The following is a 144,179-nucleotide window of genomic DNA, read 5'->3' on the forward strand; positions in this document are numbered from 1 at the left end:
AAAAAAAAAACTTGAAATGGTGCTTTAGAAAAATAAATTATATGCCGATAAAAGAAGACAAAACAAAGCTACGAATGAAACAGCAAAAAAACAATAGGCAAAACCATTAGGAACATGGTATTTACCGGTAACAACATGACTCTACCCACCAGCAAACATCACATAATGTCATAACAGAGAAGGGCTAACCTTGAGATAAGTTGCCCGAAGAGGAACTCGAAACCAACACGTGAATTGATGAGCTATGAAAACAGCATCGACCCAAAATTTTATAGAAAGGAGAAAAATTAAACAAAGACACAAACAACGTCGACCATCACCGAGCTTTATTAGAAGAAAACAAAAAAAAACTCACCTATTTTCGAATTGGTTAGCTCCGAGTACTGCTCGATTATTGATGCCGATGAAATCATAGCTACTTCTTGAATTTAAATCAAACTCGATCAAAGGCCCTTCGGTTTCAAGCTTCATACGGTCTCTCGTTTCGCGTGCTACTTTATTTCCATTTATTTCGTCTCCGTTTATCGTTTGCATTAAATTTGAGAGGGCTAAATTGAAGTCGGTTAATTGAGATTTCGTTAATTCCAGATTTTCGGACTGGTTTATGTCGGGAGAAAGGTTGTGTTGAGCCTTTTCGAGTATCGATTGCAATTTCTTCTGCACCTGTCACAGGAAAATAAAAATTAATATATATATATTCATTTTATTTATTTATTTTTATTTAAATTATGTCAGTTAATATATATAATATATATACCTCAAGCTGTTGTTGCAGTGTTTTCTGCACTTCAATCTGACACCTAAGTGCTTCGGCAATCGGAATGTCTCTGTTCAATGTTAATCGAAATTAGCTTTTAATCGAACGAGATTATTTCGATAAGCAACTTATATTATAGTGATATCAAAAATCATTGAAATATTTAAAAATCGAGTCGAAATTAAAACACCTACCCTTGTTCACTATTCATGCTCGATGAATTAGCGCTCGTGCTTGCGATACGCATGTTATGATGCCCATAAGAACTTTGTAGAACATAGAATCCAGAAATAATTAAGACAGTAATAAAACGAAATAAATCAGACGAAAATATAAGTCGTTTAAATCAAAGAAAATCGACTCACCACTGTTCTCTGTATTGTGATCAAGAACATTCTGTTTTTTGGCTTCTTGTTGTTGTCCAAGTCTATATTTCTGGACAAGCGAAACGAGTAACGAGAAAATTAAACGTCGTTTAAGATGAAAAACGAGGAGTTCGTGAAATTAAACGAGTAACTAAAATAAGTACCTGTAAATGACTCTTTAAGTGATACAAAGTCAATCCCTTCAATCCCATTAGCCTCAATACAGATTTGAGCCTCTGCAAATTCGATACCGTGACTTTTTAGATTCGTCGTCGGAGAATATTTATTAGTATTAAAAATCCCGAATGCGCGTGCACCGATCGAGTAATTTACAATCTATCTAACACGATACGATGTTTCTAATTCCGAAAGAGAGGATCCATTTCTTCACATGATTCAAGAAAACAAATGTTTACATAATTCTAAGAAAAAATATACTTGACTGTCAGAGAGAGAGAGAGAGACTCACTGTCGGGGCCACCAAGCTTAGTGACAGCATCAACAAAACGATCATGCAAATCAGAAGTCCATCTCAGCCGTGGCTTTGAGTCTCTGGTCATCATCAAACCACCACCGCCGCCGTACATTCTTTCCATAGCCACAGCTCAGGACAACCACGGCGACATAAATAAATAAACCAGCTGTTTAAATATTAACGAGGCAGCAAATAAAATAAATCGATGCCGGAATGAACAGACGCGCGGACGAGAAGTCAACAGTTACAATAAAGTGCTGAAGAAATAAGACAGCACAAAACAATTACAAGAAATAACCCCTGAAGTAGAAAATTGAGTGATACTGAAAAAATATACATCGAATCGATAAATCAAAACAATAAACTGTAAATTTGAGAGTATGAACAATAGCATTGGCACAATAAATGCGTACCCACGAATTCGGACTATGAACAATAGATTAGCTTCTAGGCTGACATAAAAGCCACCCTTCAATCTCGCCTCGCGCTTCAACTAAATCAACCCTTATCCTAAACAGACCAAATTAATAAATATTAAAGGCTGCTAAGTTTGATTTTGATTCTTAAAACAGAGGATAAATTAAGGTTTTACCTGATTCTCATACTCTTGAGCATAATCGCTAGCTTTCTTGCAGATTAATTTGCGGGTCTCGACTTTCTTCTTCTTCGACTCTTCAACCTCTTTTGCCTTTGCAAAAGCCCACTCTTCGGCCCTCTTCTGCTTCTTCAACACAGACTCGGTACCAGAACACTACTTTTGACAACATTCATAAAAAAATAGGTAATAGTTGTACAGAAAACATAAGGCTAGCATAATATTGTTATCTTAAGTAAAAGAGAAACTCTAATTCTAATTATACCTCTGTATTCAAGCTTTATACCCGCCGTCATCATTATTCTTTTGTATTTGGTTTGAACTATCCATAATGAGATTTTCCAAGATTCTATATAAATTTCTATACGAAACCGAGATATGTTGTCCCCTAAACCACAACAACACTTCCAAAAATATTACATCACAAGACAAAAATTTGTCAAGAAAATATCGGTCTAATAACTCATATTACCTGAATATCATCGTTGACAAAATCTTAAGCCGTTATCTTTATTCAATATTACAACTTTATGTGAAGATCCTGGGATAAGAAAGTTGGAGGTAAAAGAGCACACAAGTAAGAGAAACAATGATATACGTCATCTCGCTAATCTTCGATTTATTCCAAAACCTTCCTGCAGATAAATCTACTAACCCTGGTGGATACAATCAACCATGGTATGATTCCAACCTGCACAGGCATATAATATCTATATCTTAGTTTTCAACAAAAATACAAAGAAACGAAAAAAAATGAAGTACGGCTATTATTACCACAACATTGTCTTTCAAATATGCTCCCGATCTCCAAGAAAGCAGCTTACCTGTAAAAATAAGTGGACTATACATATAAATATGAAGCTTAACGCAATTTCAAATATGTATTTACTGGAATTAAGGAAGTGAAATTTGATATACAGTAAAAACCGAGATGTAATAACGGGTAGACGAAAACAAGTACCGAAGGGTTGCACGAGTTGATCAGATATCGTAGTGATAGGTATCTTCCAGAACCATAAAATCAGCACAACGTAAGTAAGAACCTGTCCGAAAAACGCAACTTAATAACTTCCAGAAATAAAATTCAATATGATCCTCTCAAGCATTTAAATAAATAACCTTTGATATTGTTAAGAGCTTCTCGTATGTGCCAAATGACAATTTCATATCCTTGTCGTGCATTTCTTCATCTGCGTGGAAACATCAGCAAAACATAGAAATGAAACAATTGTTTCTAACACGTAAAAAGACACTCTAAAGAACGATTCACACGAATATTGTTGCACTTAAATAAAAACAGAATTTCGTACTTTTTGCAAGTTCCTTCTCCTTCGCTGCTGCCATTCTTCTTAGTTTTGCAGCTTGTACAAATGTTGAAGGTCTGAAAAATCAACAAAGGAAAATCGATTCTTCAATAAATAACCAGAGGTGGTGAAACTCAACGCATCCGAAACGATTGATGTTAAGCGCTAAGTTTCAATTTCGATAATCCACTCGGCATTAATAGCTTTTTCCCGTCGAAAAAAATAAGCCAACGACATAAAACTAAATAGAATAACTTCCAACATCAAACATAGGTAGATTAAATCAGAGAGTTTTAATCTGATACATCAAAATCAAACGAAAAAAATACGGTAATTAAATCGAATCCCACTCACTGCATCAAAGAGCTAGCTTCCTTCAAAAGCTGCCTAATTTCTGCTCGCAATTGAACGTCCAATTCACTCATCGATCCTTTCTTCACAATTTAAAAGAGAAAAAAACAAAATTATCAACAACAATAAGCTAATTTCTGATAAATGCCGATATTTACATCGAGAAAAAACACAAATTATAACAAATAATAATAATAATAATAATAATAATAATAATAATAATAATAATAATAATAATAATAATAATAATAATAATAATAATAATAATAATAATAATAATAATAATAATAATAATAATAATAATAATAATAATAATAATAATAATAATAATAATAATAATAATAATAATAATAATAATAATAATAATAATAATAATAATAATAATAATAATAATAATAATAATAATAATAATAATAATAATAATAATAATAATAATAATAATAATAATAATAATAATAATAATAATAATAATAGTAATAGTAATAGTAATAGTAATAGTAATAGTAATAATAATAATAATAATAATAATAATAATAATAATAATAATAATAATAATAATAATAATAATAATAATAATAATAATAATAATAATAATAATAATAATAATAATAATAATAATAATAATAATAATAATAATAATAATAATAATAATAATAATAATAATAATAATAATAATAATAATAAAAAAAAAACCTTCTTTTTGTGGAATTCGAGGTATTTGGAGACGAAGTGGAGAGAGAAAACGAGGATGAAAATCGCCGGAGCTGCCAATGACTTGCCGTGCTCCGTTAGCTTTTCTTCCATCTTCTTCTTCTGTTCTTCCTTTTTCCGTTTCAATTTCTTCCCCAAAAATAAAATTAAAAAATTGATTGTAATTTTCCTCCGAGGATTTCAGATCGATGTCGTCTAGATCAATGAGTTGTAGCCTTTACGTCACAGAAGAGAGAGAAAGAGATGAAGATGGAGATTGGAGCAGCGGTGGGACGAGGAGAAGAGGACACGTGAATGGAGCCGACATCGGCGGAAGCAGGAGGTGGAGGTGGAGGTGGAGGGCCGGAAGGAGGTCAACAATAGCTGCCGGGAGAGGAGTTTTTTTTAGTGGGGGTGAAAAACGACGTCGTATTGCTGAAAACAGATTAAAAAAAAAGTGAAAATCAAGCACACATGTCACGGTCGAGCTGGTTGGAAAATAAAAGGAAAAGAAAAGATTTGGGGATGGTGATTGGTGAGAATAAGGAGGACGACGACGTTTCAAAAATAGATGGGCCAGAATAAAAGCAAAAAGAAAAGGCCTAAAAAAATGGGCAAGATGCCTATATATATATATATATATATATATATATATATATATATATATATATATATATATATATATATGTGTGTGTTATGCTACCGTTAGTATATTCACTTATTCAACACGTGAGTTAATAATTCCAATTCTTGGGATTTCATGGTTTTGTTATTTACCAAGGCGGGGTTGTACTACTCGGTCCCAAACGAATGAAAATTACTCAATAAAAATGTGACTCATAAGATTTGTACGAATCTCATGAACAAAGTACGATACCTACCTTATAAGTGAAATTACATAAAACCCCTATAACTAAAACTTAAGTAACAAATAATAATTAGGGCAAATGACAAAAACGGACACGATAAGGGACTTAAATGCACATTGGTCCACAAAAACAACAGTATTTCCAATAAACTCATCCCCATGTCTTTAGTCTCAAATACCCTCCATAATATAATTTTTATCAATTACATCCATTATACTCTAACTTCCTTAATATTACACATTGACCCCAAATTTAAACAAATATATAACATTAACTTCCATTTTAATAATTTTTTGAAAAAACATTTTTTTAAGAAAAAAAATTTTTTATGAATTTTTTTCCGGCCAGATTCCGGCGTTGACCGGGCGGGTCGTTCTCCGACGTTGACTTATTTTTTTTTTCTTTTGTTTTTTGAAAACTTTTTTTTTATAATTTTTTTTCCGACCAGTCAACCGCAGTTGACTGCCGCTCTCCGGCGTTGACTTTTTTTGATGATCGTTTTTTGAATTTTTTTTCTTAGAAAAAATTATTTTAATTAATATTATAATCTTGGTTGCTAAATTACTGTCTCAGACAATAATATTACTGTTTCAGACAGCAATATTATGAATATTATTTTCCCGAACAGTAATATTACTAATATTACTGTTCCAAACAATAATATTATTGGATGAGACAGTAATATTACAGTCGAAGACAACAAAAATGCATGCCAAGACGATAAAATTAATTAATACATTAATATTACTGTCTCAAACAGTTAAATTACTGTTGGAGATAGTAATTTTGGGCCAAGACAGTAATATTAATTAAAATAATTTTTTTTAAGAAAAAACAAAATTTAGAAAAAAAAGTCAGTTAAATTACTGTCGAATCTTAGAAAAAAATATTTTAATTAATATTATAATCGTGGTTGCTAAATTACTGCCTCAAACAATAATATTACTGTTTCAGACAGTAATATTATGAATATTATTTTCCCGAACAGTAATATTACTAATATTACTGTCCCAAACAATAATATTATTGCATGAGACAGTAATATTACGGTCGGAGACTGTAATATTACAGTCGAAGACAGCAAAAATGCATGCCAAGACGATAAAATTAATTAATACAGTAATATTACTGTCTCATTCACTTAAATTATATTACTATTAGAGACAGTAATTTTGAGCCAAGACAGTAATATTAATTAAAATAATATTTTTTTTTTAAAATAAAATTTAAAAAAAAAATTCAGTTAAATTACTGTTGGACACAATAATTTAGCAGTCAAGACAGTAATACTAATTAAAACAAATTAAGAAAAAAAAGTCAATTAACAGTTAAATTACTGTCTCCGACAGTTAAATAACTGCTGGAGACATTAATTTAGCAGCCAAGACAGTAATATTAATTAAAATATTTTTTTAAGAAAAAAAATGTATATTAACAATTACTCTCTCCGACAGTTAAATAACTGCTGGAAACAATAATTTAGCAGCCAAGATAGTAATATTAATTAAAATATTTTTTTAAGAAAAAAAAATGTATATTAATAGTTAAATTACTCTCTCTGACAGTTAAATAACTGTTGGAAACAACAATTTAGCAGTCAAATCAGTAATATTAATTAAAATATTTCTTTTAAGAAAAAACAAAATCTAAAAAAAAAATCAACGCCTGAGACCCTGCGGTTGACCTACCGGAAAAAAAATTCAGATAAAAAAAAGTTTTAAAAACAAAAAAGTTTTCAAAAAAATAAAAAAGAGTCAACGCCGGAGATCAGGGGTCTCCGGTGGTGGCGGGTCAAAATTGAAATTATGGTCAAAATTGGTTAATTGGTGAAATTGGGCTAAAGTGGAGTTTAAATCATGAAATTTGAGTTTAATTGGCTTTTTATTTTTTTTTTATTTTTTTTTTTTTTGTCAAAAATAGACTTTTTAGTTGTCGGTGCAACAAATTAGTAAGTACATGTATGATCGTGGAATTTTTTTTATTTGGGGGGCAAAGAGCAAAAACGACCAAAGTAAGGGGCAAAGTACAGTTAACCCTACTTTTAATTATCTCGTTTAATTATGTAAGGTTAATAAAGTTATTTTACGTGATGTACGATAGAGTACGACCTGTGTACGATCTATTTTTACTGGGTTCGTACTTTAAATCAACGACTATAAATTTTTTTACTAAATATTTTCTATGAATCAGATTAAATCGTTTGGGTCCGACTAGTACAACCCCTCCCGGAGCTAAAACAATCCCTATTGTCATTAGCATGTTTGGTGCGTAAAAGTAATGAAAAAGTGAATGAAATAATAATTTCTCGATTGATTCTAGTTTCATATTTGATAACTAAAACATAACTATAATTTTAATAACTAATATTCAATGATAATATCATCCAATAGTTATTGTAATATATTGTACTTTTTTTTACTATTATAATTTTAAGGTTAATTTCCTATTAAATTACTATATGTTATGAATAAATATATTCAAAATTTCAGATATCTTAATTCTCAAAGAAATATATAAATATAGTTTTCGTGTCAACAATATTATTTTATTTTTATAAATAACTATTGGTTGGTTGAGTATGAAGCCAAATATGTTTTCCTTGGGTTTCATCTTCAATTTTATCGATATTATTACATATATGATTATAATATTAACAAGAAAATAAATATAAGTTCATTCCTTGATAATTATAACATTATTCTAATATCATTTTTTTTATATTATTAAGAAATATATTTTATTTTATTTTAGATTTTTTAACATTAAAATATACATAAATAAAAAATATATAATTTTTTTACTAATGAAATTAATTGATTATTTTTTAGATAATTAATGATGGGTCGGTTTTTCATATTAAACTAAATTCTTTTGGGTTAAATCTCCAGTTGTACCAAAATTTATCGAAATAAGTATATATATTAATTCCTTGATGGTTGGGAATGACCAAAACCATGGGGAGGAGAAAGAATGGACATTCTCATATTATTGGGAATACAGATTCCCGTGGGAATCGCTAATCTCAATACTCAAACATACCAAGCACGTGTTTTGCAATGAGTTTGTTTCAAAACGGAAATCGTTAATTTTTTGACCGAAACAACGATAAACCACTACAACACAAAAACTCCATTCATAGCGCGTGAAAACCGCTATCGTAGGATAACATAGCGCTTTTGCAAACGCTATTTCCGCCCAAGCTATAATAGGTTCGAGATATACCATAGCGTTTTACAAGTGCTAAGATATTGGACATTTTCTACCGCGTTTGTACGTCGCTATGGTAATGGAAGATTCAATAGCATATTTTTAATGTCGTGTTATAGTATTTTATGACTCCTGTAAAACGCTATTATACAGTTTCTCTGGCGTATAATAAACGCTATCATAGGTGCATACCATAGCGGTTTGTTAATCTAATTTAAAGTCTTCTATAGCATGAGAAAGACGCTATTTCAATTGTACAATAGCAGATTGCTTCCGCTACTGTATGTATTATTGATAGTGTTTTAGAAACGCTATATATGGTTATATTTTGTGGTGCAGTAATTATGCTATTGTTAACTTTATAATAGCGCTTGTTGTAGTGTTGTATTAGGATTTATTCTTTTCAAATATATATGATAACTTTGATTTTAATGCTATGGTTTATTTTTTTATAGCATTTCATAAATGCTCTTAATTATCTCTCAAATTTTGGACTTTTCTGTGTAGCTATTATTTTTTGCTAATATTTACAATTTGAAAAAAATTTAAAAAAGAATAACTTCTAAGATTTTTGTAAATAACATAAACAAAATAATAATCATTGTTAATATGATTCGATACCATTCAAGTCATAAACTTCAAAAACATCAGTTTAGATAAACGATTTGCCTCTAGGGGTCTCGATGCCCTGACTTTGTTAACAAAAAGGAATAACACATGGGTATTTCTTTTTTTTTTTTGGTGAGGGGTTTTTCTTTTTTCTTTTTTTCTTCACAGGAGTATTTGCGAATTAGAAATAACACATGGGTATAATAGTAGTACTTCTATAGTACATAATAAGAAAATTTTGGGGTAATTGAAAGAATTGAATGCTTCAATTCGTGATATGATGAAATTGTATAAATTCTACACACTCGAGGTGACTCAAAAGTTAGTTCGGATCGCGGAATATTTTGAGAGGCAAAATAATTATTATAGGAGAACAGAAGAAGTTCCACCCATTGTCACGAGATACTAAGTAGATGTTGACCAAATTGAAGAAGAAATGGTCCATGAAGAGGTAAAAATTAGCATAACTGAAATTCTGCGAATACACACACGCCCACCTTTCTAGTAATATCAAAAAGATATATATTGAAGCTTAGCTATTTCGAAACTCGTCACATTTTTTTGGGAAGCAAATGGTAGTATATTGAACTTTGTACTCATTCATTGATCAGTTTCTTCATGAAATTCAAGTTTTCTTCACAATAATAAATATATTAAAGATCAGACACCAATTATCCCGAGCAAAATAATTTCGAAAACATACCCCAAATTGAAATAAGTGCTGCATTAACATCGAACACAAATCACCAGCAAAAAAATAGAATTTCTTAGGGTAAAAAAAGAAGAAAAGGAAGAAGAATTATATTAGAGCATCTCCAAGGTTACAAGCTAAAAAATGTAATGCTATATCTATTATACCTCATGAATAGTGTTATAGCAAGCCACTTTTCACCTTATCACTCCAACCATATCATCTATTTTATACCATTCTATTATAATTTATTACTTTTTCATTATTTATTTGATACTTTAATCATACCCGGCCCCTTTCTAACAAACCTATTATTTTTATATTTTTATCATTTAGCTTTCATGAATAGTAAATGGTATATATAGCATTTGTAGATGAGCTTTTAACTTGTGAGCTAAAATATACCTCTCCCTTTGGAGTGAGTTTTTTCTTCCTCAAAAGCTATATTTGCTAAATTATTACTTTTACCATCTCAAATTGTCTATGATTGGAGATGCCCTTACAATCAAAAGTTATCACTCCGTCGTATGTAGTCGCTCTGTTCCTTTTGGTGTTGAGTAAGCTGATCATTTAAGCTAACCTCCTTTTTGCCGTTGTAGGCTATCTTTAGTAATTTTATATAAATATAGTAGAAGAATAAATCAAAAATTAGTAATTTTATCCCAAAATTAAAATCGGATTGGAAATTCAAAAAATTCTACATATCCTTCGAATTCCAATCCAAAAAATATCCCGAAAAATTGGAAATAGGAATTTTCTGAAATCGGAATGATTCAAAAAAAAAAAAAAAAAACAATAAAAAGTGCTCCAAAATTGAAAAAAATCCGATCAAAATCGGGGGAAAATGGAAATTATGTTCCGACTTTCACCCCAAGCGCTTGGCAGATTCTCCAGGGAGGATGTGAAAAAGAAAAATTTATATTTAAATTGGTTTAGAGGAGACGAAAAAAAGCATCATTTGCATCATTCAACCAATAGAGAGCAAAGAATGAAAAAATCCTAATATGAATATTCAAGAAAATCACATTCACTAACTAATCAGATTGTTGAAAAACAAAAATAACTAAATGCATAAATATTAAATACTTATCTAAGAAAAATCAAAATAACAGAAAATCAAAAAAAAAACTCAGTGTCGAACATATAATATCAAAATAACTAAATGCATAAATACTTATCTAAGAGAAAACTCAAGTAAATATTAATCTGGACTGCTAATGCTAAGCTTTAATCGTCGCCGGGGAATAGAGACTATTCCGATATGGAATGACTGCACTGCAATTTACATCAATCTCTAAAATCTCTTTGACCGTCGTCTCGTTAGGGCTATAAAATGCAAATTTGTTATTCCTTATCTGAATGACAACCTTATTTTCCACGAAAAATATTGGTCTAGACCACAAATACGGAGGGTTAATATTCTCAACGGTTATAAACTCCTTCCAGCAATTAGTAGTACTATTCTCCCCCGAATCGATGCCCTTTTCCTTTATCCACACTTGAACACTTTTCGTTACTTTGTTGTAACAGTACAAACAGACGCGTCCCCTCAAACAACCCATGTTAACTAAAAGATACTTGTCGTGATTACTCACTTGTTCGGGCCTTTGCAAAACCTTGAGCTCGTCGGTTCTTGGATCGAAATACACTAATTGTCTACCGGACCGATTCGTGTTGTCGCCCAAAATCCAGTAGGTAGCTCCATCGACGAATAAACCCGAACCCGTACCCCCCACGGTATGGTATTTTCTACCGGGCTTCTTCGTCCAGGAATTGTTGTTACACGAATAAATTGCGTATTTCCTTAGGAAAATAAAGATAACCTTGAAATCGCTCGTTATTTGGTCGTAACAAATCCCGTAATCCACTATATAACCTTCGTTCAAGTCGCACTGGTTTATGAGGAACATCTCGCGACGAGTTGATGGATTCCACAGCAGGTATCTATCGTATTTGCACTCACCGGGGAGGTAGAGGTTGGTCAAGAGTAGCACGCCGTTACATTCGCATAATATTCTGTTGTAGCCGTTGGGAATATTCTCCACGAATACTTCTCCGGCGCGGACTTTTCCACCTTCGAATTTAACCAAAGGAAACCCCGGATGTTCGTTATTATTTATTTGCGCACTTATGAAGAGATTATTATTCGGAGAGTTGTTCGAGGATTGGAGATGATTTTGAATGAATAAAGGATCGGAGATCATAGTATTGCATGACTTTGAAACTGATTTGAATCGAAGAAGAGATTTAACTGATGATAATTTTGACAGTATAATTTCGATTATCTCCGGAGGAATATTTGATGTTACCATGTCTTTTTTTTTTTCTTCCCAACGTTCGTGTTGGTTCCTTTTAGGGTTTTTCTATAAGGAGCTAAGGTTTTATTATGCAACGAGTCTTTCCTCTTGTTTTATATGGCCCAGCCCGCCATACAATATATTTCTTAGAAATAATAAGAAAAATCACATTCTATCCACCGGGATATTTAATCTATTAATTTTTTTATTTTTTTTATTGACAAAACTCCGCAGCAAAGGAAGGTGCTTCTTTGTCTTACTTAGGGGTGGAAATCGGACGGAATGGATCAGAAATTGCCTTTTTCGGAAATTTTTCATTTTTTTTTCGAAAGTTAAAAATAGGTTCCAATTTCCGTTCCAAAAAAATAGGAATTTCAAATCCATTCCAATTTCAGAATACCTCGGAATCGGCAGAATTTCGGAATTTTCTGAAATCGCATTAATTCTTAATTTTTTGTTCCAAAATCGGAAATAATGGTAATTGTTAGTATTTTTTTTTTACTATTTTCATAATTTTCCGGCAAAAGGCAAGAATCCAAAGCAAAGGTCAATAAAATGAAATGTAAACACCTGTAAAAACAACATAATTGGTTTATCAAAGCAACCATAGTTCTTGCAAATTTTCAAGAAAAGAAAAGGTAAACATAGTTCTTGCAAAACATCAATAGAAAAAAATGTTCCAAATTCGGATATTTTTTTATCGGAATTGGCGGAATTTAGAAATTTCGTTCCAATTTCCACCCCTATATGTAACTAGGGGTGACAGTCGGATGGATCGGATCGGATCGAGCATTTTTGGAAAATTTCCAAAAAAAATCGGAAGTACAAAATCAATTCCACTTCTAATTCCAGAAATTTCGGAATCTAATTCATTCCAATTCCAAAAGGCTCGGAAATTTCGGAATTTCGAAAAAAAATCGAAAATCACATAACCTTTAAAATTTCAAAACTTAGCCGAATTTTTTTCTAAAATGTTCATAATTTTTCGAAAATAAGAACATCCACGTCGATAAAATTAAAATTAATAACTACTAAATTTCAATTCAAATAAATATATAAAAATAAACACAACATAATATCCTAAAACAATACTTATAGGTGATTTTTTTGGAAACATAAGTATTATATAGTTATTATTTATAGGTGTATTTTTCGGAAAAAAAAACGGAATTTTTCGGAATTAAATCGGATCGGAAATCGAAAATTCCAAATTCCAATTCCAATCCAAAAAAATCGGAAAAAATTGGAAATCGGAAATTTCGAAAATTGGAATGAAAAATGTTGTTCCAAAATCGGAGCTTTTCGGAACGGAACCGGAAGATATTGGAAATTCCGTTCCAACTTGCTCCCCTATATGTAACTGTTAGTTTTTTTTTTCTTTCTTTATTTATCACGTGAGTTTATAATCCTAATTCTTGGGTAATCTTATTTTGGCAACCAAACGAGTCCGTAGAGTATATACAAACGTACTTGATTTATCTTTTATCCTAAGGCTAATAGTTTATTCTATAACAGTTTTGTCTTTCCGACAACAGATTAAGGATCTGAATCATCGGAAAATAAAATATATAGTAAACAACGAAAAAAACAAATCCCTCTCGAATAAAACATCGTGCTAATAACGTATTACAGAATAACTACTAGGATATAAGATAAATCAAGTATGTTTCTAGACATGGCCCTCGAGTAACCCTAATTGATGCTCCTCGACTATTTTCGCACGTTGGACGAAAAGGTGTTTAAAAACCTTTTTTCACCACTCAAATTAGCAGACCATTTGATGTGTATAGAGTTTGGTGAGCTTTCATTGTAAAGTCGTTCATTTCTATGGAAATTTTATATTTCTGAAACAACAAGAAGTAACTCGGGTCGACCGGAAAATATTACGTTATCATGGCTTATCTTACCTTTTAGGGAGCTTTTTTATTACACCTTCCACGGTCTAATAACACAATCGAGTTTCATCAGATTATTTAATCTTATTTTGTCAACCAAACGAACCTGTACTCATTAGAGTACATATATAAAGCAGAAAATGAATAGATAGTTCAGTGAAGCCAACAATACGACTCAAGAATGAAAAGAATGCAATTTCATCGTTTCAGTTTGTTCATCCGAATATTACACAAGACTCGAGCACCCATATGATCATATCACCTAATTATTTACCACATTACCACAACTAACGAAAAAAAAAAAAAACGTGACTGCACGAACAAAGTAGCGACACACGCTTTAGACACGGACAGAAAAAGGACGACCAATCATCCCCTTTGTCCACGTAGCAGCTCGTTTCAAATCTTCATCGTCTGACTGAAGGCATTCACCTATTAACTCTGTACAAAACTTACAATCTTTCAACAACATTTCTACGTTCGAACCAAGTGCATCCGCAAGGTCGCCCAAAACTTCCACCGATGCCTTTGTTACACCCTTATCCCTGGAAAAATAAAATAAAACATAGTATTATACACATGACTAAATCTCGGAAATAAATTACATACATAAGAAAACAAAAAAAAAATGATGCATGAATTTGGTATTTGTTCCAATACACACCTCTGATTGTCTTTGGCAACCGATTCTATAAACCAAACGAGATGAGGAGCATAGGGTAACATTACTCGATCCTTCTTGGAACTGTTCTTAAATCCCTGAAGAATACCCGAATACGCTTCGAAAATACTGCGCTTTAGATTATTGCAATAGGCTACCATCTCCTTGTCAGTGATGTTGTCCACCTCAGCACACACTCGCGAAGCGCTTTCCATAATCGGCAAAGCACAAGTCACGTACTTATCAAAGTGTTCGCCAATCGCTAACGCAATGTCTCCAAAGCAGGAGAATACGAGAGGTATAATCGTCCGGTGCAGTTCAGCGTTGGATATATCCCTGATGAGATGAGTCATGATGACATCACAATACGTCAAGAACTTTTCGTCCAATGCGCGACAGATGTCGCCCACAACTCTGACTGTGATGGCACAAACCTCGTGCTCATCGATATTCTGCAAGCCCGTCTCTATACACTTTATCAGCCCTTGCATGTACTTTTGAACCCTAGCCCCGTTGCATACACCAGTGCACCAATTGCCAGCATGGCTTCTTGATCGGCATTACAACTACCGCTACCAAACAAATTCAAGAAAACTAACACGATTCGGTCGGCTACCTGCACAACTACGGGCCTAGTTTCGATAGCCGCGCTTAGTTTTTGAATTACGACCTGAAGCACACCGAACAGAGAGGCTCGTAACTCTTCCAGAATTACCCTGTCGTCGGAAGATACAACTCGAAGAAATAAAGTTTGTTCCAACTTAGATACGAATGCCGGGAGGAGCTCGGGGATAATACGAGAAGTCTCCGAAAGGTTACAACACCTAACGACCATATTCAACGTTTCGTAAGCGCAAAATCTGAGTTCATAACAGTCAACACCAGCCGTTCGTTCAGCCATGAAAATCAAACCGTTCAATAGATCCGAAACGTAAGGCGTGAGGAGCGACGAGTTCGGCTCAAATATCTCCAGGCATAGACGAACAATTGTATCCAAAGTAGCTTCCTTCAGATACACCGGTGTATCTGACAGGGTCATATTGGTAATTAACGATCCAAAAAGTTCCGGCCATTCTTTTCGTGGAAACTCGATAGAAGCTATCTTGGCAACTACCTGAGAAGCTATATCACTAGCCTCGCTAATACAAGATCCAAGGGTGTGCAGAACAGAGCTTTTTATACGGGATTTCGTAGAGACGTCGATTGCATCCCATTTAAAATCCAGTAAGTTCTTGAGGAGAACGCCGGCGATTTTACGAGACTCGGTAGATTTGGCGTCGTTCGAGAGCTCAACGGATAACGACAGCAAAACTACGGGTGGGTTTAGATCCACAAGCTGGGAGAAGAGAGTCATTGCATAGGTTCGAACTCTTGCATCTGGCGATTGAGCACCCAGTAGGTACTCGGTAATCTCTACTGCCATTTTTTCTCTACACAGCAAAACAACATGCAGATAAAGTTAGAAACAAGTATACGAAAAATCCAAATCTTGATTTCCAATCACATTAATCATGGAAATTCACATACCATCTCCTACAAACAACAATTTCCTTTTGAAATTAATAAATAATAGCAATATACAGAAACAAATTAAAGAATCGTCAATAAAGTATCTTAATCACAAGAAACAGAAAGAAACAAATAAACTAAACATCGAAAATCAAATGCACATGTTAAAATCAAGTCGAAACGCTTGAACAAATCAACTGACATGCAAAGTAGATTTACGAATAATAGATAGATACAAAATTTCTTGAATGAAAGAGCAACCTGAACAGTGAAAACAGCTTCGATTTCCTGGGTTATTCCGCTTCACCCTTCTCTCTCTCTCTATCTCTCTTAGAATCTCTGTCGCGATTAGGGTTTTGGATTACGGTTTATGGAATTGGGGGAATACAGAGACTTCGCATGTGAGGGAGGGAAGAGTCGGTTTAAATCGAGTAGTATATGTATCTCTATCAAATGGGTTTGGGGTTTAATATTGTGTGTAAATTCTATTTTCCCCATTTACTTTAGTTCGGTATCACTTTATCCCCTTCAATTCTTGGTTGCATCAATTTACCCCCTAAACTTGAAAAATTGTCACAATGTGACCTTTGCTTTTAGTTGTCAAATATTTGACTTGACACCGTCTTATCTAAACTTGATTTAAACTCTGGTATTACAAAAACGTCACCTCTCCCAGAATAAATCATTATTAAAAAAACAAAAAATAAATATAAAAAACGAAAAAATAAAATAATAAAAAATTCAAGTTAACGAAAAAACATAGTCCACGACGCCAGACACAATTTTTTTTTAATAATTATTTAAACTGGAAGGGGTGGTTTTTTTGTAATTTTCAGACCCAGATCAAACATTGTTAATGTCAAATGTTTGAAAACACGGCGAGAGCTACATTAAGACAATTTTTCAAGTACATGGGGCAAATCGAATCAAGAGTAGAAAGAAGTAAAGGGATATCGAGCCAAATTACAACGGGGAGGTGGAATTTACCGAATAATAAAGGGTAAATTACAGCCAATCCTGATTTAAGGTCAAATTACGAAAAATCGCTCATGTTTGAGTAATTACAACCACCCTCTTAACTATGAATCTTCTTACAAATCCACCCTTATGATGTCAAATTCAACATAATCTTCTAGATTGCGTGGAATTTTATCTAGTTTATTCTTATTTTGTGCAAAAATGCAGTTTCTGATGTACCACAATCTGATATTTACAAGTCAAGAGACACATCTTATGATCATCTTGTTTCAAAATGTGGAGCTCGAATGAGATAAAACGGGTATGAATTAGAGAATATTCCACATATAATTATTAAGAAAATAAAGAGACGCAAATAGGTAAAATTGTCAATAAGAAATTTTACCCAGAAAACCAAAACTATTTAATAACTTTCTTAATTAATGTGCAACAACATTAAACACCACTTTAATATAAAAAGTGAGATAGTATCATTGAAGGAGACTCTAGCTTGGTCATCAAAGCGACGAAAGGTGATGCAGTGGACATATCGGCGTATGGAAACCTTATAGCGGATATTCACGCTACTTTTACATCTTTTGAGATTTTCTCTGCTTAACATGTTCGTCGAAAAAGGAATTGTGGAGCCCACAAAACAACTAGATTATCTTTCAAATATGTTGTCTGCGGAGATCCAAATAATATTTCTTCATTCTAAAAACAAATTTAATTCTAGATATATAACATCTTAATGTCGGGAAAATAATTGTATAATAAAATAGAGCTCGAAAATATTAATTCGATAATATAATGGCAGTGCAATAAGTATTTTCTAGAGGATTTTATGTATAAGTTCATGACCAACCAACCATCTTTATAATTCTAAGTTCAGGGGCTATATTACCCCAACCCTTTAAACCCAATTCCTTATTGTAGCCACAATCTAACTTTAATTTCATTAATTTTGACCACAAAAATTCAATTTTGACTTTTTCCTTTTTTAAACATTTTTTATATTTTTTTGCCGTCGGTTCCTGGCATTAACTTTCTTTGTTTTGTTTTGTTAGTTTTTTTTTCCTGTTTTTTACGCCGCCGATTTCCGGAGTTGACCGGTAGGTCAGTGTTGGTCTCCAGCATTGTTTTTTTTCCTGAAGTTTTTATCCGTTTTTTATTTTACGCTCGCCGCTGAACGTTGACTGTATTTGTACTGTCATTGACAAAAAATGTAACGTCGTTGACAATAATTGTACTGTCAACTAACAATAATTGTATTGTCGTTGACGGTACAATTACGTAATTGCATTGTGATCGACGGTACGATTACTGTTAACACAATAATATTAATGTCAACCACATCGATATTATTATTTTTTTAGCTTTTTTATTTTTTTTGATTTATTGATGAGTCGACGTAATAATATTACTGTCGTTGACTGTAAAATTACAGTAAACACAATAATATTATTCTCAACCACATCAATATTATTTTTTTGGCTTTTTTTGTTTTGTTTTATTTATTGATCGATTTACGTAATAATATTACTGCATTCTATTGTAATATTACTGTAAATACAATAATATTACCGTGGTTGACGGTAATATTATTTTTGTTACAGTAATATTACTGTAGTTGACAGTAATATTGTTGTCAACCACATCAATATTAATTCTTTTGGCTTCTTATTATATTTGACTTTGTTAAACGGTCTACATATCAATATTACCGTATTACACAATAATAGTGAATTTTTTTTTGTTAATATTATTGTGCTAGAGAGTAATATAGCAATATTACTGTATTAAACACTAATATAGTTAATATTAGGGTTAAATACAAAAACACCCCTGTACTATGAACTTTGTATCATATACCCCCTTGTACTACACATAAATACAAAACCCCCCTCACATTACATTCTTTCCGAAATATGACGAAAATACCCCTACACAAGCATATATATATATATATATATATATATATATATATATATATATATATATATATATATATATATATATATATATATATATATATATATATATAGTTTGAGCAATTTTTCACTATATATTTTACCATTTCAGTCAATTTTATGTGGAATATTTTGGTATTTATGAACATCTAATTGCTTAGTGTTTTTTTTTTTTTTTTTTAATTTTCTAAATAAAACCTTTTATTTTTGTCATTTTCAGTTTCTTCATTTTTTTTCTTAAATGTCTTCCGGTAGTTCAAACATCCTAAGATTACAAACATGATTACAAACATCTTTACAATCCTATTATTGTTGAGAATTTGAACTACCAGAAGACCTTTAAGAAAAATATTAAGAAATTCAAAATGACAAAAATAAAAGGTTTTATTCAGAAAATTTAAAATAAAAATTCTAAGTAATTAAATGTTTTGAAGAAAAAAAATAAAAATATCAAAATTCCCAAGTAAAATTAACTCAAAATGTTAAAAAAATATAGTGGAAAATGGCTCAAACAAACCCTTATATTCATAGGCTTAGTAAGGTTATTTTCGTCAAATTTTGGAAAAAAATATAACAGCAGGGGGATTTTTGTATTTATGTGCAGTATAGCTATATGATACAAAGTCCATAGTACATGGGTGTTTTTGTATTTAACCCTTAATATTATTGTGTTAAACAGTAATATAATTAATATGACTGTCAACCACAATAATATTACTGACCAAAAATTGTTCAGGAAAAAAAAGTCAATACCTCCACAGACTAGCATTGACCGCCGGTCAGCGGCGGCAAAAAAAAAAAAAAAAAAAAACTCAATGACGGAGATCGGCGGTCAAGGGCGGCGACGACCGAAGTTGTAGTGAAAATTGGCTTTATGGTCAAAATTAAATAATTGGTGAAATTTGAGGTCAAATTGAGGTTCAATTGAATTACAGGATGAAATTGGAGCTTATATCACCATCAACAAGATTACTAATGAGCCAATTCATGCTTAGAAAACAATATAACATGTATCTCATTCATAAATGTGTTTCTTGCCTCTTTAACTCTCTTAATTCATACTAATCAATTCTAACAACATAAAAAAATTGAAAAGTAATTAAAATTACATTATTGAAAAAATATTATAAAGTAATATATGTTGTATAATATAAAAGTACAAAACCTAATAAATGGCATATAATTACCCAAAATTAAAAAATAATAGTAAATAATGTCCAAAAATTCTCAAATTAAATCTCGAGGCTTCTAATTTTTACCGAAATTTGGTTTTCTTTCATAAATCCAAATAACAAAGAAATAATGCCAAATAAAATCATTTCCTACTCGGTACCTACTGGAAATTAAAGTTCAAAACGCAACATAAGCTGACATTTTGGAAAATTACAGATTAGTCCCTAAAGTCTTTAGATTTATACATGCAAACCACTAGAGAGTAAAAGTTCCATTTTTCTTGTAAAAATATTTATAAATTCGAAATATTCAGAATGTTAATGGCAAAGAGGCCTTATGACAAATGCACTTAATTAAAAAAGGGACATCCAACTTTTTTGTCTTTCAAATAATTCCAACTCATTCAAACTTATTTGCAAATAAGAAAAACCATTTTATATATACCAAAATTATCCCCAATTCCTTGAAACCCAATTCAACTCCAATTTCATGATTCACAACCAAATTTAGCCCAATTTCACCAATTAACTGATCTTGACCTCAATTTTGATCCGCCACCACTGGAGGCCGCCGTTGAATTTTTTTTTTTTTGAATTTTTTTCTTGTTTTTTCTGATTTTTTTTGGCAGGTCAACCGCCGGTCTCCGGCGTTGACTTTTTTTTCTTAAAAAAATTATTTTAATTAATATTATATTTCTGTCTTGGCTGCTAAATTACTTCTCCAACAGTAATTTAACTGTTAATTGATTTTTTTTTTTTTGACATTTTGTTTTTTTCTTAAAAATAATTATTTTAATTAATATTATTGTCTTGGCTGCTAAATTGCTGTCTCCAACAGTAATTTAACTGTATGAGACAGTAATTTAACTGTCTGAGACAGTAATATTATTGTCCGGGACAACAATTTTACTGTATTAGTTAATTTTATGGTCTTGGCCTGCAATTTTGCTGTTTTCGACCACAATATTACTGTCTTCGACTGTAATATTACTGTCTCATTAAATAATTTTACTGTTTGGGACAGTAATATTAGTAATATTACTGTTTTGGTTTTCAATATTAGAAAGTCAATTAACAATTAAATTACTGTCTCCGACAGTTAAATTACTGTTGGAGACAGTAATTTAACAACGAAGATAGTAATATTAATTAAAATATTTTTTTTTAAGAAAAGACAATTTCAAGAAAAAAAATCAAAAAGAAAAAGTCAACGCCGGAGACCGGCGGTTGACTGGCCGGAAAAATAATTCAGGAAATTTTTTTTTTAAAAAAAAATCAACGCCGGAAAAAAAAAGTTTTTTCAAAAAAATATTAAAATGGGGGTTAATGTGATATATTTGTTTAAATTCGGGGTCAATGTGTAATATTGAGGAAGTTAGAGTATAATGGATGAAATTGATAAAAATTATATTACGGTGGGTATTTTAGACAAAGGACATGGAGATGAATTTATTTGAATCACTGTTTTTTGTCTGGACTAATGTGCATTTAACTCCTTTGTCATGTTCCTATTTGCCATTTGCGGTCAATAACATCTTATTTCTATAGATTATAAACATATATAAGGCTTTTGAAATCTTCCAAGTCTTTTCATATAGAATTGACTGAGAGTTTTAGAGAAGTGGCTATGTAGGAGGTTTTCATATCTTGTTAACAATATTTGAAAAAAGTTGAAGAAAAAGACTTTTGAAAAATATGAGAAGATAGTATTTTTCATTAAATTTGATACAATTATAAAAAAAAAAAAAAAAAAAAAAAAAAAAAAAAAAAAATAAAAAAATTGTATTTCCTAAATAGTACAAGTCTCTTTAGAATTGGGTCCACCAGAAATAAAATATTAATGGCTTTTTGTGCATAACCCCTTAACCAACTATCTTTATTATTCTAGGTTTAGGGGCTATATCTCTTTCGCTAATAAGCTCATCCCTTTCATATTTATTATAAATAAAGGAAAAATTAATGTATATGACAAAATTATCCCCAACCTTTTACACCCAATTCTTAATTGTAACACTAATTTAATCAATTTTAACCACAAAATCCAATTTTGACTTCTTTTTTTTTTAACTTTTTCTTTTTCAAAAATTATTCTTTTGCCGCCGGTCTCCACCGTTGAGTTTTCGATTTTTTTTTTCTGGTCTATTTTTTCCGCCTCCAATTTCCGACGTTGATCGCCGGTCCCCGGAGTTGTCCTTTTTTAGTGAATTTTTTTTTTTTCCCATAAATTTTTTATCCACTTTTTTACGCCCGTCGCTAAACGTTGACCGTAATTGTAGTGTCATTAACAATAATTATACTTTCACTGACAGTACATTAACGTAATTATATTGTCGTTCGCAGTACATTAACGTAATTGTACTGTCGTTGTCAGTACATTTATAATTGTACTTTTGTTGACATACAATTAAGTCAATGACAATATTATTATTTTTTTGGGTTTTTTTATTTATTTATTTTGTTTGATATGTTGACAAGTGAACATAATTATATTAATGTCGTTGACAATAAAATAACTGTAAACACAATAATATTACTGTCAACCACATCAATATTTTCTTTTTTTTGGTTTTCTTTTATTTTGTTTGAGTTGTTGACGGAATGACGTAATAATATTACTGTCTCCTATTGCAATATTACTGTGGTTGACTGGGGAAAATTACATTTTTCGTCCTCATACTTTACCCACTTTTTCAAAACTGTCCTTAAACATTTTGGAGTTACAATAGTAGTCCTTAATCATGCCATTTTTTGACAGAATTGGTCCGCCGTTAATTTTTGCAGTTAAGTTGGATGGAAAATGGCATGTGCCTCTCACATGCCTTCAATTTACAACACTACATGAAAATGGACATTTAACAACACGCATTGCGTCTTGTTAAAACAGATTTTTCATAACTAAAACTTGATTGAAATTCGAAATTATATAAATTCCAAAAAAACAAAATTGATATATATTGTTTCAAAACATTTTGAGAAATATTCTTTAAACAAATGAAACATTGTTTTAAAAAAATGAAATATTGCTTTCAAACGTCGGAATTCAAATGAAAACATTGTTTCAAAATAAAATAAAAATTCGATCCGAATAGGTGGGATAAGAAACCTCCATTTCAATCTTCACCCTAATTTAATAATGTAAAACTCGATAAATTTTTTCAAAATATTTTTAGAAGTATTGTCTAAAATAATAATATAATTTTTTGAAACCGGGATTTCTTGAATCCAAATTAAAATTATTGTTTAAAATAAAATAAAAATCTGATCGTAATAGGCGGAGTAAGAAAACTCCGTTCCAATTTTCACCCTTATTTAATAATCTAAAACTCGATTGTTTTTTCAAAATAAATTCAGAAATATTGTTTAAAAAAATCATAATAATGTCTAAAAAAACTAATATTGTGTTTTAAAATATGAATTTTTGGAAATGGAATGAAAATATTATTTTAAAATAAAATAAAAATTCGATTAAACTAAGCAGCATAAGAAAACTCCTTTCCAATTTTCACCCATATTGAATGATTTAAAACTCGACATATTGTCTCACAATTGGGATTTTTGGAATTGACTAGAGGTGAAAATTGGATGGATATTTCTAATTCCCCAATTCCTATCGGATTTTTTTTATTTTGGTTTGAAACGATATATTCTAATTGAATTCCAAAAATGCCGATTTTGGAACAATATTTTAAATTTTTAAACTATATTTTGATTTTTTAAACAATATTTCCGAAACGAGTTGATTTTTTTGGAATTTACTTGATTTCAATTTTATATTAAATTTTAATTAAAAATAATAATTATAAAAAATATGTTTTAACAAGATGCAATGCGTTTTGTTGAAAGTCCATTTTCATGTAGTGTTGTAAATTGAAGGCATGTGAGAGGCACATGCCATTTTCCATCCAACTTAACTGCAAAAACTAACGGCGGACCAATTCTGTTAAAAAATGGCATGATTAAGGACTACTATTGTAACTCCAAAATGTTTAGGGACAGTTTTGAAAAAGTGGGTAAAGTATGAGGACGAAAAATGTAATTTTCCCGGTTGACTGTAATATTAGTGTGGTTACAGTAATATTACTGTCAACCATAGTAATATTAATTCTTTTTGCTTTATATTATGTTTACGTTTGCTGAACGATCAACATATTAATATTACTCTATTACACAATAATAATGACTTTTGTTGTGTTAATATTACTGTGTCAGCATGGTTCGCCGGAACGGTCGTTCCGGAACGGGAATGGTGCCCTCCGTTCCGGAATCCGTAACCAGAACGATGTTTTCACCGTGACTCACGAAACCACGGAACGGCCCCGACGCGGTCGGAGCGGCACCGGAACAACGCCAGAACAGAAAAAAGAATTTGAAAAAAAAAAAAAAACAAATTTGACTAAAAAATTAAGGAAACAAAAAAACATAAAAGAAATAATATGATGGCGTTGGCCACATTAGAGAATGGAAATTCCCCTGAATCACAGATCTTTGGCCTCATATATCTTACACAATTCCAGCTCGGCATTTTACTCGAAATTAAAATACTATATTTTCATAATATTCTTTGTAATATTTATTTTTTTGAAATTGTAATAATATTTTGCATATTATTGAATTGTAATATTGTTATTAAAAACATATTTGAAATATATTGTATTTTTTTAATAATTTAATAAAAATGTGTCCGTTCCGGCCGCGACGTTGCAACGGAACTGGAACTGCAGTGTCCGCGACAATGCACTGTTCCGTTCCGGCGAACCATGTGTGCTCAAAGAGATGTTAAAGAAAAAAAATATTTAAAAAAAATAAAAATCTGAAAAAGTCAACGCTGGAAACTGGCGGCAAAAAAATCAGGACGAGAAAAAAAATGTCAACGGCGAAATTGTACTCAAAATTATGTTTTGGGTCAAAATTGAATAATTTGTGAAATTTGGGGTCAAACTATGGTTAAATTAAATTAAAATATGAAATTGGAGCATATTAAAATGTGAGGGGATATTTTAGTATTTTACAAAGCTTTAGACAATGTGTATATTTTTTGTAAAATAATTTTTTGTCTGAATCCTTTACGAATAAGTACCCATTGATGGGCTTATTTGTAAAGTGCACAATTTATATTAATTTTGTAAGTGGAGATACGACATCATAACAATTGAGAAGACGACTTTGTTGCAGAATCAAACCCTAGCCATATTTCTTCCGCTCACGAAGCTCCGTAGAGTAACAACCCGTCGGAAAAAAAAAAACATGGCAAGAAAATTAGCCAAAACATCATCATCAAATATTCCGCCGGAGATAATCGAAATTATACTGTCAAAATTATTATCAGTTAAATCTCTTCTTCGATTCAAAGCAGTTTCAAAGTCATGGAATACTATAATCTCCGATCCTTTATTCATTCAAAATCATCTCGATTGCTCGAATAACTCTCCGAATAATAATCTCTTCCTAAGAAGGTATACAAATAGTACTGATAGAGGGTTTCCTCTGGTCAAACTCGAACGTGGGAAAATCCATGCCGGAGGAATATCCGTAGAGAATATTCCCAATGGCTACAACGTAATATTATGCGAATGTAACGGCGTGCTACTCTTGACCGATCGGTGCAGCGAAAAAAAATACGCGCTGTGGAATCCATCAACTCGTAGGGCGAGGCATCTCGCAACCCGATATGAGTTAAATGGAGATTATGTAGTTGATCATGGGATTTGTTACGACAAAATAACCGGTGATTTCAAGGTTGTCTTTATCTTCGCAACGGAATATGCAATTTATTCGTGTAATAACTACTCTTGGACGAAAAAGGATTTAGGAACAAAATGCCGTAACATTGGTTTTACAGGTTCAGGTATCTTCGTCGATGGAGCTACCTATTGGATTTTGGGCGTCGAGAGCACGAATATTTCAGGTACACTATTAGTGTATTTCGATTCAAGAACCGACAAGCTCAAGGTTTTGCGAATGCCCGAACAACTATATGATGATAAAATATATTTTTTAAGTTGTAACATGGCTTCTTTGAGAGGAAGCCTCTGTTTGTACAGCTACAACTACCGTGATAATAGTGTCCATATCTGGATAAAGGAAAAGGGCATTGATTTCGGGGATAATCATACTAACTGGAAGGAGTTTGTAACCGTTGGATATCTTCGGCTTCGGTATTTGTGGATGACACCACTATGTTTCGTGGAAAATAAGGTTGTCATTCAAGAAAAGAGTATAAGATTCGTCTCTACTGAGAAGACGGTCGAAGAGTTTTTAGCGGTTGATGTATATCGGGGTAGATTCATTCCATATCGGGATAGTCTCTATTTCCCGGCTGGTGTGAAGACGATTAGAGCTTAGCAGTCCAGTTTGATATTTACATTGGATAAATATTTATGCATTTAGAAAAGACATTGTTTCTTTTTTTTTTTTTTTTTTTTTTTTTTTTTTTTTGCCGAAAAATAAAATTTTATATCATTGGAATAATACTGCACTGTTTTTCTATTAGTAGGAGTTAATTGTTAGCATTTTTCAATAGTATATTTCGTTTCTGCTTGGCTTTCGTTTTATGGTGTTAATTAGTATCATTCTAGGTTAGTGAATGTGATTTTCTTGGAATTCCACTGCTGCAATCTTGACGATTTGATCGCAAAGTTCGGTGGCTGAGGTACGGAAAAAATTCGTTCTCTTTAAGACGAATTGCACGAACCCTTTTGACTGTGTTTAATTTACCCATCTGTTCCGCAAGGGATGGCCTGGTGGTTATATCAATTGAGTCTATGTTAATTGACCCAAGTACGAATCCCCTTGCGAAGGGTTGTTAGGTGGAGCTAGTCACACATGACTAGCCTAGCGAGGTTTACGTTTCTCGTATGGTTTTGCAAGCTATTATACCAAAGTGAAGCCCCAAAGAAGACTTGGCTATATATGATAGATATCATACTGATGTGGTTGACAGTTGACACTAATATTATTGTGTTTAAATTAATTTTACCGTCAGTGACAGAAATATTATTACGTTGACCGGTCAACAAATCAAACAAAATACAAAGACTAAAAAAATAATAATATTGTATAACTGTCAACGATAGTACAATTACTACCAATGACAGTACAACTACGATCAATGTTCAGCGGCGGACGTAAAAAAACTGATATAATTTTAGGAAAACAAAAAGTCAACGCCGGAGACCGCGCTGACCGTCGATCAACTCCGGAAACCAGCGGCGTATAAAATAGAAAAATAAATAAATATATTCAACGCCGGAAACCAGTTGCGGAAAAAGAAAGATAGAAAAGAAAAAAAAAATAAAAGCTGGAAACCGGCGGCAAACAAACAAAGAAAAGTTTAGAGAAAGAAAATGTCAAAATTGGATTTTTGTGATCAAAATCAATGAAAATGAAGTTAAATTGGGGTTACAATTAGGAATTGAGTTTAAAGGGTTGGGTGTAATTTTGTCATATACATTAATTTTGCATTTATTGATAATACATATTAAAGTGATGGGTTTATTGGCGAGAAAGATAGAGATATAGCCCTTGAACCTAAAATAATAAATAGGGTTGTTTTTAATATTTTTTTTTTTTGCCAAAAGATTTTATTATTCATATATTGGTTCTCGTTAAAACGTTGTGGGCCTACACATGTAAAAGAGTACCCCTACAATGGTATTAAAAAATCAGAACGAGACTTATCTAGGTAAATGCTGAAAACGAAAAATGTTGTTTTGACCCCAGGAGGTTAAACTGCAAATAAACGATCTTGGTGTTGTCCTCCAAAGTGCAAGCCTGAAAAGTGGAAAATTGCTAAAGAAGCTCAGAATGGGGGTCAAACTGCAAATGCTCTGAAGTTGTGGCCAGGTCAACATGAACAATGAACAATGTATGTTTCTAAAGAGATGCCATTTGCAATTCCTGAAAATAAATGAAATATTAAGACACAGAAGTTGGATTTGAGACATCATATATTTTATACCTGAAAAAAATTCAGCTGTTTATTATTTTAGGATTAGGATTGCTGTATGTTTTTCCTTGGTCTGATATTATATATAAAGCTACTTTTCAATGGACAGAGCCAAGTCTTCTTTGGGGCATCTATGAGTTTGTCCAACCAATTTAGTTTTGCATTCAATATCTTTTTTCGGATTGTAATGTACATTATATGCAAATTTTCTCAAGCTTTCTGAGATTAATTTAGAGTTAAAAATGAAATAATGTTATATTTTGAAATTTTTTTACCCTCATTTAGATAGTTAACTAATAACTCACTCATAAAAAAAAAAAAAAAAAAAAAATCAATGATAACTAACAGGTACACGTTTTGAGGGATAACTACATTCTTCGTTCCTATACTTTGCTACTTGGTCAATTTTCATCCCTGTCCGATGAGTTGTTTCAAACTTTGGTGCGATAGTTCTCATGGGAAGGGGATCCGGTGGACAATTCGGCGTGAAATATAATGAGCCGGGGCAAGCATAGTGATGGTCTTGGATTAATTGATTTGGAAGCATTTAACAAACTTCCCGTTAGGTAGCTCAATACAAGAGGACCAACGAATTTAGAATTTGTCACAAAAGATCGTCACAAAAAAAGTCTTTTTTTTGTAGTGGACACGAATGTTCTAAATAACGGAGGTTGGAGATGGTTATTGTCATTAAAGGCACCGAGTAAGATTAAAATATTCCTCTGGAGAGAGTATGTAAAAATTTATTACCCACAAGCTAGCACAACCGAGTATGTAAGATAGGTGCATTTTTTGTGACTTTTGTTAGTTGGCACGACAAGTCTGGGCATCGAGTGATATCCCCCAGTCAATATATCAAACAAAAAATCTGCACGAGATCGACATGCTTTAAATAATCAATTAAACCACAAATCAATGTATAACAAATCATGGCTTTTATATGCTTTAGTTTTATCACCAATGAAACAAAGACCAGACAATTATTTGTTATAGTTTTTGTATATGCACAAATTTCATATGATCAACGATATGTGTTTATTTAATAAAAGATATTTTATAAAAACTAGCAATAAATAATATGTGAAATAGAAGAAACAAGATGAAAACATCAAATATAATTAAAATAGAGAATTCGACTGCGTTGAGGTTCCATACCTATGTAACAAAAAAAAAAAAAAAAAAAAAAGAACCAGACATAATATCTTGTCTACATGCATAAATACTTATTTACCACGTGAAACAAATGCTCAGGTGATATAAACCTGGACTGCTGATCTGTAATCGTCGTCGTGTTGACACCAGTTGGGAAATAGAGACTATTCCGATATGGAATGAATCCATTGCAGTTTACGTCAATATCTGCAAACTCTTGAAACGTCTTCTCAGTAGGGCTATAGTAGACAAATTTCTTACGCTCTACTTGAATTACAACCTTATTTCCCACGAAACCTATTGGCGTAATCCACAAAAACGGAACCCGGAAATTTCCAACCGTCATAAACTCTTTCCAGTGAGTACTATTCTCCCCTACATCAATGCCCTTTTCCTTTATCCAGATCTGGATACTGTTCTCATTGTAGTTATAGTGGTACAAACATAGTCTTCCTCCCAAAGAAGCCTTGTTAATTAAATGAAATTTGTCATCACTTAATTGTTCGGGCTTTTTCAAAATCTTGAGCTTATCGGTTCTTGGATCGAAATACACTAATTGCGTACCTGAAATATTCCTGCTCTCGACGCCCAAAATCCAGTAGGTAGCTCCGTCAACGAATATAGCCGCACCTGGAGTACCAAGAATGGAATAGAATTTTGTTCCTAAATACTTTTCGGTCCAAGAATTGTTATTACACGAATAAATTGCATATTTCGTTGCGTAAACAATGACAACCTTGAAATCGCCCGTTATTTGGTCGTAACAAATCCCACAATCCACTTCATGATCTTCATTAAACTCACATCGGTTTATGACAAACATCTGAGAGCGAGTTGATGGATTCCACAGTGCGTATGTATCGTATTCATTAAACTCCCCGTGGATGCTGGTCAAGAGTAGCACGCCGTTACATTCGCATAATATTCTGTCGTAACCATTGGGAATACTCTCGACGGATATTTCTCCGGAGTGGATATTTCCAACTTCGAATTCAACCAAAGTAAACCCTCTATCTGTACCATATGTATCCGTACTTAGGAAGAGATTATTATTCGGAGAGTTGTTCGAGGATTGGAGATGATTTTGAATGAATAAAGGATTGGAGATTAAAGTATTCCATGACTTTGAAACTGATTTGAATCGAAGAAGAGATTTCGATGATAATTTTGACAGTATAATTTCGATGATCTCCGGCGGAATATTTGCCATGTCTGTTCTTTTTTGCAACCGTATTTGGTTCTTCTTAGGGTTTACTTTTACTCAGCTTTTTGAGCGGAGAGGGATTTATAACGTAACAACTAACAAGTCTTTCGTCTTTCTTTATGGCCCAGCCCGACATGCAATATATTTATTTGGACACTTTACAAATAAGCCCATCGATGGGCACTTGTTCATAAAGAGGTCCAAACAATAAACTATTTTACAAAAAAGTCTACACAAGGTCCAGAAGTTTGTAAAATACTAAAATAGCTCATTATACTTTAATATGCTCCAATTTCATCATTTAATTTAATATAACCTCAATTTGACCCAAAATTTCACAAATTATTCAATTTTGACCCAAAATACATTTTTATAATTTCGTCCGTCACCGCCGGTCTCCGGTTGACATTTTCTTTTCTTTTCCTTAACATTTTTTTGCGCCCCGTTTAAACCGCTGTGATTGACAATAATATTAACTATATTACTGTTAAACACAGTAAAATTAACTATACCACAGTTTAACACGGTAATATTGCTACCCGAAACCGACTTTTAGACAGTTTTAGACACGGCCATGGGTCGGGTGGGGTCGAGTCCGACTTTAAGGGGACCCGAAACCAACCCGTTTGGAGGCAGGTGGTCCGAGGTGGGTCCATCATGGTCTGGGTCCAAACCAATTTTATTAATTTTTTTAATGAATTATAATAAAGAAAAAACATGTAAATTGAAACTTAAAAAAACCTGAGCTTAACTTTAAATTCAATTAAAAAAAATAAAAAATTGAACACTAAACAATTTTTAACTTCAAATTATTATTGAAGAATCATTCACGTTTAAATTGAAGCATTTTTTACAGGCATTGCGCGTGTGTCGTCCAATGATTGAAACATTCTTAGTTCAATAACGATATACTTAAACGTGTGTTCGGTCGACGGTGGCGTTTGTATTTGAGCGGAGTCGAATTCAATCCGGTGCTTCTCTTGTACATGCCCTAGTAATGAACCATAATCGATTTTGAATTCAAAATTGTAATATTTCTACAAAAAAGAAAAGTATTAGTACGTAATAACTAATTTAGAAAATAAAACATGAATAAATTTAATTACCGTGCAATATTAACATTTTGTTTGGACTTTTCCGGATGCGAATTGTATTTTTTCAAAATAAGTAGTAGAAGAAATTTTTACCGACATTTAAAAAAAATTGAAACGATTAAGACATTGAGAAATAAACTAAATAACACGGGTTGAAACATATTGTTTATATTTTTCAAAATTAAATATATATGCATTTGTTATTAGTGAAGCTTTTTAATGTTAATAATAGGAGTTAAATGCAAACAATAACACCCCCAACCCCCAACCCCCTCCCCCCACCATCCCCCGCCCCCACCAATCCTAAAGACAAAAAACTCGACTGTGATAAAAAAAAAAAAAGACAAAAATTCCCCCTGATAAGTGTTCAAACAAGCATATATACTCGCCCCATTTTATTTTTATCCGTTGACCGATCGTGAAAAGACGAATAAACCTTCGGATAAATCTGTCCAACCTCTATAATTTTATGACCCAAATAAAGTTTTTAAAATTTTCAATTCAATCCCTAATACTTTCAATTAAGCCCTCTCCCCAAATGAAAAAGAAAAACACAGACACACAAATACACACTCTTTGAATTTAATTCTCTGCGCACCTCACCGCACCTCACCTCGCCCCACCCCACCACTGCTGTCGCCGGCTCCGTCCATGGACTAAAAACCCCTCTTCGGCAACCATGCTTCTCAACCCCTATCAACAACAAATTCCCTCTCAACTCAAAATTTCTTACAAAATTATTCTAAGAAAAAGAAAAATCCAAAGTCATGATCCACAATTTCAACACCATTACACGTCGTCCCGCACAATAAACCTTCTTCTCTCCTCAACAAAATGAAGTATACCTCCAATTATGCATTCCAGTTTTGCCATTGTCGTGGTTATTGTACCAAGTTTTTCGAGGTTTCCGGCGAACCGGCAGCCTTGACAGGAGGGGAGGTGGGTGAGGGTGGGGCAGTTTGGGTCCTTGCGGAGAAGATGATGAAGTGGCTTTGTATGCCATTTTCATTTTTTTTTTCTTTTTGAATTTATTTAAATATAATCTATATTTTTCATTTTATTTGTTTAAATTTAAATATTATTAAAAATTCATGAGTAGTTTAATTGTTCTGATATGCTAAATCCCACACCAATTTTACCAAATCATACAAACAATTGAAAAAAATTATCTCTCTAAAATCTCATCTTCTTCCCCACCCTTCTTCTTTTTCCCTAATTTTTTAACAAAATCATACACTAAAAACGTCCATATCATTCCAAGTTCGAATTTGGGAAAATTTTTCATGTGTTCAAACTAAAATAAAGTTGGAATTTGAGAAAGAAATTCGAATTGATATGAATTTAAATAATTAAAAAAGCATAATGAAATTGAAAAATATTAAATAAACCTAAACTCACTTTTTATGATTATTCACGTAAAAGATTAACGAATTTTGAGTGACTTGGAAAAATCATCATAGAAAAAAGTTAGAGAGAATATAAGTAGAGAGAGATTTTTTTTTAATTTATGTGTGAGATTTAGTAAATTTTAGTGTGGGATTTAACATGCCCCTTAATTGTTTCATGAGTGTTGATTTAGAAGGCCAATTTTGTCCTTTCATGCACAAAATGTACAAAAATCGCACAAGTAATCGCACACACAGTGAGTGAATGGCACGCACAAAGGTTAGGGGGTGTATGGCTTTGACTATTCATTACAGGGGGTTTTGCCAAATTTTTTTATCCCAAGGGGGTTTTTGGTCTTTAGAATTAACACAAGGGTAGTTTTGCATTTAACTCTTAAAAATAGTGAATGTGACAATTAATAATTTATTAACGATTAGTTGTACAATTATTATTATAATTTTACAATTTTATTCATACTTATATGTTTATAGTTAGAAATATTTCAATGAGTTGCTTTAACTATTCGGACAACCCAGGTTCGACCTCCAACAATCTCATTTTTGAGATATATATATGCATTAAAAATTCAGGGTCCAGGTCCTTGGGTCCCCCGCCGGGTAGACCCAAAATCGACCCATACAAACTCGGGTCTGGGGCGGGTCGGGTCCTTTTTCGGAACGGTCCGGATCCTACCCGGCCCGTGGCCCATGTCTAGAAGAGATAAAGAAAAAAATCTTCAATTTTTTGAAACAAGTTGTTTGGTGGTTTGGATATAGCCGGCTTCTCATCTTTGCTATAAATATTCTGCCTAGCTCCATGATGAACTCGAACTAGGGGCTGATCGTGGATTGTTACTCCTCCTGTTGAGTTGGTTCTCAATCTTGATGGCTTGTTACCATGTGCTCCAACTCAGAGAATAGTTTTTTTGAATGAGTTTGTATTATTAAATTTCTATAAATGTTGATGGTGTTACCGTATCACTAATAAATTTTATTACAATTGTTATTATCATGTATTAAACTAATTATCGTTTTCATTTAAAATGCCATCCCATGCATCGCATGGGGAAAAAATGTTAGTTTTAATAAAAATATTGTCCAAAACTAATCATTTTCTTTAAACTTATTTTGACCTTCCATTAATCCTTATTTATACATTTGTAACCTATAAATGGTTTTTATGACTTCCATAACTTCACCTATTAATTGTATTATAACAACTATATTTTGATATTGTATAAAGAAGATGAGGTCTTGCGGTTTTAGATATATAGAATAAAAAGAAGTGAAAATAATAAAATATATATTTTTTCTAAGTTTTATCTAAATACTTATATATAATATATTAAGTTCTTAATGGGTGTTGGGCATAGCTTCTACAGTCACCAATAGTGTAGTATTGGTTGAAGAAACTACTTGTCGGCGAGTTGTTGTATCCGATAGGGAACAAGACCGTCCCTTGCTGCATGCGCATAGATAGTCAAAAGGGTTCATGCAATTCTTCTTAAAGAGAACGAACTTTTTTCGTGCTTCAACCACCAAACTTTGTGATCAAATCGTCAAGATCATTGAAATTCCAACATCATATGGATTATCATTCAACCTTGGAGAAACCCATAGAGAGCATACAATTAAAAATACTTAAGAATATATCCCGAGACAAGGCTAATCTTGACAGGACTTTTCTTACACGAATAAATTTACTCTTATAAATTTTCAAGAAAATCACATTCACTAACTTGGAATCATACTAATTAAACACCAACAAACGAAAGACAAGTAGAAAGAAAATACACTATTGAAAAATGCTAACAATTAACTCCTACTAATAGAAAAAAAAGTGCAGTATTATTCCAATGATATAAAATTATATTTTCCGCCACAAGAAAAAAAAAGAAAAACAATGTCTAATTCTAAATGCATAAATACTTATCCAAGGTTAATATCAAACTGGACTCCTGAGCTTTAATCGTTTACGTCTTCACACCAGTTGGGAAATAGAGACTATTCCTATACGGAATGAATCTACCGCAATATGCATCGATCCATAAAAACTCTTCGACCGTCTTCTCAATAGAGACAAATCTTATACTCTTTTCTTGAAAGACAACCTTATTTTCCACGAAACATAGTTGTGTAAACCACATTGACGAAGCCCGGAAATTTCCATCTGTTATAAACTCCTTCCAGTTAGTATTACTATTATCCCCGACATCAATGCCCTTTTCCTTTATCCAGATGTGGACACTGTTATCAAGGTAGTTGTAGGCGTACAAACAGAGGCTTCCTCTCAAAGAAGCAATGTTATAACATAAAACATATTTTTCGGAATCACTTAGTTGTTCGGGCTTTTGCAAAACCTTGAGCTCGTCGGTTTTTGGATCGAAACACACTAATTTGCTACATGAAACATTCGTGCTCTCTTCTCTCCAACTCCAATAGGTAGCTCCACCAACGAATATACATGTACATGTTAAACCAGTGTTGCGGTATCTTGCTCTTAATTTCTTTCTCGTCCAAGAATCGTTATTACACGAATAAATTGCGTATTTCGTTGCGAAAATAAAGATAACCTTGAAATCATCTGTTATTTTGTCGTAACAAATCCCATGATCAACTACATAATCTTTATATCGGGTTTTGAGATGCCTCTCCCAACGAGTTGATGGATTCCACAGCGCGTATTTGTTTACCCTGCACCGATCGGTCAAGAGTAGCACGCCGTTACAATCGCATAATATTACGTTGTAGCCATTGGGAATATTCTCCACGGATATTCCTCCGGCGTGGATTTTTCCACCTTCGAGTTTGACCAGTGGAAACCCTCTATCAGTAATATTCCTTCTTAGGAAGAGATTATTATCCGAAGAGTTATTCGACGATTGAAGATGATTTTGAATGAATAAAGGATTGGATATTATAGTATTCCATGACTTCGAAACTGCTTTGAATCGAACAAGAGATTTAACAGATGATAACTTTGACAGGATAATTTCGATTATCTCCGGCGGAATATTTGATGGTGATGTTTTCGCTAATTTTCTTGCCATGCCTTTTTTTTTCTTTTCTTTTTTTCCGACGGGTTGGTACTCTACGGAGCGTTGTGAGCGGAAGAAATATGGCTAGGGTTTGATTCCTGCAACAAAGTCTTCTCAAATCTCAAGTATGAAGATGTCGTATATATGTCCACTTACAAAGAAAAAAGAGAAAACATTATAAACGGGCCATCCAGATGCTGACATGTGTACAATATAATTAATATATTATTGGGATTATTTGACAAATCCCCCTCATATACATTGTGCTATTAAGAGAGACCAAAAAAAAATTCCAGCTTTTAAGATAAATCCAAAATAATATTTAATTAGTCAAAAATAATTTAATTCACTATTATACCCTTCATCTAACACTATAACTCACGTTTTTATTATTTTTTTTCCTCAGATTTTTCTACTATCTTCTTTTAACAATAGCCGCCTCTCTTCCCTCTATAGTTGTATTTTATATTGTAATAACAAATAGAGAAAGAATATCTAAAATTACATAAAATAGTAGAAAAGAAAATAATAATAGGGGGCAAAAACAAATATTTGTATAATAGTATGTCAAAAAGTAATAAAAAAAAAGTTGGAAATTTTTTTTTGGGGGGGGGGCTGCCCCTTAGTAAATCCGCCACTGGTAAACACAATAATATTAATGTCAACCACATCAATATTATTATTTTTTTTTTGGATTTTTTATTTTGTTAGATTTATTGATCTGTCGTTGACAGTAAAATTACTATAAACACAATAATATTACAGTAATATTATTGTAAACACAATAATATTATTGTGGTTGACGGTAATATTATTATTGTTACAGTAATATTACTGTGGTTGACCGTAATATTGTTGTCAACCACATCAATATTAATTTTTTTGGCTTTTTATTATGTTTGCCTTTGTTGAAGGGTCAACATATTAATATTATCGTATTACACAATAATAGTGAATTTGTTTTTGTGTTAATATTACTGGGCTAGCGAGTAATATAGCAATAATACTATGTTAAATAGTAATATAGTTAATATGACTGTCAGCCACAATAATATTAGGTTTAAACAGGCCAAAAAATGTTCAAAAAAAAATCAACGCCTCCGGAGACTAGCGTTGGCCGCCGGTCAGCGACGACATAAAAAAAAAAGTCAATGCTTGAGATCGACGATCAACGGCGGCAATGGCCGGAATTGTAGTCAAAATTGGGTTAGGGGCCAATATTGAATAATTGATGTAATTTGCGGTCAAATTGAAGTTAAATTGATTTAAAAGATGAAATTGAAGCATATTAAAATGTGATAGGGCATTTTAGGCTTTTACATAGACATTGTCTGGATTTTTTTGTAACTTAGTTTTTTGTCTGAACCTCTTTATGAATAAGTAGTTAGTAATGGACTTATTTGTAATAAGCCATTTTTTTAAATAAACAATTTGAAATAAATAATTATCAATACTTAAATAAAGGGGTTTATTTGAGATACTCACAAACCTACTTGATGAGGGGATAACCCAAGACTTTTATATTTTTTTGCTCTTTGATATAACCCCCTCAATACTTCTTTTAATAGGGAGAGACCCAAACTATTTTGCACCATTTGAGAAAAACCCCTTCCTAATTTTAGCTAATCATTTTTCCAATAATGCCCATGCCACCTCATCAACACTATCACCAATCTTGCACCTGCCACCTCATCAACCGTTTCTTTTTTTTTTCTTTTTTCTTTTTAAAATTTTTAAATTTTTTTTTTCGTTTTTTAACCTTTTTTTTCTCCATCAGGTATATTAATCGACTATGTGATATAAGCTTAGTCGATTAAGAATCTGACTATTAAAAATAACAAATCACAACTACAAAATAATACAAATCAAATATATTTTACAAAAATAAAAAAATATACAAACATTATAATTGATTTATACAATTGGAATCGATAAATAAAACAATAAAAAAAAATAAAAAAGTTGGAGTTGATTACCCTTAATCGAGTACTAGAGCATAGTCGATTGAAAATATACATAGTCGATTAAGGTTTTTGCCTGCGCAAATTTCTCTGCTCGCGTCGTTACCCGCACGATTCACCAAAAACCCCTAAATCTACCTCCCCATCGTCACTAAACCGCCGCCACACCACACTTTGCAAACTATAGTGGGAGTTCGATCTCCCAGTCTCCTAGAATCCTCCATTAACGACTTTACTGAAGAACTCCATTAAAATATACCAAGTAGAAAAAAAAAACACAGAGAAAGAAGAAGATGAAGAACCTAGAAATTCATACTTTGTTCGCAACAAACTGTAATCTTATAAAAATCAACAGAAAATTCAGATCTACTCACGCTCATGATATATTTGCAGAAATTAATCCCAAAGCAAAATGGGTGTTTTTTTCTCTCTTAATTTCTTACGCAATTTATTGTTAGAAAAAATAAAAATAAAAAAGTCATAATGTGTATACGGCTTCAATCCCGTTGATGATATGAGTGACGGTCTTTTCCATTTGTACATAGAAGAAGAGGAGGAAAAAGGAGAGAGAGAGAGAGAGAGAGAGAGAGAGAGAGAGAGAGAGAGAGAGAGAGAGAGAGTTCGTGAAAAGAAGAAGAATGGGAAAAAGAGGAGAGAGAAAGAGGAAGAAGAGGAAAAAGGAGGAGATAGAAAGAAAAAAGTACTTAGAGAAGAGAAGAGGAGGAAAAATGAGAAGAGAGAGTGTATTGGACATTTAAGGATAATTTTGGAATCATGAAAATATCATTTGAGTGAAATATTAGAAAATGGTGTTTTCTCTAATTATTTTTGGGAGGGAGTGTTTCCTTAACTACATTTCCTAGATAAGGGGGTTCTTCCTAATTTTCCCGGCTTCCTCGACCCTACACCCGGTGCTTATCACCGGGTGGGTCACCTCGTGCCACGTGTCATCAAAATTTTAATTTTAATTAGTTTTGTAATTTTATTTATTATTTCTCTTTTAAAATATTAATTAGGGTTAAATCCTACTTCCACCATTGCCACTATCAAGTAGGTCATCTTGATTTCTCAGTTCGTCTCGCTTTTCTATTTCGATTATCTGCTTTTTTTTTGTCTTCAACAAGAACCGTAAACACTTTTGCGGTTTGCCCCAACAAAACTTAGATTGCCGAAAATTGTTAAATCAATTTTTTTGTTTCTGGGTCAAGTTGCAGAATTTTTTTTCCTCTTCTTTTTTCGTCAATAATAATAATTTGCAGAGATTGGTTATAGCAATTCTGGTTTGTTGGTTTCTCAGATCTGTATCTCTTGCTTGTGGAATACATGCGAACAATTGATGCTTGCTCCACTTTATCTAAATCTCAGGACAATAAAAAAAAAAAATTATTCAGTTATTCAAATCGCAGAGATGATGTGTCAATGGAGATGAAAATACAGATTTTTGGTGAAGAAAGAATGAACATGAAAGATTGAATAAGCCGTAAAGAAAGAGAAATTACAAATTACATAGTGCACGTTCTGTCAGAAATATCCTAATTAAAATACAAAACTAATTAAAATTAAAATTTTGATGACACGTGGCACGAGGTGACCCACCCGGTGATAAGCACCAGGTGTAGGGTCGAGGAAGCCAATTTTCCCTTATATTTTTGACATAAACTCATTAATTACAAGTTTTATTTGACATAAACCTAAATAGTTTCAATGTACCCATTCCACTCTTTTCAAACTTTAAATAGGGTTTGTTTTATCTTTTTTTTATTATTATTTTTATTTATTCCTTGTTAAAAAAGAAGTTTTTCTTGCGGCGGGTTATCGGAGCTCCGGTTAGCTGACTCAATATTAGTTAACTTCAACATTAGTTGACATTTCATTTTTTTTTCTCCGGCGGCGGATAATCGAAGCTCTGATTAGTTAACTTGAATTAGTTGACGTCTAACTTTTTTTTTGAACTTTTTATTTTTTCCAGCAACGGGACGTCGTAATTCTGATTAGCTGACTATGCATTAGTTGAGTTTGCATTAGCTGACATCCAATTTTTTTTTCTTCTTTTAACTTTTATTTTCGGCGGTTTGTATTTAGGACTCCAATTAGCTGACACTCAACTGTTTTAGTGTTGAAGTCAGCTAATCGTAGCTCCGATGGTCCGCCATCAGAGGAAACAAAAAAAGAAAAAAAAATCAAATGTCAACTAATGTTGAAGTTACCTAATGTTGAAATTAACTAATGTTGAAATTAACTGATGTTGAGTCAGCTAATTAACCGGATCTCGTCGAAGAAAAAAAAAGATGTTAACTAATGTTAAAGTTGGCTAATGTTGAGTCAACTAACCGAAGCTCCGAGGACATACCAAGGGGAAAAAAACGGACAAAAAGAATGGAATGTCAACTAATGTTGAAGTTAACTAATGTTGAGTCAGCTAATCAGAGCTCCGACGACCCACCACCGGAGAAAAATTAAAAGAACAAAAGATGGATTGTTTAAAGATAACTAATGTTGAAGTAAACTTATGTTGAGTCAGCTAACTAGAGCTCCACTGACCCCCTGTCGGAATAATTTAGTGTATTTGTTATTGATATCGGTTAATAATTAATTTTATTTTTACTTAACTATATATATATATATATATATATATATATATATATATATATATATATATATATATATATATATATATATATATATATATATATATATATATGTATATGGGCAAATGGCAAAAAAAGCCCATCACATGGGACTTAAATGCATTTTAGTCCAAAAAAACACAGTCTCTCAATTAAACCCATCCCCATGTCTTTAGTCCAAAATACCTTCCATAATATAATTCTTATCAATTTCATCCATTATGCTCTACCTTACTTAATATTATACATTGACCCCGGACTTAAACACATATATCACATTAACCCCCCAAATTGTTTTTTTCAGAAAATAATTTTTTTTTCTTAATTTTTTTTCCGGCCAGATTCCGGCGTTGACTTTTTTTTTTTTGAAAACATTTTTTTTTCCTGAAATTTTTTTCTGGCTGGTCAACCACTGTTGACCGCCGGTCTCCGGCGTTGACTTTTTTTTTTTCCTTAGAAAAAAAATATTTTAATTAATATTACTGTCTTGGCTACTAAATTACTGTCTCAGACAGTAATATTACTGTTTGGGACAGTAATATTATGAATATTATTTTCCCGAACAGTAATATTATTAATACTATTGTCTAAGACAGTTAAATTACTGTTGGAGACAGTAATTTAGCAGCCAAACCAGTAATATTAATTAAAATAATTTTTTTGTAAGAAAATTAAAAAAAAAAAAAGGTCAATTAACAGTTAAATTACTGTATCCGACAGTTAAATAACTGCTGGAGATAGTAATTTAGCAACGAATACAGTAATATTAATTAAAAATATTTTTTTTAAGAATAAAAAAGTCAATTAACAGTTAAATTACTGTCTTCGACAGTTAAATAACTCCTGGAGACAGTAATTTAGCAACGAATACAGTAATATTAATTAAAAATATTTTTTTAGGAATAAAAAAGTCAATTAACAGTTAAATTACTGTCTCCAACAATTAAATAACTACTGGAGACAGTAATTTAGCAACGAATATAGTAATATTAATTAAAATATTTTTGAAGAAAAAAAAAAGTCAATTAACAGTTAAATTACTGTCTCCGACAATTAAATAACTGTCGGAGACAGTAATTTAGCAGCCAAGACAGTAATATTAATTAAAATATTTTTTTTAAGAAAAAAAAAAAAAAGTCAACGCTGGAGAACGGCAGTCTCCGGCGGTCACCGCCGGTCAACGGCGGCGGCCGGCGGTCTCCGGTGGTAGCGGGTCAAAATTGAAATTATTGTTAAAATTGGTTACTTTATGAAATTGAGTTAAATTGGGGTGTAAATCATGAAATTGGAGTTGAATCGAGTTTCAATGAATTGGGGGTAATTTTGGTATATATAAAGGGATTTTCCTTATTTGCAAATAAGATTGAATGAGCTGAATTTATTTGAAAAACAAAAAAAGTTGGATGTCCCTCTTTTGATTAAGTGCCCTTGTCATGGGCCTATATATATATGCAACTTAAGGGTAAAAACGTCAAGAAAATGCTACTGACACAAAACTAATTAAAAATGAAAAAAATCAACTTAACACGTCATTACACTCAAACAGATTGAAAATGGAGGGCCATTTTCATATGTTTTATAGTTTTAAGGGCTTATTTGTGACAAACCCCATAATTTAGGGGTGCAAATTGTACTTTCCTCTTATTTATATTAGTATTATAATCATTTTACGCTGTTGGTTTAGTATACACGTATTGTTAGATAATTAACAATAAATTGATGTGATCCAGTGGCCAGTGGTATGTATTCTAGGTATTCCATTTCATAGGTTCACCCTATCCCAATGCATATTTTGGGGCATATCCACAATTTAAGGGCATCTCCAATGGAGGAAGTAAATAAAATCGCACAATGGAAGAGTCTATAATTTTAAGTCTCTAAACAAAGTCTCATGAAATATACACGAGTCTCCAAACAAAGTCTTATATATAGGAACAAGTTTGGTGATTTCTCAAAAATCTGAAAAAATTAGAGCCCCTCTAAATTTCTTATTGTGTTGAATTTTTTTCTACAATTTATATATTTTGCAGCTAAATGGAGTTCGGTTACTCCATTGGAGATGCCCTAACTAAACCGGTTCCCAACCGGTTCGTCAGTTCAAGTTCCGCCGGGTGAAACCGACGGGTATACCCATTGGTTCTGCGCTCCATATATCATAAACAAGAACTGGCCCGTGATTTCCAGGTCCGGGTCGAGTACGGGCCCCTAGTTTCCAGGTTCGTTCCGGTACGATTCCGGGCCCGAACCAGTTTTTGGTTCATGGCTGGTTCGTCGGGTCAAATCAACGGCTCCGTACATCATAAACTGGAACCAGCCATGGTACGGGCTTCTGGTCTCCTTGTCGGTTCGGGATGTCTAGATCATGTAGTCTTCCAACTTGGTTTCCGGCAATTATATACTGACACCAACAATACCATCATTGGAATTACATGGAAACAAACGGATACTTCTATGATCTTCTTCGACACGAGACACACTTAGCAACAAATGAGGCGGCGGTAAGACAGGCGCTGGATGAGCTCTATGATCGTCGTGAGCAAGCTTATTTCAAAATAGAAAGAAGCAAGAACCGTATCAAGACGATGCTCTCAAATGTATTGGCATAATTAATGGAAGCTAATTGGGAAAGACTATATAAAGTCACCAAATGCTTCGCATGAGGAATGAGCTCGCAAATATGACAAGCAAGGCGTTACCTCGGGCATGGAACATCGGCCATCTAAACACATACAGTTGATGTATTTGATTTCTTAATAATATTTCCTAAGACAATGAAAAATACTCTTATAAATTTTCAGGAAAATCACATTCACTAATTTGAAAATGCTAATCATCAACTCCTACTTGTAGAAAAACAGTGCCAATTATTCCAATGATATAAAAAAGAAAATAAAAATCGGCCAAAAAATAAAAATAAAAATAGAAATGCAGAAATACTTATCGTAAATATCAAACTGCACTGCTAAGCTTTAATCGTCTTCGTCTTGACACCAGCCGGGAAATAGAGACTATTCCGATATGTAATGTATCTACCGCAAAGTACATCGAACTCTTCGACCGTTTTCTCGGTCGGGCTATAGCAGACAAATCTTATACTCTCTTCTTTTATGACAACATTATTTTCCATGAAATATAGTAGTTTCGACGTATGCGGAGACAGAATTCTGAACGGTTATGAACTCCTTCCAGTTAGTACTATTCTCCACCGCGTCAATGCCCTTTTCCTTCACCCAGATTTTTAAACTTTTCTCTTCTTTGTTGTAGCAGTACAAACATAGGCTTCCTCTCAAAGAAGTAATGTTAATTAAATTTAATTTGTCACGATTACTTAGTTGTTCGGGCTTTTGCAACCTCTTGATCTCGTCGGTTCTTGGATCGAAATACAATAATTGTCTACCGGAAATATTCGTGCTCTTGTCGCCCAAAATCCAATAGGTAGCTCCGTCAACGAAGATGCCTGAATCTGTGAAACTAATGTCGTGGCATTTTGTTGCTAATTTCTTTTCCGTCCAAGAATCGTTATTACACGAATAATTGCATATTTCGTCGCGAAAATAATGACAACCTTGAAATCATTGGCTATTTTGTCATAACAAATCCCATGATCAACTACGTAATCTTCATTAAAATCATATGGTGTTTCGATATGCCTCTCCCAACGAGTTGATGGATTCCACAGCGCGATTTTGTTGTCGTTGCCCCAATTGGTCAAGAGTAGCACGCCATTACATTCGCATGAGATTATGTTGTAGCCATTGGGAATATTCTCCACGAATATTTCTCCGGCGTGGATTTTTCCACCTTCGAATTTGACCAGAGGAAACCCTCTATCGGTACATTTTGTATACTTACTTAGGAAGAGATTATTATTCGGAGATTTATTCGAGGAATGGAGATGATTTTGAATGAATAAAGGATCGGAGATTATCGTATTCCATGACTTTGAAACTGCTTTGAATATAACACGAGATTTAACTGATGATAATTTTGATAGGATAATTTCGATGATCTCCGTCGGAATATTTGATGATGATGTTTTCGCTAATTTTCTTGGCATGCCTTTTTTTTTTCTTTTTCCGACGAGTTGATAGTCTACGGAGGCGGAGCTTTTTGAGCAGAAGAAATAGATCTAGGGTTTTATTCCGAGTGACAAAGTTTTCCCAATCTATATAATATATAAAAGTTGAATTCCACACCTAATTGATTGACATTTGTCAATTTCAATTGGTGACATGTATTCAATTTCATCCCACGTGGCAAATTGATTGGTGAAAATAAATCATCAAAAAACATGTCACCATTTTCCAAAATTAAAAAGATATTAAATTATTTTATTATATATTTATATCATACCATTTATAAAATGCTCTAAATATATCAACTTTCTTGGAAACTTTAAATAGTTTTATTTTTTAATTTAATTTTAATAGTAATTAATATAATTTAAATTTATTTAAATTCAATTTAAATCTTCACTTATTACAATTGTATGATTGATGGTGTTACGAAAATTTTGTATTTTAATTCATAAACTTGGATTTATATAAAAAAAATACTGCATAATAAATTATTTGATATTATACATTTTACATGAACATGACCAGAGATAATGTTTATCTTTTTTACTAATTTAATATCATATTCGTAATTACCAAAATTTTCCTAATGTTTGTTTCCGTCTTACATCGACCCCTTACGGTGTGATTTTTCACGCAATTTTTTTTATTACGTAGAATATTCCCCGAAAAATGCAAATTCTACCCTGCACACGACATTAGTTTATGGTACTTTTTAAAGACAAAAATTACCTGAGGGGAAACTTTACACGAAATATTTATTCTTCTTAAATAACATCTTCACAACTTTTTAGTATTACTATTACCTCCCCTAAGGGTAATTTTCTTATTTAAAAAGTAAGATAAAAGAAATGTCACGTCTGCTAGGGTAGAATCCACAATTTTTGGGATATTACATGGAATAAGAAAGATTCCGTAAAAAAACACACCATAAGGGGGTCATGTAAGACATAAACAATCATCTAGGGGATTTTGGTAATTACCGATAAGTGGGGGTGCTTTCATTTACCCTAAGTTCATGAGGATTTTCGTAATTTATCCTATTTACAACGATTCGTTATTTTCACGTCTTAACGTTTGCTTATACCCTTATGTTATTTTAAATTATTTTAATGTCAGCTTGATAATATAATTAAATATTGATTTCTAATATATTTAATATATGTTACTTGATGTTTCAGGTACCACACATAAGGAATTAGATATAAAAGTTGCGAGATTGAATATTTGTTTTTTTTATAAAAAATAATAGATAATTGCAAAAACATTGATGCAAAATTAGAATTAGGAATGTGATTAAGATTAGCATTAGAATTAGGTTTATAATTAATATTCTTTGAATTAGTATTAGTATTAATACTAGGATTCGGATTCAGATTGTAATTAGGGTTAATAGAGCATTAGAATTAATATTAGAATTATGATTAATATTAGTATTATAATTATAATTAAGATTATGATTATTGATTAGCACTACAATTAGTGATATGTATTAGTATTATGATTATGATTAGCATTAGAATTAGGATTATGGTTAGAATTAAAATTAAATTATAAATAGAATTAACATTAGCATTAACATTAGTATTATTAGTAGTAAAATTATTAGGATTATAATTAATGTTAGAAATAGGGTTAGGATTAAAATTATGATTAGGATTAGAATCATGATTAGTGTTATGAATAGGATTAGGAATAAGATAAGGATTTGGATAATATTAGTATTACAATTATAATCAGCATAAGCATATTGAGATTAATATTAACATTAAAATTAGTATTAGCATTAGAATATGTACATTAGCATTTACATTAACAATATTAACATATTAGTATTAGAAATAATATTAATATTAGTATTACTATTAGTATTAATATTAGTATTAATAATAGTATTACTAATAGTATTAGTATTAATATTAGTGTTAATATTAGTTTTAATATTAATAATAATATTAATATTAGTCTAAATATCAATATCCATATCAACATCAGTATCAGTATCAATATCGGTATCGGCATTAGTATCGGCATCAGTATCGTTATCGGCCTCGGCATCGGTATCGGTATCGGTATCGGTATCAGTATCAGTATCAATATCAGTATCAATATCAGTATCATTATCAGTTTCAGTTTCAGTTTCAGTTTCAGTATCAGTATTCGTATTCGTATCAATATTAGTATCATTATCAGTATCAACATTTGTATCAATATCAGTATCGATATGAGTGTCAGTATCAGTATCAATATCAGTATCAGTATCGATATTAGTATCACTATCAGTATCAATATCAGTATCAATATCAATATCAATATTAGTATCAATATTAGTACGAATATCTGTATGATTGTGAGTATCAGTATGAGTATGAGTATCAATATTAGTATGAGTATCAGTATGAGCATCGGTATTAGTATCATTATCAATATCAAATATAACATAAACAATCATCTAGGGGATTTTGGTAATTACCGATAAGTGGGGGTGCTTTCATTTACCCTAAGTTCATGAGGATTTTCGTAATTTATCCTATTTACAACGATTCGTTATTTTCACGTCTTAACGTTTGCTTATACCCTTATGTTATTTTAAATTATTTTAATGTCAGCTTGATAATATAATTAAATATTGATTTCTAATATATTTAATATATGTTACTTGATGTTTCAGGTACCACACATAAGGAATTAGATATAAAAGTTGCGAGATTGAATATTTGTTTTTTTTATAAAAAATAATAGATAATTGCAAAAACATTGATGCAAAATTAGAATTAGGAATGTGATTAAGATTAGCATTAGAATTAGGTTTATAATTAATATTCTTTGAATTAGTATTAGTATTAATACTAGGATTCGGATTCAGATTGTAATTAGGGTTAATAGAGCATTAGAATTAATATTAGAATTATGATTAATATTAGTATTATAATTATAATTAAGATTATGATTATTGATTAGTACTACAATTAGTGATATGTATTAGTATTATGATTATGATTAGCATTAGAATTAGGATTATGGTTAGAATTAAAATTAAATTATAAATAGAATTAACATTAGCATTAACATTAGTATTATTAGTAGTAAAATTATTAGGATTATAATTAATGTTAGAAATAGGGTTAGGATTAAAATTATGATTAGGATTAGAATCATGATTAGTGTTATGAATAGGATTAGGAATAAGATAAGGATTTGGATAATATTAGTATTACAATTATAATCAGCATAAGCATATTGAGATTAATATTAACATTAAAATTAGTATTAGCATTAGAATATGTACATTAGCATTTACATTAACAATATTAACATATTAGTATTAGAAATAATATTAATATTAGTATTACTATTAGTATTAATATTAGTATTAATAATAGTATTACTAATAGTATTAGTATTAATATTAGTGTTAATATTAGTTTTAGTATTAATAATAATATTAATATTAGTCTAAATATCAATATCCATATCAACATCAGTATCAGTATCAATATCGGTATCGGCATTAGTATCGGCATCAGTATCGTTATCGGCCTCGGCATCGGTATCGGTATCGGTATCGGTATCAGTATCAGTATCAATATCAGTATCAATATCAGTATCATTATCAGTTTCAGTTTCAGTTTCAGTTTCAGTATCAGTATTCGTATTCGTATCAATATTAGTATCATTATCAGTATCAACATTTGTATCAATATCAGTATCGATATGAGTGTCAGTATCAGTATCAATATCAGTATCAGTATCGATATTAGTATCACTATCAGTATCAATATCAGTATCAATATCAATATCAATATCAATATTAGTATCAATATTAGTACGAATATCTGTATGATTGTGAGTATCAGTATGAGTATGAGTATCAATATTAGTATGAGTATCAGTATGAGCATCGGTATTACTATCATTATCAATATCAAATATAAGTATTAGTATTAGTTTTACTATTAATATTAATATTGCTATGAGTATCAGTATTAGTGTCAATATCAGTATAGGTATTAATATTAGTATTAATATAATATTACTATGAGTATCAATATGAGTATAAGTATTAGTATCAGTATCATAATTATTATTGTTATTAGTATCAGTATTAATGTTAGTATTAGTATTAGTATTACAATTATTATTAATATTAGTATCAATATCACTATTAGTATCACTATAAGTATCAGTATTATTATTAGTATTAGTATTAGTCTTATTCTTCGTATTAGTATTAGTATTAGACTATTAGTATTAGTATCAATATTAGTATCAATATAACTATCATTATCAATGTAAGTATCAGTATTATTATCACTATTAGTATCAATATTAGTATTATTCTTAGATTTAGTATTATTCTTAGAGCCTGTTTGGCTAAGCTTATAAGCTCTTAAAAACATATTATAAGATGTTTAGGAGCTTATAAGTTGTTAAAAGGTGTTTGGTAAAAAAAATGCAAAAGATCTTATTTTTTCAAAAAATAAGCTGTTAGGGAGCTTATAAGATGTTTTTAAAAAAGTACCTCTACCCCACCTTTTTTCTTTAAGATCTTATTTGCTTATTTACTAAAACACTTAAAATACAAAATAACCCTCAAATACTTTATTATATTACATGAATACTAATAATATTTATATTCTATCAAAACAACGTATTATTGTAATCAAGATTAATAATTAGTTAAATATAATTATCGTAATTATCATAGTAATTGTAAAAAAAATTATTCTCTATTTATATTTTATATGTATATAAAAATACACGAATATTCTTATTATCTCCATAATATATTATATTTCTTTCATCTACAAAAAAAAAAAAGTATATTTCTTTTACAACTTTTATTTTATATTATTATATAATTTTATATTATTATTATTATTTGAAAAAATAATTTTTAAATATTATAATAATATTTTAGGAACAAAAGTATTTGAGTCAAATAAGTTTAACAATTATACTGGCGTCATGTACTATTTTGTCATTACAGCAATAAACAGACCTTTTATTTCCAAACACCTGAACAACTTATAAAAACAAAAAGTAACTTATAAGCTACATATCCAAACACTTTAAAAAATAATTTTTAAAATAAGATCTAACAGCTTATCAGTTCCTAAAACATCTTATCAGATGTAGGAGCTTATAAGACGTTTTAGATAAGCTTAGCCAAACGGGCTCTTAGTATTAGTATTAGTATTAGTATCAATATGAATATTAGTATTAGTATTATTATTAGTATTAGTATTGGTGTGAGTATGAGTATTATTATTAGTATCAGTATTAGTATTTATATAAGTATTAATATCGGTATTAGTATTAGTATCGGTATTAGTATTAGTATCAGTATTAGTATTAGTATCAATATTAATATTAGTATAAGTATTTTTATTTCCTTCCATTTTACTTACTTGAATTCGTGTTGTTATAAAGAGATAATCGTTTTAATATTATTATTTTTTCTCATTTCAAAACTGACATCCGTGCAACGCACGGGTGAAGTACTAGTTGTTATGATGTCTTATCTCCACTTAAAAAACTAATATAAATTAATTTGATGGAAATTTAAATTTAATTTATGGGGAAATATGCATTACACCTTTCACTTAGAAAATATTTTGAATTAAACCCAATTGAGTTTAAAGACTTTTCCCATAAATGTATCTTAATCTAAATTAGTGAGAATCCCTACTAGCCATCATAAGACTAAGGTGCCCTTATATGTTCGGTTTTAACGTAATACAATTTTATTTCTCTCTTTCATTCTCTCGCTCTCGCTCTCTCTCTCATTCTCTCGCTAATTTTATTTCTCTCTTTCATTCTCTTGCTCTCGCTCTCTCTCTCATTCTCTCGCTAATTTTATTTCTCTTTCATTCTCTCGCTCTCTCTATCGTTCACAATTTCTTCTTCTTTTTTTCCCTTCTTCTTCAGGTCTGTAAACCCCCGCTGTCGGAGTCAACAATACCCTTTAAACGCCGCCGGCCAAAGCCCGTTGCAGGAGGCCCTCCTCCACTGATGTTGGAGATCGTCTCCCCCCTCGTCCAACACCACCACATCGACGTCTGGTACAATTGGCAGCGGCGTCTCCCCCACCTTGTCGCCGCCTCAGTCGGGTGCGGATTTCTACATGGAGACTCCCTTTCTCTCAACGCGGAATACCAATATATATACTATATTAATTGGTAATTTTTTTTTCCTTTAATTAAGTGTCGAACTAGCAATAGAATATGTTATGGATCTGAATTTTCAGTTCTATTATTTGTTTGTTATGAACGCATACATTGATTTTCAATTATTCTGGATTTTATTGATGTTTGTGTTATTCTGCATATTCTGAATGTTAAATCTGGAAAAACCATTGAATTACAAGATTAGTCGGTTGTAGTGTAGTGTATTTTACAGAGTAGTCATATTTGACAGAGTAGTCGTGTTTAACAACTTTGTTATATTTGTCCTTTTTTTTTAGTGTTTCATATGTTCAACAATGTAGTCATATTTGACAGATAACATGAAGATCAAACGGAAGATTAAGTGCAATCGGTGCAACCGAGTTGGCTATGCAACAAAAAACATGTTCGATAGTCATTGTTGGTAGACACGGCCATGGGCCGGTTCGGGCCGGTTCACTCCGGTTCATTGTTCATTTTTTCCGAAACCGGAACCGGCCCGTATTACACACGGTTCCGGGCCGGCCCGAAAATTTAGATATATATATATATATATATATATATATATATATATATATATATATATATATATATATATATATATATATATATATATATATATATATTTAAAAAAAAAACTTAATGTATAAATAAATTAAAATAATTACTTTTAAATAGGAAAAAAACAAAAGGAAATAAATAAAAGGACTTTAACTTAATTTTATAGGAAAAAATGGGGTGTGAGGGTATTTATAAGAAAAAATGGGGGGAAAAAATTCAAAAAATAGCAAATAACGGCCGGTTCACCGGTTCACTGGGCCGATTCACTTTAATTTAAAATCCGGGTGAACCGCCGGGCCGCCCGGCGGTTCACGGTTCACCAATACATAGAACCGGGCCCGTCCCGGGGACAACGGGCCGGTTCACCGGTCAACGGTTCGGGCAGGTTCGTCAACAGGCCGGTTCGGGCCGTTTCCGGGCCCAAAACCGGCCCGTGGCCATGTCTAATTGTTGGAGGATCACATTAGTTATTTTTGTTTTTTTGTAGTCATTTTTTTTCTGTTTACAATGTTTTTTTTCTATTAATGTTGCAAGCTTTTTCAAGTGCTGATTACTTGTAGTCACATTACGCAGAATCTAGTCAGTCATATTTCCGCTGTCCTGTTCAGTCACTATTATACAACCCGTAGTCACATAATAGTCATATTCTCGTTTTTTTGTTAAGAATCATGCTTCTACTGTCTGTTAATTACAATGTTTTACAAAGCACAGTCACATTCACATTATAGTCATATTCTTACTGTTATCTATATTCTTACTGTTATCTTGATAATTATGCTTCTACAATATGTTAATTACACTATTATGCACAACTTTGTCACATAATAATCATATTCTCACTGTTTTGTTAATGCCTACATAGAGATTCGAATGTGAATAGTTCAAATCAATACCAGAGACTGTATATGACTAGTAGGGGGTTATGGATGTATGACGTTGTACCAAATGTTTTCGATTTTTTGGTATGTAACTGCAGTTTCGAAGCAAGGAAATTTCGATTTGGGGGAGTTTTCAATTTAGGGGAATTTTCACTTTCGTGCGTCTTCTTCAGCGGATTTTATGTAATTTGATTTTTTTAATATGAAAGCAGTTTTGATTGGAAAGCAGATATTAATGCTAATTAATAGAGATTTAGGCGCCCATATTTAGGGATTTCAAAATTAATAGGCATTTAGCCGCCCATATTATTAGGGATTTCGAAAATCATGGTTAGGTGTTACAAATTGTGATAATTGCTGCGAGGGCAATATGGAAATAAATATTCTAGGGGTTATCACAAAGGAAGAATTATGGTATGGATATATCACTATTTTTTATCTATAGGAGGGGTTATTGCTAATGACCCCAATTTATACGTTCAAGTTTAAAATAAAGAAAATAATTTTATGTTTATTGTCTTTTTTTTATATACTTTACTTTTAAGAAAAAAAATTCTATGAAATTGGACGAAAATAAAAATAAATCGAAATTAAAAAATATTAATTACAATTAAATGATTATGTAAAATAATGGAATTTGTAGAAATTATTATTGGAAATAAAGGAGATATTTAGCTTAAGGAAAGGTATAATAGGTACAAAATAAAATTCATAAGGGGTAAGTGAAGGTTTTGATAGTACAAGGGATGCAAGTGAAAGTTTCTCATTAGTACAGGGGAGATAAATAATTAGTACATGGGAGATAAATGAAATTAGCCTACATAAAATACACAGTTTAGTCACTCATTAAATTAATCAGCATATTGCTTCTTATAGTTTGTGAAAATAATGGCTGAAATTGTTTTGCATTTAAGAAAACTAGTAACCGAACCCGTGCGTTGCACGGGGTTATATATTTCAATGAAACGACACAATAACAACTCAGTTATTAAATCGGAGCAATAAACCACAAATTATCACAAATATGATATACATTTGCTGCTTTACACTTCAAAATATTCATATAAAAAAAACCATAATCTCAAACATAGCTCCAATACAAAATAAATAAATATATATATCTTATATATAAAATATATAAAATCTGGATTTGATCTGAATTTATATTATGGAAAGTAATATCAAAATAAGCATTACTAATGGATTTGCAACAAAACCAATAATAACAACATGAAATAACATGAAAAGGCAAAGAACTGGGATATAGCAACCACCTACCAAAATAACTAATAAAAACGAAGTGGAAACAAAACTAACTACGTACGAAAGTTTCAAAATTAAAAAAAAAAACATGACTTATAATATGTATCACCGAGGGAAAAAAAATAAACTAAAGTTTATATGTATATTTATATAACAAAATTTTAGATAGAGTAATACACTTGAATTTTCATCTTCATGCTGAATAAAATTTTCAATCTTCTTCGTCGAGTGCCTGCAACAAAAATAAATTAATAATATAATTGTAGATTCTAAAAAAAAGGGATGTATATTTTTTCTTATCCACCTTCATTCTATCTTTTATTCATCGTTTGTCATCGTCCTAACGGTGTAAAGCGACCAATTCTTCTTCACACTCATTTCACTGATTTGTATTTTAAATAAAAATTATTTATTAACCAACATCTGAAACTCTATGTGAAGCGTGTTGCTCAGTAGTTCATAAACAAAATGATCCAATAATAATTTAATGATCAAAATATAAATAATTTGAAACAATGATGGTATATATTTAATATATGATAGAAGATTATCACCTTTTTCATATCTCCAACTACCTCGCTTGCACTTTTGCCGATAAATTGTTTGACCATTCCATCAAATAGCACTAAAGAAGTAGATGATGTACTATCAACAATGGTAACCTCAATCCTATATCTGAATACAAACACGTAAGATTTTCCTTCAATTTTATTAATATTCATGGATTAATAATAAAAATATTAATTTTTAACCTAAATATATTATAATTCACCGAGGTATAGTAGGCACATTCCTATCACACCTCTCACAGAAATATTTGGATCCATTTGGTCTGACTTTCTTCATACAACTTTTGCACGAAATATACCACCATTTCTTTTTCAAATCAATTTTGAAGATTGTGGCTAGCAAAACCACGGTACAATCCTAAAATAATAATATAAATTAATTTTGTATCCATATATTATATGAATCGTTGAACAAATATAATGTTAGTATATATAAAACAACTTACATCCAGTGTATCTACCAGCTCGGCAATACTCATTTTCTCAACAACTCATCATTCACGGACACTGAGTGTTCACTTGAAATTTGAGATACTCTTTGAGTGAGAGATTCATCTCCTTACAAAAGTCCATATGTATGTTGAAGATGAAAACAATAATAATTATGATATTAGACGAAATCACATATTAAATATAATTGGGGAAAAAGAAAGGACAAACAGACTACATGTCTCTATAGTTAAGAGCCTCTTTCAAGTTTGGGTTTATGAGCAGATTTGATCCGTGATAGTGAGAAGAAATATTCTTTTTACCTGTGATATAATTTAATATATATTATATTGACATGTTTATTATGAAACTAAGTAAGACGTAAAGACGAAACCTACTTGGACCAAATAACTATATCTACCTTTAAAACTCTTTATTTTGCAAAGTTGCAATACAATGATAACCGGACTTTGTGGGTCGTGATTGACGAAAAAACTATCCAATTTATCAGCATATGAGTTCCACAAAGCACAATTAATTTTGTTGCCACTGCCCACATAAAAACAAAGAAAAATTAAATTCAACATATAATTAAAAGACGAATGATGAAGTTGGTTAGAAAATTTGCTTTTAGATAAAACTGTTGCAATTATAATGAATTATACAATCATTCTTACTTCAAGTCTTGAAGAACTACATCAAGTAATTTATTGGTCCTTCTGTTGATGCATGGCTATCTCCTTTGTGGGATTTGTCTCGACCACGTGCCCAATTACATCTAAGAAACAGTACATTAATTGATTTCACTGTAACCGAATGAAAATAAGTAAGAGACTGAAAATTACAGTTTTACCTATTAACCAATCATCTTTGTTGTTGTTCTGAATTTGTTTAAACTCCATAAAGTCAAAGCTAAGATTGGGAATTTCTTCTGCACCGAATGATGTGATGGTGGTTGATCCAATGCTTATAATTTTGTACCGATGGCCAGTGATTCGAGCGTTCCCACTGTTTGAACTAACGATGAAGTTACAAAACATGTATGTTTTTTCTTCCTTTAGTATAGCTTTGAACGTAGTCATATGTTGCTTTTTGATGCTGGCATGTACCTTGCCGCCCTACCATAAGTATATATAATGTATATATAAATTATCAACAATATACATATATTTTGTAGACGTAATTAAAATAAATAAATAAATAAATAAACGTTTTGCATATCACCTTGGAATCCATGAGCAGCATATCAAGACTAACAATTACATATTTGTTGTCATAATGCGGAACAAACCAAAACAAAATTACTCGTACAATAACTCTCCAAGCCATTGTAGTGGGACTAAGGTCAACAATATTTGTGATATTAGGAGCCATTATAGAAATCCTACAAAAATTTCAGGATATACAGATTAAAAAGTGAATGAGGATGTGAGAATGAAATATGTATGCATATATATTAAAAAAACCACTGTTTCGGTTGTTTTACACATGGTAACTATCTAAGTAGTGGGAGAGTGGATAGAAAATTTATTCTCTAAAAAACTACTATGTAAATATAATTATCCGAATATATAAACAAATAAAAAAGCCAGTGTGTAGTGAAGTAGTGGGGTGCTATAGTGGGTGGTATGGGTAGTTACAATTGGACAATTCAATGTATGTACGAAAACTTACTTTTATCACACTTAACTTTTTTTTTTTAATTATAAACCCATTTAATCTGATTTTTCAAAATTAGTTACCGAACTTTTTTTTTTAAGAAATCAAAGTTTATTAAGAATAGGAGTTATCGTCAGAATATAGAAGTTTATTAAAAATATCACTATTTGATTTCTTAAAAATTAACTCCTATTTAATTATAAACACCCGTACTTTTTTTTAATCATAAAGGTTTTTTATTTGATTTTTCAAAATTCATGGAAACTTTGATTTCTTAAAAATTAAAGTTTTTCGTGTTTAGAATGCGTTCTTCGGACCTCGATAACTCCTATACATTTTATTTATTAAATTCTTAGTGACAATGAAAGATGAATTAGCGAAGTTAATATATTATATTAATGAAATTAAATATATTATATTAATCAAATTATATTACATTATGTAACATCAGAGTTTATTTGCCTATATATTAATATGCATATAAAATTTTTAAGAGAACTCTTCGAATTTTTATCTAATAAGATCTAATTAAAGGGGAAAAAAATAATAAAATTCTGTAAATAATAAGTCGTAGGACAATAATAAATGGAGAAAAGAAAATGGATATCTGATGTTTGTTGTCTAAGAAAACATTAACAATTAGTAACTTACTGCGTTGGAAATACTATTCTTGGCTACAATGCAAATAAATAAAGTAGATCATTAACAATAACTTAAACTTAACTTAATCAACATGTAACTAAATGTAAGTACTTACCATTGAAACTTTTTACCATGCATAATTGCAAAATAATAATGATAGGGCTATCCGATCTGTCATTGATCAAATGTGTGGACAGTACCTCAGCATATTAGTCCCATAGAGCACATTTAAGTTTGTTGCCACTGGAAATAACAATTGAAAAAATAAGAAACAGAAATAAATATAAACAATAATAAATTAAACAACGCATACATATTATAAGTCTTGAGGGCCGACTTCCAACAGCTTGTGGCTCCGCCCATTTTTGCTTAGTTCTCTCAAAGCATCCCTTTCAATAACATGTCCAATAACATCTAAAAGGAAATAATTGTTATACAAAAAAACATAAAATTTTGGTATAAATTAATGGAACACATAATTTAACAAAATGAAATTACCTAAAAGCCATGTATCATCCCCGTCATTAATGATATCACGGAAATCCGTAAAATTAAAAGTGACAACATGAATATTTTCAGCAAGGAAATCAGTTACTCGAGTAGTGCTAATAAACACAATCTTGTGAGTATGGCGAGTTGATCTGAATTTTGGATCGCTTGGAGCCACCATAAAATTTTGAAATATGTAGGTATTACCTTCATTCACAATAAGTTCAAACTTTTTCAAGTGATTACGTTTTATAGAAGCATGGATCTTGTCACCCTAAAAAAAAATTAGAAATTATATCAAAATATTGTTTTAACCATTAGCGAAAAAAACACATAAATAAATAACTACCTTATTGTCTATTAAGACCATATCGATACTGATGTTTTCATTTGGATTGCTTTTGCTAGGAACTTTCCACAGACGCATGACCCGAACCACCACTTTCCAGTCAAATCGACACGGCTTAAGATCAATGAGGTTGGTCGTTGTTTGTGCCATTTTGGTCCTGTTTTGCGCCATTCTATATGAAAATTGAACAATATATTGAGGATGTAAAGAATTCAAGAAAAATAAATGGAATTCAATATCAATCTAATAAAACAGAGAAAGAAAAATAAAAAAAGAGTAAAACAAAAATCCTCCCATGTCATATGTGCTCTGCACAATTTTTTTTCTCCCTTTTTCTACATCTCTCTTCGCTCTCTCTCTCTCTCTTTCTGGATCTATTCTGTATATCTAGGGTTTGAATTCACTAGGCCAAAACAGCTCACTTGCGACGTTTTTTTTGGCGACGATTCTGGAATCGTCGCTAGTTTGCGACGATTTAGACTAAAAAACGTCGCAAGATATCGGAAAATAAGATTTCGATGGAATATCTCGCGACGATAATAGTAATCGTCGCAACTATGCGACTAATCTCACTAAAACGTCGCAAACCAAAAAAAATAAATAATAAAGCACTCTCGTAGCGACGTTTTTATATAAACGACGCATGAAAAATACTTTTTGCAATTTATTTTTTTACCTTAGCGACGAATATGACGTATACGTCGCTAGTGCAATTGTGAAAAATAACATTTTATTGGGTTGGCGACGAATTTGGATAAACGTAGCGTAATAAAGAGGAAATATTAAATAATATTTATTCGTAGCGACGAAAAGAGTTTATTCGTCGCACGTAAAATATTTTGTTAAAAAATTATAATTATTATAGTGTAATAATCGTCGCCAAAATAATTATTGAAAAAATCCCGCTTTTATGTAGCGACGTTTCCTATAGAAACGTCGCAAGTCTATTTAAATTTTTTTTTTGGTTTGCGACGAAAGTGTTTAAAAACGTTGCTACGAGATTCGTTTAAATATGACGTTGCGACGATTTGTTTGTAATCGTCGCAAACATTTTAATTAGACTGCAGGCCCTAATCCCATTTTCCCCATTTTCTCCAATTTTCTTCTCATTTCTCTCTCTTTCTTCTCTTCCCCTCCGCCGGCGCCCCCCCTCCGTCGGGGCCTCCCCCTTCGCCGCCGGCGTCCGCCACTGCCGCTGCTCTCCGCCGTCCGCCGTGCGCCGCTGCGCTCCTCCGCCATCTCTCCGCCGTCCGCCGTCCGCCGCTGCGCTCCTCCGCCCATCTCTCCGCCGCTGCTCTCCACCGTCAGCCCATCGATCTGTCCGCCGTTGCTCTCCGCCGTCTGCCCATCTCTCCGCCGTCCGCCGCTGCTCTCCACCGTCAGCCCATCGATCTCTCCGCCGTTGCTCTCCGCCGTCTGCCCATCACTCCGCCGTCCGCCGCTGTTCTCCGCCGTCAATAGCTAGCCCTAATTTGCTCCTCTCTACCTAGCTCTCGATCAACAACCACAAAAAAGTAACTTTGATCTCCATGCTTATGTCAACATGAATTGATAGAATTTGTTTGGTTTTTGGATATCTGAAAACTTTGTTATAGTTTATTACGTCTAACTGAAAATTTGTTTGGTTTTTGGATTTTCTTATTTTCCCCTCCCTAATATTGTTTTGTTTAGTAATTGTTTGCTTTTTCATTGAAGGGTTTGTGGGTAAATTTTTTTCCTTTTTTTCACATTGTGAACTGTTTTCAGTATTTATTGCAATTGATGTTCAGAAGATATATTTTCTTTCCGTTGACGGCGAAAATAAATTAGATATAATAGCATGAATTTGTGGTTGTATAAACATGGGGCTTTCTTTTTCTATTGGATATTTGTTCTTCTGACATTGGTTCTCTGAGATATGGACATTTCAAAAATGGTAAACATGTAGGTGTTAATATCGTAAAGATGACTCCCTGATCTTGTTATCGTGGTTTTTTCTCCTTGTAGAATTATGTAATAATTTGTAATGTGGAACTGATGATGATTAGTTTACCTGTCACTCACCGTTTTTTTTTTTAATTGAGATTCATATAGATAGTCTTTCGTGTAATGAAACTGCTGGGAAGTCCATCTTGTTTTGATTCTCCAACAAATTTTACTGGAAACACTTGCCATGCTTTTGTCCGGCGTTTATTTTTTTATTTTACCATTTTCTATGCACTTCCTTCATATAATTTCTTGAACAATATGCTCTCTACTCTTGTTTCCATGCATTAATATCTTTGACAATTGTTTGTTGCTCATTTATTTGGAAAACAATTCAACTATCTTCAGGAAAATGTCAAGACTAAACATCCTCTGTTGCTCTACGAGTCAAAGTTGTACAAACTACTCCAAGGAGGAAGTAATAATCTTTCTTTTTTTTTTCAAGTTTTAATTGCTAGGTGTTCTTTTCGTTTTTTTTAAGGGTTCTAAATGTGGTAATTTCCAATTGTGGTAGCTAGAATTCCAAATGTCAGATGGTTTGGGGTTGAAGGAGACTATAATGTTCTCGTGATGGATTTATTGGGACCTAGTCTGGAAGACCTGTTTAACTTCTGTAGTCGGAAGCTGTCTCTAAAGACTTTTCTCATGCTTGCGGATCAGATGGTATGGTATTCTGTTTGCTTGTGCTTTTGGTCAAGATCTTGAACAATTTCATGTTTCATAATGTACTGAAAATGTCAAGATCCTGAACAATTTCTAATTTTTTGTGCTGTTTTGGTTTTAGAATATTTGTCGAATCAATGACTCTATCAATTTGACCGGTAGGTTTATGCCATTGATTTTGGACTTGCCAAGAAATAGAGACTCCTCAACTCATCAGCATATCCCATATAGGTAAGCTGTCTTCAATAATGATACCTTCAAAACATGGATCTTCAGTATGTATTTAGGCTCTCATTGTTGACTTCTTTGTAAAATTTCTATGATATATTCAAATCCATATTGTATTTTGATCAGCATAATTCAGCTATATTATACTGTTGAATGCAGAGAAAATAAAAATTTGACTGGAACAGCCAGATATGCAAGCATGGATACGCATCTCGGCATTGGTATGCATGTGGTCTTATGACATATCACTTACTCTTTTGACATTTGAGATTAAAAAAAATGATATCTGACGAAGTGTTGCTTTCATGTCTGATTTTGCTCCACTGCTTTGACCAATCATAGAACAAAGTCGCAGGGATAATGTTAAGTTGTTGTATACATGGATGGTTTTTTTGGGATGTTCATTTATTAGTTGTTATTCTGTCGAAATTTTTGCTAAACAAGTGTACTTAATTATTTTCAGGCTGATTTGGAACGAGTGTACGATGAGACAATGCGTTATGGAAGTGACGAAAGCACGGCCAACTCAACTGCGATAGAAAAAGTGCTCGAAAAAAGCAAAGGGCTTGAAATTAAGATTGCAACCACCACAAAGAGTTCAAAGTCGAGATTTTCTACAATTCCGCCGGAAGTGCAAATGGAAATGAATTCAATGAAAGAGCAAATGCAACTTAAAGATGAAAAAATGGAAAGATTGGAAGCGGAATTGAAAGAAACCCGAGAAATTGTGAACACCTTGGTCGGCCGTTTTGGTTTTTGAACTTTGTTTAGTTTTTGAATTAAAGTTTGAAACACTACATTATATGCTTTTAAGTTTTTATGTACTTTTTTAATTTATGTTTTGTGCTACCTTGATATTTAATCCGTATAATTGGTTTTAATATTTTTTTTTTGATTGAAGGTTTTAATATTTTTGATAAGTATTATTTTTTTTTTGTACAACTGCTGAATACATGTTGAATTTGTTAATTGAAAAAATAAATAAACCAGAATTTATATATATAAAAAAAAAAACTTGCGACTAAAATACAAAATAGTCGCTAACAGAAACTGTAGTAACTAGCGACGAATAAATAACACAAATCGTCGCAAATAACTCGTGGGTCTTACGACGAAAATGGCTATTAGTCGCAAATATTTTCGAAAATGTAGCGACGCAATCGTCACAAAACGTCGCTTTATGTAGCGACGAACATATAATTTGTCGCAACATGTTGCGACTTATTATTTGTTCGTCGCAACTGGGAAGCGACGAAAGTATAGGATCCGTCGCGATCATTAAAAAAACATTTTTTTTCAGAAAATACTAATTTGGCGACGATTGACGAAATTCGTCGCCAAACTTGGCGTCGAAAATGACTTTTCGTCGCAGACCTTGCGACGGGGAGTTTTGCGACGTGTTCTGTAGGGTTTGGCGACGAAAACAATTCGTCGCAAACATTAAAAAATCGTCGCCAAATGTACATTTTCGTCGCCACATTTCGTCGCCAGTCGACCATTTTGGCCTAGTGATTTTATTCGCATTTTTGAACAATTATCCTGCTCACATTGGCAGAAATCGTGTAATTTTTTCAATGGTAGTGAGTTGAAACTCAGGTGTCGGGTCTAGCAGTGGTAATAGTGGGGAAAATGAAGGATTCACAGAGCTATGTGGGTATGAAAAGGAAAGCCTGTGCTGAATTGGGTATTAAGTCTTTCGATATCATCCTTCCGGTTGATTACCAAAGTCCACGAATTGATATAAAAGATGAAAGGGTGCAATACAAACACATGAGAAAAATACAGATGCAAATAAAATGTACAGAGGGAGTGAAAAAAAGATGAAAGGGAGAATCCTTACCGTATCAATACAAACACATGAGAAAAATATACAGATGCAAATAAAATGTACAGAGGGAGTGAAAAAGTTACTGTTGTGGAAAGCGTTGGAAATACTATTCTTGCCTACAATGCAAATAAATAAAGTAGATCATTAACAATAACTTAAACTTAACTTAATCAACATGTAACTAAATGTAAGTACTTACCATTGAAACTTTTTACCATGCATAATTGCAAAACAATAATGATAGGGCTATCCGATCTGTCATTGATCAAATGTGTGGACAGTTCCTCAGCATAGTAGTCCCATAGAGCACATTTAAGTTTGTTGCCACTGGAAATAACAATTGAAAAAATAAGAAACATAAATAAATATAAACAATAATAAATTAAACAACGCATACTTACGATAAGTCTTGAAGGCCGACTTCCAACAGCTTGTGGCTCCGCCCATTTTTGCTTAGTTCTCTCAAAGCTCCCTTTCAATAACATGTCCAATAACATCTAAAAGGAAATAATTGTTATACAAAAAAAAAAATTTGGTATAGATTAATGGAACACATAATTTAACAAAATGAAATTACCTAAAAGCCATGTATCATCCCCGTCATTAATGATATCACGGAAATCCGTAAAATTAAAAGTGACAACAGGAATATTTTCAGCAAGGAAATCAGTTACTCGAGTAGTGCTAATAAACACAATCTTGTGAGTATGGCGAGTTTATCTGAATTTTGGATCGCTTGGAGCCACCATAAAATTTTGAAATATGTAGGTATTACCTTCATTCACAATAAGTTCAAACTTTTTCAAGTGATTACGTTTTATAGAAGCATGGATCTTGTCACCCTAAAAAAAAATAGAAATTATATCAAAATATTGTTTTAACCATTAGCGAAAAAACTCGAATTTAATTGAACGCGAATCTTGCTTTGCGAGGAGAGTTATTTTAAAAAAACGTTGAAATTAGTGGAAGAGCTTTTTCGGGTTTCGGGTTTTTCTGTTTTGTTGCACCACTGATTTTATCAAAATTTTATTCTCTTCCTGGGATAAGCTCTTTTCCGACCATGGATTGTAGCATATTCCAAACTCCAATCCGAAGAAGTTAGTAAAGACTTGAAACACACAAAATCGAAAGACTCGTCGATGTATTCACGGGGTGGCGGGGGTGGGGGTTTATTTTTGTGGGCAAGTGGAAGAATATAGTTTGGCTTTCAAGGTGGCCAGGTTGTGCTCGTAGGAGGCACAGTCATAGGAATGTGGGGGAGAGAGGAATGAAGGTTTAGGTGGTGGAGAGCAGAGAGAACATCGTGAGAGAGAAATTGTGGGTATAATGAGATTTAAACAATTTTGTTTCGGTTTATGTTAATTGTAGAAACTTGGACTTCTCCTAAAAACTTTGATTCGTTCTTTGTTCTTATGAACATTATTGCCCCGCACTGGTGCTCAAGGTTATTGTCTTCCAAGATACAACGACCTTATTTTGATAATGTATCACTACATATATCAAAATCTACGAACCCCCAAACATGCTTTTGAACTCTTAATTATATGAATACGGAAGAAATATTCACAAATAATATTTTTGGGGTAAAGAAAAAAGAACTATAATGAACAAACACGGAATGGAGTGAAAACGAATGGTTAATTCAAATGGTGGCTTGTAGGATCTATTTATAGATTATCAATAGTTGAGGCAACAATCACAACTCTTAAGGAAAATAATAATTCATGAAAGCTCTATATTCTTTTCATATAAACTAAACACCTCCATGTTTTAATGGTGACTTTTCACCTATTATTTTCCATAATTAAATACTTTAAGTTAATAATTAATTTTCTCATTCACCAACAAATAATTTTGAGAAAATAAATTAAATTCACTTATATTTAACTCAAACAACAAAAATACCGACAGTTTTTTCCTATGTTTCCCTAAATTTTCCCATTTGTCTCAAGAATGGAAATAATCAGCAAAATTTGGCTTCCCATGTAAGTTGTAACACCATTAAGCATTTTCAGCTCCTCCATGGCACCAGATGCAGGATCAAACAAATCATCTGAACCGCTAATTAATAATGTAACTGCAGAATAGTACTACAAGCTAGTCCTTTAATCTCAACCGATAATTTTCCACCTTGCCGAACCATGAATACGCGTCGAATTCAGGATTTTTGCCAAGGGTGTTCGAAATTAAATATAGTGAAAAATATAATGGTTGGCTAATAGTTTACGGGGGTTCGGGGGCAGCGCCCACAAATTTTTTTTTTGAATACTGTATACATTGAATAATAAAAAATCTTTAAAATTTTTAAATTTAAAGGGATTATTTTACCATTTTTGGGCAAATTTAGAAAATATTTAGACATAAAATTGGTGAAAATATTAAAGGAGCCTTAAACATATTAAAGTTAGTGACAAACTGTACATTTCATTAGCAGATTTTGAATTTTCAAAAAGAAAAAAAAAACCCACATAGTTGTAAATTTAGAAAAAAAATTGAAATAATACATATATTATATACAATATTTAGAATTTTGGAATAATTTGTATTATATTTAATATTAAAGAAATGGTAAATAAATTAAAGTTACAAATAGCAAAATATATGTTATATAAGGAGATTTTTTTTAAATACTAAAAAATATCCACATATTCAAAACAATTGAAATATTGTATGTAATGGGAAAATTAGGAATAAAAAAGATTTTGAATTTTCAAAAAAAAAAAAAACCCACATAGTTGTAAATTTAGAAAAAAAATTGAAATAATACATATATTATATACAATATTTAGAATTTTGGAATAATTTGTATTATATTTAATATTAAAGAAATGGTAAATAAATTAAAGTTACAAATAGCAAAATATATGTTATATAAGGAGATTTTTTTAAATACTAAAAAATACCCACATATTCAAAACAATTGAAATATTGTATGTAATGGGAAAATTAGGAATAAAAAAGAAAAAGTAATAGAGAGGTGTTCGGATTCTCGGTGTCTAACCATGCACCTCTGCAGAATGGTATAAAGCATTTAACCAGTTCAGCTACAGCATTGCATTGGCTAGGTTTTACATTTGAAGTTATATATTACTAAATATATAGGAAATACATTTTTTTTTAAATTAAGGGTGTGCAGTAGCACACCCTTGGACCACACTAGATACGCCACTGCGCGTTGGATCATATTATTCATCACTTGATTGCGAAGTTCTTGGATTAAATCTAGCTAGCCTTAGAGGAATGATTATGGCAAGTAGAATAGCATATAGTTCCATTTGCTGGAGAAATTTGGTGCGGGGACACAATCTAGTGAAGGCCCTATAAATGAAGCAAATTTAGTAGTTACTATCATGAGTTTATTGCAAATACTACGCGCCTCTTCAATCGTCGGTTCAAGTGTGCCTTGATCGGTGTCGGTTTCCTGTGCTGCGTACCTATTGTGATGGTATCGTGTCGGTTAAAAGTGCCCCGTTTCGTCTTGCGTTGCATTCTTTTCAAAGCTGCGGCGTGGGATGGACCATGAAGCATCCGTCGTGTTCCACATCACGTTACTGTCCCCGGGTTGTTGGCGCACGGCGGCACGCTCGATCTCTCGGATGCGGAAAATTGAGTGGGTACGAGGCGTTGGCCCTCTATTTACCCCAAGAAAATGCGTTTCACGCTCTATGCGAACGACGACCGTCGCCGTCGCGATCGAGTCCTTGCGGCTTGCATCGCGCGGTGCCGATGTCGGTAAAAAATGCTACCTGGTTGATCCCGTGTTAAATCTAATTGACAAATTAATACTTCCTCTGAAAAAAAAAGTCACCAACACCCCCTTGTGGACGCCTCTACAAATAGGGTCAACAGCGTACACTTCACGGTTGTAACTTAGTAGTCAGTAGTGGGTCCCACAACAAAAATTTCTTTCACCATATTTTTCGTTTATTTATTTATTTACTTTTTTTACTTTTCATGCAGAAAAATAGCTGAGAGCATTGATTTATGATCACTTGAACAAGTTAGATCTCTTCGTATGAGTGACTCTTGTGCATTAAATCTATGTGGGATTGCATGTGGAAGGTTTGATTTATTCTACGAGCTCAATTTTAGAAGCCCTTGGTAATATTTTCTAAAACTATTCCAATTTCTAAAAATGTTCGATAAATTAGTGAAGTTGGGCCCCGTTTATTCAGGGATGTATAACTGAAGCTGGTGGACTCGTATTTGATCCGTAGATATCAATTCCTCAAAAAAAAAAAAAAAAAAAAAGGTTCATCTCATTCTTATTTTGCAAAAGGACCCTTGAAAAAGAAGTTGAAATATAAGTAATTAACTGCTCAAGAAGGGTTTATTGCTAATTTTAATATCACGGGGAGTCTTTTAGCAATTCAATATAACACAGCGGTACTAAATTCATAAATATACCTTCCAATAAGTTAATTTTTTCGGATTAAAATTATGATTGTTTTATTGTGACAGATCGGGTAAGGAATTTGATATTACATCTCAGCGAATAGCAGCTTCAAATCCTCTTGTGAAGGATGCGTTCATCGAGGCGTTGCAAAAATCGGAATGAGGAATTGTCGGTGAGAAATAAAACGAGCTTCTAACCAGTTAAGTTTTCTTGTTATCTTCCGAAAAGCATTATTAATAATCGAAGCTTTCTGTTTTTATTTTACTGGTTCTCATTCTTGGCTGATGCCTACATCTTATTATCTCTTAATGTTTGTAAACTATATTATGATTATTTTTCCCAATATAAAATTTCTTTTAATTTATCAAAAATTATGCTGCATATACATATTAAATACTTACATTTTATTATCTCTTAGAGGTAATATATTTGTTTTTTTCCTAGACGGATTATCATTAAAATTTGATATATATATATATATATATATATATATATATATATATATATATATATATATATATATATATATATATATATATATATATATATATATATATATATATGAGAAATTAAACAATGAAACAGGTGCGATCAAGAAAAAAACAAATTCTTGATTAATTTCAAACATAATTGCTTTACAGTAGAGACTCGAACCCGATAATAATGGTCGCATTGAATAAATCGAAAAAAGGACAAGAACTATTTCTCCCAACTCCATTCAAAATCCTTCAACGTAATGTCATCGGTATCGAAAACGAACTCTATATTATCTCTCTTATTTTTTCTTTTTTTTTTGATGATTTATTATATTTTTTACATTATTATTTTGCAATTCTTGAAATTATAATTTGGTCCTATAAGTTTAGGTTATTCATAATTTAACCAACAAGTTTTTTGGTTTTTATATAAAAGGGTGTTTATGACATTTCACCCTAAAAATAACCATAAAAAGTCGCACAACCCGCGAGTGAGTGATACGATTTGCCTCCAGGGGTCTCGATGCCCTGACTTTGTTAACAAAAAGGGGTGTTGCTAAGTTTTTTTTTACAGGGGCATTTGCGAATTAGAAATAACACATGGGTAGTATTTGCAATTAACTCTTACTATAATAGTAGTACTTCTATTGTATATAATAAGAAAAGTTTGCGGTAATTGAAAGAATTGAATGCTTCAATTCGTGATATAATGAAATTGTATAAATTTAACACACTCGAGGTGACTCAAAAGTTAGTTCGAATCGCGGAATATTTTGAGAGGCACAATAATTATTAGGGGTAATATGCTATGAGCCCCTCATACGAAACCTAATTTGAACTAAATGACAAATCTAAATCCAATTTTTTAATTAAATCCTTAGATTGAAATAATATATGACCCACATCCTTATATTTTTTTTTAATCCCTATATTGCCCTTATACCCTAAATCTTATAACCCACTTATTCACGTTTTTATCAGATCTATTTTTCTCCGTTATTCTTCTTCTCTCTCGGGTTCTCTCGCTCTCGGCTCTCTCTGTCTCTGCTCTCTCTTCTCGCTATCTCTCTGGCTCTCGCTCTCGATTTATTTTTCTCGACCTCAAGCTATATCTCTCGCCACAACTCCATCCCATGATTTGAGAGGAAGCGGTGGCTATAACCATGAAATGGACTATGGCGTTGCTGGAGGCGGTAGGGAGGGATGGTGATGGCGACGGCGGCGGCTCTGGGGAGGCGCTGGTGGTGAGCGGCGCCGGTCATGAGGATGGGCTCGTTGGGCGGCGATGCTTAGGGCTGAGGGGATGGTGTCAGTGGTGCTCGTCGTTAGGGGGGTTATGGCAGCGTGGGTGTAGCGGCGTGGTGATGTTGGTGTCGCAGATCTAGGGTTTGGTGGAGGAGATCTACGGTTTGGTGGGGCGGATCTAAGATTTTTCGATTTCATGTCTATAGATGTCTATGAGTATCTATGGGTGTCTATGGTATCTGACGGCTAGGGTTCAAAGGAGGAATTAGGGTTTTAAGAATATGTGACTACGGATTACTATAGGTTCCTATGGTGTTCTACGGGTTTCTATAGAAGACTACGGCCGAAAAAAATTAAAAAATCATAATTTTCAATATTATGTAGAAAAAAAAGGAAAAAATACGAAAATACAAAAAAAAATGTTCTACGAAAAAAATAATAATAAAAATGCTAGATGCGAAAAAAATCAAAATGTTAAATGTAGAATGAAAAAAATGATAAATTCAGATTAAATATTACTTGATGCATATTTCATTTTTTGTATGTGGGGGCATTATTGGAATGAAATTTATAAAGGATGTGAAGCTAATGTTTAGTTAGACTTGTCATTTAGTTCTAATATGTTTTCTCACCAGGGACAAAAAAAAATGTTCTACGAAAAAAATAATAATAAAAATGCTAGATGCGAAAAAAATCAAAATGTTAAATGTAGAATGAAAAAAATGATAAATTCAGATTAAATATTACTTGATGCATATTTCATTTTTTGTATGTGGGGGCATTATTGGAATGAAATTTATAAAGGATGTGAAGCTAATGTTTAGTTAGACTTGTCATTTAGTTCTAATATGTTTTCTCACCAGGGACCTATATCTTAAAGCCCCTAATTATTATAAGACGAGATACTAAGTTCGTTGTTCAACCACTCAACTTGGTGGATGATATGGATGTAGATGTTAACCAAATTGTAGAAGAAATGGTCGATAAAGAGGTAAAAATTAGCATAACTGAGATTCTTGATGCAGGAGTACACGCACGCTCACCTTCCTAGTAATATCAAAAAGATATATATTGAAGCTTAGCTATTTTGAAGCTCGTCACATTTTTTTGGGAAGCAAATGGTAGTATATTGAACTTTGTACTCATTCATTGATCAGTTTCTTCATGAAATTCAAGTTTTCTTCACAATAATAAATATATTAAAGATCACACACTAATTATCCCGAGCAAAATAATTTCGAAAACAACTTACCAAAATGAAATAAGTCAATTAACATCGAACACAGATCACCAGCAAAAAAATAGAATTTCTTACGGTAAAAACAGAAGAAGAAAAAGAAGAAGAATTGTATTACAATCTTTTATTCCACTAATTCTCAAAAGCTATCACTCCGTCGTATGGAGTCGCCCTGTGCCTTTTTGCCGTTTTAGGCTATCTTTAGTAATTTTATATAAATATAGTAGAAGAATAAATAAAAAATTCGTAATTTTCAAAAATTAAAAAAAGGGCAAATGGCAAAAAGACCCATCACATGGGACTTAAATGCATTTTAGTCCACAAAAAAAATAGTCTCTCAATTAAACCCATCCCCATGTCTTTAGTCTAAAATACCCTCAATAATATAATTCTTAACAATTCCACCCATTATGCTCTAACTTCCTTAATATTACACATTGACCCCGGATTTAAACAAATATATCACATTAACCCCCAAAACTTTTTTTTTTTCAGAAAATAATTTTTTTTCTGAAATGTTTTTTTTCCGGCCAGATTCCGGCGTTGACTTTTTTTTTTTTTTTTTTTTTTTTTTTTGAATTGTTTTTTCTTAGAAAAAAAATACTTTAATTAATATTACTGTCTTGACTACTAAATTACTGTCTCTGGCAGTAATATTACTGTTTGGGACAGTAATATTATGAATATTATTTTTCCGAACAGTAATATTATTAATATTATTGTCTAAGACAGTTAAATTACTGTTGGAGACAGTAATTTAACATCCAACACAGTAATATTAATTAAAATAATTTTTTTTGTAAGGAAAAAAAAAAAAAAAAGTCAATTAACAGTTAAATTACTGTCTCCGACAGTTAAATAACTGCTGGAGACAGTAATTTAGCAACGAATACAGTAATATTAATTAAAAATATTTTTTTCAAGAATAAAAAAGTCAATTAACAGATAAATTACTGTCTCCGACAGTTAAATAACTGCTGGAGACAGTAATTTAGCAACGAATACAGTAATATTAATTAAAAATATTTTTTTTAAGAATAAAAAAGTCAATTAACAGTTAAATTACTGTCTCCGACAGTTAAATAACTGCTGGAGACAGTAATTTAGCAACGAATACAGTAATATTAATTAAAATATTTTTGAAGAAAAAAAAAAGTCAATTAACAGTTAAATTACTGTCTCCGACAGTTAAATAGCTGCCGGAGACAGTAATTTAGCAGCCAAGACAGTAAAATTAATTAAAATATTTTTTTTAAGAAAAAACAAAATTATTAAAAAAAAAAAAAAAAAAAAAAGTCAACGCCGGAGACCCGGCGGTCAACGGCCGTTGACCGGCCGGAAAAAAATTTCAGGAAAACAAAAATTCAAAAAAAAAAAAAAAAAAAAAAGTCAACGCCGGAATCTGGCCGGAAAAAAAATATTTCAGAAAAAAAATTTATTTTCTGAAAAAAAAAAAGTTTTGGGGGTTAATGTGATATATTTGTTTAAATCCGGGGTCAATGTGTAATATTTAAGAAGTAAGAGCATAATGGGTGGAATTGATAAGAATTAGGGTTAAAATTGGGGTCAAAATTGAAATTAGGGTTAAAATTGGTTAATTGATGAAATTGGGCTAAATTGGGGTGTAAATCATGAAATTGGAGTTGAATTGGGTTTCAATGAATTGGGGGTAATTTTGGTATATATAAAGGAATTTTCCTTATTTGCAAATAAGTTTGAATGGGGTGGATTTTGGTATATTTCTTAGAAAAAAATAAGAAAAATCACATTCTATCCACGGGGATATTTAGGCCTCGTTTGATAGAATTAAGTACTGAACGCTGAATGTTGGATAAATATCTGAATGGCCAAGAGCTGTGTCTGAATGCTGAATGCTGAACAATTAAGGCTTTGTTTGACAGAATTAAGCACTGAACACTGAATGCTGAATACAGTACTGAATGGTTAGGATCAGTATTCGAATGCTGAATGTTGAACGTTTAAGTTTGTTTGATACTTAAAAATATATTATTTCTGAATGATATAATTTTACTATATTAACCACATAATAGTTGAATATAAAATGTATTTACAAATAAAACTATCAATTATATATAAACATAAAGTTATAACTACGACCTTTTTAATTGTTATTTTTTATATTTCTTTAGATAAAAATAAATATTATAAATCTAATTTTTTTTTTCTCAAAAATATATAAAAGTAAAAGGTACATTTTAAATTTTCACTAAAATACCTAGTCGACTAAAATAAAGTGAGAAAATTAAATTATGAAATAGAATAAGAAGTTTTAAAAAAAATATGCCTAACAATGAAGGAACCATCCATTGTTATCAAACATAATACGGTAGTCATGTACTAAAGTTAAAATTAGTTGAAGATAAAAAAAAAATAGTAAATTATATTGAGAACAGAATCCCAAGGTCCAACCACACATACTAATTTCAGTATATATAAAATTTGAAAATAAAAGTAAATGCTTATTCAAAATAAAATAAAATAAAAAAGTTAGTGGTTTTCTTCTTCTTTTTTAGAGAATATAATATTATATGTTTTTGTAGGGATAAATTGGTCTACGTGATGTTCAGCTTTACCTCTGGATGATTCAGCCAAATATTTTGGACTGATTCGGTAAGCACTTAACCACTTTATTCAGAAGCACACACCAAACACGCTTAATAAGGTGAGCACTGACCGAGTAAGAGATTAACATTATTCAGAGCCCATTCAGAGCTTATCAAACATGCCCTAAGTTCATTTGAAAACTGAATGTCAATAATGTCTGAATACTATTATTTTCCTGTTATACCCTTATGTTGCATAAGTTGAAACATTAGTTGTTAATTAAATTTAATTAGCGTATATGACTAAACACAACTTTTTAATATGACCTACTAAATTTATAAAATATAAAATTTTGATAGTCATTAAACATATGGATATAAAGTAATATATATTAAATATTTAGCATAAATAAAATATAAATTTTAAATTCAAACAACTAATAAAAATAAAGTTGCTAAAGCATAGAAATACATTAAAATTGAAATTAACCTAAACATTTAATTTGCTAAAATGAACATAATTTTTTTTAATAAATCCTTGAAAAAATTGTTGAACATACAAGTTCATTTACAAACAAAATAATACTCGAATAAAATTAGACTTGTAACTACAACCCTTATAATTATTGCATCATACTATTTTAGTGGAAGTACATAAGCATAAATTCAATTTTGATATTAAAGTTTTTAATTAAAAATATCAAATATATAAAGTGTCGTAGTATATTAGGAACTAAACCAACACATACAATTTAATATAATATATTTATTATTTAAAATGGAAAAATAAAAGATATGTAATAGTGGTGCAGTGGCCGGTGCAATATAAAATCTCCATAGGGATATATTCGTCCAAAATCCATTCAGTTTTGCCTCTGGATGAGTCACAATTTTTTTTATGAATCAATAAGCGCTAAACCACCCCATTCAGCTATCAACACCAAACACGCTTAATAATCTAGGCACTGACCGAATAAGTAATTTTTGCCAATCAGCGCTCATTCAGTGCTATCAAACACGCCCATGACAAGGGCACTTAATTAAAAGAGGGACATCCAACTTTTTTGTTTTTCAAATAAATCAAGCACATTCAAACTTATTTGCAAATAAAGAAAATCCATTTATATATACCAAAATTACCCTGAATTCATTGAAACCCAATTCAACTCCAATTTCATGATTTACACCCCAATTTAGCCCAATTTCATCAATTAACCAATTTTAACCATAATTTCAATTTTGACCCCAATTTTGACCCGCCACCACCGGAGACCGCCGGCCGCCGCCGATGACCGGCGTTGACTTGTTTTTTTTTTTTTTTTGAATTTTTTTTTTCCATGAATTTTTTTTCCGGCCTGTCAACTGCCGTTGACCGCCCGGTTTCCGGCTTTGACTCTTTTTTTTTTTTTTTTATAATTTTGTTTTTTCTTAAAAAAATATTTCAATTTATATTACTGTCTCCGGCAGTTATTTAACTGTCGGAGACAGTAATTTAACTGTTAATTGACTTTTTATTTTCTTCAAAAATATTTTAATTAATATTACTGTATCCGTTGCTAAATTACTGTCCCCAACAGTTATTTAACTGTCGGAGACAGTAATTTCACTGTTAATTGAATTTTTTATTCTTAAAAAAAATATTTTTAATTAATATTACTGTATTCGTTGCTAAATTACTGTCTCGAGCAGTTATTTAACTGTCGGAGACATTAATTTAACTGTTAATTGACTTTTTTTTTTTAAATTTTCTTAAAAAAAATTATTTTAATTAATATTATTGCCTTGGCTGCTAAATTACTGTCTCCAACAGTAATTTAACTATCTTAGACAATAATATTAATAATATTATTGTTCGGGCAAATAATATTCATTATATTACTGTCCCAAACAGTAATATTACTGTCTGAGACAGTAATTTAGTAGCCAAGACAGTAATATTAATTAATATATTTTTTTTTCTAAGAAAAACAAATTCAAAAAAAAAAAAAAAGTCAACGACGGAGACTGGCAGTCAACGGTGGTTGACCGGCCGGAAAACAATTTCAGGAAAAAAAAAAGTTTTCAAAAAAAAAAGAAAAAAAAATAAAGGTCAACGCCGGAATCTGGCCGGAAAAAAAAATTCAGAATTTTTTTTTTGGGGGGGTTAATGTGATATATTTGTTTAAATCCGGGGTCAATGTGTAATATTAAGAAAGTTAGAGCATAATGGATGGAATTGATAAGAATTATATTATGGAGGGTGTCTTGGACTAAAGACATGTGGATGGGTTTAATTGAGAGACTATTTTTTGTGGACTAAAATGCATTTAAGTCCCATGTGATGGGTCTTTTTGCCATTCGCCCTATTTAATATATTAATTTGTTTTTATATATTGACAAAACTCCGCAGCAAAGGAAGGTATTTCTTTGTGTTATAATGCAACTAGGGGTGAAAGTCGGATGGATCGGATCGGATCGAGCATTTTCGGAAAATTTCCAAAAACTTTCGGAAGTACAAAATCAATTCCACTTCTAATTCCAAAATATTCGGAATCTAAAAATTCATTCCAATTCCAAAAGGCTCGGAAATTTCGCAATTTCGAAAAAAAATCGAAAATCACATAACCTTTAAAGTTTCAAAACTTAGCTGAAAATTTTCTAAAATGTTCATAATTTTTCGAAAATTAAAATCATCCACGTCGATAAAATTAAAATTAATAACTACTAAATTTCAATTCAAATAAATAAATAAAAATAAACACAACATAATATCCTAAAACAATACTTATAGGTGATTTTTTTGGAAAAATAAGTATTATATAATAGTTATTATTTATAGGTGTATTTTTCGGAAAAAAAATGGAATTTTTCGGAATTAAATCGGATCGAAAATCGAAAATTCCAAATTCCAATTCCAATCCAAAAGAATCGGAAAATTTTGGAAATCAGAAATTTCGAAAATTGGAATGAAAAATGTTGTTCCAAAATCGGAACATTTTGGAACAGAACCGGAAGATATTGGAAATTCCGTTCCAACTTGCTCCCCTATATGTAACTGTTAGTTTTTTTTCTTTCTTTATTTATCACGTGAGTTTATAATCCTAATTCTCGGGTAATCTTATTTTGGCAACTAAACGCGCGAGTCCGTGGAGTATATACAAACGTACTTGATTTATCTTTTATCCTGAGGCTAATAGTTTATTCTATAACAGTTTTGTCTTTCCGACAACAGATTAAGGATCTGAATCTTCGGAAAATAAAATAGATAGTAAACAATGAAAATAACAAATCCCTCTCGAATAAAACATCGTGCTAATAACGTGTTACATAATAACTACTAGGATATAAGATAAATCAAGTATGTTTCTAGACATGGCCCTCGAGTAACCCTATTGTAATAGCCCGGATAGGATAACACGAATTGATGCTCCTCGACTATTTTCGCACGTTGGACGAAAAGGTGTTTAAAAACCTTCGTCACCACTCAAATTAGCAGACCATTTGATGTATATAGAGTTTGGTGAGCTTTCATTGTAAAGTTCATTTCTATGGAAATTTTATATTTCTGAAACAACAAGAAGTAACTCGGGTCGACCGGAAAATATTACGTTATTAGGGAGCTTTTTTATTACACCTTCCACGGTCTAATAACACAATCGAGTTTCATCAGATTATTAATCTTATTTTGGCAACCAAAAGAACATGTACTCATTAGAGTAACATATATAAAGCAGAAAATGAATAGATAGTTCAGTGAAAGGAACTAAATCGATGGGCCAACAAGATACTACGACTCAAGAATGAAAAGAATGCAATTTCATCGTTTCAGTTTGTTCATCCGAATATTACACAAGACTCGAGCACCCATATGATCATATCACCTAATTATATACCATATTACCACAATTAACGTCAAACAAAAAAAAAACGTGACTGCACGAACAAAGTAGCAACACACGCTTTAGACACGGACAGAAAACGCACGACCAATCATCCCCTTTGTCCACGTAGCAGCTTGTTTCAGATCTTCATCGTCCGACTGAAGGCACTCACCTATTAACTCTGTACAAAACTTACAATCTTTCAACAACATTTCTATGTTCGAACCAAGTGCATCCGCCAGGTCGCCCAAAACTTCCACCGATGCCTTTGTTACACCCTTATCCCTGGAAAAAACAAAAAAAAAACATAGTATTATACACATGACTAAAACTCGGAAATAAATAACATACATAAGAAAAAAAAAAACACGACGCATGAATTTGGGTTTGTTCCTATACACACCTCTGATTGTCTTTGGCAACCGATTCTATAAACCAAACGAGATGAGGGGCATAGGGTAACATTACTCGATCCTTCTTGGAAATGTTCTTAAACCCCTGAAGAATACCCGAATACGCTTCGAAAATACTGCGCTTTAGATTATTGCAATAGGCTACCATCTCCTTGTCAGTGATGTTGTCCACCTCAGCACACACTCGCGAAGCGCTTTCCATAATCGGCAAAGCACAAGTCACGTACTTATCAAAGTGTTCGCCAATCGCTAACGCAATGTCTCCAAAGCAGGAGAATACGAGAGGTATAATCGTCCGGTGCAGTTCAGCGTTGGATATATCCCTGATGAGATGAGTCATGATGACATCACAATACGGCAAGAACTTTTCGTCCAACGCGCGACAGATGTCGCCCACAACTCTGACTGTGATGGCACAAACCTCGTGCTCGTCGATATTCTGCAAGCCCGTCTCTATACACTTTATCAGCCCTTGCATGTACTTTTCGAACCCTAGCCCCGTTGCATACACCAGTGCACCAATTGCCAGCATGGCTTCTTGATCGACATTACAACTACCGCTACCAAACAAATTCAAGAAAACCAACACGATTCGGTCGGCTACCTGCACAACTACGGGCCTAGTTTCGATAGCGGCGCTTAGTTTTTGAATTACGACCTGAAGCACACCAAACAGACAGGCTCGTAACTCTTCCAGAATTACCCTGTCGTCGAAAGATACAACTTGAAGAAATAAAGTTTGTTCCAACTTAGATACGAAATCCGGGAGGAGTTTGGCAATGATACGGGATGTCTCCGAAAGGTTACAACACCTAACGACCATATTCAATGTTTCGTAAGCGCAAACTCTGAGTTCATAACAGTCAACACCAGCCGTTCTTTCAGCCATGAAAATCAAACCGTTCAATAGATCCGAAACGTAAGGCGTGAGTAGCGAAGAGTTCGGCTCGAATATCTCCAGGCATAGACGAAAAACTGTATCCAAAGTAGCTTCCTTCAGAGACGGGGGTGTATCTGCCAGGGTCATATTGGTAATTAACGATCCAACAAGTTCCGGCCATTCTTTTCCTGGAATCTCGATAGAAGCTATCTTAGCCACTACCTGAGAAGCTATATCACTAGCCTCGCTAATACAAGATCCAAGGGTGTGCAGAACATAGCTTTTTATACGGGATTTCGTAGAAACGTCGATTGCAGCCCATTTAAAATCCAGTAAGTTCTTGAGGAGAACGCCGGCGATTTTACGAGACTCGGTAGATTTCGCGTCATTCGAGAGCTCAACGGATAACGACAGCAAAATTACGGGTGGGTTTAGATCGACAAGCTGAGAGAAGAGAGTCATTGCATAGGTTCGAACTCGCGCATCTGGCGATTGAGCAGCCAGTAGGTACTCGGTAATCTCTAATGCCATTTTTTCTCTACAACACAAAACAACATGCAGATACTGAACCCTGTTACACGGCGGGATAAAGTTAGAAACAAATATACGAAAAAATCCAAATCTTGATTTCCCATCACATTAATCAAGGAAATTCACGAACGAGATTATACATACCATCTCCTACAAACAACAATTTCCTTTTGAAATTAATAAATAATAGCAATATACAGAAACAAATTAAAAAATCGTCAATAAAGTATCTTAATCACAAGAAACAGAAAGAAACAAATAAACTAAACATCGAAAATCAAATGCACATGTTAAAATCAAGTCGAAATGCTTGAACAAATCAACTGACATGCAAAGTAGATTTACCAATAATAGATAGATACAGAATTTCTTGAATGAAAGAGCAACCTGAAAAGTGAAAACAGCTTCGATTTCCTGGGTTATTCCGCTTCACCCCTCTCTCTCTCTCTCTCTCTCTCTCTCTCTCTCTATCTGAGAATCTCTGTCGCGATTAGGGTTTTGGAATTGGGGGAATACAGAGACTTCGAATGTGAGGGAGGGAAGAGTCGGTTTAAATCGAGTAGTATCTGTATCTCTATCAAATGGGTTTGGGGTTTAATATTGTGTGTAAATAATAAAGTGTAAATTCTATTTTCCACCCTTAACTTTGGCTCGGTATCACTTTATCCCTTTCAACTATCGGTTGCATCGATTTGCTCCCTAAACTTGAAAAATTGTCTCAATGTGACCCTTGCTGTTAGTTGTGAAACATTTGACCTTAACACCCGTCTGATCTAAACTCTGAAATTACAAAAACGCTACCTCTCTTAGAATAAATAATTATTAAAAAAACAACAACATAAAATAATAAAAAAATTAAGATAACGAGAAAACATAGTCCACGACGCCAAACATAATTTTTTTAATAATTATTTAAACTGGGAGTGTTTTTTTTTTGTAATTTTCATCAAACTATGTTAATATCAAATGTCTGAAAACTAACGGGGAGGGCCACATTAAGACAATTTTTCAAGTACAGTGGGCAAATCGAATCGTGCGTAGAAGGCAGGAAAGGGATATCGGGCCAAAGTACAAGGGGGAAGTGAAGTTTACCCAATAATAAAGGGTAAATTATGGCCAACCCTGAGCTAAGATCAAATTACGAAAAAATCTCTCATGTTTGAGTAATTACAACCACCCTTTTAACTATGAATTTTCTTACATAATTTTATGCAAAAATGCAGTTTCTGATGCACCACAATCTGATATTTACAAGCCAAGAGACACATCTTATGATCATCTTGTTTTAAAATGTGGAGCTTGAATGAGATAAAACGGGTAACAATTGAAGAATATTTCACATAATCTAGAAGATTCTATTAAATTTGACAACGCAATAATGGACATGTAAGAAGATTTATAATTTAGGAGTGGTTGTAATTTACCCAAACAAAAAGTTTTTTTTTTTTTTTCTGTAATTTAACCTTGCATCATATGATGGCCGTAATTTATTTGTTAATGCATATAGATTGTCGTTTATTTTTTATTCCTAAATAAATTGGTGTGTTCAGCTCAACTAACACGTTGAAGAACTTATCGGTTCTTATAGAATATAAAGTAATAGTTGACGATGTAGACTGAACGAGACGCACCATCATAATAATATCAGTAGCTTGAAAACTTTTAATTTCGATCGCATTAAACTCACGATCGTGCCAAAATTATTTTCCAATAAGTCGAATATACTAACTGGTTACACTCGAGGAATAAGAGTTAAAGTTGAATATGCTAACTGGTTACACTAAGACCAAAATGGGCGCTATTTGGTGCAGTCCGACGACTTGAAGCCGAGCTTGTGAGGGAGGGAAGAGTCGGTTTAAATCGAGTAGTATCTGTATCAAATGGGTTTGGGGTTTAATATTGTGTGTAAATATAAAGTGTAAATTCCACTTGTACTTTAGCTTCGTATCACTTTACCCCTTCTACTCTCGATTACATTAATTTGCCCCCCTAAAGTTGAAAATTTGTCTCAATGTGGCCCTCGCTATTAGTTGTCAGACATTTAACATTAACACCGTCTGTTCTAAGCTCTGAGATTACAGAAACGCCACATCTCCCAGTTTAAATATTTATTAAAAATAAATAAATAAACAAAAAAAGATAATAAAAAAATCATGGTTGAGTAATTACAATCACCCTCTTAACTATGAATCGTTTTACAAGTCCACCCTTATGATGTTAAATTCAATATAATCTTCTAGATTGTGTGGAATGGTCCCTAGTTTGTACTTGTTTTTGTGCAAAAATGAAGTTTCTGATGCACCACAATCTGATATTTACAAGTTAAGAGACACATCTTATGATCACCTTATTTCAAAACGTGGAGCTCGAATGAGATAAAACTGGTACGAGTTGGAGAAAATTCCATTAAATTTGACTACGCAAGAGTGGACATGTAAGAAGATTTATAATTTATGGGTGGTCGTAGTTACCCAAATAAAAGGGTTTATTTTGTAATTTAACCTTGTTTCAGATGGTGGCCGTAATTTATTTGTTAATGCATATAGATTGTCGTTTATTTTATTCCTAAATAAATTGGTGTTTTGAGTTCAATTAACACATTGAAGAACTTATCGGTTCTTATAGAATATAAGTAATAGTTGACGATGTAGACGGAACGAGACGCATCATCATAATAATACCAGTAGCTTGAAAACTTTTACTTTCCATCGCATTAAACTCAAGATCGTGCCAAAATTATTTTCCAATAAATCGAATATGCTAACTGGTTACACTCAAGGAATAAGAGTTAAAGTGATGAACCAGCCATGTAATGAATATAAACTTAGGTGGCACTATGACGACAACTTGCCATATTCGGTTTGAAACGCTTGCCATCTTGCAGTCTGACGACTTGAAGCCGAGCGGAATACCACAAACTCTATTGCATATTTTCATCTTTTACTATACTTTACTATATGTTTATACTAACAAGTTTAATACATGATAACATATACTGTACGTGTGCGCGATAACTAAAGGCTTAATTCTAATTTGCACCCTGAAATGTAGTTTTAAATAAAAAAAACCCTTATTTTAATGGTGTTGTGCCAAGTTCAAAAAAAAAAAAAGGAATTACTAAGCCATTTTCTTAAATAAAAACAACTTCAACCAATATTTTCATACAAACTATAGAAGCAATATGCCGATTAATTTAGTTCATGAGTACTAAAATGTGTATTTTATTTAGGGCTAATTTGATTTATCTCCCCTGTACTATTGGGAAACCTTCACTTACATCCCTTGTACTATCAAAACCTTCACTCACCCCCTTGAATTTTATCTTGTACCTATTATACCCTTCCTTAAACTAAATATCTCCATCTTTATTTCGAATAATAATTTTCTACAACTTCCATTATTATACATAATCATTTAATTGTTATTATTATTTTTTAATTTCAATTTATTTTTATTTTCGTCCAATTTTATACAATTTTCTTTATATCCTTAAAAGTAAAGTATATGAAGAAACCACAAAAACATTAAATTATTTTCTTTATTTTAAAGTTGAACATATAAATTAAATTTAAATTTCCATCAAATTAATTTATATTATTTTTTAGGGTTAATCTCAAAAAGGCCCATGACAAGGGCACTTAATTAAAAAAAGGGAGATCCAAATTTTTTGTCTTTCAAATATTTTCAGCTCATTCAAACTTATTTGTAAATAAGGAAAACCTTTTTATATATACCAAAATTACCCAAAATTCCTTGAAACCCAATTGAACTCCAATTTCATGATTTACACCCCAATTTCACCAATTAACCAATTTTGACCCTAATTCCAATTTTGACCCGCCACCACGGAGACCGCCGGTCTCCAGCGTTCACTTTTGTTTTTTTCTTTAACTTTTTTTTTTCTAATTTTTTTCCGTTAGGTCAACCGCCAATAACCGCCGGGTCTCCGGCATTGACTTTTATTTATTTATTTTTTAATTTTTTTTCTTAATTTTTTTTTAATTAATATTATTGTCTTGGCTGCTAAATTATTGTCTCTAGCAGCTATTTAACTATCGGATACAGTAATTTAACTATTAATTTAACCTTTTTTTCTTAAAAAAATATTTTAATTAATATTACTGTCTTGGCTGCTGAATTACTGTCTCCATCAGTTATTTAATTGTCGGAGACAGTAATTTAACTGTTAATGACTTTTTTTAATTAATATTATTGTTTTGGCTGCTAAATTAATGTCTCCAACAGTTATTTTACTGTCGGAGACATATAATTTAACTGTTAATTAATTTTTTTTTTAATTTTTTTTTCTTAAAAAAAATATTTTAATTAATATTAATGTCTGGGCTGCTAAATTACTGTCTCCAACAGTAATTTAACTGTCTGAGACAGTAATATTACTTTTTGGGACAGTAATATTATGAATATTATTTTTCCAACAGTTAAATAACTGCTGGAGACAGTAATTCAGCAGTCAAGGCAGTAATATTAATTAAAATATTTTCAAATTAGTGAATGTGATTTTCTTGAAAATTTATAAGAGTATTTTTCATTTTTTTAGGAAATATATTATTAAGAAATCAAATACAGCAATTGTATGTGTTTAGATGGCCGATGTTCCATGCCCGAGGTAACGCCTTGCCTGTCATATTTGCGAGCTCATTCCTCATGCCAAGCATTTGGTGACTTTCCCAATTAGCTTCCATTAATTCTGCCAATACATTTGAGAGCATCATCTTGTTTCAATACCAAAATCTCCGACTTGGGATCCGCCTTTTTTTTACTCCTTTGTTATACGTTGCTTTGATACGGTTCTTGCTTCTTTCCATTTTGAAATAAGCTTGCTCACGACGATTGTTGGGTGCTAAATACCCACACGCAAGTGCACGTATCGCAAACAAGTAGTAAAGTAGACTCGTGAGAGTCGGATGTCGATCCCACAGGGAATACGCAAATTATTTAATCCTAAGTACCAAATCTTAACAATTACGATTTTTATCCAGCCTACGCAGGGTTGTCAATTTAATTAACTAAATAAATTAAACTAATTAAGAAAGCAAGTAATCACAAGAAAATATCAATATAAAACGGATCTAAGATTTTATCTTCCCCCTATGCGATAATTCTTCACCCAATTAATCTCCTATCATGCAAGTTACGATTCTCGATTATTAACCCAAGACACGAAATTATTCATAACCAGCTGTCGCTGCGTTATAAGCCTATTATTCATAAAAGATTCACTATATGTCTATGCAAACCTAGTACAAATAAAGCATTAAATAACAAGTCTCGTAAACGGCTACCTAAGGTATTATCTGTATGTCTACGATAATACATGCAATCAACACACGCATTCGGTGAAAAACTACTCGAAGGCTCTTCTATCCCTGTTCTAATTATTAAAACGATCTGTCAATCAATTCTAACAATAACAACTAGCAACATAAATTAGCTACGTTCATGCGCTAAATAAGATCAAGATAGAAGAAATAATCGAAGAATTAAACTTGCATAAAAGTAGAAAAATAGGTTCGAATTACCACATAGGGTTCCAATAAAATCCTAGAATAAAAACTTAGCTACTCATGTTCGTAACGGAAAGCATAATAAAAATACGAGAATTCATAAAAATCAGAAAAGAAAAGGAAAAGGAAAACTAGGATGAAGAATCGTCAAGTCTTCGTCTTCGTTCTCTTCCTCCTTGATTGCTTGTAAAAAGATAAAAATAAAATTAAAGCTAAACGATAAAAAGGTAAAGGATCCAAGATAATCCTAATTGTGTGCTTGTGGCCTTTAAATAGGGTGCAAAAATATAATAGGGCGGGTTTCCTTGTGTAATTAAAATTCCTTCACTGCGCCTTCACGTCCACCCGGACGGCCGTGTGAGATTTGGAACTAAAATCCGCACGGCCGTGCGGTCTTTTAATTCTTCAGAAATCTGATTTTTTCACTTTTGGCCCACTTTTTCTCTGAATTTGCAGTTTTCACCCCAAAAGTTGCCAATTCTTCAATTTGCACCTAAAATACAAATATTAACCATTTTAAGCACCAATTATCGTTAAAACACACCAAAAGTTCCAATTAAACGGTACAATTAAGTGTATAAATATACACTTAGCACACCCCCAAACTTGAACTTTTGCTTGTCCTCAAGTAAAATCAAATAAAAGAGCACAAAACACGACTATACATCTCATTACATAGATCGATTGGTCAACTTCGTGTTTTCAGAACTTGCAATTATGATGATAATTCCTAGGTATTCGCAAGCTTAACATTCAACGGCACTTAGTCACTCATTATTACCAAAAACCACAAATCATACAATTGCTTCAAGTATCCAATATTTGCAAGTTAAAGAAAGAAAGAATTTATACTTACATGCATATATTTGACTCCAAATACTCACCAAATTATTCTACTCAACTAATATTGAACAATAAGCTCTTGGGATCATTGGGACTTTGTGGCTTTCAATTGTTAGGCTCTTTGGTCCGAGGTAGGTAATATGGGAATGTGTGGCTAATTTTCTTGAATTGAGGTGATTACGCCAAAATTTGAAAGATAGGCGTTTGAAACAATGAATTCACCTCTAGGGACTTTAATAACTCGATTCTTAAGAGTTCAAAAGTCTCCACTTTTGCTCTTAAGAGAAAGGATCGAGTTTTCAAAACAATTCAACTACTAGTCCTTATTTCTCCCTTCTAATCTCTTTTTTTTTTTTTTTTTCGAATTTAGATATATATATGTGTAGAATTGCACATATATTTTTCTGTTTTTTTTTTTTTTTTTTTTTTCCGAAGAAGAAGAAAGATCTTATAAAACATTTCGACCGAACTCCAAGGGATAATTATTCAACAATCTCCACTTTTCTACCTTCCACATATTGGCTAAAAGAAAGAACACCTTTTCTCTCCGAGGCTCGAATCAAGGTTCTAAGGATAAAAATTTAAAGGTAGGCTTGAAAGGCTCAAACGGTTCAAAGAAGGCCCAAATCATATCCCAAATCACTTACTACCCAACACTTCGTTTCATAAATGTCCTAATGTGAGATTTAAAACCGAATAAAGCATGATTTAGCACAAATAAATTCCAAATTTAAAATGCAAAACATTCAACCAAAGCAATGCAAAAGGTGTGATTCCTAGCAATAATTTACTTCTACGTTCCGTTGAATCGAAAGCTAAACAAATACTAACTCCTTATCACATAAAGCAAGTAATCTCATCATCAAACATTGACCATCTCCCATCATCATAGTTCATCGATGTATCGAAATTTATTTATTTTTTATTTTTTTTTTTAAATAATAAAAACGGCAACTAAAACAAAAACTAAAGCATGCAAAATAAAAAAAATTAAAGCACAAATAAAGCGCACATAAAATAAAACAAGTAGTTAACCACCCCCAAACTGAAAATTCACATTGCCCTCAATGTGATTCGCCCGGAGTTTAAGGATAGAAAACACCTGTTTTTAAGCGTCGGGACCATCGTCGGGTTGTTGGAATTTGATCGGTTTTCTTGCCCTTCCCTTTGCTCTTTGAAGTGCCTTCGCCTTGTGAGGTGCCCTCCCCGTCACGTCCTCGTTTCCCCACTACTTGAGAATGTGTGTAGAAGGGATTAGGAGTGGATTGATGTGCAAAATTTCCCCCAAACTTGACTTGGGCAATTCGTCGAACACCTTGTGGGCGTTTTTGGTTGAATGATTTTTGGAGAAATTTGTACCTTTCTTGAACCCTCCCTGCACAAATCAGCAACAAACAACCGAGATAAGCAACAATATGTGTGTAGTTGGTGAATTTTCGGTGAAATTGTTCAAGAAAGCCAAAATTTTTTAAAAGAGGGGGTTAGGGTTCGAATTATGAGAGAAGTGGGGATTGGAATTGTTAAAATTGGGGTTTGGAAAACCCCTATTTAATATGCCCGAATTTTTTTTTTTTTTTTTTTTTTTTTTTTTTCGCACGGCCGTGCGGAATTTTGGCCTTAAATCTGCACGGCCGTGCCATTTTGCATATTTGGGCAGTAGTTGTTTCAATTTTTGGACGGCCGTGCGAGATTTAAGGGAAAAATCCGCACGGCCGTCCCATTTCTGGATTTTATACAGTAGCATCCCCGAAATTCACACGGCCGTGTGAAATTCCTCCCTTTTTCTTGCACGTCCGTGTGAATAATTGCATTTAGGTCCCTGCAAAATAAAAACTTCTTATTAGTACCCCCGAAACTTTTTTTTTTTTTTTTTTTTTTTTTTAAATGACATAAAGGCAAAACTAAAAATTTAAAGTGACAAAAAATAAAATAAAAAAAACGAAAGCTCGGGTTGCCTCCCGAGAAGCGCTAAGTTTACAGTCTTCAGCCGGACTTTGTCTGCTTCTCTGTTCAAGCTAACGTGACCGAAGTCACTTGGCGATTGAATTCCTGTCCCCAATAATGCTCGTTTGGATTTTTAGGTGGCCACATCCTCTTTGCACGTTCATCACCGTTGGCACCCCAACTCTGTTGACTATCTCTCGGAGGAGTTGAAATTGAGTTCGCACAATAAAATTGCTCCGTTCGACTACCGTTTCCGCCACCATCTCCTGCACTCAAAGATCCTTTCCCATGGTCTAAGATCAAAACGTCAAAATCGTCATGATTTGTAAAATCCACAAGATCAATAGCATAACAATCATTATCATCACATGGATTTTTATTAGCGCTAAAAACGTTAAATTTGACCGTTTGATCATGCACTGTCATTGAAAGATCACCACTAGCACAATCAATTAGAGTTTTCGATGTGGCTAAAAACGGTCTTCCTAAAATAAGAGGTATCTCCCTATCTTCATCTATATCAAGTATAACGAAATCAACAGGGAAGATAAATTTGTTCACTTTTACTAGCACATTCTCTAAAATACCTTTTGGGTAAACTAAAGACCTATCGGCTAATTGAAGAGTTATAGCCGTTGGTTCAATCTCACCTAACCCAAGATTTTTGTAAGTGGAATAAGGCATAAGATTAATGCTAGCACCTAAATCAATGAGTGACCTAAAATTTTTACCTCCAATAGTGCAAGGGATAGTGAACTTACCTGGATCGCCGAGTTTTTGTGGAAGGGGCCGTACAAGAATTTCACTGCATTGCTCCGTGAGTTGGATGATCTCGTTCCCTTGCAATTTATTCCTCTTTGTTACGAGCTCCTTGAGGAATTTCACCCACTTTGGCATCTTTTGAATGGCTTCGATAAACGGAATGTTGATGTGGATTTCCTTCAGCTTGTCCAAGAATCCTTGGTGTTCGGCATCGAGCTTCTTCTTTTTAAGCTTTTGAGGATATGGGACTTGAGGGACTCGCGAGTTCACTGTGGGAGATGTCGGTTCCTTGCGAGTTGCTTCTTTTTCCTCAATCACATTCGGCTTCTCGATTACCGTGTTTTGCTTCTCCTTTCGTGGGGCTTCCTCCAATTGTCTCCCGTTCCTTAAACTTACAGCGTTGCACTTCTCGATGTTGTTCTTCCGAGGATCTTCCGTGTTTGATGGCAGTGCTCCCGATGGCCTCGCTGTTAGTTGGGTTGCAAGTTGACCCATTTGTGTTTCCAAATTTCGGATGGAGGCTTGGGTGGTTGTCATAAACTGCGCCAAGATATTTGCGAGATCTCCGCCTTGAGGTTGAGCTTGAGGCGGATTTTGGAATCCGGGCGCTGGTCGTGAATAATTAGGCGGTTGACCTTGAGGTGGTGCTTGCCTTGGTCCTTGCTGATTTCCTCCCCACCCAAAATTAGGGTGATCCTTCCATCCGGGATTGTAAGTGTTGGAGTACGGGTTCCTCTGTTGTCGGTTGGTGTCATGCACATAATTCAGAGACTCCGTTTCTTCTACGCGCTGGTCGGAAACTTGGACTGCGTGGACTTGCTGAGTCTGCAAAGCCGCTACTTGCTTCGATAGCTTCTCCAATTGGGCCGTGATTGCAGTGACTCCGTCTAACTCCAAAATTCCTCCCGTCTTGACTGCTCCGCTATTCGACCGGTCCGATGCCCGCATGTATTTGTTTCTAGCGATTCGCTCCAAGAGTTCGTATGCTTCGTCGTAGGTCAAACTCATGAACATACCTCCAGCTGCAGAGTCGAGCACGGTTCTCGAGTTGTCTTGCAGTCCATCGTAAAATATTTGCAGTTGGCGCCACTCTTGTAGTCCGTGATTCGGGCACCTCCTTACTAACTGTTTGAACCGCTCCCACGTCTCGAATAATGCTTCACCGGCTTCTTGTATGAAGTTTTGAATTTCTCGCCGGATTCTCTCAGTTTTTGTTGGGGAGTTGTATGTGTTCATGAAAAGTTGAGCTAGCTGGGCCCACGACGAGATGGAATGCGGTGCGCGAGTTTGTAACCATTCTCGGGCTGCGCCTTGTAAGGAGTGCTTGAACAGGCGGAGTTGCAGTGCTTCGGGAGCTACTCCGTTGATCTTGTGCGAGTCACACGTTTCGAGGAAGTTGACCAGGTGAAGATGTGGATCTTCATGAGCCAGTCCGCTGAATAGACCATTGTTTTGGAGCATCGTGAGGAGTCCCGCTCGAATCTCGAAATTGTTGGCTTCAATGGGGGGCTGCTGGATGCTTGATTGGAACCCATTGAGTGTCGGAACGGTGTACTCGTGCAAGGCTCGTTGACGCGCTGGTGGATTAATTATCTGGCGTTGGTTTTGCTCGTTGACGATTTCTCTCGCCACATTAGGTGGTTGCCTTTGGTCACCTTCCCCACGATTATTCTCGTCTTCCATCGTTGCTGGAGTGTTTTGGGCTAACCGTTGATTTCTCCTGGCTTGCCTAAACGTTCGCTCAATTTCGGGATTAAGAGGTAGCAAGCTCGTGTCGTGTCCTCTTCGCATAAAAAGTACCTAAAACAAAATAAAAAAAAATAATTAAAAAAAATAAAAAAAAATTGGCTGAAGTAAGAAAAATTGCTCAAATTTAATATTAGGATAAATAAATAATTTAGCCGTACTCCCCGGCAACGGCGCCAAAAACTTGTTGGGTGCTAAATACCCACACGCAAGTGCACGTATCGCAAACAAGTAGTAAAGTAGACTCGTGAGAGTCGGATGTCGATCCCACAGGGAATACGCAAATTATTTAATCCTAAGTACCAAATCTTAACAATTACGATTTTTATCCAGCCTACGCAGGGTTGTCAATTTAATTAACTAAATAAATTAAACTAATTAAGAAAGCAAGTAATCACGAGAAAATATCAATATAAAACGGATCTAAGATTTTATCTTCCCCCTATGCGATAATTCTTCACCCAATTAATCTCCTATCATGCAAGTTACGATTCTCGATTATTAACCCAAGACACGAAATTATTCATAACCAGCTGTCGCTGCGTTATAAGCCTATTATTCATAAAAGATTCACTATATGTCTATGCAAACCTAGTACAAATAAAGCATTAAATAACAAGTCTCGTAAACGGCTACCTAAGGTATTATCTGTATGTCTACGATAATACATGCAATCAACACACGCATTCGGTGAAAAACTACTCGAAGGCTCTTCTATCCCTGTTCTAATTATTAAAACGATCTGTCAATCAATTCTAACAATAACAACTAGCAACATAAATTAGCTACGTTCATGCGCTAAATAAGATCAAGATAGAAGAAATAATCGAAGAATTAAACTTGCATAAAAGTAGAAAAATAGGTTCGAATTACCACATAGGGTTCCAATAAAATCCTAGAATAAAAACTTAGCTACTCATGTTCGTAACGGAAAGCATAATAAAAATACGAGAATTCATAAAAATCAGAAAAGAAAAGGAAAAGGAAAACTAGGATGAAGAATCGTCAAGTCTTCGTCTTCGTTCTCTTCCTCCTTGATTGCTTGTAAAAAGATAAAAATAAAATTAAAGCTAAACGATAAAAAGGTAAAGGATCCAAGATAATCCTAATTGTGTGCTTGTGGCCTTTAAATAGGGTGCAAAAATATAATAGGGCGGGTTTCCTTGTGTAATTAAAATTCCTTCACTGCGCCTTCACGTCCACCCGGACGGCCGTGTGAGATTTGGAACTAAAATCCGCACGGCCGTGCGGTCTTTTAATTCTTCAGAAATCTGATTTTTTCACTTTTGGCCCACTTTTTCTCTGAATTTGCAGTTTTCACCCCAAAAGTTGCCAATTCTTCAATTTGCACCTAAAATACAAATATTAACCATTTTAAGCACCAATTATCGTTAAAACACACCAAAAGTTCCAATTAAACGGTACAATTAAGTGTATAAATATACACTTAGCACACCCCCAAACTTGAACTTTTGCTTGTCCTCAAGTAAAATCAAATAAAAGAGCACAAAACACGACTATACATCTCATTACATAGATCGATTGGTCAACTTCGTGTTTTCAGAACTTGCAATTATGATGATAATTCCTAGGTATTCGCAAGCTTAACATTCAACGGCACTTAGTCACTCATTATTACCAAAAACCACAAATCATACAATTGCTTCAAGTATCCAATATTTGCAAGTTAAAGAAAGAAAGAATTTATACTTACATGCATATATTTGACTCCAAATACTCACCAAATTATTCTACTCAACTAATATTGAACAATAAGCTCTTGGGATCATTGGGACTTTGTGGCTTTCAATTGTTAGGCTCTTTGGTCCGAGGTAGGTAATATGGGAATGTGTGGCTAATTTTCTTGAATTGAGGTGATTACGCCAAAATTTGAAAGATAGGCGTTTGAAACAATGAATTCACCTCTAGGGACTTTAATAACTCGATTCTTAAGAGTTCAAAAGTCTCCACTTTTGCTCTTAAGAGAAAGGATCGAGTTTTCAAAACAATTCAACTACTAGTCCTTATTTCTCCCTTCTAATCTCTTTTTTTTTTTTTTTTTCCGAATTTAGATATATATATGTGTAGAATTGCACATATATTTTTCTGTTTTTTTTTTTTTTTTTTTTTTTTTTTTTTTTTTTTTTTTCCGAAGAAGAAGAAAGATCTTATAAAACATTTCGACCGAACTCCAAGGGATAATTATTCAACAATCTCCACTTTTCTACCTTCCACATATTGGCTAAAAGAAAGAACACCTTTTCTCTCCGAGGCTCGAATCAAGGTTCTAAGGATAAAAATTTAAAGGTAGGCTTGAAAGGCTCAAACGGTTCAAAGAAGGCCCAAATCATATCCCAAATCACTTACTACCCAACACTTCGTTTCATAAATGTCCTAATGTGAGATTTAAAACCGAATAAAGCATGATTTAGCACAAATAAATTCCAAATTTAAAATGCAAAACATTCAACCAAAGCAATGCAAAAGGTGTGATTCCTAGCAATAATTTACTTCTACGTTCCGTTGAATCGAAAGCTAAACAAATACTAACTCCTTATCACATAAAGCAAGTAATCTCATCATCAAACATTGACCATCTCCCATCATCATAGTTCATCGATGTATCGAAATTTATTTATTTTTTTTTTTTTTTTTTAAATAATAAAAACGGCAACTAAAACAAAAACTAAAGCATGCAAAATAAAAAAAATTAAAGCACAAATAAAGCGCACATAAAATAAAACAAGTAGTTAACCACCCCCAAACTGAAAATTCACATTGCCCTCAATGTGATTCGCCCGGAGTTTAAGGATAGAAAACACCTGTTTTTAAGCGTCGGGACCATCGTCGGGTTGTTGGAATTTGATCGGTTTTCTTGCCCTTCCCTTTGCTCTTTGAAGTGCCTTCGCCTTGTGAGGTGCCCTCCCCGTCACGTCCTCGTTTCCCCACTACTTGAGAATGTGTGTAGAAGGGATTAGGAGTGGATTGATGTGCAAAATTTCCCCCAAACTTGACTTGGGCAATTCGTCGAACGCCTTGTGGGCGTTCTTGGTTGAATGATTTTTGGAGAAATTTGTACCTTTCTTGAACCCTCCCTGCACAAATCAGCAACAAACAACCGAGATAAGCAACAATATGTGTGTAGTTGGTGAATTTTCGGTGATATTGTTCAAGAAAGCCAAAAATTTTGAAAAGAGGGGGTTAGGGTTCGAATTATGAGAGAAGTGGGGATTGGAATTGTTAAAATTGGGGTTTGGAAAACCCCTATTTAATATGCCCGAATTTTTTTTTTTTTTTTTTTTTTTTTTTTTTTCCGCACGGCCGTGCGGAATTTTGGCCTTAAATCTGCACGGTCGTGCCATTTTGCATATTTGGGCAGTAGTTGTTTCAATTTTTGGACGGCCGTGCGAGATTTAAGGGAAAAATCCGCACGGCCGTCCCATTTCCGGATTTTATACAGTAGCATCCCCGAAATTCACATGGCCGTGTGAAATTCCTCCCTTTTTCTTGCACGTCCGTGTGAATAATTGCATTTAGGTCCCTGCAAAATAAAAACTTCTTATTAGTACCCCCGAAACTTTTTTTTTTTTTTTTTTTTTTTTTTTAAATGACATAAAGGCAAAACTAAAAATTTAAAGTGACAAAAAATAAAATAAAAAAAACGAAAGCTCGGGTTGCCTCTCGAGAAGCGCTAAGTTTACAGTCTTCAGCCGGACTTTGTCTGCTTCTCTGTTCAAGCTAACGTGACCGAAGTCACTTGGCGATTGAATTCCTGTCCCCAATAATGCTCGTTTGGATTTTTAGGTGGCCACATCCTCCTTGCACGTTCATCACCGTTGGCACCCCAACTCTGTTGACTATCTCTCGGAGGAGTTGAAATTGAGTTCGCACAATAAAATTGCTCCGTTCGACTACCGTTTCCGCCACCATCTCCTGCACTCAAAGATCCTTTCCCATGGTCTAAGATCAAAACGTCAAAATCGTCATGATTTGTAAAATCCACAAGATCAATAGCATAACAATCATTATCATCACATGGATTTTTATTAGCGCTAAAAACGTTAAATTTGACCGTTTGATCATGCACTGTCATTGAAAGATCACCACTAGCACAATCAATTAGAGTTTTCGATGTGGCTAAAAACGGTCTTCCTAAAATAAGAGGTATCTCCCTATCTTCATCTATATCAAGTATAACGAAATCAACAGGGAAGATAAATTTGTTCACTTTTACTAGCACATTCTCTAAAATACCTCTTGGGTAAACTAAAGACCTATCGGCTAATTGAAGAGTTATAGCCGTTGGTTCAATCTCACCTAACCCAAGATTTTTGTAAGTGGAATAAGGCATAAGATTAATGCTAGCACCTAAATCAATGAGAGACCTAAAATTTTTACCTCCAATAGTGCAAGGGATAGTGAACTTACCTGGATCGCCGAGTTTTTGTGGAAGGGGCCGTACAAGAATTTCACTGCATTGCTCCGTGAGTTGGATGATCTCGTTCCCTTGCAATTTATTCCTCTTTGTTACGAGCTCCTTGAGGAATTTCACCCACTTTGGCATCTTTTGAATGGCTTTGATAAACGGAATGTTGATGTGGATTTCCTTCAGCTTGTCCAAGAATCCTTGGTGTTCGGCATCGAGCTTCTTCTTTTTAAGCTTTTGAGGATATGGGACTTGAGGGACTCGCGAGTTCACTGTGGGAGATGTCGGTTCCTTGCGAGTTGCTTCTTTTTCCTCAATCACATTCGGCTTCTCGATTACCGTGTTTTGCTTCTCCTTTCGTGGGGCTTCCTCCAATTGTCTCCCGTTCCTTAAACTTACAGCGTTGCACTGCTCGATGTTGTTCTTCCGAGGATCTTCCGTGTTTGATGGCAGTGCTCCCGATGGCCTCGCTGTTAGTTGGGTTGCAAGTTGACCCATTTGTGTTTCCAAATTTCGGATGGAGGCTTGGGTGGTTGTCATAAACTGCGCCAAGATATTTGCGAGATCTCCGCCTTGAGGTTGAGCTTGAGGCGGATTTTGGAATCCGGGCGCTGGTCGTGAATAATTAGGCGGTTGACCTTGAGGTGGTGCTTGCCTTGGTCCTTGCTGATTTCCTCCCCACCCAAAATTAGGGTGATCCTTCCATCCGGGATTGTAAGTGTTGGAGTACGGGTTCCTCTGTTGTCGGTTGGTGTCATGCACATAATTCAGAGACTCCGTTTCTTCTACGCGCTGGTCGGAAACTTGGACTGCGTGGACTTGCTGAGTCTGCAAAGCCGCTACTTGCTTCGATAGCTTCTCCAATTGGGCCGTGATTGCAGTGACTCCGTCTAACTCCAAAATTCCTCCCGTCTTGACTGCTCCGCTATTCGACCGGTCCGATGCCCGCATGTATTTGTTTCTAGCGATTCGCTCCAAGAGTTCGTATGCTTCGTCGTAGGTCAAACTCATGAACATACCTCCAGCTGCAGAGTCGAGCACGGTTCTCGAGTTGTCTTGCAGTCCATCGTAAAATATTTGCAGTTGGCGCCACTCTTGTAGTCCGTGATTCGGGCACCTCCTTACTAACTGTTTGAACCGCTCCCACGTCTCGAATAATGCTTCACCGGCTTCTTGTATGAAGTTTTGAATTTCTCGCCGGATTCTCTCAGTTTTTGTTGGGGAGTTGTATGTGTTCATGAAAAGTTGAGCTAGCTGGGCCCACGACGAGATGGAATGCGGTGCGCGAGTTTGTAACCATTCTCGGGCTGCGCCTTGTAAGGAGTGCTTGAACAGGCGGAGTTGCAGTGCTTCGGGAGCTACTCCGTTGATCTTGTGCGAGTCACACGTTTCGAGGAAGTTGACCAGGTGAAGATGTGGATCTTCATGAGCCAGTCCGCTGAATAGACCATTGTTTTGGAGCATCGTGAGGAGTCCCGCTCGAATCTCGAAATTGTTGGCTTCAATGGGGGGCTGCTGGATGCTTGATTGGAACCCATTGAGTGTCGGAACGGTGTACTCGTGCAAGGCTCGTTGACGCGCTGGTGGATTAATTATCTGGCGTTGGTTTTGCTCGTTGACGATTTCTCTCGCCACATTAGGTGGTTGCCTTTGGTCACCTTCCCCACGATTATTCTCGTCTTCCATCGTTGCTGGAGTGTTTTGGGCTAACCGTTGATTTCTCCTGGCTTGCCTAAACGTTCGCTCAATTTCGGGATTAAGAGGTAGCAAGCTCGTGTCGTGTCCTCTTCGCATAAAAAGTACCTAAAACAAAATAAAAAAAAATAATTAAAAAAAATAAAAAAAAATTGGCTGAAGTAAGAAAAATTGCTCAAATTTAATATTAGGATAAATAAATAATTTAGCCGTACTCCCCGGCAACGGCGCCAAAAACTTGTTGGGTGCTAAATACCCACACGCAAGTGCACGTATCGCAAACAAGTAGTAAAGTAGACTCGTGAGAGTCGGATGTCGATCCCACAGGGAATACGCAAATTATTTAATCCTAAGTACCAAATCTTAACAATTACGATTTTTATCCAGCCTACGCAGGGTTGTCAATTTAATTAACTAAATAAATTAAACTAATTAAGAAAGCAAGTAATCACGAGAAAATATCAATATAAAACGGATCTAAGATTTTATCTTCCCCCTATGCGATAATTCTTCACCCAATTAATCTCCTATCATGCAAGTTACGATTCTCGATTATTAACCCAAGACACGAAATTATTCATAACCAGCTGTCGCTGCGTTATAAGCCTATTATTCATAAAAGATTCACTATATGTCTATGCAAACCTAGTACAAATAAAGCATTAAATAACAAGTCTCGTAAACGGCTACCTAAGGTATTATCTGTATGTCTACGATAATACATGCAATCAACACACGCATTCGGTGAAAAACTACTCGAAGGCTCTTCTATCCCTGTTCTAATTATTAAAACGATCTGTCAATCAATTCTAACAATAACAACTAGCAACATAAATTAGCTACGTTCATGCGCTAAATAAGATCAAGATAGAAGAAATAATCGAAGAATTAAACTTGCATAAAAGTAGAAAAATAGGTTCGAATTACCACATAGGGTTCCAATAAAATCCTAGAATAAAAACTTAGCTACTCATGTTCGTAACGGAAAGCATAATAAAAATACGAGAATTCATAAAAATCAGAAAAGAAAAGGAAAAGGAAAACTAGGATGAAGAATCGTCAAGTCTTCGTCTTCGTTCTCTTCCTCCTTGATTGCTTGTAAAAAGATAAAAATAAAATTAAAGCTAAACGATAAAAAGGTAAAGGATCCAAGATAATCCTAATTGTGTGCTTGTGGCCTTTAAATAGGGTGCAAAAATATAATAGGGCGGGTTTCCTTGTGTAATTAAAATTCCTTCACTGCGCCTTCACGTCCACCCGGACGGCCGTGTGAGATTTGAAACTAAAATCCGCACGGCCGTGCGGTCTTTTAATTCTTCAGAAATCTGATTTTTTCACTTTTGGCCCACTTTTTCTCTGAATTTGCAGTTTTCACCCCAAAAGTTGCCAATTCTTCAATTTGCACCTAAAATACAAATATTAACCATTTTAAGCACCAATTATCGTTAAAACACACCAAAAGTTCCAATTAAACGGTACAATTAAGTGTATAAATATACACTTAATTTGTTTCTTTGTTAAAAGTATTGATGTTCTGTTGGATTGGTTTTTTCATATGAAAAAGTCTACAGAAAAAACACAATAATGTATTATATTTCTCATTTTACAAAAAGTTTCATTAAGCTTTTCATTTTATAAAATAATTATTTTTTAAATTAAAACAAGAACTTTTGATTTGATAGGTGTAATTTAGTATTTTCTAGTTTTCTATTCAAGGGGGTTATGTGCTAATTTTCATACCATAAGGGGTCATGTGCAAAATTGTAAAACCACAAGGGGGTTATGTGCCTTATTTCATACCATAAGGGAGTCATGTGCAAAATGTGAAAACCACAAGAGGGTTATGTGCCTAAATAGTAAATTCATACCATAAGGGGGTCATGTGCAGAATGTCCAAACCACAAGGGGGTTAAGTGCTATTTACCCTTTAAGATATTGTAAGATTTGCATCAATTAACATCAAATCCTTTCAATTCGTAAACATTATTCAAATATTTGAATTGATTACGCTTAACTATTGATAATAACGTATTTGATGCAGGCCAAAGCCCGCAACGAAAAAGAAATAGAATACGATAGATGACCAGGAATCACTCAACCAGCGGCAGTAGATTCACTCGACGCTACTAATCGCGGTCAACGCAACCAAGTCATTCTCAATGAAATTAACTTGCAAAATCATTTCCTACTCAGTACCTACTGGAAATTAAAGTTCAAAACGCAACATAAGCTGACATTTTGGAAAATTACAGATTAGTCCGTAAAGTCTTTAGATTTATACATGCAAACTACTAGAGAGTAAAAGTTCCATTTTTCTTGTAAAAATATTTATAAATTCGAAATGTTCAAAGTGTTAATGGCAAAGAGGCCCATGAAAATGGCACTTAATTAAAAAAAAAAGGGACATCCAACTTTTTATCTTTCAAATAATTTCAGCTCATTCAAACTTATTTGCAAATAAGGAAAACCATTTTATATATACCAAAATTATCCCATATTCCTTGAAACCCAATTCAACTCAATTTCATGATTCACACCCTAATTTAGCCCAATTTCACCAATTAACCAATTTTAACCCGCCACCACCGAAAACCGCCGTTCAGCCGCCGTTGAATTTTTTTCTTGAAATTTTTTTTCGCTTTTTTCTGAATTTTTTTAGGCAGGTCAACCGCCGGTCTCTGGTGTAGACTTTGTTTTCTTAAAAAAAAAATTATTTAATATTACTGTCTTGACTACTAAATTACTGTCTCCAACAGTAATTTAATTGTCGGAGACAGTAGTTTAACTGTTACTTGATTTTTTTTCTTAAAAAGAATTGTTTTAATTAATATTACTGTCTTCGACAGTTAAATTACTGTTGGAAACAGTAATTTAACAGCCAAGATAGTAATTTTAATTAAAATATTTTTTTTAAGAAAATACAATTTCAAAAAAAAGAAAATTAAAAAGAAAAAGTCAACGCCGGAGACCGACGGTCAACGGTGGTTGACCGACCGGAAAAAAATTTCAGGAAAAAAAAAGTTTTCAAAAAAAAAAATCAACGCCGGAATCTGGTCGGGAAAAACAATTCAAAAAAAAATTATTTTCCGAAAAAAAATATTTTTTCAAAAAATTATTAAAATTGGGGTTAATCTGATATATTTGTTTAAATCCGGAGTTAATGTGTAATATTGAGAAAGTTAGAGTATAATAGATGAAATTGATAAAAAAATATATTATGGAGGGTATTTTAGACAAAAGACATGGGAATGAGTTTATTTGATTGACTGTTTTTTGTCTGTACCAATTTATGACCACAAAATCTAATTTTGACTTTTTTTTTTAAAAACTTTTTCTTTTTCAAAAATTATTATTTTGCAGCCGGTCTCCACCATTGAGTTTTCGATGTTTTTTTTGTTTTGTTTTTTTCCTTTTTTTTCTGGTATGTTTTTTCCGCCTCCGATTTCCGACGTTGACCGCCCTTCTCCGGCGTTGTCTTTTTTTAGAGATTTTTTTTCTCATAAAATTTTTATCCATTTTTTACGCCCGCCGCTAAACATTGACCGTAGTTGTAGTGTCATTAGCAGTAATTATACTGTCACTAACAGTACATTAACGTAATTATACTTTCATTGACAGTACATTAACGTAATTGTACTTTCTTTGACAGTACATTAACGTAATTGTACTGTCGTTGACAGTACATTTATGTAATTGTACTTTCGTTGACAATTCAATTAAGTCAACGACAATATTATTATTTTTTTTGGGTTTTTTTTTAATTTTGTTTGATTTGTTGACAAGTCAACGTAATTATATTACTGTTTGACAGTAAAATAACTGTAAACGCAATAATATTACTATCAACCACATCAATATTATTATTTATTTTGGGTTATTTTTTTTTAGTTGACGGAATAACGTAATAATATTACTGTCTACTATTGTAATATTACTGTAGTTAACTGTAATATTACTGTTGTTACAGTATTATTACTGTCAACCACAGTAATATTAATTCTCTGGCTTTTATATTATGTTTACGTTTGTTGAAAGGTCAACATATTAATATTACTCTATTACTACTAATGACTTTTGTTGTGTTAATATTACTATGCTAGAGATTAATATACCAATATTACTGTGTTAAACTGTAGTATAGTTAATTTTACTATGTTTAACAGTAATATAGTTAATATTACTGTCAACCACAACAATATTGTTGTTTATGGGGGGAGATGTTAAAGAAAAAAAAATATTTTAAAAAAATAAAAATCCGAAAATGTCAACGCCGGAAACCGGGGGCAAAAAAATCAGGACGAGAAAAAAAAAAAAAAAAAAAAGGCAACGGCGAAATTGTATTCAAAATTGTATTTTGGGTCAAAATTGAATAATTTGTGAAATATGGGGTCAAATTGTGGTTATATTAAATTAAAGTATGAAATTGAAGCATATTAAAATGTGAGGGCATATTTTAGTGTTTTACAAACTTTTGAAAAATGTGTGGATTTTTTTTATAAAATAGTTTTTTGTCTAGACCCTTTATGAATAAGTACCAATTGATGGACTTATTCGTAATTTATATTAGTTTTTTAAGTGGAGATACAATTGAGAAGACTGTTGCAGAATAAAACCCTAGCCATATCCGCTCACGAAGCTCCGTAGAGTAACAATCCGTCGGAAAAAAAAAAAAAAAAAAATATGGCAAGAAAATTAGCGAAAACATCATCATCAAATATTCCGCCGGAGATCGTCGAAATTATACTGTCAAAATTATCATCAGTTAAATCTCTTGTTCGATTCAAAGCAGTTTCAAAGTCATGGAATACTATAATCTCTGATCCTTTATTCATTCAGGATCATCTCCAATCGTCGAATAACTCTTCGGATAATCTCTTCCTAAGTAGGTATACAAATAGTACTGATAGAGGGTTTCCTCTGGTCAAACTCGAAGGTGGGAAAATCCACGCCGGAGGAATATCCGTAGAGAATATTCCCAATGGCTACAACGTAATATTATGCGAATGTAACGGCATAGTACTCTTGACCAATTTGTGCAGCGAAAAAAAATACGCGCTGTGGAATCCATCAACTCGTAGGGTGAGGCATCTCGCAACCCGATACGAGTTGAATGGAGATTATGTAGTTGATCATGGGATTTGTTATGACAAAATAACCGGTGATTTCAAGGTTGTCTTTATCTTCGCAACGGAATATGCAATTTATTCGTGTAATAACTATTCTTGGGCGAAAAAGAAATTAGGTACAAAATGCCGTAACATTGGTTCTACAGGTTCAGGTATCTTCGTTGATGGAGCTACCTATTGGATTTTCGGCGTCGAGAGTACGAATATTCCAGGTATACAATTAGTGTATTTCGATTCAAGAACCGACGAGCTCAAGGTTTTGCGAATGCCCGAACAACTATATGATGATGAAATATATTTTTTAATTTATAACATCGCTTCTTTGAGAGGAAGCCTATGTCTGTACAGCTACAACTACCGTGAAACAAGTGTCTATGTCTGGATAAAGGAAGAGGGCATTGATGTCGGGGATAAGCGTACTAACTGGAAGGAGTTTGTAACCGTTGGACGTTTTCGGCAACGGTATTTGTGGATAACATCACTATGTTTCGTGGAAAATAAGGTTGTCATTCAAGAAAAGAGTATAAGATTCGTCTCTACTGAGAAGACGGTCGAAGAGTTTTTAGCGGTTGATGTATATTGGGGTAGATTCTTTCCATATCGGAATAGTCTCTATTTCCCGGCTGGTGTGAAGACGATTAGAGCTTAGCAGTCCAGTTTGATATTTACCTTAGATAAATATTTATGCATTTAGAACAGAAATTGTTTCTTTTTTTTTTTTTTTTGCCACAAAATAAATTTCATAATATTGGAATAATTCTATTAGTAGGAGTTAATTGTTAGCATTTTTCAATAGTATATTTCCTTTCTGCTTGGCTTTCGTTTTCTGGTGTTAATAAGTATCATTCTAGGTTAGTGAATGTGATTTTCTTGAAAATTTATAAGAGTATTTTTTATTGTTGCAACGAGTTATGAAATTTATTTGTGTAAGAAAACTCATGTCAAGATTGGCCTTAGTCTTGGGATATATTCTTAAGAAATAAAAAACAGCAATTGTATGTTCTCTATGGGTTTCTCCAAGGTTGAATGATGTTGGAATTCCACTGCTGCAATCTTGACGATTTGATCACAAAGTTTGGTGATTGAGGCACGAAAATAATTCGTTCTCTTTAAGACGAATTTGCATGAACCTTTTGACGATGTTTAAATTTACCCATATGTTCTGTAAGGGATGACTTAGTGGTTATATCAATTGAGTCTATGTTAATAGACCCAAGTTAGAATCCCCTTGCGAACGGTTGCTAGGTAGAGCTTGTCACACATGACTAGTCCAGTGAGGTTTATGTTTCTCGTATGGTTTGCAAGTTATTATACCAAAGTGAAGCCCCAATGAAAAACTGGGCTATATATCATATCATACTGATGTGGTTGACACTAATATTATTGTGTTTAAATTAATTTTACTGGTCAACAAATTCAACAAAATAAAAAAACTAAAAAATAATAATATTGTTCTACTGTCAACCGTGAACTCCGGAAACCAGCGACAAACAAAATAAAAAAAGGGTAAATAGCGTTAAACCACCTAAACTTTTTACGTTTTTGCGGATCACCACCTGAACAAATTTTTTTTGCATGAATTCATCTGTACTCAATTAATTGTGCCACTTTACTAGTTTTTGCCCGTTTTCAGGTCAAAATGACCGGTTATCAAACCATGTGCGTTGCACATGACAAATCCAAGGCTATTGAGGTCTTTTCCATTTGAAAATTGGAATAATTGTTAATTCTTTTTATTTTTTTTATTTCTTATTTTTATTTGTCTTTATTGTCATTTTTCCATTTTTTATTGCTGAATGCTGATACTTTATATTTCTTAATCATCATCATTCTCATCAGACCAACAACAAAAACGCCGTCACTCGTCGGCAATTAGCCCAAATTTCACACAGCTTCTCCACATGAACCCATCAAGGCCAGCGGATGTTTCTCGTATGGTTTGCAAGTTATTATACCAAAGTGAAGCCCCAATGAAAAACTGGGCTATATATCATATCATACTGATGTGGTTGACACTAATATTATTGTGTTTAAATTAATTTTACTGGTCAACAAATTCAACAAAATAAAAAAACTAAAAAATAATAATATTGTTCTACTGTCAACCGTGAACTCCGGAAACCAGCGACAAACAAAATAAAAAAAGGGTAAATAGCGTTAAACCACCTAAACTTTTTACGTTTTTGCGGATCACCACCTGAACAAATTTTTTTTGCATGAATTCATCTGTACTCAATTAATTGTGCCACTTTACTAGTTTTTGCCCGTTTTCAGGTCAAAATGACCGGTTATCAAACCATGTGCGTTGCACATGACAAATCCAAGGCTATTGAGGTCTTTTCCATTTGAAAATTGGAATAATTGTTAATTCTTTTTATTTTTTTTATTTCTTATTTTTATTTGTCTTTATTGTCATTTTTCCATTTTTTATTGCTGAATGCTGATACTTTATATTTCTTAATCATCATCATTCTCATCAGACCAACAACAAAAACGCCGTCACTCGTCGGCAATTAGCCCAAATTTCACACAGCTTCTCCACATGAACCCATCAAGGCCAGCGGATGTTTCTCGTATGGTTTGCAAGTTATTATACCAAAGTGAAGCCCCAATGAAAAACTGGGCTATATATCATATCATACTGATGTGGTTGACACTAATATTATTGTGTTTAAATTAATTTTACTGGTCAACAAATTCAACAAAATAAAAAAACTAAAAAATAATAATATTGTTCTACTGTCAACCGTGAACTCCGGAAACCAGCGACAAACAAAATAAAAAAAGGGTAAATAGCGTTAAACCACCTAAACTTTTTACGTTTTTGCGGATCACCACCTGAACAAATTTTTTTTGCATGAATTCATCTGTACTCAATTAATTGTGCCACTTTACTAGTTTTTGCCCGTTTTCAGGTCAAAATGACCGGTTATCAAACCATGTGCGTTGCACATGACAAATCCAAGGCTATTGAGGTCTTTTCCATTTGAAAATTGGAATAATTGTTAATTCTTTTTATTTTTTTTATTTCTTATTTTTATTTGTCTTTATTGTCATTTTTCCATTTTTTATTGCTGAATGCTGATACTTTATATTTCTTAATCATCATCATTCTCATCAGACCAACAACAAAAACGCCGTCACTCGTCGGCAATTAGCCCAAATTTCACACAGCTTCTCCACATGAACCCATCAAGGCCAGCGGATGTTTCTCGTATGGTTTGCAAGTTATTATACCAAAGTGAAGCCCCAATGAAAAACTGGGCTATATATCATATCATACTGATGTGGTTGACACTAATATTATTGTGTTTAAATTAATTTTACTGGTCAACAAATTCAACAAAATAAAAAAACTAAAAAATAATAATATTGTTCTACTGTCAACCGTGAACTCCGGAAACCAGCGACAAACAAAATAAAAAAAGGGTAAATAGCGTTAAACCACCTAAACTTTTTACGTTTTTGCGGATCACCACCTGAACAAATTTTTTTTGCATGAATTCATCTGTACTCAATTAATTGTGCCACTTTACTAGTTTTTGCCCGTTTTCAGGTCAAAATGACCGGTTATCAAACCATGTGCGTTGCACATGACAAATCCAAGGCTATTGAGGTCTTTTCCATTTGAAAATTGGAATAATTGTTAATTCTTTTTATTTTTTTTATTTCTTATTTTTATTTGTCTTTATTGTCATTTTTCCATTTTTTATTGCTGAATGCTGATACTTTATATTTCTTAATCATCATCATTCTCATCAGACCAACAACAAAAACGCCGTCACTCGTCGGCAATTAGCCCAAATTTCACACAGCTTCTCCACATGAACCCATCAAGGCCAGCGGCGTTGGCGGCGGCAGATCATATCCAACCACACCACCCTACTCACCCAACTCAACACTTTCATCAACCATTTCTCTCATGTTGCAGCCGTTCTCCGCTCACCACCAGGAATCAACTCTACCCTCTTGCCCAACCATCAAGCTCACCACCATCACCGCATCTTCTTCAGATCCGCCACACACAATCCCAAGCGAGACTTTTCGACAACGGACACAATATATTCTAAAGTTTGTATTTTGAACACATTTAATCACAACTCATTTTGATTGACTGAAATTGAACCTAAAATTAGGTAAAAATGTTCATTTAATTTCCCCCTTTCCCCAAATCAGGTTATATGAACACTATTTTCTCTCGATTTCTTCCTCCGAATCGACTAAATCTTCTTCCAACGAATGGAGTATTAGATGATCAACTCACAATTGAGGCTGCCCCATGCCGCGACGGAGGTGTGCGGCGCTGGGTGGTGAGATCGGGTGTGCGGCGGTGAGCGGTGGGTGGTGAGATATTGGTGTGACGGCAGTGGTCATCCTTGGAATTGCAGAGGCGAGAAAGTACCATGTCTTCTCAAAATCCAGGGATGAACCGCTGGGAACAAGACGAAGTTTTTTTTTTTTTTTTTTATTATTCTATTTAAGAAAATTCCACTTCAAAAAAGAAAAAGAAAAACATTTATTCCATTTTAAAAATGGAAAAGACTTCAATAGCCTTGGATTTGTCATGTGCAATGCACATGGGTTGAGAGCCGGTCATTTTGACCTGAAAACAGGCAAAAAATGGCAAAGTGGCACAATTAATTGAGTACAGGTAAACTCTTGCGAAAAAAAATTGTTCAGGTGGTCATCCGCAAAAACGTAAAAAGTTTAGGTGGTTTAATGCTATTTACCCATAAAAAAACTAAAAAATAATAATATTGTTCTACTGTCAACGGTCAACTCCGGAAACCAGCGACGTATAAACCAGAAAAAAAATTCAACACCGGAAACCAGTTGCGGAAAAAGAAAAATAGAAAAGAAAAGAAAATTAACTCGGCGGCAAACAAAAAAAGAAAAGTTTAGAAAAAGAAAAAGTCAAAATTGGATTTTTGTGGTCAAAATAGATGAAAATGAAATTAAATTAGGGTTACAATTAGGAATTGGGTTTAAATGTTTAAAGGGTACATTACAAACACCCCCCTGAGGTATGGTCAAATTACAAAAACACCCCTCTTGTTTGGATAATTACAACCACCCCCCTCAACTCCTCAAATTTAGTGGAATTTTCGAGATTATATGTAATATTATCACTTTTGTACCCGTTTTATCCCATTCAAACTCTACATTATGAAGCAAGATGATCATAATATGTGATTTTTAGCTTGTATATATCAGTTTGTGGTGCATCGGAAACTGTATTTTTTATGCAAAACGAGTACAAACTAGAGCACATTTCACGGAATCTAGATGACTATGTTGAATTTGGCACCATAAAGGTGGAGGTCTAAGAAAAAATCATAGTTAAGGGGGTAGATGTAATTATCCAAACAAGAGGGGGGTTTTTGTAATTTCATCATACCTCAGGGGGGTGTTTGTAATTTACCCAATGTTTAAATGATTGGCTGTAATTTTGTCATATACATTAATTTTGCATTTATTGATAATACATATTAAAGTGTTGGCTTTATTGGCGAGAAAGATAGAGATATAGCCCATAAACCTAAAATAATAAAGATGGTTGATCAGGGACTTATGCATGAAAATCCTTTTTTCATATATTTTTTTTTTTTGCCAAAAAAATTTATTATTCATATATTGATAAGAGTTTTTAGGTCTCGTTAAAACCTTGTGGGCCTACACAAGTAAAAAAGTACCCCTACAATGGTATTAAAAAACCAGAACGAGACTTATCTAGGTTATTACACGAATACCCCAAATAGGGGTAAAAAAAACTAGAACAAGCTAAACTAAGTAAATGCTGAAAAAGAAAAATGTTGTTTTGACCCCAGGAGGTTAAACTGCAAATAAACGAGCTTGGTGTTGTCCTCCAAAGTGCAAGCCTGAAAAGTGGAAAATTGCTAAAGAAGCTCTGAATGGGGGTCAAACTGCAAATACTCTAAAGTTGTGGCCAGGTCAGCGAAATCCCCTCGAATAGTGATATTTGCCATATACGATCAACATGAACAAAGAACAATGTATGTTTCTAAAGAGATGCCATTTGCAGTTTATTTTTTAGGATTGCTGTATGTTTTTCCTTGGTCTGATATTATATATAAAGCTGGTAAACATATATGCTACTTTTTAATGTACAGAGCCAAGTCTTCTTTGAGTTTGTCCAACCAATTTAGTTTTGCATTCAATATCTTTTTTTCGGATTGTAATGTACATTATATGCAAATTTTCTCAAGCTTTCTGAGATTAATTTAGAGTTAAAAATGAAATAATGTTATATTTTTGAATTTTGTTTAACCTCATTTAGATAGTTAACTAATAACTTCACTCATAAAAAAAAAAAAAAAATCAATGATAACTGGCATTTGAGACATCATATATTTTATCCATTTTTTTACGCCCGCCGCTAAACTTTGACTGTAGTTGTAGTGTCATTAAGGGCATCTTTGGTTTGCACTATTAGCAAGGATGGGATGAATTGTACTCCTGGGTACAATGTTTGGTTCAGTTGATTTTCCGTCCTTGACTAATGGCCCCACCATTTTAATCAACCAATTGAATTATTAATTATCCACCCAAATTTGACTTGATAGTATATCATTTATATAATCCCACTTTTTTACCTATGTGAATTGACGAAAATGTCCCTCATTAATTCTTAAATTACGAAAATAATCGATATATATACTCAATAAATCAGCTGTTAACCCCTCGCAGATGCAGCCCTAGCCTCCCAGGTAAGAAATCCGATCTTACATCGTCTTTTCAATTTTTAGATTTGTGGTGTTGGAAAAATAGCATTAATGCAAAGTCCTTGACGAGATGGCAGAACACTGTGCTAGAGATGGAAGGTTACCTTCAAAATGAAATGAATCTCATTGTGCCAAATTATTGGTATTGGAACCCCCAAACTTGCAGCGCGTATGATAAGAAATTGAAAAATATAATACTCTCTTCGCTGCCGGAAAATGTGGCTATGTATTCTGAGTCAAATATGTGCCGTTAACAAGCTCTCGGGCTCTAGTTTAGACAGTGAGAAGAACAAATGGGGAAAGGTGACTTTTCTCACACCTGATGCTGCTGAGAAAGCTGTCGTCTTGAATAAGACTGAGTTTTGTGGTGGATTATTGGAGGTGATTCCTTTTAGAAGCAATTTTGGTGGCGATCAAAGAATTCCATCTCTCATAGCCAAAATCTCGTGGCCTCGTAGGCCCAGCAAAGGGGTTGCATTTGTGGATTGTCTTCCAGGGGATGTGCCGTTTATCGTCAACGATTTCTCTAATCTGTTAATTGGAGGAAGGATTGTTTGGTGTGAAGCAAGTACGAAGTTTAGGGACAGTGTTGTACTTCATGGACTTGATAGGGATCTTTCCGACGATGAAATATTGCCAGAGGCTACATGCAACAACAAATAGGTGGATTAAGCGTTTCTCCTTGATGAGAGGAAATGTCGTAGACAAACCTTCACCTGTTTCTTGCGGAGAAGTAATTTTGCGAGAGTTAAATTCCTTTATGCCTAAAAGGAACCCATGGGGTAGTTGTGTAAGTATTAAGGTGTTCGTCCCGGAACCAGATTCATGTTTCGTAAGAGCCAACATTACTTTTGATGGAAGCCTACATTTGGAAGCGGCTCCGGCGTTGGAGCAAATCGATGGGAAAGTGTTGGATGCTAAATACCAACACGCAAGTGCACGTAACGCAAACAAGTAGTAAAGTGGACTCGTGAGAGTCGGATGTCGATCCCACAGGGAATACGCAAATTATTTAATCCTAAGTACCAAATTTTAACAACTATGATTTTTATCCAGCCTACGCAAGTTTGTCAAATTAGTCAACTAAACAATTAAACTAGTTAAGAAAGCAATTAAACACGAGAAAATATCAATATAAAACGGATCTAGGATTTTATCTTCCCCTATGCGATAATTCTTCACCCAATTAATCTTCTATCATGCAAGTTACGATTCCCGATTATTAACCCAAGACACGAAATTACTCATAACCAGCTGTCGCGTGTATTATGAGTCTATTATTCATAAAAGATTCACTATATGTCTATGCAAACCTAGTATGAATAAAACATTAATTAACAAGTCTCGAAAACGGCTACCTAAGGTATTATCTGTGTGTCTACGATAATACATGCAATCAACATACACATCCGGTGAAAACTACTCGAAGGCTCGTCTATCCATGTTCTAATTATTAAAACAATCTGTCAATCAATTCTAACAATAACACATAGCAACATAAATTAGCTACGTTCATGCGCTAAATAAGATCAAAATAGAAGAAATAATCGAAGAATTAAACTTGCATAAAAGTAGAAAAAGAGGTTCGAATTACCACATAGGGTTCCAACAAAATCCTAGAATAAAAACTTAGCTACTCATGTTCTCTACGAAAAACATAATAAAAATACGGAAAAACATAAAAGCTATGAATAAAAATAAAAGAGGAGAACTATGATGAAGATTCGTCAAGTCTTCGTCTTCGTTCTTGTGCTCCTTGATCGCGTGTAAAAAGATAAAAGATAGATAGATGAAAAGATAGATCCCTAATTGTGTGCTTTTTGGCCTTTAAATGGGATGCAAAAATATAATAGGACGGGTTTCCTTGTGTAATTAATCTTCTTTCACTGCGCCACCTCGTCAATCCGGACGGCCGTGCGAGAATAAGCTTTGAAATCCGGACGGCCGTCCGGTCTTTAATTCTTCAGAGTTTGGATATTTTCACTTTTGGTCCACTTGTTCTCCGACTTTGCAGTTTTTACCCCATAAGTTGCCAATTCTTCAATTTGCACCTAAAATACAAATAATGACCATTTTAAGCACCAATTTTCTTTAAAACACACCAAAAGTTCCAATAAAAAGGTACAATTAAGTGTATAAATATACACTTAACAGAAAGCGTTGTAGGGATTCCATTCATGGAAGAAAATACGAGTTCACGAAATGTTTCATAGCTCTGTTTAAAATACAAAACCTTCAACCAAAGCAATGCATAAGGTGTGATTCCTAGCAATAATTCACTTCTACGTTCCGCTGAATCGAAAGCTAAACGAATATATACTCCTTATCAACATAAAACAAGTAATCTCATCATCAAACATTGACCATGTCCCATCATCATAATTCATCGATGCATCGAACAATTTTCTTTTTTTTTTTTTTTTTTTTTTGCAAATAATAAAACAGAAATAATAAAACGGCAACTAAAACAAAAACTAAAGCATGCAAACTAACAAACAAGAAAAACATAAATAAGGTGCACATAAAAGAAAACAATAGTTAACCACCCCCAAACTTAAAATTCACATTGCCCTCAATGTGATTCGCCCGGAGTTTAAGGATAGAAAACACCTGTTTAAGCGTCGGGACCATCGTTGGGTTGCTCACCAACTCCACCTTGCACATGAGCATCACCATCCTCTTCCTCATCTGAAAACTCGGGTACCGGCTAAAGAATCGGTGCGGGCAACGGAGCCGGTTCGGCGCACTCGGGATTGCCGCATGCCAACTGGCGCACAATGGCTTGGAGCATCTTTCCCGACCACCGTTGAAGGGATTCGATTGTGCTCACCTTGTCTTCCACCGTGGCAAGCCGATTTCTCGTGATCACCAACTCTCGCTCCATTCTTCTTTGAAAACGGCGGTCCGAACTTGTGCTTGGACCCTTGGGTGGAGCAATTGGTTGGGTATCGACGGGTTGCTCTCCATCTTGGATGAGCGCCTTGTATCATCGGGCCGCAAGATTACTCATCGGCTTCCGAATCGGTGTGAGAATATCGGTCGTTTTGGTTGGGACCTTCGCCTTCTTGCATAAGCCGGTAACGAGGCAAGGGAAATAAAACCCTTTGGCGTTGTTGACCATGGAGATCCAAAAACGTTCGGCTATGATTTCGCCAATGTTGATCGGTGTGCCCTTTAGAATGTAGTATGCAAGAGCGCACCGTTCGGGGTCCACGTGAGTCCACGAGCGGGTGGGAATGAGGTTGGCACATATGAAAGTAAGGCACGCCTTGCCTACTTGGTGGATGCATTTCCACTCTAACTCGTATGCCTCCTCGGTTGAGAGTTCGGACCAAATTGGGGGTCCATCGCACAACACCTCGGCGAGTTGATCTCTTGTGACCGCAAGTTGCATTTGCTCCCAATTGAATGGCGCATGTCGGAGGTGATAAAAGGAGTTGATGGCTTGGGCACACCAATCGACCCGCTTTCCTCGAACCGTGCTCGATTTCCGATCCGTTGTTAGGAGGATACGTGTGTTGGCGTAGAACTCGCGGACTAACGATAAGTTGATCGACCCCTCCGATTCCAATAATGCTTGCCACCCTCGTCGTATGAATTCTTGATGTAACGGGGCAAATTGTGGAAGGGTGATCTCATATGCACGCTCCATCACTAGTTTCTTCACTTTTTGCTTCTCAAAACGAGCACTGGCGCCTTCGACACAAAAAGCATCGTCGTCGGGGGTTGGAATTTGGTCGGTTTTCTTGCCCTTCCCCTTGCCTTCAGAAGTGCTTTCGCCTTGTGAGGTGCTCTCCCCGTCACGTCCTCGTTTTTCCATGACTTGAGAATGCGTGTGGAAGGGATTAGGAGTGAATTGATGTGCAAAATTTCCCCCAAACTTGACTTGGGCAATTCGTCGAACACCTTGTGGGCGTTCTTGGTGGAATGGGTTTGTGGAGAAATTTGCACCTTTCTTGAAGCCTCTCTGCACAAATCAACAAGAAACCACCAAGATTAAGTAGTACGTGTGTGTAGTTGGTGAATTTCTGGTGAAATTTGTCAAAGAAAAGTGAAATTTTTGAAAAGAGGGGGTTAGGGATCGAATTAGGAGAGAAAGGGGAATTAGAATTGTGAAAATTGTGGTTTGGACAACCCCTATTTAATATGCCCGTTTTTTCTCTCGGACGGCCGTGCAAAATATAAGCCTGAAATCCACACGGCCGCGCCATTTCTTGAATTTGGGCAGTAGCCGCTTCAGATTTCGGACGGCCGTGCGAGATTTAAGCATGAAATCCACACGGCCGCGCCATTTTGCGTTTTTGTCCAGTAGCTGCTCCGAAATCTCACACGGCCGTGTGAGATTCCTGCCCTTTTCTTGCACGGCCGTGTGAATAATTTCAATTAGGTCCCTGAAAAATAAAAACTTCTTATTAGTGCCCCTGAAACTTTCAGTTTTTTTTGTTTTTTTTTTTTTTTTTTTTTTTAGAAAAATAAAATAAAGACAAAACTAAAAAAAATTTAAAATAATATAAAATAAGAAAAACGAAAGCTCGGGTTGCCTCCCGAGAAGCGATAAGTTTACAGTCTTCAGCCGGACTTTGTCTGCTTCTTTGTTCAAGCTAACATGACCGAAGTCACTTGGCAATTGAATTCCTCTCTCCGATGATGCTCGTTTGAGTTTTTAGGTGGCCACATCCTCCTTGCACGTTCATCACCGTTAGCACCCCAACTCTTTTGACTATCCCTCGGAGGTGTTGAAATTGAATTTGCACAATAAACGTGCTCCTTCCGATTCCCTTTTCCGTTGTCATCTCCTGCACTCAACGATGTTTTCCCATTGTCCAAAATTGAAACATCAAATTTTTCATGATTTGTAAAATCCATAAGATCAATAGTAAAACAATGATTATTATCACATGGATTTTTATTAGCACAAAAAACATTAAATTTGATCGTTTCATCATGCACTGTCATTGTAAGATCACCACTCGCACAATCAATTAGAGTTTTTGAAGTGGCTAAAAACGGTCTCCCTAAAATAAGAGGTATCTCCCTATCTTCATCTATATCGAGTACAACAAAATCAACCGGGAAGATAAATTTGTTCACCTTTACTAGCACATTCTCTAAAATACCTTTTGGGTAAACCAAAGACCTATCGACTAATTGCAGAGTTATAGCCGTAGGTTCAATCTCACCTAACCCAAGATTTTTATAAGTAGAATAAGGCATAAGATTAATGCTAGCACCTAAATCAATAAGCGATCTAAAATTTTTACCTCCTATAGTACAAGGGATAGTGAACTTACCTGGATCGCCGAGTTTTTGTGGAAGGGGCCGTGTAAGAATTGCACTACATTGTTCCGTGAGTTGGATCATCTCGTTCCCTTGCAATTTCTTCCTCTTTGTCACGAGATCCTTGAGGAACTTCACCCACTTTGGCATCTTTTGAAGGGCTTCAATAAACGGGATATTTATTTGGATTTCCTTCAGCTTGTCCAAAACTCATTGATAATCGGCATCGAGATTCTTCTTTATAAGCTTCTAAGGATATGGAATTGGAGGGGCTCGTGATTTCACTGGGGATGATAGTGGTTCTTCGTGAGTTGCTTCTTTTTCCTCAATCACGCTCGGCTTCTCACTCACCGTGTTTTGCTTCTCTTTTCGTGGGGCTTCCTCCAATTGTCTCCCATTCCTTAAACTCATAGCGTTGCACTACTCGACGTTTTTCTTCCGAGGATCTTCCGTATTCGACGGCAGTGCTCCCGATGGCCTCGCGGTTAGCTGGGTTGCTAGTTGACCCATCTGTGTTTCCAAATTTCGGATGGAGGCTTGGGTAGTTGTCATAAATTGCGCCAAGATATTTGCGAGATCTCCACCTTGAGGTTGAGCTTGAGGCGGATTTTGAAATCCGGGAGCTGGTCGTGAATGATTAGGCTGTTGACCTTGAGGTGGTGCTTGCCTTTGTCCTTGCTGATTTCCTCCCCACCCAAAGTTAGGGTGATCCTTCCATCCCGGATTATACGTGTTGGAGTACGGGTTCCTCTGTTGTCGGTTGGTGTCATGCACATAATTCAGAGACTCCGTTTCTTCTACGCGCTGGTCAGGAACTTGGACTGTGTGGACTTGCTGAGTCTGCAAAGCCGCCACTTGCTTCGATAGCTTCTCTAACTGGGCCGTGATTGCAGTGACCCCGTCTAACTCCAAAATTCCTCCCGTTTTGACTGCTCCGCTATTCGACCGGTCCGATGCCCGCATGTATTTATTTCTAGCGATTCGTTCCAAGAGCTCGTATTCTTCGTCGTAGGTCAAACTCATGAACATACCTCCCGTTGCAGAGTCGAGCACGGTTCTCGAGTTGTCTTGCAATCCATCGTAAAATATTTGCAATTGGCGCCACTCTTGCAGTCCGTGATTCGGGCACCTCCTTACTAATTGTTTGAACCGTTCCCACGTCTCGAATAATGCTTCACCGGCTTCTTGTATGAAATTTTGAATTTCTCTCCGGATTCTCTCAGTTTTTGTTGGGGAGTTGTATGTGTTCATGAAAAGTTGTGCTAGCTGGGCCCAAGACGAGATGGAGTGCGGTGCGCGAGTTTGTAACCATTATCGGGCTACGCCTTGTAAGGAGTGCTTGAACAGGCGGAGTTGCAGTGCTTCGGGTGATACTCCGTTCATCTTGTACGAGTCACACGTTTCGAGAAAGTTGACCAAGTGGAGATATGGATCTTCATGAGCCAATCCGCTGAATAAACCATTGTTTTGGAGCATCGTGAGGAGTCCCGCTCGAATTTCGAAATTCTTAGCTTCAATGGGGGGCTGCTGGATGCTTGATTGAAACCCATTGAGTGTTGGAACGGTGTACTCATGCAGTGCTCGTTGACGAGGTGGTGGATTAATTAGCTGGCGTTGCTCTTTCTCATTGATGATTTCCCCCACCGCATTCGGTTGGCGCCCTTGGTCATCTCTCCCACGATTAATCTCTTCTTCCATAGCCGCGGGAGCGTTTTGAGCTAACCGTTGATTTCTCCTGGCTTGCCTAAACGTTCGCTCAATTTCGGGATCAAGAGGTAGCAAGTTCGTGTCGTGTCCTCTTCGCATAAAAAGTACCTAAAAAAAAAAATTAAATAAACTAAATAAAATGGCTGAAGTAAGAAAAATTGCTCAAATTTAATATGAGAATAAATAAATAATTTAGCCGTATTCCCCGGCAACGGCGCCAAAAACTTGTTGGATGCTAAATACCAACACGCAAGTGCACGTATCGCAAACAAGTAGTAAAGTGGACTCGTGAGAGTCGGATGTCGATCCCACAGGAATACGCAAATTATTTAATCCTAAGTACCAAATTTTAACAACTATGATTTTTATCCAGCCTACGCAAGTTTGTCAAATTAATCAACTAAACAATTAAACTAGTTAAGAAAGCAATTAAACACGAGAAAATATCAATATAAAACGGATCTAGGATTTTATCTTCTCCCTATGCGATAATTCTTCACCCAATTAATCTTCTATCATGCAAGTTACAATTCCCGATTATTAACCCAAGACACGAAATTACTCATAACCAGCTGTCGCGTGTATTATGAGTCTATTATTCTTAAAAGATTCACTATATGTCTATGCAAACCTAGTATGAATAAAACATTAAATAACAAGTCTCGAAAACGGCTACCTAAGGTATTATCTGTATGTCTACGATAATACATGCAATCAACATACACATCCGGTGAAAACTACTCGAAGGCTCGTCTATCCCTGTTCTAATTATTAAAACAATCTGTCAATCAATTCTAACAATAACACATAGCAACATAAATTAGCTACGTTCATGCGCTAAATAAGATCAAAATAGAAGAAATAATCGAAGAATTAAACTTGCATAAAAGTAGAAAAAGAGGTTCGAATTACCACATAGGGTTCCAACAAAATCCTAGAATAAAAACCTAGCTACTCATGTTCTCTACGAAAAACATAATAAAAATACGGAAAAACATAAAAGCTATGAATAAAAATAAAAGAGGAGAACTATGATGAAGATTCGTCAAGTCTTCGTCTTCGTTCTTGTGCTCCTTGATCGCGTGTAAAAAGATAAAAGATAGATAGATGAAAAGATAGATCCCTAATTGTGTGCTTTTTGGCCTTTAAATAGGGTGCAAAAATATAATAGGGCGGGTTTCCTTGTGTAATTAATCTTCTTTCACTGCGCCACCTCGTCAATCCGGACGGCCGTGCGAGAATAAGCTTTGAAATCCGGACGGCCGTCCGGTCTTTAATTCTTCAGAGTTTGGATATTTTCACTTTTAGTCCACTTTTTCTCCGAATTTGCAGTTTTTACCCCATAAGTTGTCAATTCTTCAATTTGCACCTAAAATACAAATAATAACCATTTTAAGCACCAATTATCGTTAAAACACACCAAAAGTTCCAATAATAAGGTACAATTAAGTGTATAAATATGCACTTAACAGAAAGCGTTGCAGGGATTCCATTCATGGCAGAAAATACGAGTTCACGAAATGTTTCATAGCTCTGTTTACTGTCCTGCACCTGTGTATTTTGTTATCAGGGACCAGTTAGATTCGTTGATTCAAAGGATCCAGAAGCAAAAGGGTATGTTTACCTTGTCTTATGAAGTGATTTTGCATGTACGTTTATGAAGCCATGATTTGTACTACATTTTGCTGAGGTATCCGATACTTAAAGATTAGACCTCTTCAGCATATTTTTTTTTTTTCAATGATGGTAGCTTGATGTGGTGGTATTAGCAAGTCGATTGGGGTGAGATGCATATTCCCGATTGTGTTTAACCTTTTCGCTCGTTTTACAGGTTGTGACAAATGTTATCTGGAAAGAAAAGATAACTATAGTAACCTAATGCAAAACCCAAACCAGCAAATGCCAAACAGAGCCCTATAGTTGCACACCATTGATTCTTGCTGCTAATAATACCGTCTTTTTCGTAATTTTCCTCTTCCTTCGATTCTTCTGCATAATTTATTACATCATCCTCTTTCTTCTGCTGCCGCCGCCTTTGCAAATTCAATTCCAACTCCAGCAAACGAACCCATTGCCTGTAAGCGAATAATCTCAACGAGTCGTCCACTAGCATTCTGGAGAGCTCGTCTTTTTCCTTGATTAGGGTTCTGAGTTTCCTCTCCGCTTCTCTCGCTCGTGTTTGTGACAGTCTCAACGCCTTTAGAATCTCCAATTCCAAGGTACAATGTTTGGTTTGGTTGATAAAAAATCAATCAAAATTAACACCCTTGGTCCGACACATCAATGGGTAAATACGCACTCGCGACTCAGAAACACAAATCCAAACGAAATCAAGAAAGGGTTCAACGTACGATTAGTCCACAAACAATAATAAAACTCAAATTACATGGACCTGCTTCCACTCATACCCGGTCTGCGCAACACATGAAACGGCGCCCTGGGTTGGCAGAGGTCCAAGAAGTGTGTATGCGTAGTTGGTTTCCGCACTGACATAGATCTCGTTGCTGCCTAGTTGAGTCGAAACCCCCATTTTGACGGATGCTCGAACTCTGTCGCGATGTAGTGCTCCCAGAGCTCATGAGGAGAAATTAGAATACAACGACAAACAATCGATCAACAAGCTTTGTGAGAGAAAACAAAATAAGTCAGTGAGAAAATAGGGTGTGGAGAGAGATTCATCGGTGCACAACGTTTTTAAAAGGGAGAGATTCTCTAAAGAAAAGAAGATGAAGAAGACGATATAAAATATGATAGTTTAGGGGCAATGCAGTAATGTTACTAATTAACACATATTAATCCCTAAAATCAGCCAAACAAAACATGTTTTTTTTTTGTCAGGGATTATTAGTCTAATGTGTATAACTCCAACCAAATGAAGTATCAATCACTGTGAATCAACAATTTAGTCCCAGTATTACATATCCCATCAATAGCTATCTATCCAAACTACCGAACCAAAAGGGCCCTAACAGTAATTATACTGTCACTAACAGTACATTAACGTAATTATACTTTCGTTGACAGTACATTAACGTAATTGTACTTTCTTTGACAGTACATTAACGTAATTGTACTGTCGTTGACAGTACATTTCTGTAATTGTACTTTCGTTGACAATTCAATTAAGTCAACGACAATATTATTATTTTTTTGGGGTTTTTTTTTTATTTTGTTTGATTAGTTGATAAGTCAACGTAATTATATTACTGTTTGACAGTAAAATAACTGTAAACACAATAATATTACTATCAACCACATCAATATTATTATTTATTTTGGTTTTTTTTTAGTTGACGGATTAACGTAATAATATTACTGTCTACTATTGTAATATTACTGTAGTTGACTGTAATATTACTGTTGTTACAGTATTATTACTGTCAACCACAGTAATATTAATTCTCTTGATTTTATATTATGTTTACGTTTGTTGAACGGTCAATATATTAATATTACTCTATTACTAATAATGACTTTTATTGTGTTAATATTACTATGCTAGAGATTAAAATAACAATATTACTGTGTTAAACTGTAGTATAGTTAATTTTACTATGTTTAACAGTAATATAGTTAATATTACTGTCAACCACAACAATATTATTGTTTATGGGGGGAGATGTTAAAGAAAAAAAAATATTTAAAAAAAATAAAAATCCGAAAATGTCAACGCCGGAAACCGGGGGCAAAAAAATCAGGACGAGAAAAAAAAAAAAAAAAAAAAAAGGCAACGGCGAAATTGTATTCAAAATTGTATTTTGGGTCAAAATTGAATAATTTGTGAAATATGGGGTCAAATTGTGGTTATATTAAATTAAAGTATGAAATTGAAGCATATTAAAATGTGAGGGCATATTTTAGTGTTTTACAAACTTTTGAAAAATGTGTGGATTTTTTTTATAAAATAGTTTTTTGTCTAGACCCTTTATGAATAAGTACCAATTGATGGACTTATTCGTAATTTATATTAGTTTTTTAAGTGGAGATACAATTGAGAAGACTGTTGCAGAATAAAACCCTAGCCATATCCGCTCACGAAGCTCCGTAGAGTAACAATCCGTCGGAAAAAAAAAAAAAAAAATATGGCAAGAAAATTAGCGAAAACATCATCATCAAATATTCCGCCGGAGATCGTCGAAATTATACTGTCAAAATTATCATCAGTTAAATCTCTTGTTCGATTCAAAGCAGTTTCAAAGTCATGGAATACTATAATCTCTGATCCTTTATTCATTCAGGATCATCTCCAATCGTCGAATAACTCTTCGGATAATCTCTTCCTAAGTAGGTATACAAATAGTACTGATAGAGGGTTTCCTCTGGTCAAACTCGAAGGTGGGAAAATCCACGCCGGAGGAATATCCGTAGAGAATATTCCCAATGGCTACAACGTAATATTATGCGAATGTAACGGCATAGTACTCTTGACCAATTTGTGCAGCGAAAAAAAATACGCGCTGTGGAATCCATCAACTCGTAGGGTGAGGCATCTCGCAACCCGATACGAGTTGAATGGAGATTATGTAGTTGATCATGGGATTTGTTATGACAAAATAACCGGTGATTTCAAGGTTGTCTTTATCTTCGCAACGGAATATGCAATTTATTCGTGTAATAACTATTCTTGGGCGAAAAAGAAATTAGGTACAAAATGCCGTAACATTGGTTCTACAGGTTCAGGTATCTTCGTTGATGGAGCTACCTATTGGATTTTCGGCGTCGAGAGTACGAATATTCCAGGTATACAATTAGTGTATTTCGATTCAAGAACCGACGAGCTCAAGGTTTTGCGAATGCCCGAACAACTATATGATGATGAAATATATTTTTTAATTTATAACATCGCTTCTTTGAGAGGAAGCCTATGTCTGTACAGCTACAACTACCGTGAAACAAGTGTCTATGTCTGGATAAAGGAAGAGGGCATTGATGTCGGGGATAAGCGTACTAACTGGAAGGAGTTTGTAACCGTTGGACGTTTTCGGCAACGGTATTTGTGGATAACATCACTATGTTTCGTGGAAAATAAGGTTGTCATTCAAGAAAAGAGTATAAGATTCGTCTCTACTGAGAAGACGGTCGAAGAGTTTTTAGCGGTTGATGTATATTGGGGTAGATTCTTTCCATATCGGAATAGTCTCTATTTCCCGGCTGGTGTGAAGACGATTAGAGCTTAGCAGTCCAGTTTGATATTTACCTTAGATAAATATTTATGCATTTAGAACAGAAATTGTTTCTTTTTTTTTTTTTTTTGCCACAAAATAAATTTCATAATATTGGAATAATTCTATTAGTAGGAGTTAATTGTTAGCATTTTTCAATAGTATATTTCCTTTCTGCTTGGCTTTCGTTTTCTGGTGTTAATAAGTATCATTCTAGGTTAGTGAATGTGATTTTCTTGAAAATTTATAAGAGTATTTTTTATTGTTGCAACGAGTTATGAAATTTATTTGTGTAAGAAAACTCATGTCAAGATTGGCCTTAGTCTTGGGATATATTCTTAAGAAATAAAAAACAGCAATTGTATGTTCTCTATGGGTTTCTCCAAGGTTGAATGATGTTGGAATTCCACTGCTGCAATCTTGACGATTTGATCACAAAGTTTGGTGATTGAGGCACGAAAATAATTCGTTCTCTTTAAGACGAATTTGCATGAACCTTTTGACGATGTTTAAATTTACCCATATGTTCTGTAAGGGATGACTTAGTGGTTATATCAATTGAGTCTATGTTAATAGACCCAAGTTAGAATCCCCTTGCGAACGGTTGCTAGGTAGAGCTTGTCACACATGACTAGTCCAGTGAGGTTTATGTTTCTCGTATGGTTTGCAAGTTATTATACCAAAGTGAAGCCCCAATGAAAAACTGGGCTATATATCATATCATACTGATGTGGTTGACACTAATATTATTGTGTTTAAATTAATTTTACTGGTCAACAAATTCAACAAAATAAAAAAACTAAAAAATAATAATATTGTTCTACTGTCAACCGTGAACTCCGGAAACCAGCGACAAACAAAATAAAAAAAGGGTAAATAGCGTTAAACCACCTAAACTTTTTACGTTTTTGCGGATCACCACCTGAACAAATTTTTTTTGCATGAATTCATCTGTACTCAATTAATTGTGCCACTTTACTAGTTTTTGCCCGTTTTCAGGTCAAAATGACCGGTTATCAAACCATGTGCGTTGCACATGACAAATCCAAGGCTATTGAGGTCTTTTCCATTTGAAAATTGGAATAATTGTTAATTCTTTTTATTTTTTTTATTTCTTATTTTTATTTGTCTTTATTGTCATTTTTCCATTTTTTATTGCTGAATGCTGATACTTTATATTTCTTAATCATCATCATTCTCATCAGACCAACAACAAAAACGCCGTCACTCGTCGGCAATTAGCCCAAATTTCACACAGCTTCTCCACATGAACCCATCAAGGCCAGCGGATGTTTCTCGTATGGTTTGCAAGTTATTATACCAAAGTGAAGCCCCAATGAAAAACTGGGTTATATATCATATCATACTGATGTGGTTGACACTAATATTATTGTGTTTAAATTAATTTTACTGGTCAACAAATTCAACAAAATAAAAAAACTAAAAAATAATAATATTGTTCTACTGTCAACCGTGAACTCCGGAAACCAGCGACAAACAAAATAAAAAAAGGGTAAATAGCGTTAAACCACCTAAACTTTTTACGTTTTTGCGGATCACCACCTGAACAAATTTTTTTTGCATGAATTCATCTGTACTCAATTAATTGTGCCACTTTACTAGTTTTTGCCCGTTTTCAGGTCAAAATGACCGGTTATCAAACCATGTGCGTTGCACATGACAAATCCAAGGCTATTGAGGTCTTTTCCATTTGAAAATTGGAATAATTGTTAATTCTTTTTATTTTTTTTATTTCTTATTTTTATTTGTCTTTATTGTCATTTTTCCATTTTTTATTGCTGAATGCTGATACTTTATATTTCTTAATCATCATCATTCTCATCAGACCAACAACAAAAACGCCGTCACTCGTCGGCAATTAGCCCAAATTTCACACAGCTTCTCCACATGAACCCATCAAGGCCAGCGGATGTTTCTCGTATGGTTTGCAAGTTATTATACCAAAGTGAAGCCCCAATGAAAAACTGGGCTATATATCATATCATACTGATGTGGTTGACACTAATATTATTGTGTTTAAATTAATTTTACTGGTCAACAAATTCAACAAAATAAAAAAACTAAAAAATAATAATATTGTTCTACTGTCAACCGTGAACTCCGGAAACCAGCGACAAACAAAATAAAAAAAGGGTAAATAGCGTTAAACCACCTAAACTTTTTACGTTTTTGCGGATCACCACCTGAACAAATTTTTTTTGCATGAATTCATCTGTACTCAATTAATTGTGCCACTTTACTAGTTTTTGCCCGTTTTCAGGTCAAAATGACCGGTTATCAAACCATGTGCGTTGCACATGACAAATCCAAGGCTATTGAGGTCTTTTCCATTTGAAAATTGGAATAATTGTTAATTCTTTTTATTTTTTTTATTTCTTATTTTTATTTGTCTTTATTGTCATTTTTCCATTTTTTATTGCTGAATGCTGATACTTTATATTTCTTAATCATTATCATTCTCATCAGACCAACAACAAAAACGCCGTCACTCGTCGGCAATTAGCCCAAATTTCACACAGCTTCTCCACATGAACCCATCAAGGCCAGCGGATGTTTCTCGTATGGTTTGCAAGTTATTATACCAAAGTGAAGCCCCAATGAAAAACTGGGCTATATATCATATCATACTGATGTGGTTGACACTAATATTATTGTGTTTAAATTAATTTTACTGGTCAACAAATTCAACAAAATAAAAAAACTAAAAAATAATAATATTGTTCTACTGTCAACCGTGAACTCCGGAAACCAGCGACAAACAAAATAAAAAAAGGGTAAATAGCGTTAAACCACCTAAACTTTTTACGTTTTTGCGGATCACCACCTGAACAAATTTTTTTTGCATGAATTCATCTGTACTCAATTAATTGTGCCACTTTACTAGTTTTTGCCCGTTTTCAGGTCAAAATGTCCGGTTATCAAACCATGTGCGGTGCACATGACAAATCCAAGGCTATTGAGGTCTTTTCCATTTGAAAATTGGAATAATTGTTAATTCTTTTTATTTTTTTTATTTCTTATTTTTATTTGTCTTTATTGTCATTTTTCCATTTTTTATTGCTGAATGCTGATACTTTATATTTCTTAATCATCATCATTCTCATCAGACCAACAACAAAAACGCCGTCACTCGTCGGCAATTAGCCCAAATTTCACACAGCTTCTCCACATGAACCCATCAAGGCCAGCGGCGTTGGCGGCGGCAGATCATATCCAACCACACCACCCTACTCACCCAACTCAACACTTTCATCAACCATTTCTCTCATGTTGCAGCCGTTCTCCGCTCACCACCAGGAATCAACTCTACCCTCTTGCCCAACCATCAAGCTCACCACCATCACCGCATCTTCTTCAGATCCGCCACACACAATCCCAAGCGAGACTTTTCGACAACGGACACAATATATTCTAAAGTTTGTATTTTGAACACATTTAATCACAACTCATTTTGATTGACTGAAATTGAACCTAAAATTAGGTAAAAATGTTCATTTAATTTCCCCCTTTCCCCAAATCAGGTTATATGAACACTATTTTCTCTCGATTTCTTTCTCCGAATCGACTAAATCTTCTTCCAACGAATGGAGTATTAGATGATCAACTCACAATTGAGGCTGCCCCATGCCGCGACGGAGGTGTGCGGCGCTGGGTGGTGAGATCGGGTGTGCGGCGGTGAGCGGTGGGTGGTGAGATATTGGTGTGACGGCAGTGGTCATCCTTGGAATTGCAGAGGCGAGAAAGTACCATGTCTTCTCAAAATCCAGGGATGAACCGCTGGGAACAAGACGAAGTTTTTTTTTTTTTTTTTATTATTCTATTTAAGAAAATTCCACTTCAAAAAAGAAAAAGAAAAACATTTATTCCATTTTAAAAATGGAAAAGACTTCAATAGCCTTGGATTTGTCATGTGCAATGCACATGGGTTGAGAGCCGGTCATTTTGACCTGAAAACAGGCAAAAAATGGCAAAGTGGCACAATTAATTGAGTACAGGTAAACTCTTGCGAAAAAAAATTGTTCAGGTGGTCATCCGCAAAAACGTAAAAAGTTTAGGTGGTTTAATGCTATTTACCCATAAAAAAACTAAAAAATAATAATATTGTTCTACTGTCAACGGTCAACTCCGGAAACCAGCGACGTATAAAACAGAAAAAAAATTCAACACCGGAAACCAGTTGCGGAAAAAGAAAAATAGAAAAGAAAAGAAAATTAACTCGGCGGCAAACAAAAAAAGAAAAGTTTAGAAAAAGAAAAAGTCAAAATTGGATTTTTGTGGTCAAAATAGATGAAAATGAAATTAAATTAGGGTTACAATTAGGAATTGAGTTTAAATGTTTAAAGGGTACATTACAAACACCCCCCTGAGGTATGGTCAAATTACAAAAACACCCCTCTTGTTTGGATAATTACAACCACCCCCCTCAACTCCTCAAATTTAGTGGAATTTTCGAGATTATATGTAATATTATCACTTTTGTACCCGTTTTATCCCATTCAAACTCTACATTATGAAGCAAGATGATCATAATATGTGATTTTTAGCTTGTATATATCAGTTTGTGGTGCATCGGAAACTGTATTTTTTATGCAAAACGAGTACAAACTAGAGCACATTTCACGGAATCTAGATGACTATGTTGAATTTGGCACCATAAAGGTGGAGGTCTAAGAAAAAATCATAGTTAAGGGGGTAGATGTAATTATCCAAACAAGAGGGGGGTTTTTGTAATTTCATCATACCTCAGGGGGGTGTTTGTAATTTACCCAATGTTTAAATGATTGGCTGTAATTTTGTCATATACATTAATTTTGCATTTATTGATAATACATATTAAAGTGTTGGCTTTATTGGCGAGAAAGATAGAGATATAGCCCATAAACCTAAAATAATAAAGATGGTTGATCAGGGACTTATGCATGAAAATCCTTTTTTCATATATTTTTTTTTTTTGCCAAAAAAATTTATTATTCATATATTGATAAGAGTTTTTAGGTCTCGTTAAAACCTTGTGGGCCTACACAAGTAAAAAAGTACCCCTACAATGGTATTAAAAAACCAGAACGAGACTTATCTAGGTTATTACACGAATACCCCAAATAGGGGTAAAAAAAACTAGAACAAGCTAAACTAAGTAAATGCTGAAAAAGAAAAATGTTGTTTTGACCCCAGGAGGTTAAACTGCAAATAAACGAGCTTGGTGTTGTCCTCCAAAGTGCAAGCCTGAAAAGTGGAAAATTGCTAAAGAAGCTCTGAATGGGGGTCAAACTGCAAATACTCTAAAGTTGTGGCCAGGTCAGCGAAATCCCCTCGAATAGTGATATTTGCCATATACGATCAACATGAACAAAGAACAATGTATGTTTCTAAAGAGATGCCATTTGCAGTTTATTTTTTAGGATTGCTGTATGTTTTTCCTTGGTCTGATATTATATATAAAGCTGGTAAACATATATGCTACTTTTTAATGTACAGAGCCAAGTCTTCTTTGAGTTTGTCCAACCAATTTAGTTTTGCATTCAATATCTTTTTTTCGGATTGTAATGTACATTATATGCAAATTTTCTCAAGCTTTCTGAGATTAATTTAGAGTTAAAAATGAAATAATGTTATATTTTTGAATTTTGTTTAACCTCATTTAGATAGTTAACTAATAACTTCACTCATAAAAAAAAAAAAAAAATCAATGATAACTGGCATTTGAGACATCATATATTTTATCCATTTTTTTACGCCCGCCGCTAAACTTTGACTGTAGTTGTAGTGTCATTAAGGGCATCTTTGGTTTGCACTATTAGCAAGGATGGGATGAATTGTACTCCTGGGTACAATGTTTGGTTCAGTTGATTTTCCGTCCTTGACTAATGGCCCCACCATTTTAATCAACCAATTGAATTATTAATTATCCACCCAAATTTGACTTGATAGTATATCATTTATATAATCCCACTTTTTTACCTATGTGAATTGACGAAAATGTCCCTCATTAATTCTTAAATTACGAAAATAATCGATATATATACTCAATAAATCAGCTGTTAACCCCTCGCAGATGCAGCCCTAGCCTCCCAGGTAAGAAATCCGATCTTACATCGTCTTTTCAATTTTTAGATTTGTGGTGTTGGAAAAATAGCATTAATGCAAAGTCCTTGACGAGATGGCAGAACACTGTGCTAGAGATGGAAGGTTACCTTCAAAATGAAATGAATCTCATTGTGCCAAATTATTGGTATTGGAACCCCCAAACTTGCAGCGCGTATGATAAGAAATTGAAAAATATAATACTCTCTTCGCTGCCGGAAAATGTGGCTATGTATTCTGAGTCAAATATGTGCCGTTAACAAGCTCTCGGGCTCTAGTTTAGACAGTGAGAAGAACAAATGGGGAAAGGTGACTTTTCTCACACCTGATGCTGCTGAGAAAGCTGTCGTCTTGAATAAGACTGAGTTTTGTGGTGGATTATTGGAGGTGATTCCTTTTAGAAGCAATTTTGGTGGCGATCAAAGAATGCCATCTCTCATAGCCAAAATCTCGTGGCCTCGTAGGCCCAGCAAAGGGGTTGCATTTGTGGATTGTCTTCCAGGGGATGTGCCGTTTATCGTCAACGATTTCTCTAATCTGTTAATTGGAGGAAGGATTGTTTGGTGTGAAGCAAGTACGAAGTTTAGGGACAGTGTTGTACTTCGTGGACTTGATAGGGATCTTTCCGACGATGAAATATTGCCAGAGGCTACATGCAACAACAAATAGGTGGATTAAGCGTTTCTCCTTGATGAGAGGAAATGTCGTAGACAAACCTTCACCTGTTTCTTGCGGAGAAGTAATTTTGCGAGAGTTAAATTCCTTTATGCCTAAAAGGAACCCATGGGGTAGTTGTGTAAGTATTAAGGTGTTCGTCCCGGAACCAGATTCATGTTTCGTAAGAGCCAACATTACTTTTGATGGAAGCCTACATTTGGAAGCGGCTCCGGCGTTGGAGCAAATCGATGGGAAAGTGTTGGATGCTAAATACCAACACGCAAGTGCACGTAACGCAAACAAGTAGTAAAGTGGACTCGTGAGAGTCGGATGTCGATCCCACAGGGAATACGCAAATTATTTAATCCTAAGTACCAAATTTTAACAACTATGATTTTTATCCAGCCTACGCAAGTTTGTCAAATTAATCAACTAAACAATTAAACTAGTTAAGAAAGCAATTAAACACGAGAAAATATCAATATAAAACGGATCTAGGATTTTATCTTCCCCTATGCGATAATTCTTCACCCAATTAATCTTCTATCATGCAAGTTACGATTCCCGATTATTAACCCAAGACACGAAATTACTCATAACCAGCTGTCGCGTGTATTATGAGTCTATTATTCATAAAAGATTCACTATATGTCTATGCAAACCTAGTATGAATAAAGCACTAATTAACAAGTCTCGAAAACGGCTACCTAAGGTATTATCTGTGTGTCTACGATAATACATGCAATCAACATACACATCCGGTGAAAACTACTCGAAGGCTCGTCTATCCCTGTTCTAATTATTAAAACAATCTGTCAATCAATTCTAACAATAACACATAGCAACATAAATTAGCTACGTTCATGCGCTAAATAAGATCAAAATAGAAGAAATAATCGAAGAATTAAACTTGCATAAAAGTAGAAAAAGAGGTTCGAATTACCACATAGGGTTCCAACAAAATCCTAGAATAAAAACTTAGCTACTCATGTTCTCTACGAAAAACATAATAAAAATACGGAAAAACATAAAAGCTATGAATAAAAATAAAAGAGGAGAACTATGATGAAGATTCGTCAAGTCTTCGTCTTCGTTCTTGTGCTCCTTGATCGCGTGTAAAAAGATAAAAGATAGATAGATGAAAAGATAGATCCCTAATTGTGTGCTTTTTGGCCTTTAAATAGGATGCTAAAATATAATAGGGCGGGTTTCCTTGTGTAATTAATCTTCCTTCACTGCGCCACCTCGTCAATCCGGACGGCCGTGCGAGAATAAGCTTTGAAATCCGGACGGCCGTCCGGTCTTTAATTCTTCAGAGTTTGGATATTTTCACTTTTGGTCCACTTGTTCTCCGACTTTGCAGTTTTTACCCCATAAGTTGCCAATTCTTCAATTTGCACCTAAAATACAAATAATAACCATTTTAAGCACCAATTTTCGTTAAAACACACCAAAAGTTCCAATAAAAAGGTACAATTAAGTGTATAAATATACACTTAACAGAAAGCGTTGCAGGGATTCCATTCATGGAAGAAAATACGAGTTCACGAAATGTTTCATAGCTCTGTTTAAAATACAAAACCTTCAACCAAAGCAATGCATAAGGTGTGATTCCTAGCAATAATTCACTTCTACGTTCCGCTGAATCGAAAGCTAAACGAATATATACTCCTTATCAACATAAAACAAGTAATCTCATCATCAAACATTGACCATGTCCCATCATCATAATTCATCGATGCATCGAACAATTTTTTTTTTTTTTTTTTTTTTTTTTTGCAAATAATAAAACAGAAATAATAAAACGGCAACTAAAACAAAAACTAAAGCATGCAAACTAACAAACAAGAAAAACATAAATAAGGTGCACATAAAAGAAAACAATAGTTAACCACCCCCAAACTTAAAATTCACATTGCCCTCAATGTGATTCGCCCAGAGTTTAAGGATAGAAAACACCTGTTTAAGCGTCGGGACCATCGTTGGGTTGCTCACCAACTCCACCTTGCACATGAGCATCACCATCCTCTTCCTCATCTGAAAACTCGGGTACCGGCTAAAGAATCGGTGCGGGCAACGGAGCCGGTTCGGCGCACTCGGGATTGCCGCATGCCAACTGGCGCACAATGGCTTGGAGCATCTTTCCCGACCACCGTTGAAGGGATTCGATTGTGCTCACCTTGTCTTCCACCGTGGCAAGCCGATTTCTCGTGATCACCAACTCTCGCTCCATTCTTCTTTGAAAACGGCGGTCCGAACTTGTGCTTGGACCCTTGGGTGGAGCAATTGGTTGGGTATCGACGGGTTGCTCTCCATCTTGGATGAGCGCCTTGTATTATCGGGCCGCAAGATTACTCATCGGCTTCCGAATCGGTGTGAGAATATCGGTCGTTTTGGTTGGGACCTTCGCCTTCTTGCATAAGCCGGTAACGAGGCAAGGGAAATAAAACCCTTTGGCGTTGTTGACCATGGAGATCCAAAAACGTTCGGCTATGATTTCGCCAATGTTGATCGGTGTGCCCTTTAGAATGTAGTATGCAAGAGCGCACCGTTCGGGGTCCACGTGAGTCCACGAGCGGGTGGGAATGAGGTTGGCACATATGAAAGTAAGGCACGCCTTGCCTACTTGGTGGATGCATTTCCACTCTAACTCGTATGCCTCCTCGGTTGAGAGTTCGGACCAAATTGGGGGTCCATCGCACAACACCTCGGCGAGTTGATCTCTTGTGACCGCAAGTTGCATTTGCTCCCAATTGAATGGCGCATGTCGGAGGTGATAAAAGGAGTTGATGGCTTGGGCACACCAATCGACCCGCTTTCCTCGAACCGTGCTCGATTTCCGATCCGTTGTTAGGAGGATACGTGTGTTGGCGTAGAACTCGCGGACTAACGATAAGTTGATCGACCCCTCCGATTCCAATAATGCTTGCCACCCTCGTCGTATGAATTCTTGATGTAACGGGGCAAATTGTGGAAGGGTGATCTCATATGCACGCTCCATCACTAGTTTCTTCACTTTTTGCTTCTCAAAACGAGCACTGGCGCCTTCGACACAAAAAGCATCGTCGTCGGGGGTTGGAATTTGGTCGGTTTTCTTGCCCTTCCCCTTGCCTTCAGAAGTGCTTTCGCCTTGTGAGGTGCTCTCCCCGTCACGTCCTCGTTTTTCCATGACTTGAGAATGCGTGTGGAAGGGATTAGGAGTGAATTGATGTGCAAAATTTCCCCCAAACTTGACTTGGGCAATTCGTCGAACACCTTGTGGGCGTTCTTGGTGGAATGGGTTTGTGGAGAAATTTGCACCTTTCTTGAAGCCTCTCTGCACAAATCAACAAGAAACCACCAAGATTAAGTAGTACGTGTGTGTAGTTGGTGAATTTCTGGTGAAATTTGTCAAAGAAAAGTGAAATTTTTGAAAAGAGGGGGTTAGGGTTCGAATTAGGAGAGAAAGGGGAATTAGAATTGTGAAAATTGTGGTTTGGACAACCCCTATTTAATATGCCCGTTTTTTCTCTCGGACGGCCGTGCAAAATATAAGCCTGAAATCCGCACGGCCGCGCCATTTCTTGAATTTGGGCAGTAGCCGCTTCAGATTTCGGACGGCCGTGCGAGATTTAAGCATGAAATCCACACGGCCGCGCCATTTTGCGTTTTTGTCCAGTAGCTGCTCCGAAATCTCACACGGCCGTGTGAGATTCCTGCCATTTTCTTGCACGGCCGTGTGAATAATTTCAATTAGGTCCCTGAAAAATAAAAACTTCTTATTAGTGCCCCTGAAACTTTCAGTTTTTTATGTTTTTTTTTTTTTTTTTTTTTTTTTTTTTTTTTTTTAGAAAAATAAAATAAAGACAAAACTAAAAAAATTTAAAATAATATAAAATAAGAAAAACGAAAGCTCGGGTTGCCTCCCGAGAAGCGATAAGTTTACAGTCTTCAGCCGGACTTTGTCTGCTTCTTTGTTCAAGCTAACATGACCGAAGTCACTTGGCAATTGAATTCCTCTCTCCGATGATGCTCGTTTGAGTTTTTAGGTGGCCACATCCTCCTTGCACGTTCATCACCGTTAGCACCCCAACTCTTTTGACTATCTCTCGGAGGTGTTGAAATTGAATTTGCACAATAAACGTGCTCCTTCCGATTCCCTTTTCCGTTGTCATCTCCTGCACTCAACGATGTTTTTCCATGGTCCAAAATTGAAACATCAAATTTTTCATGATTTGTAAAATCCATAAGATCAATAGTAAAACAATCATTATTATCACATGGATTTTTATTAGCACAAAAAAATTAAATTTGATCGTTTCATCATGCACTGTCATTGTAAGATCACCACTCGCACAATCAATTAGAGTTTTTGAAGTGGCTAAAAACGGTCTCCCTAAAATAAGAGGTATCTCCCTATCTTCATCTATATCGAGTACAACAAAATCAACCGGGAAGATAAATTTGTTCACCTTTACTAGCACATTCTCTAAAATACCTTTTGGGTAAACCAAAGACCTATCGACTAATTGCAGAGTTATAGCCGTAGGTTCAATCTCACCTAACCCAAGATTTTTATAAGTAGAATAAGGCATAAGATTAATGCTAGCACCTAAATCAATAAGCGATCTAAAATTTTTACCTCCTATAGTACAAGGGATAGTGAACTTACCTGGATCGCCGAGTTTTTGTGGAAGGGGCCGTGTAAGAATTGCACTACATTGTTCCGTGAGTTGGATCATCTCGTTCCCTTGCAATTTCTTCCTCTTTGTCACGAGATCCTTGAGGAACTTCACCCACTTTGGCATCTTTTGAAGACTTCAATAAACGGGATATTTATTTGGATTTCCTTCAGCTTGTCAAAAACTCTTTGATAATCGGCATCGAGATTCTTCTTTATAAGCTTCTAAGGATATGGAATTGGAGGGGCTCGTGATTTCACTGGGGATGATAGTGGTTCTTCGTGAGTTGCTTCTTTTTCCTCAATCACGCTCGGCTTCTCACTCACCGTGTTTTGCTTCTCTTTTCGTGGGGCTTCCTCCAATTGTCTCCCATTCCTTAAACTCACAGCGTTGCACTACTCGACGTTTTTCTTCCGAGGATCTTCCGTATTCGACGGCAGTGCTCCCGATGGCCTCGCGGTTAGCTGGGTTGCTAGTTGACCCATCTGTGTTTCCAATTTTCGGATGGAGGCTTGGGTAGTTGTCATAAATTGCGCCAAGATATTTGCGAGATCTCCACCTTGAGGTTGAGCTTGAGGCGGATTTTGAAATCCGGGAGCTGGTCGTGAATGATTAGGCTGTTGACCTTGAGGTGGTGCTTGCCTTTGTCCTTGCTGATTTCCTCCCCACCCAAAGTTAGGGTGATCCTTCCATCCCGGATTATACGTGTTGGAGTACGGGTTCCTCTGTTGTCGGTTGGTGTCATGCACATAATTCAGAGACTCCGTTTCTTCTACGCGCTGGTCAGGAACTTGGACTGCGTGGACTTGCTGAGTCTGCAAAGCCGCCACTTGCTTCGATAGCTTCTCTAACTGGGCCGTGATTGCAGTGACCCCGTCTAACTCCAAAATTCCTCCCGTTTTGACTGCTCCGCTATTCGACCGGTCCGATACCCGCATGTATTTATTTCTAGCGATTCGTTCCAAGAGCTCGTATTCTTCGTCGTAGGTCAAACTCATGAACATACCTCCCGTTGCAGAGTTGAGCACGGTTCTCGAGTTGTCTTGCAATCCATAGTAAAATATTTGCAATTGGCGCCACTCTTGCAGTCCGTGATTCGGGCACCTCCTTACTAATTGTTTGAACCGTTCCCACGTCTCGAATAATGCTTCACCGGCTTCTTGTATGAAATTTTGAATTTCTCTCCGGATTCTCTCAGTTTTTGTTGGGGAGTTGTATGTGTTCATGAAAAGTTGTGCTAACTGGGCCCAAGACGAGATGGAGTGCGGTGCGCGAGTTTGTAACCATTATCGGGCTACGCCTTGTAAGGAGTGCTTGAACAGGCGGAGTTGCAGTGCTTCGGGTGATACTACGTTCATCTTGTGCGAGTCACACGTTTCGAGAAAGTTGACCAAGTGGAGATATGGATCTTCATGAGCCAATCCGCTGAATAAACCATTGTTTTGGAGCATCGTGAGGAGTCCCGCTCGAATTTCGAAATTCTTAGCTTCAATGGGGGGCTGCTGGATGCTTGATTGAAACCCATTGAGTGTTGGAACGGTGTACTCATGCAGTGCTCGTTGACGAGGTGGTGGATTAATTAGCTGGCGTTGCTCTTTCTCATTGATGATTTCCCCCACCGCATTCGGTTGGCGCCCTTGGTCATCTCTCCCACGATTAATCTCTTCTTCCATAGCCGCGGGAGCGTTTTGAGCTAACCGTTGATTTCTCCTGGCTTGCCTAAACGTTCGCTCAATTTCGGGATCAAGAGGTAGCAAGTTCGTGTCGTGTCCTCTTCGCATAAAAAGTACCTAAAAAAAAAAATTAAATAAACTAAATAAAATTGCTGAAGTAAGAAAAATTGCTCAAATTTAATATGAGAATAAATAAATAATTTAGCCGTATTCCCCGGCAACGGCGCCAAAAACTTGTTGGATGCTAAATACCAACACGCAAGTGCACGTATCGCAAACAAGTAGTAAAGTGGACTCGTGAGAGTCGGATGTCGATCACACATGAATACGCAAATTATTTAATCCTAAGTACCAAATTTTAACAACTATGATTTTTATCCAGCCTACGCAAGTTTGTCAAATTAATCAACTAAACAATTAAACTAGTTAAGAAAGCAATTAAACACGAGAAAATATCAATATAAAACGGATCTAGGATTTTATCTTCTCCCTATGCGATAATTCTTCACCCAATTAATCTTCTATCATGCAAGTTACAATTCCCGATTATTAACCCAAGACACGAAATTACTCATAACCAGCTGTCGCGTGTACTATGAGTCTATTATTCTTAAAAGATTCACTATATGTCTATGCAAACCTAGTATGAATAAAGCATTAAATAACAAGTCTCGAAAACGGCTACCTAAGGTATTATCTGTATGTCTACGATAATACATGCAATCAACATACACATCCGGTGAAAACTACTCGAAGGCTCGTCTATCCCTGTTCTAATTATTAAAACAATCTGTCAATCAATTCTAACAATAACACATAGCAACATAAATTAGCTACGTTCATGCGCTAAATAAGATCAAAATAGAAGAAATAATCGAAGAATTAAACTTGCATAAAAGTAGAAAAAGAGGTTCGAATTACCACATGGGGTTCCAACAAAATCCTAGAATAAAAACTTAGCTACTCATGTTCTCTACGAAAAACATAATAAAAATACGGAAAAACATAAAAGCTATGAATAAAAATAAAAGAGGAGAACTATGATGAAGATTCGTCAAGTCTTCGTCTTCGTTCTTGTGCTCCTTGATCGCGTGTAAAAAGATAAAAGATAGATAGATGAAAAGATAGATCCCTAATTGTGTGCTTTTTGGCCTTTAAATAGGGTGCAAAAATATAATAGGGCGGGTTTCCTTGTGTAATTAATCTTCTTTCACTGCGCCACCTCGTCAATCCGGACGGCCGTGCGAGAATAAGCTTTGAAATCCGGACGGCCGTCCGGTCTTTAATTCTTCAGAGTTTGGATATTTTCACTTTTAGTCCACTTTTTCTCCGAATTTGCAGTTTTTACCCCATAAGTTGTCAATTCTTCAATTTGCACCTAAAATACAAATAATAACCATTTTAAGCACCAATTATCGTTAAAACACACCAAAAGTTCCAATAAAAAGGTACAATTAAGTGTATAAATATACACTTAACAGAAAGCGTTGCAGGGATTCCATTCATGGCAGAAAATACGAGTTCACGAAATGTTTCATAGCTCTGTTTACTGTCCTGCACCTGTGTATTTTGTTATCAGGGACCAGTTAGATTCGTTGATTCAAAGGATCCAGAAGCAAAAGGGTATGTTTACCTTGTCTTATGAAGTGATTTTGCATGTACGTTTATGAAGCCATGATTTGTACTACATTTTGCTGAGGTATCCGATACTTAAAGATTAGACCTCTTCAGCATATTTTTTTTTTCAATGATGGTAGCTTGATGTGGTGGTATTAGCAAGTCGATTGGGGTGAGATGCATATTCCCGATTGTGTTTAACCTTTTCGCTCGTTTTACAGGTTGTGACAAATGTTATCTGGAAAGAAAAGATAACTATAGTAACCTAATGCAAAACCCAAACCAGCAAATGCCAAACAGAGCCCTATAGTTGCACACCATTGATTCTTGCTGCTAATAATACCGTCTTTTTCGTAATTTTCCTCTTCCTTCGATTCTTCTGCATAATTTATTACATCATCCTCTTTCTTCTGCTGCCGCCGCCTTTGCAAATTCAATTCCAACTCCAGCAAACGAACCCATTGCCTGTAAGCGAATAATCTCAACGAGTCGTCCACTAGCATTCTGGAGAGCTCGTCTTTTTCCTTGATTAGGGTTCTGAGTTTCCTCTCCGCTTCTCTCGCTCGTGTTTGTGACAGTCTCAACGCCTTTAGAATCTCCAATTCCAAGGTACAATGTTTGGTTTGGTTGATAAAAAATCAATCAAAATTAACACCCTTGGTCCGACACATCAATGGGTAAATACGCACTCGCGACTCAGAAACACAAATCCAAACGAAATCAAGAAAGGGTTCAACGTACGATTAGTCCACAAACAATAATAAAACTCAAATTACATGGACCTGCTTCCACTCATACCCGGTCTGCGCAACACATGAAACGGCGCCCTGGGTTGGCAGAGGTCCAAGAAGTGTGTATGCGTAGTTGGTTTCCGCACTGACATAGATCTCGTTGCTGCCTAGTTGAGTCGAAACCCCCATTTTGACGGATGCTCGAACTCTGTCGCGATGTAGTGCTCCCAGAGCTCATGAGGAGAAATTAGAATACAACGACAAACAATCGATCAACAAGCTTTGTGAGAGAAAACAAAATAAGTCAGTGAGAAAATAGGGTGTGGAGAGAGATTCATCGGTGCACAACGTTTTTAAAAGGGAGAGATTCTCTAAAGAAAAGAAGATGAAGAAGACGATATAAAATATGATAGTTTAGGGGCAATGCAGTAATGTTACTAATTAACACATATTAATCCCTAAAATCAGCCAAACAAAACATGTTTTTTTTTTGTCAGGGATTATTAGTCTAATGTGTATAACTCCAACCAAATGAAGTATCAATCACTGTGAATCAACAATTTAGTCCCAGTATTACATATCCCATCAATAGCTATCTATCCAAACTACCGAACCAAAAGGGCCCTAACAGTAATTATACTGTCACTAACAGTACATTAACGTAATTATACTTTCGTTGACAGTACATTAACGTAATTGTACTTTCTTTGACAGTACATTAACGTAATTGTACTGTCGTTGACAGTACATTTCTGTAATTGTACTTTCGTTGACAATTCAATTAAGTCAACGACAATATTATTATTTTTTTGGGGTTTTTATTTTATTTTGTTTGATTAGTTGATAAGTCAACGTAATTATATTACTGTTTGACGGTAAAATAACTGTAAACACAATAATATTACTATCAACCTGTAACACCCCGCCTTTCCGGTAAAATGATGTTATTTTATTTTACCAACTCTATGTGCATATTTGTGAAATTATAATTTTAATAATTCTTGCATGATTAGTATTTACGTGAATTAGATAATTATGTGAATTATGTGCTTAGGTAATATTTCGAGATATTATTTCGAAATAAATTATTTTTCATGAATTAGGATTTTATTCTTGCATATGAAATTAATTGAGCATTCCATCATATTTATGCATGCACAATTTTAGAAAAATGAATTTTATCATGCATTTTAGGATTTTTAATTATTGTCGAAAATTTGAAAATCCTCCCCACATTTCTTGAATTTTCGGACACCTCACACACACACACATGATTTTTAAATTGCATATTAATTAGTATTAAACATGCATTAGTGTGGTTGTACTTTGAACATAGAAAGAAATACCCAAGCCTAGCCCCCTACTTTATAGACTAGGCATGCTTTTCACTCCACTTTAAGTAAGACCAAAGGTCTCTCTTCTTCTTCCTTCCTTCTTCATTTCGGCAGCCACACCCCCACCACCATAGCCACCAATTTCTCAAGCTTGAACCACCACCACTCCTATTTTCGAAAATTGCAAAATCACCCCCAACCCACCTAAAGATTTAATTGCCAAGAAGCCCCTCCTCAATACTTACCCATTAAGGTTGCAAGCCTCTCCATTCTATAAATAGAACCCATTACCAAGTGTTTTCTCATCTCCCCACTACAATCCTAAGAAATCTCTCTTCTCTTCTTTCTTCTTCCATTTTCGAAATTAGTAGTAGAAGAAGCTCAAAATATTTTCTTCAAGAGATTCTTGAATTTGAATGTAAGAGCTTCATCTCCTCTTTTATTCGAAAATTTCCTCTTCCTTCTTCATATTGTTTTGTAATCTAATTCTTTATCTCTTCTTGTATTAGAGAGAAAAGAGCTAACAAATCCTTCCCCTAAAGAGTATAGGTGAGAATTCTTGAATTCTTGCTCAAACCTACAACACCACTAGTATTTTCGGTTTTTATGTATTTTTATGTGATTTATTTGTTGATTCTTGCATATTATTTGATTATATGGTTTAGATGATGATTGCATGTTAGTGTTTTGAAAAGATAACCTTGTTCTTGAAATTCTATGATTTTTCGAAAATTTGGGGAAAAATGTTTTAAATGGCTTATTTGGTTTAATTAGTGCCTTGCATGTGTTGATCTAGTGTTTGATTGTTGAATTTTGGAAAGAAAATGAATTTTTGGCCTAGCCATGAAACTTTCGAAAATTTGGGGAAAAATATTTTAAATGGCTTATTTGGTTTAATTAGTGCCTTGCATGTGTTAATCTAGTGTTTGATTTTTGATTTGTGAAAAGAAAATGAATTTTTGACTTAACTAAGGAACTTTCGAATTTTTGAGGTAAAATGCTTGAAATTGCTTATGTGGTTTATTTTGTGTTTTGCATGTGTTGATCTTGTGTTGATTGTTGTTTTAAGGCCTTGCATGTTAAGATTGGTGATTGATTGTTGATCTAAGGTCTTGCATGTTAAGATCTAGTGATTAATGGTTGATCTAAAGTCTTGCATGTTAAGATCTAGTGTTTTCTATGAAAAATGGTTTAAGAACTAAGAGTTTGTGCTAAATTGATTTAAAATACTCTTGCATGTGAAGATCTAGTGTATTTGCTTGAATAAATGTAAAGATGGAAGTCTTGAATTTTATTCTTGTAAAATGCTAGATCTAGTGAACTTTGATGTTAGAATGTTTTTGCATGTTAAGATTTCGGTTATTTCTATGTTTTTATGACTAAATGATTTTGTGAAACTTTATGTGTATTTTCTATGTGCTCCTATGTGCTCTTGCTTGCTTATGTGAATCATTGGGTGTGAAGATGAGAGAAAGGTAAGTAGAAAGGGTGCATGGGTGGGTGCATTAAGTGTCATGAATTTTAAAAAAAAAGATAAAACTATGTTGGAATGTCTTTCGAGGTTACGGTAAATTTCTCGGGTACGGCGAGCCGGTACCGTAGGGCCTAGGGGTGGTTTGATCCCACGTAGTTAGTCATGGTTCGAATTATATGGGGTTATTTACCGGTAACTTAGATTGACTCTTCCGAGGGATTCCCGACAATTTTTCATGTCATGCATGTTGCATTATGGTGTTGATGATATAAGGGGAAAATCTCACTCTATGGTCTTGGGACCGTAGGGTTATAAAGGTGGGAAATTCCTTCTATAATCTTCAATACGTGTCATGGCATAGGGTTATAAAGGTGGGAATTATCTCACTCTATGCGTGGTGGCAATTATGTGAATGAAGAACGCCGACGAAAAAGGGAAGTATATGATTGTTTTACTTCATGTTGTATGTTCATGTATAAGATATATGTATGTATATATATATAGATATATGTATGCTCTATGTGCTATGTGTATTCGATATTACTTCAAGATTCTCATTGAGTCCTCAAAGACTCATATAGGTGTTGTATGTTTGTAGGTATACCCGATTTAGGGCCCGAGGAGTGAAGTTGGGGATCGAGCTCAAGAATCAGAAGGAGATCGTATGGAGGGGTTGTGGATAGTGTTGTCTCTCAATTTAGTTATGTGGTTTTATTTATATAATATGCTTGTAAAAACTTTTGATACGGTCTTAGGTATTTTCTACCGTTCGCTTCCTCCGATCGGTGGGAATTATTAAACAACGACATGTGTAATAGTAATTAGGATTACCCTATTTTGGATAATTAATCGGTAATCCGTAACCTTTTGTAAGCGAAAGCAAATTTTCACTATTTATATGCATGCATGCTTTCGACTAGTAATTCTTCGTGTTTTGTATCCATGTTCTAAAATTATTTTCATATAGGTTCTCTGCTTAGAAAATCATGAAATTTTAGAAGTCTCTGCATCTCTCTGTTCTCATCATATTGATAGGTCTTGTGCATGATTTGGGTAAGTATTTATTTAGTTATGATTTATTTCTCACTACTGCATTGAAACAGGGTTATTCGGGTGTTTTCTGGTATAACCGGAGTTTTACTCACTCAAATGACTTGTTTCCAATTGGAAAATGTTTTAAACTTATTTTTCTGCCTTGGGGTAAAATTTGGTAGTTTTTGGGTCAGTGAGGAATTTATTGTGAATTTTCAAAACTCCCTCCCCTGTTCTGGATTTTAAACCGAGTGACTGTGCCATTTTATTTATTTCTCCTAAATGGCCATGCATCTTTCAAAACTGTTTTAACTGAGTGATCTAGACCCGGTTTAGATGTTATGGTATTTATTTGGGGTCATTTGCATGAGTAGTTTAAGAGGAATTAATTTTTAAAGCTTCTGCATTGAATCTGTCCGCATTTGCCTTAAGTCCATCATGCCTAGTTACTTTCTAGTCTTGCATTTAGCATGCATTGGTGTTAATTGATCGATTAGGGTTTAGCAAGCTGTGCCCTCTCTCCCTCTGATTTAAAAAGAAAAATTTTCACGTAAATTTATATCCACAAAAAAAAAAAAATCATGTTTTCAAAAGTCTTCCGCTGAGATTACATATAATAAGGGTAATCGAGAGAGGGGTGTCACAGCAGACGTGGTATCAGAGCAACGATCCCGGAAACCTCCATACGACCTAAAGATCTTCACGATTCTCAAAGCACGGCTCCAACTGAACACTCGGGCAGGTATATGTTTTATATGTGTTTTATGTGAATTTTATGGCTAATGTGAATTGTTTGTATATGTTTAAGTATTAAGATGTCAGGAGCAAGAACTCGAGCTCAAAATGCCGCTAACGATCCTCACAATCAATCTCGTACCATCCAAGACCTCACCGCCCTCGTCCGAGAACAAAATGAACAAATCAACCGCCTTGTTAACCTTCAAAACCGAAACCCTCCTCCACCTCCTCCTCCCCCTCCCCAACCTAGAAATACAGCCCCACAAGCCACCTACGAGCGATTTTTGAAAATGCATCCTACCGAATTCCACGGCGGCCCAAGTCCAACTGTTGCCGAAGAATGGATCAAATCCCTCGAAGTTATTTTCGAGTACATGGTGATGAACGACAGCGACCGAATCCATTGCGCACTATTCTTGTTGAAAAACGAAGCCCGAAATTGGTGGGAAGGCGCAAAGAGTGGGATCGATCTAGCAAATACCACTTGGGAAGCTTTCAAAGTTCTTTTCTTCGAAAAGTACTTTTCCAAAAATGTTCGAGCACAAAAGCTTAAGGAGTTTCTCGAACTCAAACAAGGAAACCTAACCGTTGCCGAATTCACACGCCGTTTCGAGCAAGGAAGCCTCTACGCACCTTTCATATCCAAGGACGACACCGAGAAAATGAATCACTACCTAAGAGGCCTCAACCCGATAATCAAGCGCGACGTTCGACTAACCTCTGCCTCTACTTTCCGCGGAGTAGTGGACAAAGCCTTGGAAGCCGAACAAGACGAGATGGAAATACGACAATGGAGACCTCCTCACGATGCCTCTTCTCGACCATGGAAGAAACCGAACCTCAACAACTCCAAAGGAAAGCAACCGATCAACCGAGCAACCGTGACCCCGAGCAACAAGCCCTTTTTCCCCAAATGCAAGCGAGAACACTCAGGCGATTGTGTTGCCGGAACCAACCACTGTTTTCGATGCAAGAAGCCCGGACACATGGTCCGAGACTGCCCTATCGCCCCGAGACAAGTGCCGGGACGAGTATTCGCCATGACAAGAGACCAAGCCGAAGCTGACCCGTCAATGATCGCAGGTACCGTTAATGTGTATAATAATTTTTTGTATGCCCTCATCGACTCCGGATCAACTCACTCATTCATCTCAAGTACCCTCGTTGCCGAACTCCGCCTAGTCCGTAGCCAAGCCGATGCCTTGTTTAGCATACTTATTCCTTCCGGTGATGAACTTAAATCAAATTTCATCATCAAATATTGCCCTATTCAGATTCATAACCAAACCCTAGCCTCCGATCTAATCATCCTACCCATTAAACATTTCGAAATAATCCTCGGAATGGATTGGTTATCAAAATTCGACGCCCAAATCAATTGCGCCCACAAAACCGTTCGTTTCTCCTTACCGAATGGAAGTTCTCTCGAATTCCGAAGCTCGTACAATCCGTCGATTCCTATCATTTCCGCCATCAAAGCGAGCAAACTTATTCAAAAAGGACATCTATGTCATTTGGTCGACATGGTGGAAGCTCTCAACGAAGATAAAGCCGACATTTCCAAAGTGCCAACCGTTTGCGATTTTCCCGATGTCTTTCCCGAAGATCTCCCCGGTCTTCCGCCCGATCGTGAAATCGAATTCGAAATTAATTTGATCCCCGGTTCCGCTCCTATCTCGAAGGCACCTTATCGCATGGCGCCGTTAGAGCTAAAGGAACTCAAAGACCAAATTCAAGATCTCATCGACAAGAAGTTCATCCGCCCTAGTTTTTCCCCATGGGGTGCTCCGGTACTCTTCGTGAAAAAGAAAGACGGAACTCTCCGGATGTGTATCGACTACCGAGAACTCAACAAGGTCACCGTCAAAAACAAGTATCCATTGCCACGAATTGACGACCTTTTCGATCAACTTCAAGGCTCCACGGTCTATTCCAAAATCGACCTTCGTTCCGGATATCATCAATTGAAGATCAAGAAGGAAGATATTCCGAAAACCGCGTTTCGAACTCGCTACGGCCATTACGAATTTGTAGTGATGTCGTTTGGTCTAACCAACGCCCCAGCCGCTTTCATGGATCTCATGAATCGAGTCTTCCGCAAATATCTCGATCAATTTGTGATCGTATTCATCGACGATATCTTGGTGTATTCAAGAAATGATGAAGAACATCGGAATCATTTGGAAATGGTGCTCCAAACCCTCCGAGAGAACCAACTTTATGCGAAGTTTTCCAAATGTGAGTTTTGGTTAAGACAAGTCTACTTCCTTGGTCACGTAATTTCCAAGGAAGGCATAGCCGTCGATCCAAGCAAAATTGAAGCCGTTTGTAATTGGTCAATTCCTCGTAATGTCGGAGAAATCCGAAGTTTCCTCGGCCTCGCAGGCTACTACCGACGGTTCGTTCCGAACTTTTCCAAGATAGCCGCTCCACTCTCTCGTTTGACCCGAAAAGAAGTCAAGTATCAATGGACTCCCGAATGTGAGTCTAGTTTCCAAGAACTCAAGAAGCGATTAACCTCGGCACCAATCCTCGCTCTACCGGATAAAACTGGAAACTATGTGGTCTATAGTGACGCCTCCAAGCACGGGCTCGGAGCCGTCCTAATGCAAAACGGGAATGTAATTGCCTACGCCTCTAGACAATTAAAAGACTACGAGAAGAATTACCCGACGCACGACTTGGAACTCGCGGCAGTCGTGTTCGCCCTCAAAATTTGGAGACATTACCTTTACGGCGAAAAATGTTCGATCTTCACCGACCACAAAAGTCTCAAGTACTTCTTTACTCAAAAAGAGCTCAACATGAGGCAAAGAAGATGGCTTGAATTAGTCAAGGACTATGATTGCGAAATCCTTTACCATCCCGGTAAAGCCAACGTTGTCGCCGACGCTCTTAGCCGAAAATCCATGTCCGCCTTGATCATCAAACCGCCGCTCGAATCAACTATCAAGTCCGCTCAAGACCATGATGATCAACTTGTCAAAATCCGAGAAGGCTTAGCAACCGGTCAAAATTCAAAATTCTCAATGACCGACGGCAACATCTTGAAATTTCAAGGGAGAATTTGCATTCCGGCGAACAAAGAGATCAAAGGATTAATTCTCGACGAAGCTCACAAAACGCCATACTCTTGCCATCCGGGTGAAACCAAAATGTATCAAGACTTGAAGAAGTTGTACTGGTGGCCAGGCATGAAGAAGGATATAGCCAAATATGTATCCGAATGCCTAATTTGTCAACAAGTCAAAACCGAACACCAAAGGCCCGGTGGACTTCTACAATCCAACCTTATTCCCGAATGGAAATGGGAAAGAGTAACGATGGACTTTGTTCAAGGTTTCCCGAAGACTCTTAAAGGGTCCGATTCAATATGGGTGATAGTCGATCGCCTAACTAAGTCCGCACACTTCTTACCGGTCAAGACCACTTTTAGTCTCGAAAAGTTGGCCGAACTCTATATCGTAGAAATCGTCCGACTCCATGGCGTTCCGATATCAATCATCTCCGACCGAGATCCTCGATTCACTTCCAAATTTTGGAAAAGATTGCACGAAACGATGGGAACCCGTCTAGCCTTTAGCACGGCATACCATCCCCAAACCGACGGACAATCGGAAAGGACAATCAAGACCCTCGAAGACATGCTTCGAGCATGTATAATGGATTTTGGTGGTAATTGGGAAAGCCGTCTACCGCTCATCGAATTCTCGTACAACAATAGCTTCCAATCTTCGATCGGAATGGCACCTTACGAAGCCTTGTACGGAAGAAAATGCCGTTCTCCAATCCATTGGGACGAAGTAGGAGAGCGAAGATTATTAGGACCCGAGCTAGTCCAACACACCGTCGACATAATCAAGAATATCCGAGAGAAAATGAGAACCGCCCAAGATCGCCAACAAAAGTACGCGAATAAAAGAAGGCGAGATTTGGAATTCCAAGCCGGTGACCACGTATTCTTGAAATTTGCTCCGCTCAAAGGAATCATGCGATTCGGAAAACGAGGAAAGTTAAGCCCTCGATTCATTGGACCCTTCGAGATACTCGACCGAATTGGTGGCCAAGCCTATCGCCTAGCCCTACCGCCTCAACTATCCAAGATCCACAATGTCTTTCACGTCTCCATGCTCCGAAAATATATTCCCAACCCTAACCACATCCTTGAAACCGAACCCCTTGATTTATCCCCGAACCTATCCTTCACCGAAGAACCCTCCCAAATATTAGACCGAAAAGTTAGGAAACTCCGAAACAAAGAAATTCGCCTAGCCAAAATCCTTTGGAAAAACCATTCTCCGGATGAGTCAACGTGGGAACTTGAGGATGAGATTGTGAGTCGTTATCCGGAACTAATCGAAAAAGGTACAAATTTTGGGGACAAAATTTTTTTTAAGGGGGGAAGATTGTAACACCCCGCCTTTCCGGTAAAATGATGTTATTTTATTTTACCAACTCTATGTGCATATTTGTGAAATTATAATTTTAATAATTCTTGCATGATTAGTATTTACGTGAATTAGATAATTATGTGAATTATGTGCTTAGGTAATATTTCGAGATATTATTTCGAAATAAATTATTTTTCATGAATTAGGATTTTATTCTTGCATATGAAATTAATTGAGCATTCCATCATATTTATGCATGCACAATTTTAGAAAAATGAATTTTATCATGCATTTTAGGATTTTTAATTATTGTCGAAAATTTGAAAATCCTCCCCACATTTCTTGAATTTTCGGACACCTCACACACACACACATGATTTTTAAATTGCATATTAATTAGTATTAAACATGCATTAGTGTGGTTGTACTTTGAACATAGAAAGAAATACCCAAGCCTAGCCCCCTACTTTATAGACTAGGCATGCTTTTCACTCCACTTTAAGTAAGACCAAAGGTCTCTCTTCTTCTTCCTTCCTTCTTCATTTCGGCAGCCACACCCCCACCACCATAGCCACCAATTTCTCAAGCTTGAACCACCACCACTCCTATTTTCGAAAATTGCAAAATCACCCCCAACCCACCTAAAGATTTAATTGCCAAGAAGC

General features: G+C 34.5%; 10 protein-coding genes and 2 long non-coding RNA genes across 37 annotated transcripts in view; 5 read left to right on the plus strand and 7 right to left on the minus strand.

The window, feature by feature from the left end:
* The window catches only part of LOC105976998 (uncharacterized), a 3,687-nt gene extending 1,336 nt beyond the window's left edge, over positions 1-2,351 (minus strand). For 7 of the 21 annotated variants that reach the window (XR_016031126.1, XR_016031125.1, XR_016031114.1 and 4 more), the window contains exons 1-9: positions 2,190-2,348; positions 2,011-2,107; positions 1,592-1,854; positions 1,287-1,358; positions 1,123-1,192; positions 952-1,023; positions 758-827; positions 356-663; positions 190-242 (exon numbers count right to left, since the gene is read on the minus strand). Coding sequence is in view for 1 of the 21 variants with exons in the window: in XM_088817729.1 (XP_088673855.1) it covers positions 190-242; positions 356-663; positions 758-827; positions 952-1,004 (484 nt within the window). In the remaining 20 variants the exon portion in view is untranslated. Of the gene's footprint in view, positions 1-189; positions 243-355; positions 664-757; positions 828-951; positions 1,024-1,122; positions 1,193-1,286; positions 1,359-1,591; positions 1,855-2,010; positions 2,108-2,189 lie in introns of all 21 variants that reach the window. The other 14 variants (XR_016031123.1, XR_016031121.1, XR_016031119.1 and 11 more) reach the window with 6 other exon arrangements.
* On the minus strand, positions 2,276-5,025 carry LOC105961594 (protein GET1). Of its 5 annotated transcripts, none has more exons than XR_016031127.1 (10): positions 4,541-5,025; positions 3,851-3,930; positions 3,503-3,573; positions 3,312-3,382; positions 3,154-3,235; positions 2,967-3,016; positions 2,848-2,883; positions 2,665-2,733; positions 2,458-2,580; positions 2,276-2,348 (listed from the first exon to the last, which is right to left on the minus strand). XR_016031127.1 is itself a non-coding variant. In XM_088817733.1 (9 exons), exons 1-8 carry the CDS (start codon positions 4,649-4,651, stop codon positions 2,713-2,715), a joined length of 522 nt encoding a protein of 173 aa, XP_088673859.1. In that variant the 5' UTR covers positions 4,652-5,025; the 3' UTR covers positions 2,276-2,348; positions 2,665-2,712. The 5 variants fall into 5 exon arrangements, 3 of the variants coding, with proteins under 3 accessions (XP_088673859.1, XP_088673858.1, XP_088673857.1); XR_016031128.1 differs by having other exon boundaries at positions 2,276-2,351; XM_088817733.1 differs by lacking the exon at positions 2,458-2,580.
* A 6,108-nt stretch (positions 5,026-11,133) lies between these two features.
* Positions 11,134-12,225, minus strand: LOC148770704 (F-box protein CPR1-like). Its single transcript, XM_088818012.1, has one exon. It carries the CDS (start codon positions 12,223-12,225, stop codon positions 11,134-11,136), a length of 1,092 nt encoding a protein of 363 aa, XP_088674138.1.
* Positions 12,226-14,293: 2,068 nt separating this feature from the next.
* On the minus strand, positions 14,294-16,606 carry LOC105964513 (importin subunit beta-1). Its single transcript, XM_088818260.1, is given in 4 exon segments — positions 14,294-14,650; positions 14,770-15,274; positions 15,277-16,196; positions 16,537-16,606. Coding segments are annotated over 3 exon segments (1,623 nt in total). The 5' UTR covers positions 16,190-16,196; positions 16,537-16,606; the 3' UTR covers positions 14,294-14,445.
* Positions 16,607-25,618: 9,012 nt separating this feature from the next.
* LOC105976970 (F-box/kelch-repeat protein At3g06240) lies at positions 25,619-26,716 on the plus strand. The gene has a single exon (XM_013002238.2). The coding sequence runs from the start codon at positions 25,619-25,621 to the stop codon at positions 26,714-26,716; it is 1,098 nt and encodes a 365-aa protein (XP_012857692.2).
* A 2,810-nt stretch (positions 26,717-29,526) lies between these two features.
* Positions 29,527-30,681, minus strand: LOC105964511 (putative F-box protein At1g47390). The gene has a single exon (XM_012989019.2). The coding sequence runs from the start codon at positions 30,679-30,681 to the stop codon at positions 29,527-29,529; it is 1,155 nt and encodes a 384-aa protein (XP_012844473.2).
* A 4,446-nt stretch (positions 30,682-35,127) lies between these two features.
* LOC148770705 (putative F-box protein At3g51171) lies at positions 35,128-36,204 on the minus strand. The gene has a single exon (XM_088818013.1). The coding sequence runs from the start codon at positions 36,202-36,204 to the stop codon at positions 35,128-35,130; it is 1,077 nt and encodes a 358-aa protein (XP_088674139.1).
* Positions 36,205-58,903: 22,699 nt separating this feature from the next.
* LOC148770706 (uncharacterized) lies at positions 58,904-60,552 on the plus strand. Of its 2 annotated transcripts, none has more exons than XR_016031129.1 (3): positions 58,904-59,376; positions 60,176-60,245; positions 60,346-60,552. It is a non-coding gene; the product is annotated as an uncharacterized LOC148770706 (long non-coding RNA). The 2 variants fall into 2 exon arrangements; XR_016031130.1 differs by having other exon boundaries at positions 58,908-59,376; positions 60,342-60,515.
* Positions 60,553-60,586: 34 nt separating this feature from the next.
* LOC105952514 (uncharacterized) lies at positions 60,587-61,611 on the plus strand. Its single transcript, XR_016031131.1, has 3 exons — positions 60,587-60,721; positions 60,878-60,939; positions 61,182-61,611. It is a non-coding gene; the product is annotated as an uncharacterized LOC105952514 (long non-coding RNA).
* Positions 61,612-76,207: 14,596 nt separating this feature from the next.
* LOC105976971 (importin subunit beta-1) lies at positions 76,208-78,209 on the minus strand. The gene is made up of 2 exons (XM_013002239.2): positions 76,728-78,209; positions 76,208-76,609 (listed from the first exon to the last, which is right to left on the minus strand). The coding sequence occupies exons 1-2, from the start codon at positions 78,146-78,148 to the stop codon at positions 76,405-76,407; spliced, it is 1,626 nt and encodes a 541-aa protein (XP_012857693.2). The 5' UTR covers positions 78,149-78,209; the 3' UTR covers positions 76,208-76,404.
* A 21,560-nt stretch (positions 78,210-99,769) lies between these two features.
* On the plus strand, positions 99,770-100,864 carry LOC105949744 (putative F-box protein At3g51171). Its single transcript, XM_012973062.2, has one exon. The coding sequence runs from the start codon at positions 99,770-99,772 to the stop codon at positions 100,862-100,864; it is 1,095 nt and encodes a 364-aa protein (XP_012828516.2).
* Positions 100,865-118,024: 17,160 nt separating this feature from the next.
* Positions 118,025-119,119, plus strand: LOC148770707 (putative F-box protein At3g51171). The gene has a single exon (XM_088818014.1). It carries the CDS (start codon positions 118,025-118,027, stop codon positions 119,117-119,119), a length of 1,095 nt encoding a protein of 364 aa, XP_088674140.1.
* Positions 119,120-144,179: the final 25,060 nt, after the last annotated feature.

The sequence above is a fragment of the Erythranthe guttata genome, chromosome 5 (assembly GCF_056151865.1).
Source record: "Erythranthe guttata isolate IM_541 chromosome 5, IM_541, whole genome shotgun sequence".
Lineage (NCBI taxonomy): Eukaryota > Viridiplantae > Streptophyta > Magnoliopsida > Lamiales > Phrymaceae > Erythranthe > Erythranthe guttata.

Excerpts from the sequence above, each read along its gene's own strand:
- LOC105961594 (XM_088817731.1), bottom strand. The coding sequence starts at position 4,651 with ATGGAAGAAAAGCTAACGGAGCACGGCAAGTCATTGGCAGCTCCGGCG. Across the intron at positions 3,931-4,540 it reads TCGAATTCCACAAAAAGAAG|AAAGGATCGATGAGTGAATT; the intron begins GTTTTTTTTTTA and ends TAAATTGTGAAG. Across the intron at positions 3,574-3,850 it reads GAAGCTAGCTCTTTGATGCA|ACCTTCAACATTTGTACAAG; the intron begins GTGAGTGGGATT and ends TTGATTTTTCAG.
- LOC148770704 (XM_088818012.1), bottom strand. The coding sequence starts at position 12,225 with ATGGTAACATCAAATATTCCTCCGGAGATAATCGAAATTATACTGTCA.
- LOC105976970 (XM_013002238.2), top strand. The coding sequence starts at position 25,619 with ATGGCAAGAAAATTAGCCAAAACATCATCATCAAATATTCCGCCGGAG.
- LOC105964511 (XM_012989019.2), bottom strand. The coding sequence starts at position 30,681 with ATGGCAAATATTCCGCCGGAGATCATCGAAATTATACTGTCAAAATTA.
- LOC148770705 (XM_088818013.1), bottom strand. The coding sequence starts at position 36,204 with ATGGCAAGAAAATTAGCGAAAACATCACCATCAAATATTCCGCCGGAG.
- LOC105976971 (XM_013002239.2), bottom strand. The coding sequence starts at position 78,148 with ATGGCATTAGAGATTACCGAGTACCTACTGGCTGCTCAATCGCCAGAT. Across the intron at positions 76,610-76,727 it reads GTTGCCAAAGACAATCAGAG|GGATAAGGGTGTAACAAAGG; the intron begins GTGTGTATAGGA and ends TGTTTTTTCCAG.
- LOC105949744 (XM_012973062.2), top strand. The coding sequence starts at position 99,770 with ATGGCAAGAAAATTAGCGAAAACATCATCATCAAATATTCCGCCGGAG.
- LOC148770707 (XM_088818014.1), top strand. The coding sequence starts at position 118,025 with ATGGCAAGAAAATTAGCGAAAACATCATCATCAAATATTCCGCCGGAG.